At 47.0% G+C, this 121,447-nt stretch overlaps 2 protein-coding genes and 1 long non-coding RNA gene across 21 annotated transcripts; 1 reads left to right on the top strand and 2 right to left on the bottom strand.

Moving 5' to 3' along the window:
• Nucleotides 1–22,855: 22,855 nt before the first annotated feature.
• LOC129827403 (eukaryotic translation initiation factor 4E-binding protein 3-like) lies at nt 22,856–36,018 on the bottom strand. The gene is made up of 3 exons (XM_055888223.1): nt 35,599–36,018; nt 32,250–32,426; nt 22,856–23,467 (listed from the first exon to the last, which is right to left on the bottom strand). Exons 1-3 carry the CDS (start codon nt 35,729–35,731, stop codon nt 23,439–23,441), a joined length of 339 nt encoding a protein of 112 aa, XP_055744198.1. The 5' UTR covers nt 35,732–36,018; the 3' UTR covers nt 22,856–23,438.
• A 6,308-nt stretch (nt 36,019–42,326) lies between these two features.
• LOC129827401 (ankyrin repeat and KH domain-containing protein 1-like) lies at nt 42,327–110,423 on the bottom strand. 19 transcript variants are annotated; one of them, XM_055888206.1, is made up of 38 exons: nt 109,973–110,423; nt 92,910–93,063; nt 83,785–83,941; nt 80,943–81,105; nt 80,593–80,740; nt 76,782–77,015; nt 76,363–76,457; nt 75,414–75,569; nt 74,686–74,767; nt 74,319–74,510; nt 73,711–73,820; nt 73,230–73,326; nt 72,685–72,812; nt 72,270–72,413; nt 72,045–72,150; nt 69,640–69,917; nt 69,024–69,314; nt 66,366–66,810; nt 66,016–66,158; nt 65,757–65,868; nt 65,414–65,559; nt 65,108–65,250; nt 64,724–64,937; nt 64,363–64,538; nt 64,037–64,199; nt 63,764–63,859; nt 63,290–63,602; nt 62,881–63,080; nt 59,262–59,563; nt 58,894–59,046; nt 58,393–58,542; nt 54,405–55,914; nt 52,538–52,718; nt 50,818–50,943; nt 50,409–50,654; nt 49,918–50,099; nt 43,137–43,301; nt 42,327–43,041 (listed from the first exon to the last, which is right to left on the bottom strand). In XM_055888206.1, exons 1-38 carry the CDS (start codon nt 110,246–110,248, stop codon nt 42,991–42,993), a joined length of 8,028 nt encoding a protein of 2,675 aa, XP_055744181.1. In that variant the 5' UTR covers nt 110,249–110,423; the 3' UTR covers nt 42,327–42,990. The 19 variants fall into 19 exon arrangements, with proteins under 19 accessions (XP_055744181.1, XP_055744183.1, XP_055744193.1 ...); XM_055888208.1 differs by having other exon boundaries at nt 73,239–73,326; XM_055888218.1 differs by having other exon boundaries at nt 66,366–66,789; nt 73,239–73,326.
• Nucleotides 43,514–44,251, top strand: LOC129827402 (uncharacterized). Its single transcript, XR_008755119.1, has 3 exons — nt 43,514–43,739; nt 43,788–43,887; nt 44,032–44,251. It is a non-coding gene; the product is annotated as an uncharacterized LOC129827402 (long non-coding RNA).
• Nucleotides 110,424–121,447: the final 11,024 nt, after the last annotated feature.

The raw sequence follows: 121,447 nt of genomic DNA, 5'->3' as shown, positions 1-121,447 counted from the left end.
ACTCTAGCCCCTAGCATTATCTCTACTCTAGCCCCTAGCATTATCTCTACTCTAGCCCCTAACCATTTACACTATCTCTACTCTAGCCCCTAGCACTATCTCTACTCTAGCTCTTAGCACTATCTCTACTCTAGCCCCTAACCATTTGCACTATCTCTACTCTAGCTCCTAGCACTATCTTTACTCTAGCTCATAGCACTATCTCTACTCTAGCCCCTAACCATTTGCACTATATATACTCTAGCTCCTAGCACTACTGTCTCTCTACTCTAGCCCCTAGCACTATTTCTATTCTCGTTCCTAGCCTCTAGCACTATATATACTCTAGCCCCTAGCATTATCTCTACTCTAGCTCCTAGCACTATCTCTACTCTAACCCCTAGCACTATGTCTACTCTAGCTGCTAGCCCCCAGCACTGTCTCTACTCTAGCTCCTAGCACTATCTCTACTCTATCCCCTAGCTCCTAGCACTATCTCTACTCAAGCTCCCAGGCCCTACCATTTTCTCTACTCTAGCCCCTAGCCCCTAGCACTATCTATATTCTAGCCCCAAGCACTATTTCTACTCTAGCTCCTAACCCCAAGCTCTATCTCTACTCTAGCCCCTAGCACTATCTCTACTCTAGCTCCTAACCACTAGCACTAGCACTCTCTCTAATCTAGCTCCTAACCCCCAACAATATCTCTACTCTAGCTCCTAACCCCTAGCACTAGCACTATCTCTACTCTAGCTCCTAGCTCCTAGCACTATCTCCACTCTAGCTCCTAACCCCTAGCACTATCTCTACTCTACCCCGTAGCACTATCTCTACTCTAGCTCCTAACCGCTAGCACTATCTCTACTCTAGCTCCTAACCCCTAACACTATCTCTACTCTAGCACCTGGCAATATCTCTACTCTAGCCCCTAACCTCAAGCACGATCTCTATTCTAGCCCCTAGCCCCTAGCACTATCTATATTCTAGCCCCAAGCACTATCTCTACTCTAGCTCTTAACCCCCTAGCACTATCTCTACTCTAGCCCCTAGCACTATCTCTACTCTAGCTCCTAACCACTAGCAATATCTCTAACCTAGCTCCTAACCCCCAACAATATCTCTACTCTAGCTCCTAACCCCTAGCACTAGCACTATCTCTACTCTAGCTCCTAGCTCCTAAAACTATCTCCACTCTAGTTCCTAACCCCTAGCACTATCTCTACTCTACCCCCTAGCACTATCTCTACTCTAGCTCCTAACCCCTAGCACTATCTCTACTCTAGCTCCTCGCAATATCTCTACTCTAGCCCCTAACCTCAAGCACGATCTCTATTCTATCCCCTAGCACTATCTCTACTCTAGCTCCTAACCCCAAGCAATATCTCTACTCTGGCTGCTAACCCCCGGCACTATCTCTACTCTAGCTCCTAACCCCAAGCAGTATCTCTACTCTAGCCCCTAGCATTATCTTTAATCTAGCTCCTAGCACAATCTCTACTCTAGCCCCTAGCACTATGTCTACTCTAGCTGATAACCCCTAGCACTATCTCTATTCTACCCCCTAGCACTATCTCTACTCTAGCTCCTAACTCCAAGCACTATCTCTACACTAGCCCCTAGGCCCTAGCTCACTCTCTACTCTAGCTCCTAGCCAGTAGCACTATATCAACTCAAGCCGTTAACCCCGAGCACTATCTCTATTCTAGTGCCTAGCACTATCTCTACTCTAGCTCCTAACCCCTAGCACTATCTCTACTCAAGCTCCTAACCTCTAGCACTATCTCTACTCTAGCTCCTAACCCCTAGCACAATCTCTACTCTAGCCCCTAAACACTAGCACTATCTCTACTCTAGCCCCAAGCACTATCTCTACTCTAGCTCCTAACCCCAAGCTCTATCTCTACTCTAGCCCCTAGCACTATCTCTACTCTAGCTCCTAACCACTAGCACTATCTCTAATCTAGCTCCTAACCCCCAACAATAGCTCTACTCTAGCTCCTAACCCCTAGCACCTAGCACTATCTATACTCTAGCTCCTAGCTCCTAGCACTATCTCCACTCTAGCTCCTAACCCCTAGCACTATCTCTACTCTACCCCGTAGCACTATCTCTACTCTAGCTCCTAACCGCTAGCACTATCTCTACTCTAGCTCCTAACCCCTAGCACTATCTCTACTCTAGCACCTGGCAATATCTCTACTCTAGCCCCTAACCTCAAGCACGATCTCTATTCTAGCCCCTAGCCCCTAGCACTATCTATATTCTAGCCCCAAGCACTATCTCTACTCTAGCTCTTAACCCCCTAGCACTATCTCTACTCTAGCTCCTAACCACTAGCACTATCTCTAATCTAGCTCCTAACCCCCAACAATATCTCTACTCTAGCTCCTAACCCCTAGCACTAGCACTATCTCTACTCTAGCTCCTAGCTCCTAAAACTATCTCCACTCTAGTTCCTAACCCCTAGCACTATCTCTACTCTACCCCCTAGCACTATCTCTACTCTAGCTCCTAACCCCTAGCACTATCTCTACTCTAGCTCCTGGCAATATCTCTACTCTAGCCCCTAACCTCAAGCACGATCTCTATTCTAGCCCCTAGCACTATCTCTACTCTAGCTCCTAACCCCAAGCAATATCTCTACTCTGGCTGCTAACCCCCGGCACTATCTCTACTCTAGCTCCTAACCCCAAGCAGTATCTCTACTCTAGCCCCTAGCATTATCTTTAATCTAGCTCCTAGCACTATCTCTACTCTAGCCCCTAGCACTATGTCTACTCTAGCTGATAACCCCTAGCACTGTCTCTACTCTAGCTCCTAGCACTATCTCTACTCTAGTGCCTAGCCCCTAGCACTATCTCTTCTCTAGCCCCTAGGCCCTAGCACTATCTCTACTCTATCCCCCAGCCCCTAGCACTATCTCTACTCTAGCTCCCATGCCCTACCACTTTCTCTACTCTAGCCCTTAGCCCCTAGCACTATCTATATTCTAGCCCAAAGCACTATCTCTACTCTAGCTCCTAACCCCTAGTACTATCTCTACTCTAGCTCCTAACCCCTAGCACTATCTCTACTCTAGCCCCTAGGTCTATCTCTACTCTAGCCCCTAGCCCCTAGCACTATCTACATTCTAGCCCCAAGCACTATCTATACTCTAGCTCCTAACCCCTAGTACTATCTCTAATCTAGCTCCTAACCCCCAACACTATCTCTACTCTAGCTCCTAACCCAAGCACTATCTCTACTCTAGCCCCTAGCACTATCTCTACTCCAGTGCCTAGCCACAAGCACAATCCCTACTCTAGCCCCTAGGCCCTAGCACTACAGTATCTCTACTCTCGCTCCTAGCCCCTATCACTATCTCTACTCTAGTGACTAGCCCCTACCACTATCTCTAGTCTAGCCCCTAGCCCCAAGCACTATCTCCACTCTAGCTCCTAGCACTATCTCTACTCTAGCTGCTAGCCCCTAGCACTATCTCTTCTCTAGCTCCTAACCCCTAGGCTCCTAGTCCCTAGCACTATCTCTACTCTAGCACTGTCTCTACTCTAGCTCCTAGCACTATCTCTACACTAGCCCCTAGGCCCTAGCTCACTCTCTACTCTAGCTCCTAGCCAGTAGCACTATATCAACTCAAGCCGTTAACCCCGAGCACTATCTATATTCTAGTGCCTAGCACTATCTCTACTCTAGCTCCTAACCCCTAGCACTATCTCTACTCAAGCTCCTAACCTCTAGCACAATCTCTACTCTAGCCCCTAAACACTAGCCCTATCTCCACTCTAGCCCCTAGCACTATCTGTACTCTAGCTCCTAGCGTCTAGCGCTATCGCTACTCTAGTTCCTAGCCTCTAGCACTATCTCTACTCTAGCCTCTAGCACTTTCTCTACTCTAGCCCCTAGCAATATCTCTACTCTAGCCCCTAGCATTATCTATACTCTAGCCCCTAACCCCTAGCACTATTTCTAATCTAGCCCCTCGCACTATCTCTACTCTAGTGCCAATCCTCTAGCACTATCTCTACTCTAGCTCCAACCCCTAGCACTATCTCTACTCTAGCCCCTAGCACTGTCTTTACTCTAGCTCTTAGCACTATCTCTACTCTAGCCCCTAGGCCCTAGCACTCTCTCTACTCTAGCCCCAAACCCCTAGCACTATCTAATCTAGTTCCTAGCCTCTAGCACTATCTCTACTCTAGCCCCTAGCACTATCTCTACTCTAGCCCCTAGCATTATCTCTACTCTAGCCCCTAGCATTATCTCTACTCTAGCCCCTAACCATTTACACTATCTCTACTCTAGCCCCTAGCACTATCTCTACTCTAGCTCTTAGCACTATCTCTACTCTAGCCCCTAACCATTTGCACTATCTCTACTCTAGCTCCTAGCACTATCTTTACTCTAGCTCATAGCACTATCTCTACTCTAGCCCCTAACCATTTGCACTATATATACTCTAGCTCCTAGCACTACTGTCTCTCTACTCTAGCCCCTAGCACTATTTCTATTCTCGTTCCTAGCCTCTAGCACTATATATACTCTAGCCCCTAGCATTATCTCTACTCTAGCTCCTAGCACTATCTCTACTCTAACCCCTAGCACTATGTCTACTCTAGCTGCTAGCCCCCAGCACTGTCTCTACTCTAGCTCCTAGCACTATCTCTACTCTATCCCCTAGCTCCTAGCACTATCTCTACTCAAGCTCCCAGGCCCTACCATTTTCTCTACTCTAGCCCCTAGCCCCTAGCACTATCTATATTCTAGCCCCAAGCACTATCTCTACTCTAGCTCCTAACCCCAAGCTCTATCTCTACTCTAGCCCCTAGCACTATCTCTACTCTAGCTCCTAACCACTAGCACTAGCACTCTCTCTAATCTAGCTCCTAACCCCCAACAATATCTCTACTCTAGCTCCTAACCCCTAGCACTAGCACTATCTCTACTCTAGCTCCTAGCTCCTAGCACTATCTCCACTCTAGCTCCTAACCCCTAGCACTATCTCTACTCTACCCCGTAGCACTATCTCTACTCTAGCTCCTAACCGCTAGCACTATCTCTACTCTAGCTCCTAACCCCTAACACTATCTCTACTCTAGCACCTGGCAATATCTCTACTCTAGCCCCTAACCTCAAGCACGATCTCTATTCTAGCCCCTAGCCCCTAGCACTATCTATATTCTAGCCCCAAGCACTATCTCTACTCTAGCTCTTAACCCCCTAGCACTATCTCTACTCTAGCCCCTAGCACTATCTCTACTCTAGCTCCTAACCACTAGCAATATCTCTAACCTAGCTCCTAACCCCCAACAATATCTCTACTCTAGCTCCTAACCCCTAGCACTAGCACTATCTCTACTCTAGCTCCTAGCTCCTAAAACTATCTCCACTCTAGTTCCTAACCCCTAGCACTATCTCTACTCTACCCCCTAGCACTATCTCTACTCTAGCTCCTAACCCCTAGCACTATCTCTACTCTAGCTCCTCGCAATATCTCTACTCTAGCCCCTAACCTCAAGCACGATCTCTATTCTATCCCCTAGCACTATCTCTACTCTAGCTCCTAACCCCAAGCAATATCTCTACTCTGGCTGCTAACCCCCGGCACTATCTCTACTCTAGCTCCTAACCCCAAGCAGTATCTCTACTCTAGCCCCTAGCATTATCTTTAATCTAGCTCCTAGCACAATCTCTACTCTAGCCCCTAGCACTATGTCTACTCTAGCTGATAACCCCTAGCACTATCTCTATTCTACCCCCTAGCACTATCTCTACTCTAGCTCCTAACTCCAAGCACTATCTCTACACTAGCCCCTAGGCCCTAGCTCACTCTCTACTCTAGCTCCTAGCCAGTAGCACTATATCAACTCAAGCCGTTAACCCCGAGCACTATCTCTATTCTAGTGCCTAGCACTATCTCTACTCTAGCTCCTAACCCCTAGCACTATCTCTACTCAAGCTCCTAACCTCTAGCACTATCTCTACTCTAGCTCCTAACCCCTAGCACAATCTCTACTCTAGCCCCTAAACACTAGCACTATCTCTACTCTAGCCCCTAGCAATATCTGTACTCTAGCTCCTAGCGTCTAGCGCTATCGCTACTCTAGTTCCTAGCCTCTAGCACTATCTCTACTCTAGCCCCTAGCACTATCTCTACTCTAGCCCCTAGCAATATCTCTACTCTAGCCCCTAGCATTATCTATACTCTAGCCCCTAACCCCTAGCACTATTTCTAATCTAGCCCCTCGCACTATCTCTACTCTAGTGCCAATCCTCTAGCACTATCTCTACTCTAGCTCCAACCCCTAGCACTATCTCTACTCTAGCCCCTAGCACTGTCTTTACTCTAGCTCTTAGCACTATCTCTACTCTAGCCCCTAGGCCCTAGCACTCTCTCTACTCTAGCCCCAAACCCCTAGCACTATCTAATCTAGTTCCTAGCCTCTAGCACTATCTCTACTCTAGCCCCTAGCACTATCTCTACTCTAGCCCCTAGCATTATCTCTACTCTAGCCCCTAGCATTATCTCTACTCTAGCCCCTAACCATTTACACTATCTCTACTCTAGCTCCTAGCACTATCTCTACTCTAGCCCCTAACCATTTGCACTCTCTCTACTCTAGCTCCTAGCACTATCTTTACTCTAGCTCCTAGCACTATCTCTACTCTAGCCCCTAACCATTTGCACTATATATACTCTAGCTCCTAGCACTACTGTATCTCTACTCTAGCCCCTAGCACTATCTCTATTCTCGTTCCTAGCCTCTAGCACTATATATACTCTAGCCCCTAGCATTATCTCTACTCTAGCTCCTAGCACTATCTCTACTCTAGCCCCTAGCACTATGTCTACTCTAGCTGCTAGCCCCCAGCACTGTCTCTACTCTAGCTCCTAGCACTATCTCTACTCTATCCCCTAGCTCCTAGCACTATCTCTACTCAAGCTCCCAGGCCCTACCATTTTCTCTACTCTAGCCCCTAGCCCCTAGCACTATCTATATTCTAGCCCCAAGCACTATCTCTACTCTAGCTCCTAACCCCAAGCTCTATCTCTACTCTAGCCCCTAGCATTATCTCTACTCTAGGTCCTAACCACTAGCACTATCTCTAATCTAGCTCCTAACCCCCAACAATATCTCTACTCTAGCTCCTAACCCCTAGCACTAGCACTATCTCTACTCTAGCTCCTAGCTCCTAGCACTATCTCCACTCTAGCTCCTAACCCCTAGCACTATCTCTACTCTACCCCGTAGCACTATCTCTACTCTAGCTCCTAACCGCTAGCACTATCTCTACTCTAGCTCCTAACCCCTAGCACTATCTCTACTCTAGCACCTGGCAATATCTCTACTCTAGCCCCTAACCTCAAGCACGATCTCTATTCTAGCCCCTAGCCCCTAGCACTATCTATATTCTAGCCCCAAGCACTATCTCTACTCTAGCTCTTAACCCCCTAGCACTATCTCTACTCTAGCCCCTAGCACTATCTCTACTCTAGCTCCTAACCACCAGCACTATCTCTAATCTAGCTCCTAACCCCCAACAATATCTCTACTCTAGCTCCTAACCCCTAGCACTAGCATTATCTCTACTCTAGCTCCTAGCTCCTAGCACTATCTCCACTCTAGTTCCTTACCCCTAGCACTATCTCTACTCTACCCCCTAGCACTATCTCTACTCTAGCTCCTAACCCCTAGCACTATCTCTACTCTAGCTCCTGGCAATATCTCTACTCTAGCCCCTAACCTCAAGCATGATCTCTATTCTAGCCCCTAGCACTATCTCTACTCTAGCTCCTAACCCCAAGCAATATCTCTACTCTGGCTGCTAACCCCCGGCACTATCTCTACTCTAGCTCCTAACCCCAAGCAGTATCTCTACTCTAGCCCCTAGCATTATCTTTACTCTAGCTCCTAGCACTATCTCTACTCTAGACCCTAGCACTATGTCTACTCTAGCTGATAACCTCTAGCACTGTCTCTACTCTAGCTCCTAGCACTATCTCTACTCTAGTGTCTAGCACTATCTCTTCTCTAGCCCCTAGGCCCTAGCACTATCTCTACTCTATCCCCTAGCTCCTAGCACTATCTCTACTCAAGCTCCCAGGCCCTACCATTTTCTCTACTCTAGCCCCTAGCCCCTAGCACTATCTATATTCTAGCCCCAAGCACTATCTCTACTCTAGCTCCTAACCCCAAGCTCTATCTCTACTCTAGCCCCTAGCACTATCTCTACTCTAGCTCCTAACCACTAGCACTAGCACTATCTCTAATCTAGCTCCTAACCCCCAACAATATCTCTACTCTAGCTCCTAACCCCTAGCACTAGCACTATCTCTACTCTAGCTCCTAGCTCCTAGCACTATCTCCACTCTAGCTCCTAACCCCTAGCACTATCTCTACTCTACCCCGTAGCACTATCTCTACTCTAGCTCCTAACCGCTAGCACTATCTCTACTCTAGCTCCTAACCCCTAGCACTATCTCTACTCTAGCACCTGTCAATATCTCTACTCTAGCCCCTAACCTCAAGCACGATCTCTATTCTAGCCCCTATCCCCTAGCACTATCTATATTCTAGCCCCAAGCACTATCTCTACTCTAGCTCTTAACCCCCTAGCACTATCTCTACTCTAGCCCCTAGCACTATCTCTACTCTAGCTCCTAACCACTAGCACTATCTCTAATCTAGCTCCTAACCCCCAACAATATCTCTACTCTAGCTCCTAACCCCTAGCACTAGCACTATCTCTACTCTAGCTCCTAGCTCCTAGCACTATCTCCACTCTAGTTCCTAACCCCTAGCACTGTCTCTACTCTAGCTCCTAGCACTATCTCTACTCTAGTGCCTAGCCCCTAGCACTATCTGTTCTCTAGCCCCTAGGCCCTAGCACTATCTCTACTCTATCCCCCAGCCCCTAGCACTATCTCTACTCTAGCTCCCATGCCCTACCACTTTCTCTACTCTAGCCCCTAGCCCCTAGCACCATCTATATTCTAGCCCAAAGCACTATCTCTACTCTAGCTCCTAACCCCTAGTACTATCTCTACTCTAGCTCCTAACCCCTAGCACTATCTCTACTCTAGCCCCTAGGTCTATCTCTACTCTAGCCCCTAGCCCCTATCCCCTAGCACTATCTATATTCTAGCCCCAAGCACTATCTCTACTCTAGCTCCTAACCCCTAGTACTATCTCTAATCTAGCTCCTAACCCCCAACACTATCTCTACTCTAGCTCCTAACCCAAGCACTATCTCTACTCTGTCCCCTAGCACTATCTCTACTCTAGCTCCTAGCCCCTAGCACTTACTCTACTCTAGCTCCTAGCACTATCTCTACTCTAGTGCCTAGCCTCTAGCACTATCTCTTCTCTAGCCCCTAGCCCCTAGCACTATCTATATTCTAGCCCCAAGCACTATCTCTACTCTAGCTCCTAACCCCTAGCACTATCTCTACTCTAGCTCCTAAACCCTAGCACTATCTCTACTCTAGCCCCTAGGACTATCTCTAATCTAGCTCCTAACCCCTAGCACTATCTCTACTCTAGCTCCTAACCCCTAGCACTATCTCTACTCTAGCCCCTAGGACTATCTCTACTCTAGCCCCTAGCACTATCTCTAATCTAGCTCCTAACCCCCAACACTATCTCTACTCTAGCTCCTAACCCCTAGCACTATCTCTATTCTAGCCCCTAGCACTATCTCTACTCTAGCTCCTAACCCCCAGCACTATCTCTACTCTATCTCCTAACCCCTAGCACTATCTCTACTCTAGCTCCTAACCCCCAGCACTATCTCTACTCTAGCCCCTAACCTCAAGCACGATCTCTATTCTAGCCCCTAGCACTATCTCTACTCTAGCTCCTAACCTCCAGCACTATCTCTACTCTAGCTCCTAACCCCCAGCACTATCTATACTCTATCTCCTAACCCCAAGCAGTATCTCTACTCTAGCTCCTAACCCCAAGCATTATCTCTACTCTATCTCCTAGCACTATCTCTACTCTATCTCCTAGCACTATCTCTACTATATATCTTAGCACTATCTCTACTCTATCTCCTAGCACTATCTCTACTCTAGCTCCTAGCCCCTAGCACTATCTCTACTCTAGCTCCTAACCCCAAGCAATATCTCTACTCTATCTTCTAGCTCCTAGCCCTATCTCTACTCTAGCTCCTAGCACTATCTCTACTCTAGCTCCTAGCCCCTAGCACTATCTCTATTCTAGCTCCTAGCTCCTAGCCCTATCTCTACTCTAGCGCCTAGCACCAACTCTACTCAGCAGCACTGTTGTCAATGGTCCATAGATACACAAGTGTTCAAATCCAAAGCCATAAGTAGCACATTCACTAGATAACAGGTGGATTCATCTGCACTGGAGGTGAACACGTACTATAATACTTTATGACAAAAGTGACATTGTATTACATGAAACACCATGCCCCTCACCGGATCAACCCACATGACCCTCACCAGATCAACCCACATGACATACTGTATGAGAGCATTATAGAACTTTACAACATTACTGTAGCAATCCACCCTTTGTCTTGCTATTTACTTTGTTCTTATTTAACTTATTTAACCAGGAAATGCCTTTTTACAGAAGTTTAGAAAGCTCCTCTGCGAGGGCCATCTGTTCTTTCGAGAGTCAAACAACATCGGCCTACATTATTTCTCAATGGTCTACATAGTTTATCAAATAATCTGCATTTCGTAATTAGTCTCAAGGTTTTTGTTGGATATTTGTGTTCCTCTGGTTTATTGCATGATGCAATGCAATCGCAACAGACCTAAGTTATTGCTTTGTCTGGAGATAGGATCCATTTGATGTGAAATATCCATGTTTAGTTAGCTTGGTGTCTGTCTCAATACTGTCTGTTAAAATCTAGTTTCTTCCCAAAGCCGCTGTATGAGACTGGGCAAGCAGTACTAATAACACCCAAGCCTGTCTATTTCTACCCAGGCAGACCCAGCTTACATCCCAAATGGCACCCTACTGCCTGTAGTGTACTACTTCTATAAGGCTCTGGTCAAAGGTTGAGCCCTATGTAGAGAATAGGGTGCTCTTTGGAACAAACCCTAGTGATCTATTGGTCCGAAAGAGAACGTGGGACAGCAGAGTCATAGAAGTAAACTATTAGATACTCTTACAGGGGAACATGCTGGTGTGTGTGTGTGTGTGTGTGTGTGTGTGTGTGTGTGTGTGTGTGTGTGTGTGTGTGTGTGTGTGTGTGTGTGTGTGTGTGTGTGCTACTTGAGCAGCTGTTTCTCCTTTCGCCATGGCGACTCAGTGGCATCAACATTGAGTGTGTGCATGTCTGTGTGTACCAGGAAGATGTATGAAAATAGCACCTCACCCCATCCGACCCTACAGGCAACCGGAGCAGGGTAGAGGTGTGAGGGGGTCAGAGAGGTGAAGGGGCTATGGAAAAGGTCAATGGGACACATTTACTTTCGCTCAGAACATATTTGCTGTGTGTGTGTGTGTGTGTGTGTGTGTGTGTGTGTGTGTGTGTGTGTGTGTGTGTGTGTGTGTGTGTGTGTGTGTGTGTGTGTGTGTGTGTGTGTGTGTGTGTGTGTAAATATGTATCTATTTTTGGTATTGTCCACAACAACTATTCCACTATTAACGGTTGTACTGTAGACCTCTTGTTTTGTCCAAATGAAAACAGGATCATGTTGGCAGTTGGTTGGAGACACCTTGCTTGTTTATCTCTGTCTGCATGCCGTCTGCTAAAGTTAACCTTATCAATGATCTCATGGTGTTGACAAAACAAGATGACCATTGTACTAGTTCTCTCCCATAGGTCTCATCTTGTCATCCCGTGTAAATAGACACAACCTTTGAAGACAACTGATATGAGTGTATCAAACTGTAACTGTACCTTTTCACGTGAGCTGTTTTCTGAGCCTACGCGGCGTCGTGTGAGTGTGTGTGTGTGTGTGGGGGTCCTCCTGTACCTTGTGGATGTGAGCTGTAGGGTTACAGTTTTAGTTTAGAGTACGTGCGTGTCGTGAGCTAGCTACATAAATAGATATAGAGTGAATGTCAGTTACCTTGACTGAGTCATACATGCAGTCACCGTGAGGGTTCAGATATCCTGTCTGTTTGTGTGTGTGTGTGTGTGTGTGTGTGTGTGTGTGTGTGTGTGTGTGTGTGTGTGTGTGTGTGTGTGTGTGTGTGTGTGTGTGTGTGTGTGTGTGTGTGTGTGTGTGTGTGTGTGTGAGAGATGTTTACCGACCCTAAGCACACAGCCAAGACAACGAAAGGAATGGCTTCGGGACAAGTCTCTGAATGTCCTTGAGTGGCCCAGCCAGGACCCGGACTTGAACCAGATCGAACATCTCTGGAGAGTCTTAAAAATAGCTGTGCAGCGACGCTCCCCATCCAACATGACAGAGATTGAGAGGATCTGCAGAGAAGAATGGGAGAAACTCCCCAAATACAGGTGTGCCAAGCTTGTCGCGTCATACCCAAGAAGACTCGAGGCTGTAATCGCTGCTAAAGGTGCTCCAACAAAGTACTGAGTAAAGGGTCTGAATACTTTTGTAAATATGATATATATATATATATATTTTTTTTTTAAATAAATTAGCAAAAAAGTATAAAAACTTGTTTTGCTTCGTCATTATGGGGTTTTGTGATGTCATTATGGGGTATTGTGATGTCATTATGGGGTATTGTGTGTAGACTGATGATTGGAAAAAATGATTAAATACATTTTAGAATAAGGCTGTAACGTAACAAAATGTGGAAAAAGTCAAGGGGTCTGAATACTTTCCGAATGCACTGCATATTAAAATTCGGCATACATCCGCAGCGTGAACCGTGAATGGGATCTCTGGGAGCGTTGGGAACATTTCCTTTAATAGGAGCATTGTCAACGGTGTAATGTGCTTCTCTACAGCACAACATGGATTGAATCCCCGTCTCAACCAATCAGACACAGAGTCACACACATAATCTTACTACCATACCTCATTTAGTCTGCACTGCTGTCAAGCTGGATCATTCTCATCAATATCAAAACACTGCAACATTTTAGTGATTGATCACGTACTACACAGTTCATCATATTGCTTGGTTAGTTAGTTAGTTAGAGTGTGTTGTCTCAGGACGGGTCAGTGGGTCCATGGAAAAGAAACAGCTGTCCACTCCAACCTGACCCATGAGGACCTGACTGACACTGACACTGGCACACTGGCACACACACACACATACACACACATATTCCAACCAATTTCACTCCACAGTCTTGCAGGGATCTGTGTCTACTACCATGGTATCATGCTGTGTGTGAAGTCTAGCCTGGTCTAGACCTGTATCATGCTGTATGTGGAGGCTAGCCTGGTCTATACCTGTATCATACTGTATGTGAAGGCTAGCCTGGTCTAGACCTGTATCATGCTGTATGTGAAGGCTAGCCTGGTCTATACCTGTATCATACTGTATGTGAAGGCTAGCCTGGTCTAGACCTGCATCATGCTGTATGTGGAGGCTAGCCTGGTCTAGACCTGCATCATGCTGTATGTGGAGGCTAGCCTGGTCTAGACCTGTATCATGCTGTATGTGGAGGCTAGCCTGGTCTAGACCTGTATCATGCTGTATGTGGAGGCTAGCCTGGTCTAGACCTGTATCATGCTGTATGTGGAGGCTAGCCTGGTCTAGACCTGTATCATACTGTATGTGGAGGCTAGCCTGGTCTAGACCTGTATCATGCTGTATGTGGAGGCTAGCCTGGTCTAGACCTGTATCATACTGTATGTGGGGGCTAGCCTGGTCTAGACCTGTATCATACTGTATGTGGGGGCTAGCCTGGTCTAGACCTGTATCATGCTGTATGTGGAGGTTAGCCTGGTCTAGACCTGTATCGTGCTGTATGTGGAGGCTAGCCTGGTCTAGACCTGTATCGTGCTGTATGTGGAGGCTAGCCTGGTCTAGACCTGTATCGTGCTGTATGTGGAGGTTAGCCTGGTCTAGACCTGTATCATGCTGTATGTGGGGGCTAGCCTGATCTAGACCTGTATCATACTGTATGTGGAGGCTAGCCTGGTCTAGACCTGTATCATGCTGTATGTGGAGGCTAGCCTGGTCTAGACCTGTATCATACTGTATGTGGAGGCTAGCCTGGTCTAGACCTGTATCATGCTGTATGTGGAGGCTAGCCTGGTCTAGACCTGTATCATGCTGTATGTGGAGGCTAGCCTGGTCTAGACCTGTATCATGCTGTATGTGGAGGCTAGCCTGGTCTAGACCTGTATCATGCTGTATGTGGAGGCTAGCCTGGTCTAGACCTGTATCATGCTGTGTGTGGAGGCTAGCCTGGTCTAGACCTGTATCATGCTGTATGTGGAGGCTAGCCTGGTCTAGACCTGTATCATACTGTATGTGGAGGCTAGCCTGGTCTAGACCTGTATCATGCTGTATGTGGAGGCTAGCCTGGTCTAGACCTGTATCATACTGTATGTGGGGGCTAGCCTGGTCTAGACCTGTATCATGCTGTATGTGGAGGCTAGCCTGGTCTAGACCTGTATCATACTTTATGTGAAGGCTAGCCTGGTCTAGACCTGCATCATGCTGTATGTGGAGGCTAGCCTGGTCTAGACCTGTATCATGCTGTATGTGGAGGCTAGCCTGGTCTAGACTTGTATCATGCTGTATGTGGAGGCTAGCCTGGTCTAGACCTGTATCATGCTGTATGTGGAGGCTAGCCTGGTCTAGACCTGTATCATACTGTATGTGGAGGCTAGCCTGGTCTAGACCTGTATCATGCTGTATGTGGAGGCTAGCCTGGTCTAGACCTGTATCATACTGTATGTGGGGGCTAGCCTGGTCTAGACCTGTATCATGCTGTATGTGGAGGCTAGCCTGGTCTAGACCTGTATCATACTGTATGTGGAGGCTAGCCTGTTCTAGACCTGTATCATGCTATATGTGGAGTCTAGCCTGGTCTAGACCTGTATCATGCTGTATGTGGAGGCTAGCCTGGTCTAGACCTGTATCGTGCTGTATGTGGAGGCTAGCCTGGTCTAGACCTGTATCGTGCTGTATGTGGAGGCTAGCCTGGTCTAGACCTGTATCGTGCTGTATGTGGAGGTTAGCCTGGTCTAGACCTGTATCATGCTGTATGTGGGGGCTAGCCTGATCTAGACCTGTATCATACTGTATGTGGAGGCTAGCCTGGTCTAGACCTGTATCATACTGTATGTGGGGGCTAGCCTGGTCTAGACCTGTATCATACTGTATGTGGAGTCTAGCCTGGTCTAGACCTGTATCATACTGTATGTGGAGCCTGGTCTAGACCTGTATCATGCTGTATGTGGAGCCTGGTCTAGACCTGTATCATGCTGTATGTGGAGGCTAGCCTGGTCTAGACCTGTATCATGCTGTATGTGGAGGTTAGCCTGGTCTAGACCTGTATCGTGCTGTATGTGGAGGCTAGCCTGGTTTAGACCTGTATCATACTGTATGTAGGGGCTAGCCTGATCTAGACCTGTATCATACTGTATGTGGAGGCTAGCCTGGTCTAGACCTGTATCATACTGTATGTGGAGCCTGGTCTAGACCTGTATCATGCTGTATGTGGAGGCTAGCCTGGTCTAGACCTGTATCATGCTGTATGTGGAGGCTAGCCTGGTCTAGACCTGTATCATGCTGTATGTGGAGGCTAGCCTGTTCTAGACCTGTATCATGCTGTATGTGGAGGCTAGCCTGGTTTAGACCTGTATCATACTGTATGTGGAGGCTAGCCTGGTCTAGACCTGTATCATGCTGTATGTGGAGACTAGCCTGGTCTAGACCTGTATCATGCTGTATGTGGAGGCTAGCCTGGTCTAGACCTGTATCATGCTGTATGTGGAGGCTAGCCTGGTCTAGACCTGTATCATACTGTATGTGAAGGCTAGCCTGGTCTAGACCTGTATCATGCTGTATGTGGAGGCTAGCCTGGTCTAGACCTGTATCATGCTGTATGTGGAGGCTAGCCTGGTCTAGACCTGTATCATGCTGTATGTGGAGGCTAGCCTGGTCTAGACCTGTATCATGCTGTATGTGGAGGTTAGCCTGGTCTAGACCTGTATCATACTGTATGTGGAGGCTAGCCTGGTCTAGACCTGTATCATGCTGTATGTGGAGGTTAGCCTGGTCTAGACCTGTATCCTGCTGTATGTGGAGGCTAGCCTGGTTTAGACCTGTATCATACTGTATGTGGGGGCTAGCCTGATCTAGACCTGTATCATACTGTATGTGGAGGCTAGCCTGGTCTAGACCTGTATCATACTGTATGTGGAGCCTGGTCTAGACCTGTATCATGCTGTATGTGGAGGCTAGCCTGGTCTAGACCTGTATCATGCTGTATGTGGAGGCTAGCCTGGTCTAGACCTGTATCATGCTGTATGTGGAGGTTAGCCTGGTCTAGACCTGTATCATACTGTATGTGGAGGCTAGCCTGGTCTAGACCTGTATCATACTGTATGTGGAGCCTGGTCTAGACCTGTATCATGCTGTATGTGGAGGCTAGCCTGGTCTAGACCTGTATCATGCTGTATGTGGAGGCTAGCCTGGTCTAGACCTGTATCATGCTGTATGTGGAGGCTAGCCTGGTCTAGACCTGTATCATACTGTATGTGAAGGCTAGCCTGGTCTAGACCTGTATCATGCTGTATGTGGAGGCTAGCCTGGTCTAGACCTGTGTCATACTGTATGTGGAGCCTGGTCTAGACCTGTATCATGCTGTATGTGGAGGCTAGCCTGGTCTAGACCTGTATCATGCTGTATGTGGAGGCTAGCCTGGTCTAGACCTGTATCATGCTGTATGTGGAGGCTAGCCTGGTCTAGACCTGTATCATGCTGTATGTGGAGGTTAGCCTGGTCTAGACCTGTATCATACTGTATGTGGAGGCTAGCCTGGTCTAGACCTGTATCATACTGTATGTGGACCCTGGTCTAGACCTGTATCATGCTGTATGTGGAGGCTAGCCTGGTCTAGACCTGTATCATGCTGTATGTGGAGGCTAGCCTGGTCTAGACCTATATCATGCTGTATGTGGAGGCTAGCCTGGTCTAGACCTGTATCATGCTGTATGTGGAGGCTAGCCTGGTCTAGACCTGTATCATACTGTATGTGAAGGCTAGCCTGGTCTAGACCTGTATCATGCTGTATGTGGAGGCTAGCCTGGTCTAGACCTGTGTCATACTGTATGTGGAGCCTGGTCTAGACCTGTATCATGCTGTATGTGGAGGCTAGCCTGGTCTAGACCTGTATCATGCTGTATGTGGAGGCTAGCCTGGTCTAGACCTGTATCATGCTGTATGTGGAGGCTAGCCTGGTCTAGACCTGTATCATGCTGTATGTGGAGGTTAGCCTGGTCTAGACCTGTATCATACTGTATGTGGAGGCTAGCCTGGTCTAGACCTGTATCATACTGTATGTGGACCCTGGTCTAGACCTGTATCATGCTGTATGTGGAGGCTAGCCTGGTCTAGACCTGTATCATGCTGTATGTGGAGGCTAGCCTGGTCTAGACCTATATCATGCTGTATGTGGAGGCTAGCCTGGTCTAGACCTGCATCATGCTGTATGTGGAGGCTAGCCTGGTCTAGACCTGTATCATGCTGTATGTGGAGGCTAGCCTGGTCTAGACCTGCATCATGCTATATGTGGAGGCTAGCCTGGTCTAGACCTGCATCATGCTGTATGTGGAGGCTAGCCTGGTCTAGACCTATATCATGCTGTATGTGGAGGCTAATCTGGTCTTGACCTATATCATGCTGTATGTGGAGGCTAGCCTGGTCTAGACCTGTATCATGCTGTATGTGGAGGCTATTCTGGTCTAGACCTGTTTCATGAATAATGATGAGTGAGAAAGTTAGACGCACAAATATCATACCCCCAGGGCATGCTAACCTCTCACCATTACAATAACAGGGAGGTTAGCATTTTTGGGGGTGTGTAAAATGTATGCCTTTGTAACTTTCTCACTCATCATTATTCACAATTCATCAGGACTATCCGTAATCATGGTAGCGTCCACATTCATGTAGAAGTGTTTAGAAACATATTATATTCTTATTTACAATAAAAGTGACTCCAAAATGATACAATACATTATTTACCATTAATTTCTATTGGGCACAAAATAATCTGAAACAAAACAAACAGCAAATGCATCCAAGTCTAGCCTGGTTGATGTACGCTTGAGGTAGTCATTGAGTGCTATGAATATGGGACCAAATACTTCACTTTTTATTACTTTAATACACATAAGTGAATTTGTCCCAATACTTTTGGTCCCCTAAAATGTGAGGACAATGTACAAAAAGTTCTGTATATTCTAAAGGGTTCACCCGATATGGATTAAATATACTCAAATTACAGCTGACTCTGCACTTTAATCATAGTCATTGTATAATTTCAAATGATACAATGTTCTGGGGTACAGAGCCAAAACAAGAACAAAATGTTTCAAAGTCCCAATACATTTGGTTCTCCAAGTGCAACTGTTGACTAATTTCTAGCCTCAATTCTGCTTGAAGGAATTTAAATGTTTTAAAATCTAAATGTAATAACAATTATCTAAGAAAACTCTGTCAAGATGTTACTATTCCTTCTGCTAGAATATACTGGAATGCAGCCCTGGGACAAGTGGACTGGAACAAAGTCTTGTTGCTTTCTAGCAAATATTGTACATCTAATAAGGTGAAAGGAGTATCATATAAACTCATTCACAGAGTGTACTCAGTAAAGACCTTTACTGTACACATTTAAACGTGCTATTGATGACAAATGTGGGTTCTGGTTGTGACCCAGAAACTTTTAACTGCTCTCATGTCAGAAGATTGTAGATTGATTTAGATACTTTAAGGGAAAACACTTTTAATGATAATTTGCAAGACTGAAATTATGTTTTAATTTGACCCAACTGATCTGCCCCCGATTTAATTTTCGTTGTTAATTAGCTTATTTTTCTTGGAAGATTCTTTATTCATAAAATGAAGTTGGTTCAGAACAAACGCCTCTAATTTGTTTAAGATGGTTAAGTTTGTGTACTTTTGTCTGTATATTTCTGTTGTTGTGTTATTATGCATATTTTTTTTTAATCAGTCTGGAGGCGAGTTGAGTCTGGCTGGCCTCATGTCTATCACCTACAGATAATCTGTTTCCCCTGTAACCTTGATCCAGACCCAGTACTGGACACGTTCTACTGGGATGTGCTTCCAGTTCACCTGGACGTCTTTAGAACTATTCTATACTGAACAAAAATATAAACTCAACATCCAACAACTCCACTTAGTTACACTTCATATAAGAAAATCAGTCAATTGAAATAAATTCATTAGGCCCTAATCTCAGGATTTCACATGACCGGCAGTGGCTCAGCCATGGGTGGGCCTGGGAGGACATAGGCCGATCTGAGTTTTTCCCCACGAAAGGGCTTTATTAGAGACAGAAATACTTCTCCATTTCATCAGCTGTCTGGGTGGCTGGTCTCAGACGATTCTGCAGGTGAAGAAGCCGGATTCGGAGGTCATGGGCTGGCATGGTTACACATGGTCACATGTGATTGTGAGGCCGGTTGGACATACTGCCAAATCCTCTAAAATAACATTGGAGGCAGTTTATAGTAGAGAAATGAATGTTCAATTCTCTGGAAAGAGCTCTGGTGGACATTCCTGCAGTCAGCACTCCTTCAAAACTTGACACACCTGTGGCATTGTGTTGTGTGACAAAAACTGCAGACTTTAGTTTCATTTTATTAGCCCCAGTACAAGCTGCACCTGTGGTATGATCAGCTTCTTGATATGTTACACCTGTCAGGTGGATGGGTTATCTTGGCAAAGGAGAACTGCTCACTAACAAATTGTAAACAAATTTGTGCACAACATTTGAAAGAAATAAGCTTTCTATGCATATGGAACATTTCTGGGATCTTTTATTTCAGCTCATGAAAAATGGGACCAACACTTTACATGTTGCATTTATATTGTTTTGTTCAGTGTAGATTGAAGCATGATGCTGCAAGGTGGGATCACATTCTGCATGGGGCACGTATGAATACTGATGGTACTGAATGAATGCTGACTTAACTGTATATGACAATATGATGCTGTTATAACGTACAGATCAAACAAAGAATTAGCTACCAAATATCCTTATCATACATCTATTTAACTAAGACCCAAAACCGATCTATCATCAGAGTTGACTTCATTTCATTTGGAAAGAATGAGAGCATTTCCTTTTTAGGGAAAAAAAGCATTACTAATAGGAGCCATATGTCAGGCAATGCATCCTAAATGTTAGTCCATAACTCTACAGTAAACTGCAGCTAGAGGACACCCAGGGCTTCATGCTCACGTGTTAACTTCTGTTCTGAGGAAGCTACAATAGAGGGAAGGCGTGGACCAGTGTGTGTGAGAGAGGGGTGGCAGTGTTCCAAATGATGCAACAAATTGAACCAACAAAAAGACCCAGACAGCATGTATGAAATCCATCTTGTTTCCTGCTTTCATTTCCTACAGCCAGGACTTCAAATTAAAAAAACGTAATACAATTATGTTATACCCTAGTTCAGACTGTTTAGCTGATTTATGTTTTAAATAAACACTGGAGATGAAATATAGCTTACATGTTATCCATCTAAGCCAACCGCATCTGCTTTGCCTCATAGCTGCACATACGTCAACACGTGCTTTACTGCTGGGACTTGTTTGTGTGTATTAGCTAGGTTTCCATCCAAACTACAGTTGACTTTTCTCAATAGCTAGATTTCCATCCAATTGGCGACATATTTTCATGTGAATATTCTAAAATATTCATACATACAATATGCGCATGTCCCCATCAGAGATGTGTTTCTATCAAAACAAATTGTTGCCGGTAAAAGGCTGTGCCTGGTGACATATTGCACATAAAATACCTTTCGCGGTTAAATTCCCTTGTACCGAATAAAACAAATACAAAGTTAAATGGGTTTTCATCGCATTTAACTCTACTGATGATTTAGTCACAAAAAATTGTTGCGCCATAAAGTATTGCGAATGTGTCCACCCTGGTCGTGGCACGGGCGATCTAGCCTAACATGCTGACCAGACACGTCGCAAAATTAATTTAGAAATCCATGTTATTCAATTATTGCATCAACGAGCGCCTGCGATGCCAAGGGCTAAAATAGAAGTCAGTTCTATTTCTGATGCAGATCGCACTGAAAGTCCTGTCTCTCCCATCTCCTCATTGGTTTATAGAAGCAGGTACCCACGTGCCATCTCCTCATTGGTTATACCCACGTGGGTGATTGAAAGATGAACTTTGTTGCCAGTTGTCGTGGTAATACTATGAAAGTTTAGATGGATCACCATATAAGTTCAAAAATGAAAAATCCTGGAAGGAGGAGAGATGACTAGAAACGATTCGGTTGGCCGTTTTGTGTGGATTAATTGTCGGAGTAGAGGTCCTTGTGCATTTCAGGTAAAATAACTCAATGTTTATATCCTAGGACAAATTAGCTAGCAACAGCAAGCTAGCTAAATAGGACAAATTAACGTTAGCTAGCAAGTGCAAGCTAACTAACTAAATTGCCATACATGTTTAATGCCTTTCGACCTGTCCCCAAATTAATGTCATTGGTTCAGAGTTTGTTTTGCTATTTTAACGTGCGTGTCGTGATCACGTTTGGTGTAGGGGGACAAAATACATTTATGCGCGTAGCCGGTTTGGCTTCCGTGTTAAAGCTTGCACTCGCAGATACAGTGCAAGTATTGACAAAATAGCAATATTATTTTTATTTGTCAAATGGCTGCCAAGCATCGATTATCATGTCACCAGAATAAGACCCATGATTTTTAGTGGAGGTAAATCAAACTCACCACTCTTTCACCACCCTGTGAAGTTTATCATCATTTATTTCATCTGTAGCCTATTAACTGCATGCTTCTCCGAGTCATAGTGGGAGGGCCACACAATATAATCACGTGACTCCAATATGTTATATGTGCGCATAAGATTCTCTGCCATTTCTTGCATAATTCATTTTACTGACACAAAAAGATTCTGCATTTTATAGCGTATTTTGTCTGCAATTGGAAATTGTACTGACAAATTTGCTGTTTCCATCACGCCATTTTTTTTATCCGACGTTACTCGCATAAAAACGTTGGATGGAAACATAGTTATAGTTGGTTATGCAGTTTCTGATTAGATTAGGCTAATGCTGGAGGGATGGCGCTATAGGGGAGACAAACATGTCTGTAGGCTACATGAACTGGGACAGAACATGCTGGGGCAACAGACTAGTAATTTGAACATGCTGGGGCAACAGACTAGTAATTTGAACATGCTGGGGCAACAGACTAGTAATTTGAACATGCTGGGGCAACAGACTAGTAATTTGAACATGCTGGGGCAACAGACTAGTAATTTGAACATGCTGGGGCAACAGACTAGTAATTTGAACATGCTGGGGCAACAGACTAGTAATTTGAACATGCTGGGGCAACAGACTAGTAATTTGAACATGCTGGGGCAACAGACTAGTAATTTGAACATGCATACGTTACATACTAGAAGCACAGTGATGGGTGTCTATTTACATCTGAAAATGAAAGCCAACCAGCAGTAGCAAGTAGAGCATTTCTTAATTTCAGAAAGGCAATGTCAATGACATGTTTGGCCATAAATCCTTTGATTTAAGAGAGCACACCAGATTATTTTATGTGTGTGTGTATAATATATATATATATATATATATATATATATATATATAGAGTAAGCAATGGCATGGTAAACTTGCAGTACATAGACATGGCTTTCTGGCATAGTTTTAAAATAGGAACCACATGAGGAAGCATGAGGCAACAACAATAACATGACAGAACTCAAGTTGAGGTTTTGGCCTTTTTGTTTATTTATTTTGAACGTTGATACATTTCAATTCCTCCTCCACAGACAGACGCATGTAGGAGCCTGTCCAACAGTCACCCCGAACCTTTAACCTTTTGCCAGGCTCAGACAGGATGACCCCCTCATAGGCCCAGCAGCCCCTCCAAAATAGAGTGTTATTGTTTTTTAAAAACAACGCAGCAACTCTGCCGTCACAACCAATCCCGCCGTCCCTGTATGTTTAATGTAAAATCTTGAACATTTCCCTCCTTTAAAAAAATAAAAAGTACCGTAGACTTCTGTACAAATCAAAAACTGTCCAACAAAGTTACAACGTATTGCTTCTTCCAACCCTGCAACCATTGAAGTATTATGCGATTAATACACAGGTGCTTCATGTCTTTCTAACTCAGGGATCAACATAACTCCTTTCTCTTTTGGGGAGTTTCCTAAAAAAAAAAGTTTAAAAAAGGATGTTGAAGAAGGTGAATATGTGACGCATGCTGGTCGTAAAGGACCAATCAGACGTCAGAACTGAACAGAAGATACAACCGCTCTCTCCACAGGAGGCAACGAGCTACTGCTCAGATGTCCATCTCAAACTGGCTGTCATCTAGGAGGGAGAGAGAGGAGAGAAAAGAGAGACATTAACAAAACAGTCGTTAGTGGTATCGGTACACTAAGTCCTAACCACACCCATAATAATGGATTCACTGGGGGGGGACAGTGTTGTGTTCATGTTTCTTATCAATGTCGTGTTTTTGTCAACTCCAGACAGGAGACAAATCTCCCAGAGCAGACACAATCCCCTAACCCAATCCACACACCCCTCCTCTTAACCCCTCTGTCTGTCTGGGGGGGCACTAGTTGCAGACAGTGTCATTAAGTATCAGGTTGGTTATCTGTGCTGAGTTAGTTGAGGTCAGGCCAGCACAAGGACACTAGATAACCAGTTAAATAGAGCTTGTTGTTTCAACAGCAGAGAGGGTGTGACCTGGTGTGGTCAGAGGTTTGACTGCATCTGCTATTGGTTACGAGATGACTGGTGGAGAAGGCACACCATCCACAATCCTATTGCTTTCTTTCTCTCTGACCCCCCTCTTTCTGTTTATCTCTAGCTCTCTCCCCTTCTCCCTGTCCCTCTCTCTCTACTTAACTAGCCTACAGCTCACCATCAGAGTACAGTGTGTGTCTTCACCCGCCAAAACAAAACCGTACCCTATGACAACGATAGCCAGCTGATAGTAGAGATATCTACAGCCAAGTAACAGATAAGATACACAGAGATAGTTGCAGTTTGGATAGGAGAACATTATACAATGTTCTATGGGCAATTCCACGGTAAAGGATTTGCGCCGAGACTCACATTTTAAGTGAGAAATCGATGCCAAACAAAATCCATTGATTTCAAGTTTAACAAACCATACACCTTTATGCTACTTTTAACAATTTAAACAGAACATTTTACAAAAACACATTTACTGGAAGAACTGTGCAGATGAAAAGTTTGGTAACAGATTTACAGTAAAATCTCCCTCAGTTTGTGTCCACATTTTCCAAAAACTCAACGAAGTCTGCAGAAAGAATAGGGTGTCAGCTATGACATCAGAGTTTGAAAAAATATAGATTTGGGTTATTGAACTACAGTAGGTGAAGTGGGTTAACACCCGGTAACGTAATTGCGGTGTTAAAATCACATTATGGGTCCCTGATCTGTACTACACAGAAATGCCTAATTATGGAAATGAAGGTCATTCTCTTCATGGTGATGCATCCTAAATAGGTACACAAAAACAGTAGGAATATGCAATATCCTCTTTTGCATATTTGGGTATTACTCTATTATTTTACATGAGCTCTGCCCCTTAACAAGACCAAATCTATACTGAACTACACTACTTTTCTTTACTGTACTCTACAGAACTATGCACTACTGTACTCTACAGAACTATGCACTACTGTACTCTACAGAACTATGCACTACTGTACTCTACAGAACTATGCACTACTGTACTCTACAGAACTATGCACTACTGTACTCTACAGAACTATGCACTACTGTACTCTACAGCACTCTACTGCACTCTACTGCACTCTACTGCACTCTACTGCACTCTACTGCACTCTACTGCACTCTACTGCACTCTACTGCACTCTACTGCACTCTACTGCACTCTACTGCACTCTACTGCACTCTACTGCACACTACTGCACTCTACAGCACTCTACAGCACTACTGCACTCTACAGCACTACTGCACTCTACAGCACTACTGCACTCTACTGCACTCTACTGCACTCTACAGCACTCTACAGCACTCTACAGCACTCTACAGCACTCTACAGCACTCTACAGCACTACTGCACTCTACTGCACTCTACTGCACTCTACAGCACTCTACAGCACTCTACAGCACTCTACAGCACTCTACTGCACTCTACTGCACTCTACTGCACTCTACTGCACTCTACTGCACTCTACTGCACTCTACTGCACTCTACTGCACTCTACTGCACTCTACTGCACTCTACTGCACTACTGCACTACTGCACTCTACTGCACTACTGCACTCTACAGCGCTACTGCACTCTACAGCGCTACTGCACTCTACAGCTCTACTGCACTCTACTGCACTCTACTGCACTCTACTGCACTCTACTGCACTCTACTGCACTCTACTGCACTCTACTGCACTCTACTGCACTCTACTGCACTACTGCACTACTGCACTACTGCACTACTGCACTACTGCACTACTGCACTCTACTGCACTACTGCACTCTACTGCACTACTGCACTCTACAGCACTACTGCACTCTACAGCACTACTGCACTCTACAGCACTACTGCACTCTACAGCGCTACTGCACTCTACAGCGCTACTGCACTCTACAGCGCTACTGCACTCTACAGCGCTACTGCACTCTACAGCGCTACTGCACTCTACAGCGCTACTGCACTCTACTGCACTACTGCACTCTACAGCGCTACTGCACTCTACTGCACTACTGCACTCTACAGCACTACTGCACTCTACAGCGCTACTGCACTCTACAGCGCTACAGCACTATGCACTACTGTACTCTACAGCACTATGCACTACTGTCCTCTACAGCACTATGCACTACTGTACTCTACAGAACTATGCACTACTTTACTGTACTCTGGAGATGGCTCCAGTGTGGAGTTGGGGGACCAGGGGGAGATGGCTCCAGGGTGGAGTTGGGGGACCAGGGGGAGATGGCTCCAGGGTGGAGTTGGGGGACCAGGGGGAGATGGCTCCAGGGTGGAGCTGGGGGACCAGGGGGAGATGGCTCCAGGGTGGAGCTGGGGGACCAGGGGGAGATGGCTCCAGGGTGGAGCTGGGGGACCAGGGGGAGATGGCTCCAGGGTGGAGCTGGGGGACCAGGGGGAGATGGCTCCAGGGTGGAGCTGGGGGACCAGGGGGAGATGGCTCCAGGGTGGAGCTGGGGGACCAGGGGGAGATGGCTCCAGGGTGGAGCTGGGGGACCAGGGGGAGATGGCTCCAGGGTGGAGCTGGGGGACCAGGGGGAGATGGCTCCAGGGTGGAGCTGGGGGACCAGGGGGAGATGGCTCCAGGGTGGAGCTGGGGGACCAGGGGGAGATGGCTCCAGGGTGGAGCTGGGGGACCAGGGGGAGATGGCTCCAGGGTGGAGCTGGGGGACCAGGGGGAGATGGCTCCAGGGTGGAGCTGGGGGACCAGGGGGAGATGGCTCCAGGGTGGAGCTGGGGGACCAGGGGGAGATGGCTCCAGGGTGGAGCTGGGGGACCAGGGGGAGATGGCTCCAGGGTGGAGCTGGGGGACCAGGGGGAGATGGCTCCAGGGTGGAGCTGGGGGACCAGGGGGAGATGGCTCCAGGGTGGAGCTGGGGGACCAGGGGGAGATGGCTCCAGGGTGGAGCTGGGGGACCAGGGGGAGATGGCTCCAGGGTGGAGCTGGGGGACCAGGGGGAGATGGCTCCAGGGTGGAGCTGGGGGACCAGGGGGAGATGGCTCCAGGGTGGAGCTGGGGGACCAGGGGGAGATGGCTCCAGGGTGGAGCTGGGGGACCAGGGGGAGATGGCTCCAGGGTGGAGCTGGGGGACCAGGGGGAGATGGCTCCAGGGTGGAGCTGGGGGACCAGGGGGAGATGGCTCCAGGGTGGAGCTGGGGGACCAGGGGGAGATGGCTCCAGGGTGGAGCTGGGGGACCAGGGGGAGATGGCTCCAGGGTGGAGCTGGGGGACCAGGGGGAGATGGCTCCAGGGTGGAGCTGGGGGACCAGGGGGAGATGGCTCCAGGGTGGAGCTGGGGGACCAGGGGGAGATGGCTCCAGGGTGGAGCTGGGGGACCAGGGGGAGATGGCTCCAGGGTGGAGCTGGGGGACCAGGGGGAGATGGCTCCAGGGTGGAGCTGGGGGACCAGGGGGAGATGGCTCCAGGGTGGAGCTGGGGGACCAGGGGGAGATGGCTCCAGGGTGGAGCTGGGGGACCAGGGGGAGATGGCTCCAGGGTGGAGCTGGGGGACCAGGGGGAGATGGCTCCAGGGTGGAGCTGGGGGACCAGGGGGAGATGGCTCCAGGGTGGAGCTGGGGGACCAGGGGGAGATGGCTCCAGGGTGGAGCTGGGGGACCAGGGGGAGATGGCTCCAGGGTGGAGCTGGGGGACCAGGGGGAGATGGCTCCAGGGTGGAGCTGGGGGACCAGGGGGAGATGGCTCCAGGGTGGAGCTGGGGGACCAGGGGGAGATGGCTCCAGGGTGGAGCTGGGGGACCAGGGGGAGATGGCTCCAGGGTGGAGCTGGGGGACCAGGGGGAGATGGCTCCAGGGTGGAGCTGGGGGACCAGGGGGAGATGGCTCCAGGGTGGAGCTGGGGGACCAGGGGGAGATGGCTCCAGGGTGGAGCTGGGGGACCAGGGGGAGATGGCTCCAGGGTGGAGCTGGGGGACCAGGGGGAGATGGCTCCAGGGTGGAGCTGGGGGACCAGGGGGAGATGGCTCCAGGGTGGAGCTGGGGGACCAGGGGGAGATGGCTCCAGGGTGGAGCTGGGGGACCAGGGGGAGATGGCTCCAGGGTGGAGCTGGGGGACCAGGGGGAGATGGCTCCAGGGTGGAGCTGGGGGACCAGGGGGAGATGGCTCCAGGGTGGAGCTGGGGGACCAGGGGGAGATGGCTCCAGGGTGGAGCTGGGGGACCAGGGGGAGATGGCTCCAGGGTGGAGCTGGGGGACCAGGGGGAGATGGCTCCAGGGTGGAGCTGGGGGACCAGGGGGAGATGGCTCCAGGGTGGAGCTGGGGGACCAGGGGGAGATGGCTCCAGGGTGGAGCTGGGGGACCAGGGGGAGATGGCTCCAGGGTGGAGCTGGGGGACCAGGGGGAGATGGCTCCAGGGTGGAGCTGGGGGACCAGGGGGAGATGGCTCCAGGGTGGAGCTGGGGGACCAGGGGGAGATGGCTCCAGGGTGGAGCTGGGGGACCAGGGGGAGATGGCTCCAGGGTGGAGCTGGGGGACCAGGGGGAGATGGCTCCAGGGTGGAGCTGGGGGACCAGGGGGAGATGGCTCCAGGGTGGAGCTGGGGGACCAGGGGGAGATGGCTCCAGGGTGGAGCTGGGGGACCAGGGGGAGATGGCTCCAGGGTGGAGTTGGGGGACCAGGGGGAGATGGCTCCAGGGTGGAGTTGGGGGACCAGGGGGAGATGGCTCCAGGGTGGAGTTGGGGGACCAGGGGGAGATGGCTCCAGGGTGGAGTTGGGGGACCAGGGGGAGATGGCTCCAGGGTGGAGTTGGGGGACCAGGGGGAGATGGCTCCAGGGTGGAGTTGGGGGACCAGGGGGAGATGGCTCCAGGGTGGAGTTGGGGGACCAGGGGGAGATGGCTCCAGGGTGGAGTTGGGGGACCAGGGGGAGATGGCTCCAGGGTGGAGTTGGGGGACCAGGGGGAGATGGCTCCAGTGTGGAGTTGGGGGACCAGGGGGAGATGGCTCCAGTGTGGAGTTGGGGGACCAGGGGGAGATGGCTCCAGTGTGGAGTTGGGGGACCAGGGGGAGATGGCTCCAGTGTGGAGTTGGGGGACCAGGGGGAGATGGCTCCAGTGTGGAGTTGGGGGACCAGGGGGAGATGGCTCCAGTGTGGAGTTGGGGGACCAGGGGGAGATGGCTCCAGTGTGGAGTTGGGGGACCAGGGGGAGATGGCTCCAGTGTGGAGTTGGGGGACCAGGGGGAGATGGCTCCAGTGTGGAGTTGGGGGACCAGGGGGAAATGGCTCCAGTGTGGAGTTGGGGGACCAGGGGGAGATGGCTCCAGTGTGGAGTTGGGGGACCAGGGGGAGATGGCTCCAGTGTGGAGTTGGGGGACCAGGGGGAGATGGCTCCAGTGTGGAGTTGGGGGACCAGGGGGAGATGGCTCCAGTGTGGAGTTGGGGGACCAGGGGGAGATGGCTCCAGTGTGGAGTTGGGGGACCAGGGGGAGATGGCTCCAGTGTGGAGTTGGGGGACCAGGGGGAGATGGCTCCAGTGTGGAGTTGGGGGACCAGGGGGAGATGGCTCCAGTGTGGAGTTGGGGGACCAGGGGGTGATGGCTCCAGTGTGGAGTTGGGGGACCAGGGGGTGATGGCTCCAGTGTGGAGTTGGGGGACCAGGGGGAGATGGCTCCAGTGTGGAGTTGGGGGACCAGGGGGAGATGGCTCCAGTGTGGAGTTGGGGGACCAGGGGGAGATGGCTCCAGTGTGGAGTTGGGGGACCAGGGGGAGATGGCTCCAGTGTGGAGTTGGGGGACCAGGGGGAGATGGCTCCAGTGTGGAGTTGGGGGACCAGGGGGAGATGGCTCCAGTGTGGAGTTGGGGGACCAGGGGGAGATGGCTCCAGTGTGGAGTTGGGGGACCAGGGGGAGATGGCTCCAGTGTGGAGTTGGGGGACCAGGGGGAGATGGCTCCAGTGTGGAGTTGGGGGACCAGGGGGAGATGGCTCCAGTGTGGAGTTGGGGGACCAGGGGGAGATGGCTCCAGTGTGGAGTTGGGGGACCAGGGGGAGATGGCTCCAGTGTGGAGTTGGGGGACCAGGGGGAGATGGCTCCAGTGTGGAGTTGGGGGACCAGGGGGAGATGGCTCCAGTGTGGAGTTGGGGGACCAGGGGGAGATGGCTCCAGTGTGGAGTTGGGGGACCAGGGGGAGATGGCTCCAGTGTGGAGTTGGGGGACCAGGGGGAGATGGCTCCAGTGTGGAGTTGGGGGACCAGGGGGAGATGGCTCCAGGATGGAGTTGGGGGGCCAGACACTGGCACTGAATTATAAGTATCTTTCATACAAATGTTTACCTTGTGACTCATTCCATACATCTGTTGTTCTGTCATGTAGACTGGAGGATGGACTTTGCTATAAAATGCTGTGGCCAAAACCAGCTGGTTGAGTTCTCAGTGATCACCTCCAGGGGTGGTTACCGACCAGCTGGTTGAGTTCTCAGTGATCACCTCCAGGGGTGATTACCGACCAACTGGTTGAGTTCTCAGTGATCACCTCCAGGGGTGGTTACCGACCAGCTGGTTCAGTTCTCAGTGATCACCTCCAGGGGTGGTTACCAACCAGCTCCATTACTGCACTAATTAAATAATACAGTTTGATTGTTTTGAAGAAATCTAAGTCTCTCCTTTTGATTACAATAGTTCCAGACTGCTGTACAGTCCAAATGTGTGAATCCAACTGTTCTTTGTGACTACTATAATTACCCATTATAACCAAATCTGTTGCAGAAATTCAGTTACCAATTTGGTAACAGAATTAAATTTTAATCACTTAATAATTCATAAACAAACTTGATATTAGTAAAAACACCATAACTAATTGATAGGTCTACCTTTACTTTCATTATCCTCCCTCATGAGGGAAATTAGAAAATATCTTGAAGATCTGTGTTTTTGATAACAGGATATCAAGGCACAAGGCAATGTCTCTTAAACTTACTGCAGGCATTAAAATATCCAAAAGTAAATAGAAGTGTTGATAATAGTTAGCAGGGGTATTTACTTCAACAGTATTGTGTTCGGAGGCATTTGTAATACCTTAAGACTTTTTAAAATGGTAGATAGTCTAAACGCCTTTTCCATCTCAAATCAAAGCCTTATTCCTAATTTTAACTAGGCAAGTCAGTTAAGAACAAATTCTTATTTTCAATGACGGCCGAGGAACAGTGGGTTAACTGCCTTGTTCAGGGGCAGAAAGACAGATTTTTACCTTGTCACCTCGGGAATTCGATCTTGCAACCTTTCGGTTACTAGTCCAACGCTCTAACCACTAGGCTACCTGCCGCCCCACTTGACATGATGCGTACGGTATATAAACACATGACGATGCGTACGGTATGTAAACACATGGCGATGCGTACGGTATGTAAACACGCACACATTCTGTACAGACGTGCACACTGACAAACTTGCATGTAAAAACGTGTACACACACACACACAGAGGAGCTCAAAGAGGACGTGGTACGTACAAACTGGTATAACCTGCTGCAGGCTCTACCCTACTTTTTATTTCCATTCAACCACCTACATGATAATGTTGACATGTACGTGACTTTGTTCTTTGTCGTTATGGAACCTAGTGTTGCCTGCTATCCATGCACATTGTTGCCAATTTATTCCCGTCTTTGTGAAACGTAGGCTAACTTTTTGCGTGTACAGTGTAATCTTGTTAAATATTCTTAACAGACGTGTGTGTGTGTGTGTACGCAGTATCAACATCTGTGTTATTGTGCAAAATCCTTGACACCATGTCAGGCATTATCACCTGCTGCTGTTCCTGTCAGCCATTATCACCTGCTGCTGTTCCTGTCAGGCATTATCACCTGCTGCTGTTCCTGTCAGGCATTATCACCTGCTGCTGTTCCTGTCAGGCATTATCACCTGCTGCTGTTCCTGTCAGGCATTATCACCTGCTGCTGTTCCTGTCAGCCATTATCACCTGCTGCTGTTCCTGTCAGCCATTATCACCTGCTGCTGTTCCCGTCAGCCATTATCACCTGCTGCTGTTCCTGTCAGCCATTATCACCTGCTGCTGTTCCTGTCAGCCATTATCACCTGCTGCTGTTCCTGTCAGCCATTATCACCTGCTGCTGTTCCTGTCTGTGTTGTGTTTGTGGGGCGTTACTCAGCCACTGCAGCCTTGGACCCAAAGTTATGTAATAGGCCTACCTAATACAAGTCAGTCAGGACCTAGCCTTCCAAGTCCTGGGCCCTGATCACTTACTATAGAACAATGGTTTCTTCCTAGATGTAGCCTAAAGGGACCAATGAGCACCAACGTCAAGTTTATAGGAGCATGTCAAGTGATAGGAGGCAAATATATATATATATTTTTTTAAGTCCATCTTTAAATAAAGGTATGCATGTCTAGTGTGTGCATACTCCTACCTGCCAGGTCCTTCTCCTCCTCCTCCAGCTCCTCTTTTAGTTCCTGTAGTTTGCCCAGAGGGTGCAGAGCGGGCACCGTCACCCCAGGGATCTGCGGCAGGCAGCAGGGGGGGGTACGGGCGATGGGAGAGTTCCGACAGTCCAGGAGGAACTTCCTGTCATAGATTATGCGTGTTCCTGTCAGAGGTATTGGGGGGGGGGGGGGGGGGGGGGGGGGGGGTCAGTTGACTTGCCAGTGAAGGGAGCTGCACCATATTGACCAAAGCATTGTGGTGAAACCCGTGTAAATGGACTCATGTACCATACATCTGTTAGAGAGAGACTAGTTGTGAAGACAACAACATTAAGTGGTCTACAAAATGGAGGCTTTAGTTCCTGATTTATCTAATCTGGTCCTTGAAAACAGGCCATGAAATGTCAAAACAACACAAAAGAGTAGTAAGTCCCTGACAGGGCAGAGGGAGGGATGTATCTGGAAGGAACTGAGAGTCCACCCCTCCCTGTCCTCAGGGTCAAGGCTGTTGGATGCATTCCAAAACACACACACCATGTTTTCAGCCCAACGAGAGGGCGCATACGGAGGGGTGGTCGGTGGGTTGGCAGTAGTGAGTCAGTTCTAAGAAAGTGTAGCACAGCAACATGTTATCCTAGAACCAGGAAGTGGCAGACCAGAGCACACATAACTCTGTTGCCTGCACCGTGTAGTACACTTCAGGAGCACTGTGTAGCCTGCACCGTGTAGTACAATTCAGATGTGTGCTGTGGTCACCAGCAGAGTTTCCTCCACATTCTGTTTGCTTAGGGGGGCTGACGAGGCATCCTGTGGTGATACCCCATTCCTGAGGCTGCCTGGTTGAGGAGGTTGTTGAGGCAAACACCTTGATTGTTCTGGAACCAAATATCATCTTCTCCTCCCCTACACTATTAGGCATATGTACAGGAAGTGTTGACTTGCTACTCCATAAAAAGTGTTGGCATGTCTACAGTAGAGACTGGTTGGTAAACAACTGGGCTCTAACAGGTTGCTGACAGACTGATGTCATCCCTTAATTGCAACGGAATATTGATAAACCGCCGTTAGATATTATATCATACTAAATATCATGCTGAGGAACTGAAGTTTGACCTGAACCACTGTGTACTAGATAAACTCATTAGCAGACTGACAGAACATTTGATAAACAGCCGTTAGATGAGAATTATCCAATGTTTTGGTGTCTACTAGTAAAGTCTGCCCTGGACAGGGTTACACAGAGAGGGGCCGTGCACCATTTAGAATTAGTACAGCATGCTGGAGTTAAAACCATTCTGCACTTTAGCAGTTCTATTTCCACACACACTAGAGAAACATCTGCCAGCTGAGCACCCTGTCCTGAACAAAAGGGGAGGGGAAGGAGTGTGTGTGTGTGTGTGTGTATGCGCGCGAGGGTACATTGGGGCAGGAAATCAGGGAGAATTATGCAGAGAGAGCAGGCCAGCCAGCAACTAAACTATAGTGCCCTGGCCATGAGTTATGCAGGAGAGGCCCAGCTCTGTGGCCAATCTCTTTGTCCACAGGAAACGTACCACATCCCATGTAATGCGCCTCATTCTGTTTTGTGGCAATGGCACAACACAATCCCTCATTACATTAGAACAGGGAGTGGAGATGTTACATGATTGGCCGAGGGACCGGAAGAGTCTCTCCATATCATGTGCTTGTTGTGCTCACATCAGCAGATAGTTGCATAAAATGTACTTCTGGTTTTAGAGACATAATGTCAAACTGTTCTAGACCATCTGTTGTAAGGCATCAATGAAGAATCCCCAATAAGCAGTGTAATGACAGTAACAGCTGTTACAGCCATGTTATAACTACTCCTTAAAGTGCATAACTAAGTTGTTCTGGTCTGGCCATGCCTTCCACAACACAGAGTCGTGAAGGATCCATAGAGGACCTGAAACTACACTGCTCTCCTCAGCTGAACCACACATTCCACCACTCCCTCCCAGGATCCCTCCCACATGTCCTAACTTCAACCATTCTTAGAAAGGCCTATTTGCACACCATTTATGCTTCCCAATCCCTCCCCCTTTTTCTCCCTCGCTCCAAGTCTCCATGTGTAACTCTGTGTTGTTGTCTGTGTCACACTGCTTTGCTTTATCTTGGCCAGGTCGCAGTTGTAAATGAGAACATGTTCTCAACTAGCCTACCGGGTTAAATAAAGGTGAAAAAAAAGTTTAAAAAAAAAAAGTCTACCTCTCTCTACTTGGCTGGAACACAATGTTCCCTACAGTATTCCTGAAATGCACCAGGGCAGCTGCGGGTCACACAGAGGGGATGTCTCCTCTCCTCCCCCAATCAGCCCTGAATCTGGCCCCGCCCACCCATAGGTCATAGTTTAAGAGGAGCTAGTTGTCCACCAGTATTTTTCCACTTTTTCCACAGCTACTTCGCTTAAATAATGTGCCATGGTTTTCTGATATGTTGCAGATCCCAAAGAACAAAACATCAGTCTCTAAGTAAAGCTACATTTGGCCCAGTCAAACTTAATTGGGAATTGGTTCCCAACATAGCACCTTACATGAGTGTTGTTGTGAATGGGAATTGCAGCAGCCAGCTATCTGGTAAGCGAGTTTGCACAGGTCTGAGCGGTGTGTCGTAAACAGACAGTACCGAATCGTACCACCAGACTTCTATGCACAGACTGCACGTAAGCAGCCATGAGGTTGAACCAATGGGCTTGAACAAGTAAACCTTGTTTTTTCCCCCCACATCACTGAAAAATGCATCTTTTATTTTCATCTGTCAATAAGAAAAGCTTTTCCAGTAAAGGAAGAGTGACCGCTGTATTAAAAAGACTGGAGGCAATAATGTGAATGAAGTTGCATTTAAAATATCACATAGCAAGCATACACAATTTCCATCAAACACAGTACATACAGTATGCTGCGAGTCAAACAGACAGACGGACCACAGTACGCTACAAGTCAAACAGTCAGAAAGATAACTAGACTAGTTGTAGCCAGCTAACAAGCGCGTGGCACTCATTTGCGCATGTATTATGCACGACCAAAATAAACTGGAGTCATGAGACTGAAAGTTGAGTAAGGTAGACGAGTGGTTACAAGATTTGGGTAAGTAAATGTACGTTTCAAAACAGCTATACATAAAGTGAACGTGTTATTTCCTTGCACAACCTTCGACACGTAGCTAACTAGTTTACATCCCCTTTTCCTACAACATAACGTTGATTTTCTAGCTGTATTTTTTTTTTGCTGGCTAAAGTTAGCTAACTTATCCCTGGTACAAAACGTGTTGTACGTGGTTGATCATAAACAAGCAAAACATCCGGCTCCGTGCTCTTACCCCCGGGCGTTGTGGAGAAGAGAGTACCCCCGGGAGTCTGACTGTAGCAGTCTGGGAGCTGAGACCAGTCTTTCAGGGTAAGAACCCGGGTAGGGATGGGGCAACTCTTCGCCTGCTGAGCGTTGTGTGTCATCCTGAGTTTGTTTGGGTTCTTCTGATCAACCGCAGAAAGATGCTTCGTGTGAAGATCGGCTGATCTTACAAATTAAATTGTTTACCAAAAAAGAAAATCTCCAAGTAATTTGCTAACAAGATCCACAACAATTAAAACTATGCTAAAATTTGCTAACAAAATAAAACAGACGGAATCGACTGCAGTTCAAGGCGAACGGTTTTGCTGCCAGATAAGTATTGCTGTCAGGTCATCCAGCTAGAGAGAGGAACTGGGAGATGTTGAACGTGTTCGCGTGCATTTAATAACTGCCAGGGTGACTCTGGTCATGTGACGTGTTGTGATTGCAAGAACACGATCTCCACGACGAAGGGCGACTGTCAATCATATACTAGCTCCGCCTGTGAAGGGTGGATCATAGTGTAGGGCCGTCAAACGGAGGTTTATGATGCTTTTGATCCAGATATAATCCAGTGAATCTAATCTGAAGCAATGGTGTAGACAAGTCCCAACTTGTTTTACTTGACAACAATGGCAAAAGCAAATACATTATACTGCAGAAACAACACCAAGAATGAACTGATCTACATCAACTCACCACATTCTGATAATGTACCTACCAGAATATGACTGTGAACCCAGCCATTGAAGTTATGACATCACTAAATGGATCCGTCTGTGTATTGATACCACTCTGAACAACATATTCCCATGTGTACATGTGATCTGATTAACAATATGTACACAGGCTGGGTATATTGTACATTCATGCCTGCACAATAAACTTCTCACCCCAGTGAGATAAAGATATTTAATTGGTATACAGTATTGATTGTTTTACAATACATGTCATGGGAATAGGAAATGTGCTACTGTTTGACAGAGGTCGTCTGACCCATTGAACAGAACGGTCATCATAACTCACAGCCCGCCGACAAGGACACAATGCCTGACATGAAGTTTCATCCCAAACTGTTAACTAATGTGCACACGGTTCCTGAAACGGTGAACTAATTACACACACGACCTGGCATGCCTCACATCCTCCTTGTTGCCTCAGGCATACATCAATCTGTCTGTAATTTGGCACCTAGCTCCTCCAAACCCCCAGCTGTCAGGCTCCCACAGTATTAGATCATCTGTTTATCACGGAGAAGGAAATCCCAGGTAGTTCGTTTCTCCAGACGTGAGTAGCTTGTTTATCTAGTGGGACATGACCAACGTGACTACACGATACCAGCAGTGTGGCCAACTGATTTTCAGTGTAAATTGCTAGAGGCAGGTTGATTTGTTGCTAAAAGTTGCTAAATGACGTTGTGATGTCATTGCGTGATAACGTACAACTGCGCCATTATGTAGAATACACAATAACGTTACTCAAATTGACTGGCCATCTCGGCAAAAAAAGATGATTTGACATTTGTTCAGGTACAGACTCCCACTCTTTTCTGTACAATTTTGATTGAGACATTTTGATTGATGTTGTAAGTTCTGTTCAAGATCAAACATTCGTGACCAACTATATTCATTGGGTTTGGCTCGTCGAACCCGTACCTCTGCTGCTGCAGTCAGCCAACAATGATTCGCAAATTGCTGCTGCCTGTGCACGAGCGCCTGCTGCTGACGTCACTCACAATGCACCCAGGCACGTGTGTTGGGACAGTGTGTGACAGAGAAAATCGTTTTTGTGTCATTTAGAGGGAAAATGCGTGCATTTTAGCATTTGAGTCACTTTTTAAAAGTTGCAAAAAGTTCAAAATAAATGTTTTAAAGTAGCTAAATTTGTTGCTAGGTGCTGTTTGAAAAAGAAGTTGCCAGGGTAGTCTGAAGTTGCTAAATTGGCATCACTGGATGCCAGAGAGGAAGAGGCAAAGCGTGAGGCTCCACTCGTCAATATGTCCACGCGAGAATACGGCGATAAAAACTGACTTTTTGTATAGCGGTCTATGAGTATCGGATTTGGTAAAAAAAAATGTGATTAGATGCTAATTTGCTGATGTTTCGTAATGTTTAGGTTGTTACAAGTGGACGCATATGGCATCTCCGCAACTTCTTCGGAGTTGTGTCTTGTTCACGCACACATACATATCTGCCCTCTCATTGGCTAGAATGTTCCAACCTGATCCCACCCGCCTTTAAGACAAAGGGTGGTGGTGACAGAATGGGAGCGTTCCTATGCTTTGATCTTACTGACATCTTACATTGCCTGAATAGGTATTTTAAGTATCAGCTAGCCACATATGTTATAGCAATTTGTCAGTCGATGACGTGGCCTGCCATAGCTGTGGAACCCGCATTTCCAATGCCGCGTTCATATCGCAACTAGAAAACTCCAATGCCGCTAGTCGCAACTAGAAAATGTTTGACTTGCTTACTGGTTGTAATTACATATTTCAATGGCTGTATAAATGTGAAGCATCTGCTTGCTGTTTCCACTCACTAGTGAGAGGAAGCCCATTGTCCGGCAGGGGGAGAAGATGGATGTTGGCCGACATTCTGCACATTTTTTCATCAATGAAACATTACAATCTGTGCCGAACAGAGTGGACAAAGTTTTGTAGACTTTACCCTTCGCCAAAGTTTAAAAAAATTGCAGTTGTTTAGAAGAACTTCTGTAACGGAAATCTGCAAATGTAGCGAGAACGCGCCAATATGATCTCGCTAGCTCTTGCCTGTTTTGCCCACAGGCAAGTTAGTTATAAAAGTTATAGTTATAAGTTCTTAGTTATAAAAACGTATAATACACGTTTTACCATTAAGCAAGTCGGAAAATGTCAGTTTCCTTCTTCCGACCAGTACGTGAACGCGGCATTAACTAGCACTACTATACCGCTTCGCAAACATGCTAGGTATCAACAGCCAATTCAGTAGATATTGTAAGCTATAACGAGTCAATGGCTGCATTCCAAACACTTAAAAAGGTAATGTTTTTGTTTTATTTTTACAATTTCCAAAATCTAACCAATTTTCCTACCCCAGAAGTTCCCGCTAGGCAGGCTAACGTTGGTTAGCTAATTAATTTGCTAGCTATCATACATTAGACGTATATTAATAATGATATAGTTAATATAAGTAGACATGCAATCCTAATTGACTGTAGCGCATAAAGCACCCACAAGCTACCGGTGGCTGAAAACACAATCATCGCGGATTGAACGAGTGACACATTTCCAGGCAAGGGCGGTCCATTTAAAAATCATTCCTTCCTCCCTCACCCTACAAGTGTATACTCGTCACACGTCATGAAACGTCATCAGAAGTGTCCACTTAATTTGAGGACTGAATGGATAGAGTGTGTCTTTTAAGTGTTTGGAATGCAGACATAGTCTTCAATTGATACATACTGTAAGGCGGAAGCAACCGAAAGTCGATGAGTGAATTCGGGGGAGGTGCATCTGCGACAGCCGAAAAAGACCGGACACGCCTTTATGCGCCTGTTGATTTTGTGCATCCACACCAGATGCGCAGGTTGAAATATCAAAACAAGTTCTGAACCACCTATATTAATTTGGGACAGGTCGAAAACCATGAAACATTCATGTCCATTTAGCTTGCTTGCTGTTGTTAGCTAATTTGCCCAAGGATATAAACATTGGTTTGTTATTTGACCTGAAATGCAAAATCCTCTAATTTGACAATTAATCCACAAAGGGGTGTAAAGTGGCTGTTCCACTGGATGTCATAAGGTGAATGCACCAATTTGTAAGTCGCTCTGGATAAGAGCGTCTGCTAAATGACTTAAATGTAAATGGGTAAACCGAGTCAGTTTCTAGTCATCTCTCTCATTCGGTCTTCTTCGGACTATATTGCGGTTTGCAAGCAACTTTAAGGTGCATTACCACCACTAACTTGACTGGAATGTGGACCTCAGTTCATCTTTCAATCACCCACCTGGGTATATGCTCCTAAAAACCAACAAGGAGATGGGAGGCGGGTCTATTTTAGCGCCTGGCTACGCAGATATACATGAACCTGGCAAAGTTGATTCCTGTTTCAGTCATGTCTTTGTCTTTGTTTAACCCACACGAACGTGACCACCCTAATGATTAGTTGACAGCTTCCCACAATGCAGGTGATGGCTGCAGGATGAAGTTGGTAAAGTGTCTCTGCAGAAACTTCCAGTCGACTGCAGACAAAACTTTATGACCTTTGATAACATGATTATTGAAAATGTCATGTGGTCAGACACTTTTTTTACCCCATAATGCAACAAGCTACTTCAACCATAAACTAAAAAGTACAGCTATCATTCTTGTAAACAAATGAAAGTGTTCAAAAACTATATTAAGATAGCTTTTTTTGTTGTTGCATTTAACTTCTGAAAATGCTTTTAGGTAATTTCCTTAGGTGAGTTTGTCTTGTGCACAAGTACAGTGAAATGCCTTTCTTGCAAGCTCTCCCAACAATGCAGTAATCAATATCAGTAGTACTATACAACACACCAGAAATAAGAACATGAGAAAGTAAGTAAGCTACAGTGCATTCGGAAAGTATTCAGACCCCTTCCCTTTTTCCACATTATGTTTACGTTAGCCTCATTCTAAAATTGATACAAATAATTGTATCCCCTCAATCTACACACACTACCCCATAATGACAAAGCGAAAACAGGTTTAGACATTTTTGCAAATAAATAAACAGAAATAACTTATTTACATAAGTATTCAGACCCTTTGCTATGACACTCGAAATTGAGCTCACGTGCATCCTGTTTCCATTGATCATCCTTGAGGTTTCTTCAAATTGATTGTGGTGTCCACCTGTTGTAAATTAAATTGATTGGACATGATTTGGAAAGGCACACACCTGTCTATATAAGGTCCCACAGTTGACAGTGCATGTCAGAGCAAAAACCAGGCCATAAGGTCGAAGGAATTGTCTGTAGAGCTCCAAGACAGCTCTGGGGAAGGGTACCAACAAATTGTCTGCAGCATTGAAAGTCCAAGAACAGTGGCCTCCATCATTCTTAAATTGAGAAGTTTGGAACCACCAAGACTCTTCCTATAGCTGGCCGCCCGGCCAAACTAAGCAATCAAGGGAAAAGGGCCTTGGTCAGGGAGGTGACCAAGAACCCGATGGTCACTGACAGAGTTCCTCTGTGGAGATGGGAAAACCTTCCAGAAGGACAACCATCTCTGCAGCACTCTGAATAAACAAGATTCTATGGTCTGATGAAACCAAGATTGAACTCTATGGCCCGACTGCTAAGCGTCACATCTGGACGAAACATCAAGCTGTGGGGATGATTTTCAGCGGCAGGGACTGGGAGACTAGTCAGGATCGAAGGAAAGATGAACGGAGCAAAGTACAGAGAGATCCTTGATGAAAACCTGCTCCAGATGGCTCAGGACCTCAGACTGGGGCGACGGTTCACCTTCCAACAGGACAACAACCCTAAGCACACAGCCAAAACAACACAGGAGTGGCTTCGGGACAAGTCTCTGAATGTCCTTGAGTGGCCCAGCCGGAGCCTGGACTTGAACCTCTCTCTGAACATCTCTGGAGAGACCTGAAAATAGCTGTGGAGCAACTATCCCCATCGAACCTGACAGAGCTTGAGAAGATCTACAGAGAAGAATGGGAGAAACTTCCCAAATACAGGTGTCCCAAGCTTGTAGGGTCATACCCAAGAAGACTGAAGGCTGTAATCGCTGCTAAAGGTGCTTCATCAAAGTACTGAGTAAAGGGTCTGAATACTTATGTAAATGTGATCAGTTTTTAATTGAATAAATGTGCCTCCATTTCTAAAAACCTGTTTTTCCTTTGTCATTATGGTGGTAGTGTGTGTAGATTGAGGAAAACAAACAATTTAATCAATTTTCGAATAAGGCTATAATGTAACAAAATGTGGGAAAAGTCAAGGGGGCTGAATACTTTCCAAATGCACTGTATAGTGGCAAGGTCAGTAGGTATCAGGATATGATAAACAGAACATCAGTAGCATGTGTGATGATTGTGTTGTCAGTATGAATGTGTGTGTGTGAGCAAATTTTGTGTCAGTGTAAAAATAAAGGGTGAGCGCAGAATCTAACAATTTTCCAGGCCTTCCTTTCAAACTGCCTGATAGAGGTCTTGGATGGCAGGGAGCTCGGCCCCAGTGATGTACTGGGCTGCACGCACCACCCGCTGTAGCACCATGTGATCGAGGGCGGTGCAGTTGCCATAACAAGTGGTGATGCAGCCAGTCAAGATGCTCTCAATGGTGCATCTGTATAACTTTTTGAGGTTCCATGCCAAATCTTTTCAACCTCCTGAGGGGCCATCACGCCTTCTTCAGGACTGTGTGTGTGAACCATTTTAAGTCCTTAGTGATTTGGACACCGATGTGGGAGAAGTCAGAGCTCAGGGATGATAGACACATTTCCCACTAGTAATCACCAGTTGGAGGTGTGTTCAAGTAGATTTTTCCCTGTCATATGTGGTAAATACCACCTTCCCACTTGATTAGCTGTCAATGTTAATATTTATTAAATGTATCGCGTCGGAGCCATGAGTTGTGCAGATGTTGTTTTCTAAGATAACAATACGTTGTGTTCACTAGTCAAACATGCTATTCATTTTGGTGAAATTAAAACAAAGCCCTACCTACACAAACAAAAAGGTACACCGCCACAAGTACATATCAATATGTTTATTGAATATTAAGGTAAATATTTCACATTAATACAGGCTACGTAAAGTAGAGCCACTATACGACGTGAAATGTACTCTCAATTTAACCCTTTTTTAGTATGTAAACAATTATACATGTATTTACCACTAAAAGGTATTCTGATTTCTTTCCCTCTCTGCCTCTTTAGGTAATCATCATCCTCTAGTTGTTGAGTATCATTAGCTCCGTCGTCATCACCTTCTTCAGGTTTCCCCCTGAGGAGAGCGACAACTCTGCACGTGGGTCAAAGTCCTACATCTATGCTACACAGAGCATGGAGCCTGTTGGACAGGCTGTCACCATCAATTTGGTTGTTCATCAGACATCAACAGTACTTGAATTAGGGCCCAGAATTTTCCCTCCCGACCCCACCACCATAACAGCCCTCGCTCAAATTGTAATATATTTCTTATTTTGAGTTAGGCACATTAAAGAACGGTGTCAAGATAATTTCTCTCCAATTCTTCAAACTCTGCCTTTCTCTCCGTTCTCTACTAAAGTTAACATGTTATACAAGTCTGTTCGTTTTTGTTGTCTCATCAGGGTTTTGTTGTCAGTTGGAAATTAAATTCATGTTTGTGGTGTGTGTGATGTGGGTGTGTGTTTGATTGCTGTCGATGTCGGCTGGCTAGTTGACGTGGTTCAGGTGCACATGAGGAGGCCAGGTCCCAGGCCACACCTGAACGAGAAGAGGAAGAGAGAGAGAGAGAGAGGAAATTTCATTAGCAAAGAACTGTGTGTGTGTGTGTGTGTGGTGTGTGGATAAAGTCTCACCTGCTGTGGGTCGGTGTTGTCTGCGTTGTTGGGGACAACCTTGATGATGGGGCTCCATGCAGGGTCGGCAGCGTGCAGCCCGTTGAACATGGCCCCCCCTGGACCCTCTCCCATAGGGGGGTTGGGGGGCAGCATGGTCCCTCCATACATCGACATGGCCATACCCTAGTGTATAATGACAACAATGTTATTAATACACATCACAACCAGGTCCACTAACTACAGTATATTAACATGGTCCTACCCTGGTAGACCAGGTCCACTAACTACAGTATATTAACATGGTCCTACCCTGGTAGAACCAGGTCCACTAACTACAGTATATTAACATGGTCCTACCCTGGTAGAACCAGGTCCACTAACTACAGTATATTAACATGGTCCTACCCTGGAGTCAAACCAGGTCCACTAACTACAGTATATTAACATGGTCCTACCCTGGAGTCAAACCAGGTCCACTAACTACAGTTTATTAACATGGTCCTACCCTGGAGTCAAACCAGGTCCACTAACTACAGTATATTGACATGGTCCTACCCTGGAGTCAAACCAGGTCCACTAACTACAGTATATTAACATGGTCCTACCCTGGAGTCAAACCAGGTCCACTAACTACAGTATATTAACATGGTCCTACCCTGGTAGAACCAGGTCCACTAACTACAGTATATTAACATGGTCCTACCCTGGAGTCAAACCAGGTCCACTAACTACAGTATATTAACATGGTCCTACCCTGGAGTCAAACCAGGTCCACTAACTACAGTATATTAACATGGTCCTACCCTGGTAGAACCAGGTCCACTAACTACAGTATATTAACATGGTCCTACCCTGGTAGAACCAGGTCCACTAACTACAGTATATTAACATGGTCCTACCCTGGTACAACCAGGTCCACTAACTACAGTATATTAACATGGTCCTACCCTGGAGTCAAACCAGGTCCACTAACTACAGTATATTAACATGGTCCTACCCTGGAGTCAAACCAGGTCCACTAACTACAGTATACAGGTCATTCTCTCTTTCTCCCCTTACCCATCTGTCTATCGCCTCCTTTGAATTCCATGCTGTCACAGTTACCAGCCCTTTCAAGCTTAACATCCTTATCATTTATCGCCCTCCAGGTTCCCTTGGAGAGTTCATCAATGAGCTTGATGCCTTGATAAGCTCCTTTCCTGAGGACGGCTCACCTCTCACAGTTCTGAGTGACTTTAACCTCCCCATGTCTACCTTTGACTCATTCCTCTCTGCCTCCTTCTTTCCACTCCTCTCCTCTTTTGACCTCACCCTCTCACCTTCCCCCCCTACTCACAAGGCAGGCAATACGCTTGACCTCATCTTTACTAGATGCTGTTCTTCCACTAACCTCATTGCAACTCCCCTCCAAGTCTCCGACCACTACCTTGTATCCTTTTCCCTCTCGCTCTCATCCAACACTTCCCACACTGCCCCTACTCGGATGGTATCGCGCCGTCCCAACCTCCGCTCTCTCTCCCCCGCTACTCTCTCCTCTTCCATCCTATCATCTCTTCCCTCTGCCCAAACCTTCTCCAACCTATCTCCTGATTCTGCCTCCTCAACCCTCCTCTCCTCCCTTTCTGCATCCTTTGACTCTCTATGTCCCCTATCCTCCAGGCCGGCTCGGTCCTCCCCTCCCGCTCCGTGGCTCGACGACTCATTGCGAGCTCACAGAACAGGGCTCCGGGCAGCCGAGCGGAAATGGAGGAAAACTCGCCTCCCTGCGGACCTGGCATCCTTTCACTCCCTCCTCTCTACATTTTCCTCTTCTGTCTCTGCTGCTAAAGCCACTTTCTACCACTCTAAATTCCAAGCATCTGCCTCTAACCCTAGGAAGCTCTTTGCCACCTTCTCCTCCCTCCTGAATCCTCCTCCCCCCCCCCCCCCTCCTCCCTCTCTGCAGACGACTTCGTCAACCATTTTGAAAAGAAGGTCGACGACATCCGATCCTCGTTTGCTAAGTCAAACGACACCGCTGGTTCTGCTCACACTGCCCAACCCTGTGCTTTGACCTCTTTCTCCCCTCTCTCTCCAGATGAAATCTCGCGTCTTGTGACGGCCGGCCGCCCAACAACCTGCCCGCTTGACCCTATCCCCTCCTCTCTTCTCCAGACCATTTCCGGAGACCTTCTACCTTACCTCACCTCGCTCATCAACTCATCCCTGACCGCTGGCTACGTCCCTTCCGTCTTCAAGAGAGCGAGAGTTGCACCCCTTCTGAAAAAACCTACACTCGATCCCTCCGATGTCAACAACTACAGACCAGTATCCCTTCTTTCTTTTCTCTCCAAAACTCTTGAACGTGCCGTCCTTGGCCAGCTCTCCTGCTATCTCTCTCAGAATGACCTTCTTGATCCAAATCAGTCAGGTTTCAAGACTAGTCACTCAACTGAGACTGCTCTTCTCTGTATCACGGAGGCGCTCCGCACTGCTAAAGCTAACTCTCTCTCCTCTGCTCTCATCCTTCTAGACCTATCGGCTGCCTTCGATACCGTGAACCATCAGATCCTCCTCTCCACCCTCTCCGAGTTGGGCATCTCCGGCGCGGCCCACGCTTGGATTGCGTCCTACCTGACAGGTCGCTCCTACCAGGTGGCGTGGCGAGAATCTGTCTCCTCACCACGCGCTCTCACCACTGGTGTCCCCCAGGGCTCTGTTCTAGGCCCTCTCCTATTCTCGCTATACACCAAGTCACTTGGCTCTGTCATAACCTCACATGGTCTCTCCTATCATTGCTATGCAGACGACACACAATTAATCTTCTCCTTTCCCCCTTCTGATGACCAGGTGGCGAATCGCATCTCTGCATGTCTGGCAGACATATCAGTGTGGATGACGGATCACCACCTCAAGCTGAACCTCGGCAAGACGGAGCTGCTCTTCCTCCCGGGGAAGGACTGTCCGTTCCATGATCTCGCCATCACGGTTGACAACTCCATTGTGTCCTCCTCCCAGAGCGCTAAGAACCTTGGCGTGATCCTGGACAACACCCTGTCGTTCTCCACCAACATCAAGGCGGTGGCCCGTTCCTGTAGGTTCATGCTCTACAACATCCGCAGAGTACGACCCTGCCTCACACAGGAAGCGGCGCAGGTCCTAATCCAGGCACTTGTCATCTCCCGTCTGGATTACTGCAACTCGCTGTTGGCTGGGCTCCCTGCCTGTGCCATTAAACCCCTACAACTCATCCAGAACGCCGCAGCCCGTCTGGTGTTCAACCTTCCCAAGTTCTCTCACGTCACCCCGCTCCTCCGCTCTCTCCACTGGCTTCCAGTTGAAGCTCGCATCCGCTACAAGACCATGGTGCTTGCCTACGGAGCTGTGAGGGGAACGGCACCTCAGTACCTTCAGGCTCTGATCAGGCCCTACACCCAAACAAGGGCACTGCGTTCATCCACCTCTGGCCTGCTCGCCTCCCTACCACTGAGGAAGTACAGTTCCCGCTCAGCCCAGTCAAAACTGTTCGCTGCTCTGGCACCCCAATGGTGGAACAAACTCCCTCACGACGCCAGGACAGCGGAGTCAATCACCACCTTCCGGAGACACCTGAAACCCCACCTCTTCAAGGAATACCTAGGATAAAGCAATCCTTCTGCCCCCCCCCCCCCCCCCCCCTTAAAATGATCTAGATGCACTATTGTAAAGTGGCTGTTCCACTGGATGTCATAAGGTGAATGCACCAATTTGTAAGTCGCTCTGGATAAGAGCGTCTGCTAAATGACTTAAATGTATATTAACATGGTCCTACCCTGGTAGAACCAGGTCCACTAACTACAGTATATTAACATGGTCCTACCCTGGTAGAACCAGGTCCACTAACTACAGTATATTAACATGGTCCTACCCTGGTAGAACCAGATCCACTAACTACAGTATATTAACATGGTCCTACCCTGGAGTCAAACCAGGTCCATTAACTACAGTATATTAACATTGTCCTACCCTGGAGTCAAACCAGGTCCACTAACTACAGTATATTAACATGGTCCTACCCTGGTAGAACCAGGTCCACTAACTACAGTATATTAACATGGTCCTACCCTGGTACAACCAGGTCCACTAACTACAGTATATTAACATGGTCCTACCCTGGAGACAAACCAGGTCCACTAACTACAGTATATTAACATGGTCCTACCCTGGTAGAACCAGGTCCACTAACTACAGTATATTAACATGGTCCTACCCTGGTAGAACCAGGTCCACTAACTACAGTATATTAACATGGTCCTACCCTGGAGTCAAACCAGGTCCACTAACTACAGTATATTAACATGGTCCTACCCTGGAGTCAAACCAGGTCCACTAACTACAGTATACTAACATGGTCCTACCCTGGAGTCAAACCAGGTCCACTAACTACAGTATACTAACATGGTCCTACCCTGGAGTCAAACCAGGTCCACTAACTACAGTATACTAACATGGTCCTACCCTGGAGTCAAACCAGGTCCACTAACTACAGTATATTAACATGGTCCTACCCTGGAGTCAAACCAGGTCCACTAACTACAGTATATTAACATGGTCCTACCCTGGAGTCAAACCAGGTCCACTAACTACAGTATATTAACATGGTCCTACCCTGGAGTCAAACCAGGTCCACTAACTACAGTATATTAACATGGTCCTACCCTGGAGTCAAACCAGCTCCACTAACTACAGTATATTAACATGGTCCTACCCTGGAGTCAAACCAGGTCCACTAACTACAGTATATTAACAGGGTCCTACCCTGGAGTCAAACCAGGTCCACTAACTACAGTATATTAACATGGTCCTACCCTGGTAGAACCAGGTCCACTAACTACAGTATATTAACACGGTCCTACCCTGGTAGAACCAGGTCCACTAACTACAGTATATTAACATGGTCCTACCCTGGAGTCAAACCAGGTCCACTAACTACAGTATATTAACATGGTCCTACCCTGGAGTCAAACCAGGTCCACTAACTACAGTATATTAACATGGTCCTACCCTGGAGTCAAACCAGGTCCACTAACTACAGTATATTAACATGGTCCTACCCTGGAGTCAAACCAGGTCCACTAACTACAGTATATTAACATGGTCCTACCCTGGAGTCAAACCAGGTCCACTAACTACAGTATATTAACATGGTCCTACCCTGGAGTCAAACCAGGTCCACTAACTACAGTATATTAACATGGTCCTACCCTGGAGTCAAACCAGGTCCACTAACTACAGTATATTAACATGGTCCTACCCTGGAGTCAAACCAGGTCCACTAACTACAGTATATTAACATGGTCCTACCCTGGAGTCAAACCAGGTCCACTAACTACAGTATATTAACATGGTCCTACCCTGGTAGAACCAGGTCCACTAACTACAGTATATTAACATGGTCCTACCCTGGAGTCAAACCAGGTCCACTAACTACAGTATATTAACATGGTCCTACCCTGGAGTCAAACCAGGTCCACTAACTACAGTATATTAACATGGTCCTACCCTGGTACAACCAGGTCCACTAACTACAGTATATTAACATGGTCCTACCCTGGTACAACCAGGTCCACTAACTACAGTATATTAACATGGTCCTACCCTGGTACAACCAGGTCCACTAACTACAGTATATTAACATGGTCCTACCCTAGAGTCAAACCAGGTCCACTAACTACAGTATATTAACATGGTCCTACCCTAGAGTCAAACCAGGTCCACTAACTACAGTATATTAACATGGTCCTACCCTGGTAGAACCAGGTCCACTAACTACAGTATATTAACATGGTCCTACCCTGGTAGAACCAGGTCCACTAACTACAGTATATTAACATGGTCCTACCCTGGTAGAACCAGGTCCACTAACTACAGTATATTAACATGGTCCTACCCTGGTAGAACCAGGTCCACTAACTACAGTATATTAACATGGTCCTACCCTGGTAGAACCAGGTCCACTAACTACAGTATATTAACATGGTCCTACCCTGGTAGAACCAGGTCCACTAACTACAGTATATTAACATGGTCCTACCCTGGTAGAACCAGGTCCACTAACTACAGTATATTAACATGGTCCTACCCTGGTAGAACCAGGTCCACTAACTACAGTATATTAACATGGTCCTACCCTGGTAGAACCAGGTCCACTAACTACAGTATATTAACATGGTCCTACCCTGGTAGAACCAGGTCCACTAACTACAGTATATTAACATGGTCCTACCCTGGTAGAACCAGGTCCACTAACTACAGTATATTAACATGGTCCTACCCTGGTAGAACCAGATCCACTAACTACAGTATATTAACATGGTCCTACCCTGGAGTCAAACCAGGTCCATTAACTACAGTATATTAACATTGTCCTACCCTGGAGTCAAACCAGGTCCACTAACTACAGTATATTAACATGGTCCTACCCTGGTAGAACCAGGTCCACTAACTACAGTATATTAACATGGTCCTACCCTGGTACAACCAGGTCCACTAACTACAGTATATTAACATGGTCCTACCCTGGAGACAAACCAGGTCCACTAACTACAGTATATTAACATGGTCCTACCCTGGTAGAACCAGGTCCACTAACTACAGTATATTAACATGGTCCTACCCTGGTAGAACCAGGTCCACTAACTACAGTATATTAACATGGTCCTACCCTGGTAGAACCAGGTCCACTAACTACAGTATATTAACATGGTCTTGTTACCCTGGAGACACAGACAAAAAGAGGAATGGCCATTTGAGGTGATGATATACTTCATGTGTGTGTTACCTTGGGGAAGTCCATGTAGTTGTTGGGGTGGTTGATGTGTTGCTGGTGGTAGTTAGCGGGGTTAGAGATGCCCGTGTCGTCCTGCTCCATGGGCTGGTACTGGGAGAAGGTGTGGTCCGCCTGTAACCCAGGGTGGATCACGTGACTGCCCATCAGGGGCTGAGACCAACCTGACATGGCTTCTAGAGGTGAGGGAGACGGGAGGTAAGACACAGAGAAACAGGGTGTGTGCGAGGGGGACGGGAGGTGAGAGACCGAAACGGGGTGTGTGCGAGGGAGAGGGGAGGACAGAGACAGAAATGGGGGGTATGCGTGAAGGGGTGTGTGTATAGCCATCAGCTGTATATCAGGGCAGTAAGACATTGGGAATGGAGAGACCAGCGTGGGTTAGAGGTTGTGTGTGTGTCGTGTGTGTCTGGTATGTGTGTGTCGTGTGTGTCTGGTATGTGTGTGTGTGTGTGTGTGTGTCTGGTATGTGTGTGACTACTCACCCGAAGCGCTGCCGACTCCGAAGGACCATATGCCTCCCTGTCCTACAGGAGCGGTGTAGGAGGTCTGGAGGAGAGGAGGGTTGACGGTGGTCTGTCTGATCCTCGCCAGCCTCTCTGTACCGATGGGAGGAGGCACCTTCCTGTCCTGCTGGCTGCTGCCCTGGCCCTGCTTGCCCTGGTGGGGAGGGGGCGCCACGGGGCCAGACGACGACGCCGTGGAGGGAGGGGGCACCGCCTGGGACTCGCCTGGGGAGATGAGAGGTTAAAGGTTAGGGTTTTGAGTCTAAAACACAGTTAAGCAAAAATCTCTTCAATTGTATTAGTTAAATAATGTATGTTCTGTGTGTTGAATTCCTGGAAAATAAGCTTCATGGCCATTAGATTCATTTTCACACATCTGTGTAAGTACCTGATGTGGAAGCGCTCCAGGGGTGCGGGGAGAAGTGCTGTCTGCTGAAGGAGGGGGTGCCCACAGCTGCTGGGCCGTGTAGATAGACTGGACTACCAGACATACTGGTAGCATAGCTGGTCAAAGCTACATACGGAGAGAGGAGAGAGAGTTAAGAGGCCTATAGATTGCAGGTAGACTGGACTACAAGACATACAAGTGAAGTCGGAAGTTTACATACACTTAGGTTGGAGTCATTAAAACTCGTATTTCAACCACTCCACAAATTTCTTGTTAACAAACTATAGTTTTGACAAGTCAGTTAGGACATCTACTTTGTGCATGACACAAGTAATCTTTCCAACAATTGTTTACAGACAGATTATTTCACTTATAATTCACTGTATTACAATTCCAGTGGGTCAGAAGTTTACATACACTAAGTTGACTGGGCCTTTAAACAGCTTTGGAAAATTCCAGAATAGGAAGTCATGGCTTTAGATGCTGCCCAACAGCACCTATAGAAAATTTGTGGGCAGAACTGAGTGCAAGCAAGGAGGCCACAAACCTGATTCAGTTACACCAGCTCTGTCAGGAGGAATGGGACAAAATTCACCCAACTTATTGTGAGAAGCTTGTGGAAGACTACCCAAAACATTTGACCCAAGTTAAACAATTTAAAGGGAATGCTACCAAACACTAGTTGAGTGTATGTAAACTTCTGACCCACTGGGAATGTGATGAAAGAAATAAAAGCTGAAATAAATCACTCTATTATTCTGACATTTCACATTCTTAAAATCAAGTGGTGATCCTAACTAACTTTTACTAGGATTAAATGTCAAGAATTGTGAAGAACAGAGTTTAAATGTATTTGGCTAAGGTGTATGTACATTTCTGACTTCAACTGTTCTGGTAGCATAGCTGGTCAAACTAAGAGCTGTAAGACAGGGAGAGAGTTTGGGGCGTAAGGTTGACCAAGAAACTGAAGTTGAAATTGGGTTTCTATTTCAGGAACAAATCTTGCTTTTCAATGTTAGTCTGAAAGGATGTTGTTCAAAGCACTTAAAAAATAAATCAATCTGTGCTGGATTATGGTGATATTGTCTATATGCAGGCCTCAGCACGTACCTTAAACTCTGGACACAGTGTATCATGGTGCTTTAAGATCTATTACCAATGATAGATCACTCACCCATCACTGTGATCTGTATGCAATGGACCTCTCTCTCCACTAGGAGGCTAAAACACTGGTACACTTGTTTGTACAAAGCATTGATGATAACTCCCTTTGTATCTCTGTTCCTTACTGACCAGATCAGTCACTCAATAAAGTCTTAGTTCTGCTGCTGTCCTTGTCTGTTCCTAAGGCTAGAACTGAGATGGGGAAGCAATCTTTTTCCCATAATGCCCCTTCATCCTGGAACATGCTTCAGAAGTTTGTAAAGTTAGGGGAGGTAGTGTCCTTGCCTGTTTTTAAGACTCTGATCGACAACACTTTGTGACAACTGCAGTTGTTTCTAATATTCAATTGTGTTTGTAACTTGTGACACTTTGTCTTTTGTGTGTATACTGTATTTTTCTGTAATGTTTTATGGACACGCTGCTATTTCCCTGTTTTGCCTTCTTGCCAGGTCGCTCTCACAAAAGAGGTTTTTAACCTCAATGGGTTTTACCTGGTAAAAAAAAAAAAAATCAAACAAAGTCAAATAAATACATCTAAAATGTCCCTTTCTTTTACCAATAGGACTGTTGACCATCCTCTGTGAGGCAGAGCGGTACCCAGGGGCCTTGGAGCTGTCTGGAGGAGGGGCCATCATGCCATCCATCTGGCCCATGTAGGCTGGGGGGGCAGAATACTGCTGCTCAGGAGGGGAGCGGGCAGGGAGGTGGCACGCACCCCACACCTGGTTGTTACCCACCTAATAGAGACAAGTGGTTAGTGAGCAACTGGGGCACAGGCACTGACGTTCAGGTCACAACCTTTAAACATGTTGTTACTCTATGACAGGGCTCTCCAACCCTGTTCCTGGAGAGATACCCTCCTGTAGGTTTACACTCCAACCCTGTTCCTGGAGAGATACCTTCCTGTAGGTTTCAACTCCAACCCTGTTCCTGGAGAGATACCCTTCTGTAGGTTTCAACTACAACCCTGTTCCTGGAGAGATACCTTCCTGTAGGTTTCAACTCCAACCCTGTTCCTGGAGAGATACCCTTCTGTAGGTTTCAACTACAACCCTGTTCCTGGAGAGATACCTTCCTGTAGGTTTCAACTCCAACCCTGTTCCTGGAGAGATACCTTCCTGTAGGTTTCAACTCCAACCCTGTTCCTGGAGAGATATCCTCCTGTAGGTTTCAACTCCAACCCTGTTCCTGGAGAGATACCCTTCTGTAGGTTTCAACTCCAACCCTGTTCCTGGAGAGATACCCTTCTGTAGGTTTCAACTCCAACCCTGTTCCTGGAGAGATACCCTTCTGTAGGTTTCAACTCCAACCCTGTTCCTGGAGAGATACCCTTCTGTAGGTTTCAACTCCAACCCTGTTCCTGGAGAGATACCCTTCTGTAGGTTTCAACTACAACCCCGTTCCCGGAGAGATACCCTCCTGTAGGTTTCAACTCCAACCCTGTTCCCGGAGAGATACCCTCCTGTAGGTTTCAACTCCAACCCTGTTCCTGGAGAGATACCCTTCTGTAGGTTTCAACTACAACCCCGTTCCCGGAGAGATACCCTCCTGTAGGTTTCAACTCCAACCCTGTTCCCGGAGAGATACCCTCCTGTAGGTTTCAACTCCAACCCTGTTCCCGGAGAGATACCCTCCTGTAGGTTTCAACTCCAACCCTGTTCCCGGAGAGATATCCTCCTGTAGGTTTCAACTACAACCCCGTTCCCGGAGAGATACCCTCCTGTAGGTTTCAACTCCAACCCTGTTCCCGGAGAGATACCCTCCTGTAGGTTTCAACTCCAAACCTGTTCCCGGAGAGATACCCTCCTGTAGGTTTCAACTCCAACCCCGTTCCCGGAGAGATATCCTCCTGTAGGTTTCAACTCCAACCCTGTTCCCGGAGAGATACCCTCCTGTAGGTTTCAACTCCAACCCTGTTCCCGGAGAGATATCCTCCTGTAGGTTTCAACTCCAACCCTGTTCCCGGAGAGATACCCTCCTGTAGGTTTCAACTACAACCCTGTTCCCGGAGAGATACCCTCCTGTAGGTTTCAACTACAACCCCGTTCCCGGAGAGATACCCTCCTGTAGGTTTCAACTCCAACCCCGTTCCCGGAGAGATAGCCTTCTGTAGGTTTCAACTCCAACCCCGTTCCTGGAGAGATACCTTTCTGTAGGTGTTCCCTCCAACCCAAGTTATTATTAGAATCAGGTACGCTAGATTAGGGTTGGAGTTAAAACCTACTGGATGGTATCACTCCAGGAACGGGGTTGGAGTTAAAACCTCCAGGAACGGGGTTGGAGTTAAAACCTCCAGGAACGGGGTTGGAGTTAAAACCTCCAGGAACGGGGTTGGAGTTAAAACCTCCAGGAACGGGGTTGGAGAGCCCTGCTCTATTGTAATAAAATGTTTTTCTGTGGATAATAAAAATAGTGGCACCCACCTGGTTGTTGTTGTCGAACATGCTGCTGAAATGGTTGAAGAGGGCTGCAGGGCCGAAGTTAGGGGGCATCTGCTGGGGCTTGGCCCCACCATGGACCTGCTGCTGCATCTGAGAGCCGTTCATCAGACCCATGGAGGACTGGGGCTGAGGGGGCATGGAGGTGGGCTGGGACGCCTGGGGAAGCTTCTGTTTGGGGTGCTCATGTTGTTGCTGTGTGTTGTGGGGTAGGAACGGTTGTTGTTGTTGCTGCTGCTGGTTGGGGTGTTGATAGTAGGGCCCTGTCGGGGGCTGCATGCGGTGTGAGATGCGGGGAGCGGGAGCCGAGAAGTGGGGTACGGTGCTGTTGGGGTGTTTGTGTGAGAGGGCGGAGGAGGATGGGGGGAGGTGGGAGCTGGACTGAAGAGGCAGGAGAGGTGGAGGGGGGTCTGATGAGGTGGTGGAGGTTAGGGGAGGAGGGGGTTGGTGCTGTTGCTGGCGGGGCTCAGGTTTGGAGGGGGCAGCCATGGCAGGGGCGGTGAAACCACCTGAACTAACCACAATGTTGACTGAGACGAGCTGGGCCTCCTGAGAGAGGGAGGGAGTCAGCTTCTCCTTGCCTGGGGGAGCAGTGGGGGCGCTGGGGGGTGACTTCGTGGGCTGTGAGATGGGTGCGACCTGGGGATGAGGAGTGTTAGGGGCGTACGTAGCCATTAAGCCCGTGTGTTGGTGGGCGGGAGACCCTGTACCTCTCACTGAGTGACTACTACTACTACTGACAGTGGTGGCAGTAACCATGGAGACAGAGTTGACCCCTGTGTGCTTGGGGTCAGAGGTGAACAGCTGTTTCCTGACTGAGGAAGGGGTGGGGGCACTGGGTTGGGCCTGGGCCCCATGAGGGGGGTTAGGGATGTGAGGTGACCCTGTAGTCGTAGCTGTCTGACTGTTAGAGGCACTAGGACTGGAGACAGAGGAGCCCGTGGATGATGTGTTATTGTGATCATTATGACTAGACAAATTGGATCTGGGCTGGTTGTTACCACTACTACCACCGTTGTGTTTGGGGGAGCTGTTGGCGCTACCGGGACTCAGCGGCCGCACCGGGAACGGGCCCCAGGTGCTGGCGGCAGGGGAGAAGGTCCCACCAAACTGGGCCATGGGCAGCCTGGGGAGCCTGATCTGATGCATGGTCTGGGCTGCCAGGAGGGCCAGCTGGGGATGGGCGTAGGCCAGGGGGAGAGACACGGGGAAGGGCTGTCTCACCCCAGACAGACCCTTACCCATCTTACCCCCTGTCTGAGAGGAAGAGGACTGGAAGGAGACCCCAGAGGACGTGACCAGGGAGCCCAGGGCCTTGGCCCCGATGGTGAGGTTAAGGTTAGCCCCAGTGGGGGTGGGGAAGGGGGCTGAGGTGATCTTGGAGCCTGGGGCCCTGATGTGGTTCCTGGGGATGAGGTCCTCTAGTTCCTTGGCTGGGTCCTGGATCAGAGAGTTGATCAGCTGGACTGCGTGGCGTGTCGACTCTGTGCCACCCCTGGAATGGACCATCAACAACACAGGGGTCAGGGGCCACAAAACAATGTACACATTCCACGGACATGGTTCCAACCAATCACAGTATCTCAACTCTTCACTGATCTCCTGGAGATACAGCAGGAGGATTGATTAGACACTTCATTCATTTTAAATACATAGAAACACTCATAAATCAACACATAGCTATTAACCTTTTAAATACGTAGAATCACTCATATCAGTGGTTCCCAAACTTTTTATAGTCCCGTACCCCTTCAAACATTCAACCTCCAGCTGAGTACCCCTCTGGCACCAGGGTCAGCGCACTCTCAAATGTTGTTTTTTGCCATCATTTGTAAGCCTGCCACACACACACACTATGTGATACATTTATTAAACATAACAATGAGTGTAAGTTGTCATCATAACCCAGCTCGTGGGAAGTGACAAAGAGCTCTTATAGGACCAGGGCACAAACAATAATTTCTCTCTTTATTTAACCATCTTACATATAAAACCTTATTTGTTCATCAAAAATTGTGAATAACTCACCACAGGTTAATGAGAAGGGTGTGCTTGAAAGGATGCACATAACTCTGCAATGTTGGGTTGTATTGGAGAGAGTCTCAGTCTTAAAATCATTTTCCAAATAGTCTGTGCCTGTATTTAGTTTGCATGCTAGTGAGGGCCGAGAATCCACTCTCACATAGGTACGTGGTTGCAAAGGCCATCAGTGTCTTAGTGTGATTTGCCAAGGCAGGATACTCTGAGCGCAGCCCTATCCAGAAATCAGGCACTGGCTTCTGATTCAATTCTATTTTCACAGAACCGCTTGTTGCAATTTCAATGAGGCTCTCTAGTTCAGATATCGGTAAGTGGACTGGAGGCAGGGCATGAAAGGGATAACGAATCCAGTTGCTTGTGTCATCCGTTTTGGGAAAGTACCTGCATAATTGCGCACCCAACTCACTCAGGTGCTTCACTATATCACATTTGACATTGTCCGTAAGCTTGAGTTAACTTGCACACAAAACAACATACAATGATGGAAGACCTGTGTGTTGTCCTTGTTAATACAAACAGAGAAGAGCTCCAACTTCTTAATCATAGCCTCAATTTTGTCCCGCACATTGAACATAGTTGCGGAGAGTCCCTGTAATCCTAGATTCAGATCATTCAGGCGAGACAAAACATCACCCAGATAGGCCAGTCGTGAGAAACTCGTCATCGTGCAGGCAGTGAGACAAGTGAAAATTATGGTCAGTAAAGAAAACTTTAAGCTCGTCTCTCAATTCAAAAACACCTGCCAAAACTTTGCCCCTTGCTAACCAGCGCACTTCAGTATGTTGTAAAAGCGTTACATGGTCGCTGCCCATATCATTGCATAATGCAGAAAATACACGAGAGTTCAGGGGTCTTGATTTAACAAAGTAAACCATTTTCACTGTAGTGTCCAAGCTGTCAGGCATTCCCTTGGCAGTAAGAGCCTCTTGGTGGATGCTGCAGTGTACCCAAGTGGTGTTGGGAGCAACTGCTTGCACGCGCTTTACCACTCCAATATGTCTCCCTGTCATGACTTTTGCGCCACCAATACAGACACAAACACATCTTGACCACCAAAGTCCATCTGATGTCACAAAGCTGTCCAGTACTTTAAAAATGTCCTTTGTTGTCCTGGTTTCCAGTGGTTTGCAGAAGAGGATGTCTTCCTTAATTGACCCCCCATAAACGTAAAGTACATATACCAGGAGCTGTGCCAGGCCCGCCACGTCTGACTCATCCAGCTGTACGCATAGAATTCACTGGCGTGTATGCAAACCAGCACTTGTTTCAAAACATCACCTGCCATGTCACTGATACATTGTGAAAAAGTGTTGTTTGATGAAGGCATTGTCTGTATCGTTTTTTTGTCCTTTACCCCCAGCATTGTCCCAGCCATATCCGCGGCAGCAGGAAGAATTAAGTCATCCACTATAGTATGGGGCTTGCCTGTCCTAGCCACTCAGTAGCTCACCATATAAGACGCTTCCGTGGCTTATTCTTCAAATTGTCATGTTTTGTTTCTAAATGTCTGCGCAAGTGAAGGTTTCCCGCGAGAGAGTAACGGTTTATGTGAGTGGATGTTAATTATTTGACTAGGCTACCTGTATTTGACACTGTTGTTATTTCGCTGAACACTAGATGGTTTAAATTTTATTTTTGCCAGTGAAACGAGGCTACTCAGGCGAGAGAAGAAAAAAAAAATCACCCAAATGTATAGCCCCGTTGGAAAATATTAACATATTGTTTATTTTGTTTATTTTTAAGTGAATCACATTTTTATTTGAGGTACCCCCGACGGCATTGCGCATACCCCTGGTTGTTTGGGAAAACCTGACTCAGATAAATCAACGCATAGCTATTACCCTTTTCTCTGCTTTCCTCCTGTTCAGTTCTCTACTCTGCTGACTGGTGTAATAGTTGGCTGCTGCCACCAGAGGGCCCTCCCTGTCCCTACCTGATGGTGATCATTCTCTCTCCGTTCTTGTCTTTCTGCTTGTCCACATCGATGTGTGCTCCCGTCACGTCCTGTATAGCTGTGATGTTGCAGCCTCCTCTACCCATGATCCTCGACACCACCGAGGCCGGGACCGACAGCTTCTTGGACCTGCAGCCCGGAGAGAGAGAGATTCATATGGGGTTTAGAACCGGGCCAAAGCACAAGATCCATGGGGAGCCACAGGCCTGACAACTTACTTTTCCTCATTGACTAAAACAGTGGTTCCCAACCAAGGGTACCTGTCCTATCCACAGGGGGGACTTGAGAAGACTCATGAGACCATAGGCCTACTGGTAAAATATACATGAGGGGGTACTTCAGGGGTACTCCAGGCAGAGCAAAATTCAATTAGTGGTACAGTAACTGAAAAAGGTTGGGAACCACTGGCCTAAAATGACCTATAGATTAACTTGAAGCATTTCCAGATGGATTTTATGGATGGTGCGTGTGTCTACCCACCGTCTCACCACCTCCTTCCAACCCTCCTCTCTTTTCTGTCCCCTCTTGGGGCTGGTGAGGCTCTTGCTGTTGGAGGATGTGACGGGTAGCAACATGGTCTTAAACTGAGACGGTACAGAGCTGCTGGGGGTCAACTCACTCATGTCTGGAGCTCTGAGAGGGGGGAGGGACAGAGGGGGAGCGGGCGAGATGTGGGGGGAGAGAGAGAGAAAGGGATAAAAGGTCAGATTCACAATGAATATGGTTGCTGTTTTTAACTACGTACTTGTATTAGAAATGTACTGTTCTGTGTGATTGGTGGTGCTTGACCAGCTCCTTTAGGAAAACTACACTTCTAACTCAAACCAAAGGTGCTGCAGATCACTCACTTCTGTGTAGGTTTGGAGATGGAGACGGTGACTGGGTGTAGCTGAGGACAGTGTCTCTTCTCTGGGCCTGGCTGCAGGCTGTGAGAGGGGCCCGAGGACGAAGAGGAGGAAGAGGAAGAGGAGGAAGAGGAGAGGTCAGGGAGGAAGTTGAGCTCCTGGCTCTTGCCCCCACTGCTGCTACTCTCACTGGCACAGTCGGTGCTGTCCAGGGGGTCTGAGTCGCTGGTGCCCCCTGCACCCCCAGCCCCGCCCCGCGGCTCCCCATGGATCTGGTTTGCCTTGTGCTGTGCCAGCACCACCTGCTGGACAGAGATGGAATTATCACTGATTAGACACCTTGATTGACTTGCTTTGACTGTTTGAGACGGTAGAATTTTGAAAGGAAATGTGTATGTATTTACAGCCTCAGGAAAAAAAAAAAAAAACACTGACTTCACTCGTCCTTGAATTTAGCTACATTATATTTTACAGTCATGACCAGCAGTATGTGGACACCTGCTCGTCTAACAGCTCATTCCAAAATCATGGGGATTAATATGGAGTTGGTCCCCCTTTGCTGCTATAACAACCTCCCAACATCTAGTGGAATACCAGACGAGTGAACATTGCTGCGGGGACTTGCTTCCATTCAGCCACAAGAGCATTAGTGAAGTCGGGCACTGATGTTGGGTGATTAGTCCGGGCTCAGTCGGCATTCCAATTCATCCCAAGGGTGTTAGATGGTGTTGAGGCCAGGGCTCTGTGCAGGCCAGGCAAATTCTTCCATACCGATCTCAAACCATTTCTGCATGGACCTCGCTTCATGCACAGGGGCATTGTCATGCTGAAACAGGAAAGGGCCTTCCCCAAACTGTTGCCACAAAGTTGGAAGCACAAAATCATCTAGAATGTCATTGTATGCTGTAGTGTTAAGATTTCCATTCACTGGAACAAGGGGCCTAGTCTGAACCATGAAAAACAGCCCCAGACCATTATTCTTCCTCCACCAAACTTTACAGTTGACATTGGGGCAGGTAGTGGTCTCCTGGCATCCGCCAAACCCAGATTCGTCTGTCGGACTGCCTGATGTGCGGCTGCTCGGCCATGAAAACCCATTTAAAAAAGCCCCAAACAAAACAGTTCTTGTGCTGAAGTTGCTTCCAGAGGCGGTTTGGAACTCGGTAGTGAGTGTTGAAACCGAGGACAAACTTTCTATGCGCTTCAGCACTCGGCGGTCCCATTCTGTGAGCTTGTGTGGCCTACCACTTTGCGGCTGAGCCATTGTTTCTCCTAGACTTTTCCACTTCACAATAACAGCACTTAACAGCAGTTGACCAGGGCAGCTCTAGCAGGGCATAGAATTTGATGAACTGACTTACTGGAAAGGTGGCATCCTATGACGGTGCCATGTTGAAAGTCAGAGCTCTTCAGTAAGGACATTCTACTGCCAATGTTTGTCTATGGAGATTGCATTGCTATGTGCTCGATTTTATACACCTGTCAGCAATGTGTGTGGCTGAAATAGACAAATCCACTCATTTGAAGGGGTGTCCACATACGTGTGTGTACATATATATCAGACACATCTACTCATTCAAGAGTTTTTCTTTATTTTTACATTGTAGAATAGTGACATCATCAAAACTATGAAACCAAAAAAAGTGTTAAACGAATCAAAAATATATTTTATATTTGAGATTCTTCAAAGTTGCCACCCTTTGCCTTGACAGCTTTGCACACTCTTGGCATTCTCTCAACCAGCTTGACCTGGAATGCTTTTTTAACAGTCTTGAAGGAGTTTCCACATATGCTGAGCACTTGTTGGCTGCTTTTCCTTCACTCTGTGGTCCAACTCATTCCGACCCATCTCAATTGGGTTGAGGTTGGGTGATTTTGGAGGCCAGGTCATCTGATGCAGCACTCCATCACTCTCCTTCTTGGTCAAACAGCCTGAGGTGTGTTGGGTCATTGTCTTGTTGAAAAACAAATGATAGTCCCACTAAGCGCAAACCAGATGGGTTGGCGTATCGCTGCAGAATGCTGTGGTAGCCATGCTGGTTAAGGGTGCCTTGAATTCTAAATAAATCACTGACAGTGTCACCAGCAAAGCACCCTCACACCTTCTCCTCCATGCTTCACGGTGGGAACCACACATGCAGAGATCATCCGTTCACTCACACCGTGTCTCACAAAGACACGGCGGCTTAAACCAAACATCTCTAATTTGGACTCATCAGACCAAAGCACAGATTTCCACCGGTCTAATGTCCATTGCTCATGTTTCTTGGCCCAAACAAGTCTCTTCTTATTGGTGTCCTTTAGTAGTGGTTTCTTTGCAGCAATTCAACCATGAAGGCCTGATTTACGCAGTCTCCTCTGAACAGTTGATGTTGAGATGTGTCTGTTACTTTAACTCTGAAGCATTTATTTGGGCTGCAATTTCTGAGGCTGGTAACTCTAATGAACTTATCCTCTGCAGCAGAGGTAACTCTGGGTCTTCCTTTCCTGTGGCGGTACCAATGATTGCTAGTGTCATCATAGTGCTTGATGGTTTTTGCGAATGCACTTGAAGAAACTTTCAAAGTTCTTGACATTTTCCGGATTGACTGACCTTCATGTCTTAAAGTAATGATGGACTGTCGTTCCTCTTTGCTTATTTGAGCCATAATATGTGCTTGGTCTTTTACCAAATAGAGCTATCTTCTGTATACCACCCCTACCTTGTCACAACACAACTGATTGGCTCAAACGCATTAAGGAAAGAACTTCCACAAATTAACTTTTAACAAGGCACACCTGTTAATTGAAATGCATTCCAGGTGACTACCTCATGAAGCTGGTTGAGAGAATGCCAAGAGTGTGCAAAGCTGTCATCAAGTCAAAGGGTGGTTCTTTTGAAAAATCTCAAAACATATTTTGAGGTGTTTAACACTTGATTCCATGTGTGTCATTTCATAGTTTTGATGTAGAAAAGCAAAACCCTTGAATGAGAAAGTGTGTCCAAACTTTTGACTGGTACTGTGTGTGTATTATATATATGTGTGTGTGCGTGTGCAAAATCTAAATGTGAATCTATACTTTAAATACACCAACCGCCAGTGGGCCCTGACGTATGATTGGTTAGTTACCTGTGGGTCCTGACGTATGATTGGTCAGTTACCTGTGGGTCCTGCAGTATGATTGGTTAGTTACCTGTGGGTCCTGCAGTATGATTGGTTAGTTACCTGTGGGTCCTGACGTATGATTGGTTAGTTACCCGTGGGTCCTGACGTATGATTGGTTAGTTACCCGTGGGTCCTGACGTATGATTGGTTAGTTACCTGTGGGTCCTGACGTATGATTGGTTAGTTAACTGTGGGTCCTGACGTATGATTGGTTAGTTACCTGTGGGTCCTGACGTATGATTGGTTAGTTACCTGTGGGTCCTGACGTATGATTGGTTAGTTACCTGTGGGTCCTGACGTATGATTGGTTAGTTACCTGTGGGTCCTGCAGTATGATTGGTTAGTTACCTGTGGGTCCTGCAGTATGATTGGTTAGTTACCTGTGGGTCCTGACGTATGATTGGTTAGTTACCTGTGGGTCCTGACGTATGATTGGTTAGTTACCTGTGGGTCCTGACGTATGATTGGTTAGTTACCTGTGGGTCCTGACGTATGATTGGTTCACTGGGGGAGGAGTCCTTGGTCTTGTTCTTCTTGCTCTTGCGGTTGGTGCTGGTCGTCGTGGCAACACTGGCCCTCTTCTTGCCGAACACAGAGCTGAAGGAGGGCGAGGTGGCGGGAATACCGATTGTGGTGGTAGTGGTCGCACTGGGGGGGTCGATGGGGGGGTCCACTTCTGAAGAGCGGGAGGGATGAACGTAGAGTTGAAGAGATAGTTCCACAATATTACATTGACATGTGTTTCCTTACTTTGAAAACAGTCTACGGACAAGGATTGACTGCAATCTACACTTAGCTTTTGTTAAACTAGCCACAGCAAACAAATGTTAATAATCAGCATTTTGGGAACAAAAGAATAGATATTGAAATGAAGATATCATTTACCCTCAGCTGAGTCATCCTGCTTCTGCATCTCACAGTCCTCCTCCCCCTCTTCCTTGTTTGTCTTCTGCTCCTCCTCTTCCTCCTCCTCCTCCTCCTCCTCCTGCTTTTTCTTCTGTTCCTCCTTCTTCTTCTTGCGTTTCTCCTTGCGTTTCTCTCTCTTGGCGGCCAGGGCCTGCTTCTTGCTCTCCTCTCTGGACTTCTCCAGGTCCAGCTCCTTGAGGAGAATGCTGGCGTTCTTGTTGGCTTCAGCAGCCTGCTGGTCTTTGGCTTTGACGATGGTCTCCATGCACTGATGGCACTTCTTCAACAACTCCTGAGAGCAAGGCAGGGATGGAGAGTTGGTGGAGTTAGTGGACACAACTCTTTCTAACCCACTGCAATACTTATACAAGATATGGCACATTTGACAGTCAATGATATCCAGCCAACATACAAGCTCAAAGAGTGACCATTCCAAACCGGTGGAGGTGTTACCTTGTCAGCGATGGTGGCGATGTATCTCATACACTCAATGTCTGAGGGGAACTGGTTGACCTCCTTTACCAGGTACTGAACCACCTTTACATGACCCTGAGAAACACAGACAAGGGGAGAGAGAAGATGAAAGATAACTGTAAAATAGGCCAATATTGTTTCAGGCTGGGAGCAGTAAAGGTATGGGGAAGACTGTAGGACCTAGTACTGGAACTAGGTAGTGAGAGGGCCAGGTGTTGCAGAGGGGAAGGGTCATCCTGCGACACAACCTACCTTACGGAAGGCAGCCATGAGCGGCGTGATCTTGCGGTTGTCTGCAGCGTCTACGTCGGCCCCAGCCTGCACCAGCAGCTGAACCACGTCAAAATGGCCGCCGTTGGCCGCCAGCCACAGAGGTGTGTTCCCTTTCTTATTGCGCACGTCAATGTGAGCCCCTCTGGAGAAGGGAGGAAAACCGGGACAAGAGATAAACACAGGTTAAAAAGATGAACGAGAGAATCAAAACATTACCTTTTAGGGAAATTGCTGGCTTCAAAATTAATACTCAGACAAAGACCTTGATTCATTCAGAATGATTGATTAGTTGGTTTAATGCCCACCTGTTGATGAGCAGCTCACAGAACTTGTAGTGGCCCTTGTCTGCAGCGATGGTGAGGGCTGTGTCTCGGGACGAGGGGACAGGAGGGGCGTTGACGTCAGCCCCTTTATCCAGCAGCACCCGGCCCACTTCAGCATAGCCCCCCGACGCTGCCTCCATCAGAGGGGTCAGACCAGTCTACCAGGGGAGGGGGAGGTCAACATCAAATGTACAATATGGGGCAAATCCCTCAAACACTTAGTCAGGCACTGGGAGACGGAGTGACATTTCTCTTGTTAGGATTCACCAGAGCCTATATGTAACTTGGCTCTGGACTTGATATACTGCTATAATATGGACCGCTAACGGTTCTCTCTCCTCACCTTGGCTCTGTGCTCTACGTTGGCCTTGCGGTCCAGCAGCAGACTGACCACCTCAGCGCGGCCCTGGAAGCAGGCCAGAGTCAGAGCCGTGTTCCTGTTGGTCTCGATCTGAGCGTTGATGTCTGAGCCCATGTCCAGCAGCAGCTTGACCGCTGGTACGTGACCGTTCATCGCTGCCAGCATCAGGGGAGAGATACCCAGCTTACTGCCCGTCCTAGAGACAGAGAGAGAAAGAGAGAGAGAGAAAGAGATTGAGAGAGGATTTTATCAATTGGTGAGAGACGTGAGGGACTTTCACTACCAAAGATGCAGTCATCATTCATTTAAATAACCCAGTGCACGTTTCTGATGTAAGAAATGCTATTAGTTGGTCCCGTCCCATACCTGGAGTTAATCTCTGAGCCGGCGTTGAGAAGGATCTTGATGATGTTGACATAGCCTCCAGACGCCGCCAGGCTCAAAGGGGTGTAGTCTGACACGTTACGATGCTCTTTATTAGCTCCTCGCAACAGCAACAACTCCACCACCTAGGAGAGGAGACAAGGAAATGTAAGTATTGTTTTCTCAATATACCTATTTCTGTGAAAGGGGAGTTGATTTAATTTCAATGTGGTGATTCATAGAAAGGAAGTGAGCGTGTACCATAGAATTACACACTAGAAACCCATTTAAATCAGATGTCTGGTGTACCTCTTGTCGTCCCCCTGAGCAGGCCAGGGAGAGGGGCGTGTCTTTGGTTCTCTCTGACTGGGCCTCTATGTCGCCCCCTTTATCCAGAAGGAGCTCCACCACCCCTACGTGGCCCGCTGTTGCAGCCAGGATCAGAGGGGTGAACCCTGGGGAGAAGACGAGGAGAGGAGGGGGTCACAACCAGATATACAGATTCACCCAATACAATGTGAAGCACTTTGAACACTGTATAAATCTTGTCTTGGATGTATGAAAAAAAGATTCCTGATGAATCAGAAATTAAAAGATGGCGGATATACAGGCCCGACTAACATTTAGAATGAACAGTAACTTTGTGTGTTACCCTTCTTGTCGCGATGCTCGATGTTGGCTCCTCGTGCGATGAGAACAGACACCAGCTCCTCGTGTCCTCCGGCACATGCCAGCGTCAGCGCAGTGTCATGGTTACTCTCCGTCTGAAAGGAGAGGGACACACACACACACATTTACAACAACGCTGTGTGTAGGTGTGTCTCAGTCTTAAATGTGTGTGTGTGTGACCATCGGCTTTACAGTATATGAGCATCGATATCCACAGCGTGTGTGTGTGAACAGTGACTTACGTGTGCGTCGATGTCCACAGAGGGGTAGAGGGGCAGTGGGGAGGGGGGTGAGCCCATATTGGAGGGGGTCTGTGACAGGGGGTCAGACAGGGGGGTTGGAGATGTTGTAGTGTTCAACATGGGTACTCTGCTGCCCACCGCTGCTGGAACACAGAAAGAAAAGGAGAGAAAGGGAAAAGTATCTGTTACTTTTCAGGCCTTTCTTCTGAGGAATTTGTGTATCAGTATTGTTCTTTCAAATCAGTGCAGTTGAAGGAAAGGAGACAAGAAGTATTCTAAGGAGGAAATTAGTTAAGACTTGAGATGCACCCAGAACAGCTGTAAGACCACGCAACGCTGCACCCACTCACCTGCCATGATGTCATCCAGCGTGTCTGTAAGCGTCTGAGCGGGCGTAGCCACCATGAGTCCGTCTGGGGCCTGCTGCCCTACCATTCCTGGTCCTAACCCCTGACCTTGACCCTGACCCAGCATCTGCTGGCCCACCAGTACCCTCTGCAGCTCAGGGCTGGTACTGCCAGGGCATGTGTAGTCAGCTGGGCATGGGCTGTACTCAGGTAAGGGCTGGATGGGCACAAAGGCAGTCTGGAGGGGGGGAGGAGGGGGGTGGAGATGGGAGTGGGGGGAGCATAGGGGGTGGGGTGAGGGCGAGGGGGGCAGGGGGGGCTGCAGTCCATCCCTGTAGAGGATGGTGTCCACCTGGGGTAGTTTAGCGTAATCTTCCACCTCGTCGTCGTCATCATCATCATCATCATCATCCTCATCTTCGTCATCCTGGAATAGGAATGAGGCAAACTTCTACAAATGAAGCATCTAAAAGAAACAGATCTCAAAAACAGCAGGAATGTGATCAGGACAGCTTAAGTCTGGAAAATTATGATTAGACACCAGGGGGACGACGGTCGTGTCTCTACCCGACACCAGGGGGACGACGGTCGTGTCTCTACCCGACACCAGGGGGACGACGGTCGTGTCTCTACCCGACACCAGGGGGACGACGGTCGTGTCTCTACCCGACACCAGGGGGACGACGGTCGTGTCTCTACCCGACACCAGGGGGACGACGGTCGTGTCTCTACCCGACACCAGGGGGACGACGGTCGTGTCTCTACCCGACACCAGGGGGACGACGGTCGTGTCTCTACCCGACACCAGGGGGACGACGGTCGTGTCTCTACCCGACACCAGGGGGACGACGGTCGTGTCTCTACCCGACACCAGGGGGACGACGGTCGTGTCTCTACCCGACACCAGGGGGACGACGGTCGTGTCTCTACCCGACACCAGGGGGACGACGGTCGTGTCTCTACCCGACACCAGGGGGACGACGGTCGTGTCTCTACCCGACACCAGGGGGACGACGGTCGTGTCTCTACCCGACACCAGGGGGACGACGGTCGTGTCTCTACCCGACACCAGGGGGACGACGGTCGTGTCTCTACCCGACACCAGGGGGACGACGGTCGTGTCTCTACCCGACACCAGGGGGACGACGGTCGTGTCTCTACCCGACACCAGGGGGACGACGGTCGTGTCTCTACCCGACACCAGGGGGACGACGGTCGTGTCTCTACCCGACACCAGGGGGACGACGGTCGTGTCTCTACCCGACACCAGGGGGACGACGGTCGTGTCTCTACCCGACACCAGGGGGACGACGGTCGTGTCTCTACCCGACACCAGGGGGACGACGGTCGTGTCTCTACCCGACACCAGGGGGACGACGGTCGTGTCTCTACCCGACACCAGGGGGACGACGGTCGTGTCTCTACCCGACACCAGGGGGACGACGGTCGTGTCTCTACCCGACACCAGGGGGACGACGGTCGTGTCTCTACCCGACACCAGGGGGACGACGGTCGTGTCTCTACCCGACACCAGGGGGACGACGGTCGTGTCTCTACCCGACACCAGGGGGACGACGGTCGTGTCTCTACCCGACACCAGGGGGACGACGGTCGTGTCTCTACCCGACACCAGGGGGACGACGGTCGTGTCTCTACCCGACACCAGGGGGACGACGGTCGTGTCTCTACCCGACACCAGGGGGACGACGGTCGTGTCTCTACCCGACACCAGGGGGACGACGGTCGTGTCTCTACCCGACACCAGGGGGACGACGGTCGTGTCTCTACCCGACACCAGGGGGACGACGGTCGTGTCTCTACCCGACACCAGGGGGACGACGGTCGTGTCTCTACCCGACACCAGGGGGACGACGGTCGTGTCTCTACCCGACACCAGGGGGACGACGGTCGTGTCTCTACCCGACACCAGGGGGACGACGGTCGTGTCTCTACCCGACACCAGGGGGACGACGGTCGTGTCTCTACCCGACACCAGGGGGACGACGGTCGTGTCTCTACCCGACACCAGGGGGACGACGGTCGTGTCTCTACCCGACACCAGGGGGACGACGGTCGTGTCTCTACCCGACACCAGGGGGACGACGGTCGTGTCTCTACCCGACACCAGGGGGACGACGGTCGTGTCTCTACCCGACACCAGGGGGACGACGGTCGTGTCTCTACCCGACACCAGGGGGACGACGGTCGTGTCTCTACCCGACACCAGGGGGACGACGGTCGTGTCTCTACTCGACACCAGGGGGACGACGGTCGTGTCTCTACTCGACACCAGGGGGACGACGGTCGTGTCTCTACTCGACACCAGGGGGACGACGGTCGTGTCTCTACTCGACACCAGGGGGACGACGGTCGTGTCTCTACTCGACACCAGGGGGACGATATTAGATACCATGGGGTGATATTTGTGTTTCCATTAGACACCAGGGGGACGATATTAGATACCAGGGGGTGATAGTTGTGTTTCTATTAGATAACATGGGGTGATAGTTGGAGTGATATTATTAGACACCAGGGGGTGATATTATTAGACACCAGGGGGTGATATTACATACCAGGGGGTGATATTATTCGATACCAGGGGGAAAATGCCAGAAAAGCAGAAACTCCTGAATAAACAGACCATCGCCAACAACTCCTAACCTCCTCATCATCCTCTTCTTCTTCCTCCTCCTCCTCTCTGTTCTCCTCGTCAGACCCGGTGTCCGACCCGGGCTGTGGGTGCGTGTTAACCCCTGGTGGTGCTGTGAGGACCCCGGGCATGGTAGTGTTGGCCCCTTCCCACGGCCCTGGTCCCGGGCCCTGGCCTGCCTCCTGCTCTTCCTTCAGGCCCTTGGCCTCCATGTACTCTTTGGTGAACTGCTGCTGGGTCTTCAACTGCAGCTGGCGCTCCACCTTCTGCAGCTCCTTCAGGATCTTCTTCTTCTTCTGGACCTAGAGGACACACGCCACAGGGGGGATCAGACCCATAGTTCTATGTTCAGGTCTCGCTCATCCATTGGATGATAGGATCTAATGGGTCTATAAAATCTATCAGACCTAGGTGGTGTTCATTAGGCACTTGGTTCTGGGGACCCCAAGGTGTCCACATTTTGGGTTTTGCCCGAGCACCACACAGCTGATTCAAAAAAAGATTTATTATTTGAATCATTTTGCTCAGGCAAACACCAAAACGTAAACGCTGGTCTATGACCTCATCAATAATTCAATAGGATCTCTGTGTTCCTATACCTACGAATGATCATCCGTCTGCTCTCACCTGCTCCTCCCGGCTCTTCTTCAACTCTTCAATCTTGTCTTTGGTGAGCGGCTCTCCCTGAATGAGTTCCAGAGACTGCAGCTGGGCCTTCTCTATGGCTGAGATCCTCTGGCCCAGCTCATTAAGCTTCCCCTCTGTCTCCTCCACGATACACTCCAGGGGCTGGCACAGGTGGAAGGGGGGCAAGGCCTCTGCATCCCCGGGCCCCGGGCCGGGACGTACCCCTCCTGGACTGGAGGGGCTGGGAGGGATGGCAGCGTGTCTCTGCTTTGACGAACCTGGAGAGGAGGGATGGGGGAAGAGGGATGAGAAGGATTGAGGGAGAAAGGGATGAGAGGAAGATTAGGTCACACTACAATGAAGTCAATTCCTCATCAGTTGAAGTCACGTCATCGTTAGACACTTTTGATAAGTATACTGAACCAAAATATAAACGCAACATGTTTCATGAGCTGAAAAAAATTATCCCAGAAATGTTCCCTATGCACAAAAAGCACATTTCTCTCAAATGTTGTGCACAAATTTGTTAACATCCCTCTTAATGTGCATTTCTCCTTTGCCAAGATAATCGATCCACCTGACAGGTGTGGCATATCAAGAAACAGCATGATCATTACAAAGATGCACCTTGTGCTGGGGGCAATAAAAGGCCACAAATGTGCAGTTTTGTCACAACACAATGCCACAGATGTCTCAGGTTTTGATGGAGTGTGCAATTGGCATACTGACTGCAGGAATGTCCAACAGAGCTGTTGCCAGAGACCTGAGCGTAAATTTCTCTACCATAAGCCGCCTCCAGCGTCGTTTTAGAGAATTTGGAAGTACGTCCAAACGGCCTCACAACCGCAGAACACGTGTATGGCAATTTGAATGCACAGAGACACCGTGATGAGATCCTGAGGCCCATTGTCGTGCCATTTATCTGCCTCCATCACCTAATGTTTCAGCATGATAATGTACGGCACCATGTCACAAGGATCTGTACACAATTCCAGGAAGCTGAAAATGTCCCAGTTCTTCCATGACCATACTCAGACATGTCTTCCATTGAGCATGTTTGGAATGTACGACAGCATGTTCCAGTTCCCGACAATATCCAGCAACTTCGCAGAGCCATTGAAGAGGAGTGGGACAACATTCAACAGGCCACAATCAACAGCCTGATCAACTCTGATAAGAAGATGTGTCGCGCTGCATGAGACAAATGGTGGTCACACCAGATACTGATTGGTTCTGACCTGGCCCCTACTTTTTTTTTTTAAGCCATCTGTGACCAACAGGTGCATATCTGTATTCCCAGTCATGTGACATCCATAGAGTAGGACCTAATTCATTTAATTTGACTGACTTCCTTCTATAAACTGTAACTCAGTAAAATCTGGGAAATTGTTGCATGTTGCATTTATATTTTTGTTCAGTATAGAACAGGCCAGGCCAAGGCTCCCCGTTCTTAACTGGCCAAGGCTCCCCGTTCTTAACTGGCCAAGGCTCCCCGTTCTTAACTGGCCAAGGCTCCCCGTTCTTAACTGGCCAAGGCTCCCCGTTCTTAACTGGCCAAGGCTCCCCGTTCTTAACTGGCCAAGGCTCCCCGTTCTTAACTGGCCAAGGCTCCCCGTTCTTAACTGGCCAAGGCTCCCCGTTCTTAACTGGCCAAGGCTCCCCGTTCTTAACTGGCCAAGGCTCCCCGTTCTTAACTGGCCAAGGCTCCCCGTTCTTAACTGGCCAAGGCTCCCCGTTCTTAACTGGCCAAGGCTCCCCGTTCTTAACTGGCCAAGGCTCCCCGTTCTTAACTGGCCAAGGCTCCCCGTTCTTAACTGGCCAAGGCTCCCCGTTCTTAACTGGCCAAGGCTCCCCGTTCTTAACTGGCCAAGGCTCCCCGTTCTTAACTGGCCAAGGCTCCCCGTTCTTAACTGGCCAGGCTCCCCGTTCTTAACTGGCCAGGCTCCCCGTTCTTAACTGGCCAGGCTCCCCGTTCTTAACTGGCCAGGCTCCCCGTTCTTAACTGGCCAGGCCAAGGCTCCCCATTCTTAACTGGCCAGGCCAAGGCTCCCCGTTCTTAACTGGCCAAGGCTCCCCGTTCTTAACTGGCCAAGGCTCCCCGTTCTTAACTGGCCAAGGCTCCCCGTTCTTAACTGGCCAAGGCTCCCCGTTCTTAACTGGCCAAGGCTCCCCGTTCTTAACTGGCCAGGCCAAGGCTCCCCGTTCTTAACTGGCCAGGCCAAGGCTCCCCGTTCTTAACTGGCCAGGCCAAGGCTCCCCGTTCTTAACTGGCCAGGCCAAGGCTCCCCGTTCTTAACTGGCCAGGCCAAGGCTCCCCGTTCTTAACTGGCCAGGCCAAGGCTCCCCGTTCTTAACTGGCCAGGCCAAGGCTCCCCGTTCTTAACTGGCCAGGCTCCCTGTTTTACCTTTGCTGGTGACGGGTGGCGGGGGCGTGGTGACGTTGGAGGGGGCTCTGTCTGGCTCCTGGGGGGGCACCACCATGGCCAGGGCCTGGAATGGGACACGAGGAACCTGGGGATAGATGACTGGTCGTAAAACATCAATCACTTTGACAACTAGTTAAACACAATTTCCGTACTGACCATTTCCTGTTTCAATAGCACAAAACTATTTAATGAAAAACATTTAACCTGAGAGGGGTCTTGTGAGGGGGGTGTGAGTTGGCAGAAGTCGGGCGCGGGGACAGACAGGATGTTGTTAGGGAAGTCTAGCAGGTAGGACACCACGTTGGTGTGGCCGCCCTTAGCAGCTTCAATCAGCATTGTCGAGCCGTCCTATTGGAGGAGAAACAGGAAGTGAGTGTAAGTCTGCATGAGGCTTCAAAGTTCTCTTTTTCTATTCTGATACAGTTGTTACTATGACTGAGTTGAACAGACTTATGAGTTTGATGGTGTTGTTTGATGATGGTGTGTGTGTTTTCTACCTTCAGTCTGTGTGTGGGGTCAGGTGTGTGTGTTTTCTACCTTCAGTCTGTGTGTGGGGTCAGGTGTGTGTGTGTTTCCTACCTTCAGTCTGTGTGGGGTCAGGTGTGTGTGTGTTTTCTACCTTCAGTCTGTGTGTGGGGTCAGCTCCGTGCGTCAGCAGCAGCTCTACCACAGCCAGGTGTCCTCCAGCGCAGGCCAGAGACACCACCGTGTGGTCCTTGTTAGCCGTTGCTCTGTTCACATTAGCACCTGGACACAAAACACAAGAAGCTTTCACTTTAAATTCACTTCTAAGAATCAATTGTTTCATAACAACAATAGTTCAAAATGAATGTAGATCCTATATGAGGGACTTGAACTTGTTTTTTAATGCAGTCTAAGCCAAAGAATATTAGAACCAGTTCAAGAAAACAGAACTGAAAATAACAACATTGAGGAATGAAGGAAATTCTGGAACAGAAGGGATATTTTAACAGCAAGGCGCCTGGTAAAACACATTATTTTACATTCCCAAGCGTTGTTTTTTTCAGTACCACAGAAAACACCACCAAAGCAGCTATGCAAAGCACTCACTCTGACTTCACCTACTCCTTCCAGTGGCTGCCATAGTTGGACATTGTTTTAACGAGGGCATTGTAGAGGGTTTAAAAAAAGATGCAGTCTAACCTAACCCACCCTTGCTGATGAGGAACTGCACGGTGCAGAGGTGTCCTGCTCTGGCTGCCTTCATCAGGGGTGTCCTCCCCCCCTCAGACTCATGCTCCTGGAGAACAGACAAACAGGACGTGGATTTTAGGAGAGGACATGGGTCCACACACACACACAGTTTTGTATTGCTATCCTTGTGGGGACCAAGGAATTGATTCCCATCCTAAATTCTATTTTCCTTAAGCCCTAAATCTAACCCTAAGCCTAACCCCAACCTTAATTCTAACCCCCAAGCCTAAAATAGTAATGTCCGAATGTTATAGTTTTACTATCCTTGTGAGGACTTCTGGTACCAACAAGGACAGTAAAACAAAACACACACACACAGACTGATATGGTGACAGGGAAGATAAATCAGAAAGGGAGATGGTGACAGAATGAAAGAGCTAACAGGGAAGATGGTGACAGACAGAGTGAAAGATAACAGGTGTTTGTGTACCAGATCGGCTCCAGTTTGCAGTAGAACGTCAGCCACGTCAGTGTGTCCGTTCTCACACGCGTACGTCAGCGCTGTGTCTCCTGTCGCCGTCGTAGCGTGCACGTTTGCCCCTATAGAGAGTTCAGAGTTCAGAGCAGACCAAAAAAACTAACAAGTCCTGTTAAAAAGGTAGAAGTTGTCAACTTTACTTACAACAGCCATCTAGTTTCTTGGCTAAGGTCTGGAGTCTCACATAAGTACCCTACAAAAATACTAAAGATCAAACAAAGAATCCTCAGTATTTGACCAGCTCCAGGTGTGTATGTACCTGCAGCCAGGAGGTATTTGACCAGCTCCAGGTGTGTATGTACCTGCAGCCAGGAGGTATTTGACCAGCTCCAGGTGTGTATGTACCTGCAGCCAGGAGGTATTTGACCAGCTCCAGGTGTGTATGTACCTGCAGCCAGGAGGTATTTGACCAGCTCCAGGTGTGTATGTACCTGCAGCCAGGAGGTATTTGACCAGCTCCAGGTGTGTATGTACCTGCAGCCAGGAGGTATTTGACCAGCTCCAGGTGTGTATGTACCTGCAGCCAGGAGGTATTTGACCAGCTCCAGGTGTGTATGTACCTGCAGCCAGGAGGTATTTGACCAGCTCCAGGTGTCCCTCCTGTGCAGCCTCCATGAGAGGCGTGGAGCAGCCCAGCTCAATGTCGGCCCCGGCCTTGATGAGGAAGTCAGCCACCTCCAGGAACCCTCCACAGCAGGACAGCGTCAGGGCTGTCTCCTGCGTCTCCTCCGTCTGGGCGTTGATGTTGGCACCTGGAGGGGGAGGGAGGAGAGAGAGAGAGAGATGGAGAGAGAGGTAAGTATCTATATTAGGAGTGAGACTCTCACCAACAGGCCTGACAAAGCACTTCATTACACACAATAACATAGCATACATGCAACATCATTGAACAGTGTGCAGGTATCCATTTATCTGCCAGTTGATTACCCTGAGCCAGTAGCAGGGCCACCATCTCTTCATGACCTTCTCTGGCTGCCTCCATCAGAGGGGTGTAACCTTCATCATTCACCTGGACACATTAAAACAAACACTGTTACAGGACTCAGTGGCTGAATCCCAAAACCCACTTCCACTCACCCCTCCATTTGCACAAGTGTCCCAAAGCTGAAGGAGTGAAAATGATCAAGGGCGTAGGGGCGAGTTAACCCCTCCAATAGGCACTTCGACTGACCCTGCAACGCTGCCGCTTCCACAGCGAAGTGGAATCCCACAAGGCACTGCATTGATTTATGCAATTTCACAAAAGAATGGAGAGGCGTGCCTAATTATATGACACGTGCATTGGTTTGTCTGATGTCGAGACTTGACATGTTAAAGCAAAATTAATACCCCCCAAATTAAACATTTAACTATTACTGAGGGTTAAATCTTGTAAAACAACAGGGGGGGTTTGTTCATTTTAATTTCATGCTTGTTTTATTATTTAAAAATGGAAAATGAATTGAATGGTGTAAGTCAGGACTGTGTTCTGAAGCTGATGGATTTACTGAGCCCCTCGCCACTCTCTGGAAGTCACCCTCAGTGTGACAACGGAGGTTCCTCAGAGCGGGTTGGGAGGGTTTGGGATTCGCCATCTCTGTGTGTGACCCTAACCCTCATTCACCCACACACATATGAAAACATCCACTGGTTTGGGACTGTGTGTTGCTACTCACCTCCTCTAGGTTGGCCCCTCGCTCTATGAGCAGAGCTGCTAGATCTACATGCCCGCCGCAGGCTGCCAGGGTGAGGGGCGACTCAAAGGAGTCAGCGGGCATGTTGACCTGCGCCCCGCTGTCCAACAGCAGCCGTGCCACCTCCACATGCCCATCCTGGGACAGGAAGAGCACACACACACACAGGGACAACATAAGCACCTGAGTTGGTTATGACAGAGTTACACACACAAGCAGGGAGAGAGGAGAGAGGGGCTGTGTGTTGGGTCATATGCTCACCATGCAGGGAGAGAGGGGCTGTGTGTTGAGTCATATGCTCACCATGCAGGGAGAGAGGGGCTGTGTGTTGGGTCATATGCTCACCATGCAGGGAGAGAGGGGCTGTGTGTTGGGTCATATGCTCACCATGCAGGGAGAGAGGGGCTGTGTGTTGGGTCATATGCTCACCATGCAGGGAGAGAGGGGCTGTGTGTTGGGTCATATGCTCACCATGCAGGGAGAGAGGGGCTGTGTGTTGGGTCATATGCTCACCATGCAGGGAGAGAGGGGCTGTGGGTTGGGTCATATGCTCACCATGCAGGGAGAGAGGGGCTGTGTGTTGGGTCATATGCTCACCATGCAGGGAGAGAGGGGCTGTGTTGGGTCATATGCTCACCATGCAGGGAGAGAGGGGCTGTGTGTTGAGTCATATGCTCACCATGCAGGGAGAGAGGGGCTGTGTGTTGAGTCATATGCTCACCATGCAGGGAGAGAGGGGCTGTGTGTTGGGTCATATGCTCACCATGCAGGGAGAGAGGGGCTGTGGGTTGGGTCATATGCTCACCATGCAGGGAGAGAGGGGCTGTGTGTTGGGTCATATGCTCACCATGCAGGGAGAGAGGGGCTGTGTGTTGGGTCATATGCTCACCATGCAGGGAGAGAGGGTCTGTGTGTTGGGTCATATGCTCACCATGCAAGCTTCCATCAGCGCTGTGTGCATCTCATCTGTCTTATGCTCCTGATCTGCCCCGGCTTCCAGCAGAAACCTCACCATGTCCAGATGACCTATATATATAGAGAGAGAGAGAGGGTGCGGAGGAGAGAGAGAGGGTGCGGAGGAGAGAGAGAGGGCAAGGGAGAAGGAGAGAGGGCGGGCGGGAGAAGGAGAGAGGGCAGGGGAGAAGGAGAGAGGGCGGGCGGGAGAAGGAGAGAGGGCGGGCGGGAGAAGGAGAGAGGGCGGGCGGGAGAAGGAGAGAGAAGCAGAGATTGTTATTTTGTTGTCTGAGACTGAAGGTTGCATTGGGGGGGTGATGTGAGCGAGCCCCACATGAAAACATCTAAAACAGTCAAAGGGAACACTTGAATACTCAGACGAAAAGTGAAGAAGACCTTTGTAGCAGGCGAGTGTGAGGGCGCTCTCCTTGAACTCGTTGGAGTGTGTGTTGATCCCGGCGCCGTACTCCAGCAGAACCCTGGCCACCTCGACGTGGCCCGCGCTCGCCCCCTCCATTAGAGGGGTGTGTCCGTTCTCATTGTGGTCCTCGATGTTGGCCCCCTCCTTTAGGAGAACCTTCACCACATCCACAAACCCCCCAGCACAGGCATACGTCAGGGCTGTGTTACCTACAGAGGGAGAGAGACCATATGTCAGGGCTGTGTTACCTACAGAGGGAGAGAGACCATATGTCAGGGCTGTGTTACCTACAGAGGGAGAGAGACCATATGTCAGGGCTGTGTTACCTACAGAGGGAGAGAGACCATATGTCAGGGCTGTGTTACCTACAGAGAGGGAGAGACCATATGTCAGGGCTGTGTTACCTACAGAGGGAGAGAGACCATATGTCAGGGCTGTGTTACCTACAGAGAGGGAGAGACCATATGTCAGGGCTGTGTTACCTACAGAGAGGGAGAGACCATATGTCAGGGCTGTGTTACCTACAGAGGGGGAGAGACCATATGTCAGGGCTGTGTTACCTACAGAGGGGGAGAAAGACCATATGTCAGGGCTGTGTTACCTACAGAGAGGGAGAAAGACCATATGTCAGGGCTTTGTTACCTACAGAGGGGGAGAGAAAGACCATATGTCAGGGCTGTGTTACCTACAGAGGGAGAGACCATATGTCAGGGCTGTGTTACCTACAGAGGGGGAGAGAAAGACCATATGTCAGGGCTGTGTTACCTACAGAGGGAGAGAGAGACCATATGTCAGGGCTGTGTTACCTACAGAGAGGGAGAGACCATATGTCAGGGCTGTGTTACCTACAGAGGGGGAGAGAGACCATATGTCAGGGCTGTGTTACCTACAGAGGGGGAGAGAGACCATATGTCAGGGCTGTGTTACCTACAGAGAGGGAGAGACCATATGTCAGGGCTGTGTTACCTACAGAGGGGGAGAGAGACCATATGTCAGGGCTGTGTTACCTACAGAGAGGGAGAGACCATATGTCAGGGCTGTGTTACCTACAGAGGGAGAGAGACCATATGTCAGGGCTGTGTTACCTACAGAGGGGGAGAAAGACCATACGTCAGGGCTGTGTTACCTACAGAGGGGGAGAGAGACCATATGTCAGGGCTGTGTTACCTACAGAGAGGGAGAGACCATATGTCAGGGCTGTGTTACCTACAGAGGGAGAGAGACCATATGTCAGGGCTGTGTTACCTACAGAGGGGGAGAAAGACCATACGTCCGGGCTGTGTTACCTACAGAGAGGGAGAGAGACCATATGTCAGGGCTGTGTTACCTACAGAGAGGGAGAGAGACCATATGTCAGGGCTGTGTTACCTACAGAGGGGGAGAGAGACCATATGTCAGGGCTGTGTTACCTACAGAGGGAGAGAGACCATATGTCAGGGCTGTGTTACCTACAGAGGGAGAGAGACCATATGTCAGGGCTGTGTTACCTACAGAGGGGGAGAGAGACCATATGTCAGGGCTGTGTTACCCACAGAGGGGGAGAGAAAGACCATATGTCAGGGCTGTGTTACCTACAGAGAGGGAGAGACCATATGTCAGGGCTGTGTTACCCACAGAGGGAGAGAGACCATATGTCAGGGCTGTGTTACCTACAGAGGGGGAGAGAAACCATATGTCAGGGCTGTGTTACCCACAGAGGGAGAGAGACCATATGTCAGGGCTGTGTTACCCACAGAGGGGGAGAGAAAGACCATATGTCAGGGCTGTGTTACCTACAGAGAGGGAGAGAGACCATATGTCAGGGCTGTGTTACCTACAGAGAGGGAGAGAGACCATATGTCAGGGCTGTGTTACCCACAGAGGGGGAGAGAAAGACTATATGTCAGGGCTGTGTTACCCACAGAGGGGGAGAGAAAGACCATATGTCAGGGCTGTGTTACCTACAGAGAGGGAGAGAGACCATATGTCAGGGCTGTGTTACCTACAGAGAGGGAGAGACCATATGTCAGGGCTGTGTTACCTACAGAGGGGGAGAGAGACCATATGTCAGGGCTGTGTTACCCATAGAGGGAGAGAAAGACCATATGTCAGAGCTGTGTTACCTACAGAGGGGGAGAAAGACCATATGTCAGGGCTGTGTTACCTACAGAGGGAGAGAGAGACCATATGTCAGGGCTGTGTTACCTACAGAGGGAGAGAGAGACCATATGTCAGGGCTGTGTTACCTACAGAGGGGGAGAGAGACCATATGTCAGGGCTGTGTTACCTACAGAGGGAGAGAGAGACCATATGTCAGGGCTGTGTTACCTACAGAGGGAGAGAGAGACCATACGTCAGGGCTGTGTTACCTACAGAGGGGGAGAGAGACCATATGTCAGGGCTGTGTTACCCACAGAGGGGGAGAAAGACCATACGTCAGGGCTGTGTTACCGACAGAGGGGGAGAGAGACCATACGTCAGGGTTATATTACCTACAGAGGGAGGGCTGTGTTACCTACAGTTGTGGCAAAAGTTGAGAATGACACAAATATAAATTTTCACAAAGTCTGCTGCCTCAGTTTGAATGATGGCAATTTGCATATACTCCAGAATGTTATGAAGAGTGATCAGATGAATTGCAATTAATTGCAAAGTCCCTCTTTACCATTCAAATGAACTGAATCCCCCAAAAAACATTTTTCCACTGCATCCACTGCATTTCAGCCCTGCCACAAAAGGACCAGCGAACATCATGTAAGTGATTCTCTCGTTAACACAGGTGTGAGTGTTGACGAGGACAAGGCTGGAGATCCCTCTGTCATGCTGATTGAGTTCGAATAACAGACTGGAAGCTTCAAAAGGAGGGTGGTGCTTGGAATCATTGTTCTTCCTCTGTCAACCATGGTTACCTGCAAGGAAACACATGCCGTCATCCTTGCTTTGAACAAAAAGGGCTTCACAGGCAAGGATATTGCTGCCAGTAAGATTGCACCTAAAGCAACCATTTATCGGATCATCAAGAACTTCAAGGAGAGTGGTTCAATTGTTGTGACGAAGGCTTCAGGGCGCCCAAAAAGTACAGCAAGCGCCAGGACCATCTCCTAAAGTTGATTCAGCTGCGGGATCGGGGCACCACCAGTACAGAGTTGCTCAGGAATGGCAGCTGGCAGGTGTGAGTGCATCTGTATGCCCAATGAGGCGAAGATTTTTGGAAGAAGGCCTGGTGTCAAGAAGGGCAGCAAAGCCACTTCTCTCCAGGAAAAATATCAGGGACAGACTGATATTTTGCAAAAGGTACAGGGATTGGACTGCTGAGGACTGGGGTAGTCATTTTCTCTGATGAATCCCCTTTCCGAGAAGACAAGGTGAGCGCTACCATCAGTCCTGTGTCATGCCAACAGTAAAGCATCCTGAGACCATTCATGTGTGAGGTTCATGTAATTGTCAATAAAAGCCTTTGACACGTATGAAATGCTTGTAATTATACTTCAGTATTCCATAGTAACATCTGACAAAAATATCTAAAGACACTGAAGCAGCAAACTTTTTGGAAATTAATATTTGTCTCACTCTCAAAACTTTTGGCCACGACTGTAGAGAGGGGGGGAGAGAACATACGTCAGGTCTGTGTTACGTGTGTTAGTGATGTTTAGATTTAATGCAACCCAATGGGTCGAGATGGTGCATAGGGACATGTTGTCCAAGCAGAAATAAAATTTAAAAAATTGGGGACAAAGAATTATGACAAGAAATAACCAGCCGCACATTGAGGCAGATAGGACCATAAAGGAATGTGTGTATTGGTACCGGTGGAGGACTGTGCGTTGGCGTCAGCCCCGTGGACCAGGAGCAGCTTGACGATGTCGACGTAACCGCCGCTCGCCGCCGCCATCAGGGGAGTGATGTCACCTTTAATCCCCCGGTCCTCCACGTTGGCATGCATTGCGAGCAGCACCTAACAACCAATCACAGCAGGGGTCAGAGCTCATACAATGTAAATGTATGCTGTAGAGATTGTGGGGGACTGAACCGCATTCTGACATAACCCGCAAAAAGAGGACACCTTTCACGGAAGTTACTGAAATGACTTATTGAAAAAGGACGATTACACACTTGCGACAGACACACACACACTGCTCTCTCACGCACACACACACCTGTGCGAGTTCATAGTATCCAGCAGAGCAGGCGAGGCAGAGAAGACTCTCTCCTTCCTCAGTGTGTTCGTTGACGCTCCGCCCCTCGTCTAGCAGCTTCCTCACGGCGTTCACGTCTCCGTCCGAACACGCCTCAGCTAGACTCCGGCTGAAAATAACCAGACTGCTACAATTACTGCCCCTGTGACAGGAGAACACACACAAACACCTACACACTTCGTAATCAAACAGCTACAATTACTGCCACTATGACAAGAGAACACACATCCCTTACATACACACACACACACAGGAGGGAGGAGGGACTCGCTGCAGGAGGGACTCGTGCACTTCACAAAATAGATGGCATCATGAGGTAGGAAAATTATGTGGATATATTGAAGCAACATCTCAAGACATCTGTCAGGAAGTTAAAGCTTGGTCGCAAATGGGTCTTCCAAATGGACAATGACCCCAAGCATACTTCCAAAGTTGTGGCAAAATGGCTTAAGGACAACAATGTCAAGGTATTGGAGTGGCCATCACAAAGCCCTGACCTCAATCCTATAGAACATTTGTGGGCAGAACTGAAAAAGTGTGTGCGAGCAAGGAGGCCTACAAACCTGACTCAGTTCACCAGCTCTGTCAGGAGGAATGGGCCAAAATTCACCCAATTTATTATGGGAAGCTTGTGGAAGGCTACCCGAAACGTTTGACGCAAGTTAACTTCTTGCGACTATAGGGGGTGCTGTTTTCTCATTAGCATAATTTGCATTACAGATTAAACGGCTTCCTACTCAATTCTTGCTCGTACAATATGCATATTATTACTATTATTGGATAGAAAACACTCTCTAGTTTCTATAGCCGTTGGAATTTTGTCTCTGAGTGAAACAGAACTCAATCTACAGCACTTTTCATGATAGGGAGTCAGATTTCAAACATTTTGGCCACTGATCTGGAGTCAGTTTAAAGCTCACTGTAAATGCTATGGAGAAACAGACACTGCTTACGTCTTCCCCTGGATGTCAGTGCGTGATGACGCTTTGAATGGTGTCGATTGCGCAATCAGTTTCTCTATAAGACACCAAATAGCGGAAGTAGCTTCCCTTTGCTGCCTGCGCCTTGCGCGCTAAGGACATCGGACTCGCCTCCTTCCAAGCGTTAGTTTAGCCAGTAATATTTCTCCGGTCATGTTTTTACCCGTTATAGGTGTTAACAGCATCATAAGGTAGTTTATTTGAACCGTTGTATAGCAATTTATATCCTTTTAGTGCGATTTTGAGGCATTGCTTTGTTGTGCACTTTGAAGCGCTGGGCACATTTCGGGGTCCCGGTCGTACGTTAGTGGGCATTTCGACGGACAAGTGGACATCTTTCGACCAAAAGAAGATTAGACCCAAGAAAGGATTCTTTGCCCAAGATTCTGATGGAAGAACAGCTCACAGTAAGAACAATTTATGATGATAAATCGTGTTTGTCGAAAAATGTTAAACGCTTACGCCGCCATTTTGTTTTGTATAGCTTCGCTTGGCGCAACCTGTATTGAAAAGTAAGGATAATTTAAAAAATGTAAATCAGCGATTGGATTAAGAACTAATTTGTCTTTCGATTCCTGTCAACCCTGTATTTTTTAGTCAAGTATATGATTAGCTATCGATTAAACTAGATCACTCAAAGATGGCGACCGGCATTTCCAGGCTTGTTTTGCTACTATTTTCATTGTATAACCACGTTTTTTTATGGCTAAATATGCACATTTTCGAACAAACTATATATGTATGTTGTAATATGATGTTACAGGAGTGTCATCTGAAGAATTCTGAGAAGGTTAGTGAAAAAATTAATATATTTTGGCGATGATACGATATCGCTCTCTTTGGCTAGAATCAGTGCTCGGGTAACGTTTGCGTATGTGGTATGCTAATATAACGATTTATTGTGTTTTCGCCGTAAAACACTTAGAAAATCTGAAATGTTGTCTGAATTCACAAGATCTGTGTCTTTCCATTGCTATGTGCTGTGTATTTTTAAGAAATGTTTTATGATGAGTAAATTGGTAATACACGTTGCTGTCTGTAGTAATTCTAGGAGCTTTGGAGAGATTTGTGATGCTGGCTGCAATGGCAAACTACGATTTATACCTGAAATATGCACATTTTTCTAACAAAACCTATCCTATACCATAAATATGTTATCAGACTGTCATCTGATGAGGTTTTTTCTTGTTTAGTGGCTATCAATATCTTAGTTTAGCCGAATTGGTGATAGCTACTGGTGTTGAGAGAAAATGGTGGACAAAGAAAAATGGTGATTTTTGCTAACGTGTTTAGCTAATAGATTTACAATTGTGTCTTCCCTGTAAAACATTTAAAAAATCTGAAATGGTGGCTTTATTCACAAGATCTGTATCTTTCATTAGGTGTCTTGGACTTGTGATTTAATGATATTTAGATGCTACTATTTAATTGTGACGCTATGCTAGCGATGCTAATCAGTGTGGGGGGGGGTAGAGGCTCGTTAGAGGTTAAACAATGCTACCAAATACTAATTGAGTGTATGTAAACTTCTGACCCACTGGGAATGTGATGAAAGAAATAAAAGCTGAAATAAATTATTAATAAATAAACTATTATTCGAACATTTCACATTCTTAAAATGAAGTGGTGATCCTAACTGACCTAAGACAGGGAATTTTTACTAGGATCAAGTATCAGGAATTGTGAAAAACTGAGTTTAAATGTATTAGGCTAACGTGTATGTAAACTTCCAACTTCAACTGTACTTGTCGGCCTGGCCAGCGTTGAGTGTGTTCTCATGTTTTGATAGATGTATAGATAGATGGACTGGGATGGATACATACTTGTCGGCCTGGCCAGCGTTGAGTGTGTTCTCTGCTCTCATGCGCGTCAGGGCGGCAGCCGCCTCGTCCAGGGCACAGCTCACTGACGACGTCAGCCTCCGCAGCACCTCGGGATCTGCAAACGCTTTACCATCCGCAGTCGACAGTTTACCAATGCCTTCCGGGTTAAAGGTCATCACAGGAAACACAGGCATGGGGGCAAAACCACACCAAAGAAGCCAGGCAGGTGATCGTAGAGGCAAGTCCAGCCAATCCAATGTTAGTAGCGGCATTCATAACAAAAAATACAAAACAAAACACAAGCATGGGTTAGATTCAAATCAGGAAAACAGATTTGACAAGCTTAACAGTCTTCGGTATATACACTGAGTGTACAAACCATGACACATAGTGCTCTTCCATTAAATAGACTGAGCAGGTGAATCCAGGTGAAAGCTATGATCCCTTATTGATGTCACTTGTTTAATCCCCTTCAAATCAGTGTAGATGAACGGGAGGAAACACGTGAAAGTTTTTTTTAAGCCTTGACACATGAGCCATCGATTGTGTGTGTGTGCCAAGAACTGCAACGCTGCCGGGTTGTTCCATGGTCCACCACCCAAAGGACATCCAGCCAACTTGACAACTGTGGGAAGCATTGGAGTCGACATGGGCCAGCATCCCTGTGGAAACGCTTTTGACACCTTGTTGAGTCCATGCCCGGACAAATTGAGGCTGTTCTGAGGGCAAAAGGTGTTCCTAATATTTTGTACACTCTGTGTATGTCTATATGTCCAAAGTCTTGGTCTAGAGGCATTTTCACATGAAGTAATGTGAAAGTATTTCAACCTTTCCCCCTGAGAAGCTTGGTGAAAACGTAGACATATGTCCTCCACCGACTGAACCAGTCCTCACAGATCTAACCCCTGGGGGCTACACGAGAGTCTAAGCTATGGGTTAGGGTGCTACCTAAAGGGAAAAGGGCTGGCTAGTGTCTAGGGGGGTGGCTAGTGTCTAGGGGGGTGGCTAGTGTCTAGGGGGGTGGCTAGTGTCTAGGGGGGTGGGGGGTGCCTAATGTCTAGGGGGGTGCCTAGTGTCTAAGGGGGTAGGGGGTGGCTAGTGTCTAGGGGGTGCCTAATGTCTAGGGGGCTGGCTAGTGTCTAGGGGGTGCCTAATGTCTAGGGGGTAGGGGGTGGCTAGTGTCTAGGGGGGTAGGGGGTGCCTAATGTCTAGGGGGGTAGGGGGTGCCTAATGTCTAGGGGGGTAGGGGGTGCCTAATGTCTAGGGGGGTAGGGGGTGCCTAATGTCTAGGGGGGTAGGGGGTGCCTAATGTCTAGGGGGGTAGGGGGTGCCTAATGTCTAGGGGGGTAGGGGGCGCCTAATGTCTAGGGGGGTAGGGGGCTGGCTAGTGTCTAGGGGGCTGGCTAGTGTCTAGGGGGCTGGCTAGTGTCGAGGGGGCTGGCTAGTGTCGAGGGGGGTGGCTAGTGTCTAGGGGGGTGGCTAGCTAGGGGCCAGAAGGGTAGGGGGCTAGCTAGGGGCCAGAAGGGTAGGGGGCTAGCTAGTGTCTAGGGGGGTGGCTAGTGTCTAGGGGGGTGGCTAGTGTCTAGGGGGGTGGGGGGTGCCTAATGTCTAGGGGGGTGCCTAGTGTCTAAGGGGGTAGGGGGTGGCTAGTGTCTAGGGGGTGCCTAATGTCTAGGGGGCTGGCTAGTGTCTAGGGGGTGCCTAATGTCTAGGGGGTAGGGGGTGGCTAGTGTCTAGGGGGGTAGGGGGTGGCTAGTGTCTAGGGGGGTAGGGGGTGCCTAATGTCTAGGGGGGTAGGGGGTGCCTAATGTCTAGGGGGGTAGGGGGTGCCTAATGTCTAGGGGGGTAGGGGGTGCCTAATGTCTAGGGGGGTAGGGGGTGCCTAATGTCTAGGGGGGTAGGGGGTGCCTAATGTCTAGGGGGGTAGGGGGCTGGCTAGTGTCTAGGGGGCTGGCTAGTGTCGAGGGGGCTGGCTAGTGTCGAGGGGGGTGGCTAGTGTCTAGGGGGGTGGCTAGCTAGGGGCCAGAAGGGTAGGGGGCTAGCTAGGGGCCAGAAGGGTAGGGGGCTAGCTAGGGGCCAGAAGGGTAGGGGGCTAGCTAGGGGCCAGAAGGGTAGGGGGCTAGCTAGGGGCCAGAAGGGTAGGGGGCTAGCTAGGGGCCAGAAGGGTAGGGGGCTAGCTAGGGGCCAGAAGGGTAGGGGGCTAGCTAGGGGCCAGCAGGGTAGGGGGCTAGCTAGGGGCCAGCAGGGTAGGGGGCTAGCTAGGGGCCAGCAGGATAGGGGGCTAGCTAGGGGCCAGCAGGGTAGGGGGCTAGCTAGGGGCCAGCAGGATAGGGGGCTAGCTAGGGGCCAGCAGGGTAGGGGGCTAGCTAGGGGCCAGCAGGGTAGGGGGCTAGCTAGGGGCCAGAAGGGTAGGGGGCTAGCTAGGGGCCAGAAGGGTAGGGGGCTAGCTAGGGGCCAGAAGGGTAGGGGGCTAGCTAGGGGCCAGAAGGGTAGGGGGCTAGCTAGGGGCCAGAAGGGTAGGGGGCTAGCTAGGGGCCAGAAGGGTAGGGGGCTAGCTAGGGGCCAGAAGGGTAGGGGGCTAGCTAGGGGCCAGAAGGGTAGGGGGCTAGCTAGGGGCCAGAAGGGTAGGGGGCTAGCTAGGGGCCAGAAGGGTAGGGGGCTAGCTAGGGGCCAGAAGGGTAGGGGGCTAGCTAGGGGCCAGAAGGGTAGGGGGCTAGCTAGGGGCCAGAAGGGTAGGGGGCTAGCTAGGGGCCAGAAGGGTAGGGGGCTAGCTAGGGGCCAGAAGGATAGGGGGCTAGCTAGGGGCCAGCAGGATAGGGGGCTAGCTAGGGGCCAGCAGGATAGGGGGCTAGCTAGGGGCCAGCAGGATAGGGGGCTAGCTAGGGGCCAGCAGGATAGGGGGCTAGCTAGGGGCCAGAAGGATAGGGGGCTAGCTAGGGGCCAGAAGGGTAGGGGCGAGGTGCTTGGGGGCCTGTATGCTAGCAGGGCTCTGTCTTGTGAATTATAGATGAGACTGGTGGACTAGCACTGTGTGTGTAGAAGGTGTTGGACAAGACAGGCACAGCAGGGAGAAAAGCAGGAATGTCATACACGAGTGTGTGTGACTGGGAGAGGGGGAGGGAAGAGAAAGCCAGCAGAAGAGAGGGAGAGGACCGAGATGCAGGGAAGGGAGGGAGGAGAGCAAGAGAGAGAAGCAGACAGGAGGGAAAAAAACAGACTGTTTGTTCCGTTAACATACTGAAGGACCTCTTTCACAAGGACCAAGACACACTTCCCATCCAGGGACGGCAGCCAAGCCAAAATACTGTGTGCGTCTCCGTTGACATAAGACAAGGGACAAAGTGAGAGCAAGCAAGCAAGAGAAAGAATCCCCCCCCCCCCCCCAAAAAAATACGTAAACGCCAAAAGAATCAGAAAAAAGCTAAGTTGGGTTCAGAGCTCAAGACAGCAGCCATACAGTACGGCACCATCTTTGTACCAGAAAAGTTCAGAAGTGGGTGGGTCCTGCCAGTCAGTGTTTATGTCACCACTACCCTGCCTGTGTGAGTGAGTCTAAACTTAGCCGACACCTGGCTGTCAGAAGGATTTTACAATGTTACCCCAGGCGGGCAGGCAGGGCAGGGCAAGTAGTGGAGGGCTGAGGACTGGGTGGTTGATCGTTGTATTGTCCTGTCTCAACAACATCACCACGGCTTTTGACAACAAGCAGCATTGTGCGGCTGTTTTTACTGATCTGGCCAAAGTCTTTGATTCTGTTAACCACTGCATCCCGATCAAAACAGTCAGCGACATATGGCTCTGAGGATTGTCTAGCCTATTTTGAAAACGATTTCTCTGGCCGTGTACAATGTGTACAATCCAAGAAGCTGCTTTCTAACCCACTGGCTGTATCTACGGGAGTTCCACAAGGATAGATTCTTGGGCCGACCCTATTCTCGGTGTATATTAAGAATGTTGCGCATGCTTCTGGTGACCCTCATCCACCTTTATGACACTATACTGTACACAACTGGCCCCTCCCTGAACACGTGTAACCCCCCTACAACATCCAACATACCTTCTCTGACCTTACCAATACCAAAAAAAGGAAATGCATGCTCTTCAACCGGATCTTACCTCAACCTGCCTAGTCTCCTAACATTCTCAACCTCATTCCATACACACATCACCCACCTATAGTCTAAATTTACATCCAGAATTGGTTTCCTAAACCGTGACAGAACATCCTTCACCCACTCTGCCAAGCACAACCTTGTAAAAATGGCCATACTGCCAATCCTGGACTATGACGATGTAGTTTACAGGCTTGCCCCCAAAACAACTTGTAATTTACCATACTGCCATTCGCTTTGTTACCAGTGCCCCCTTAAACACTCATCACTGTGACCTTTACACCCTGCTCAACTGGCCCTCGTTAACATACACCACACCAGACCCACTGGTACCAAAGTCCCTCATTGGCAAGTCCCCCCTCTACCTCAACATCTCCACTACCAATAGCAACCTGCTCTCTGGTAGAGGCATTGTACCGGTCATTCCAAGCCCAGCACTTCCTGTAGCCATCAATCATTCCAGTTTTCCACTGCCAACGACTGGAACGAGCTGCATAAGACCTTCAAACTTGACACATTCAAGCCACCACACTCCTTTAAAAACCGTACCTGATCTGCTGACTGATCAATATGTCTGCTGATCATTGTCTGCCGTGTTGACATTATTGCCTCCTGTTATTGTGGTATTTCTGCACTAACCCAGTGTGAATGTTTCTCATTAGTGCGGCAGCTAGCCTAGCGGTTAAATAGTTGGGCCAGTAACCAAGAGGTCGCTGGTTCGAATATCTGAGCATTCAAGGTGAAAAATCTGTCGATATGTCCTTTAGCACTTAAACCCCCTTTTTCCTCCAAGGGCGCCGTACTACTACGGCTGACCCTGTAAACCACCACGTACTACTACGGCTGACCCTGTAAACCACCACGTACTACTACGGCTGACCCTGTAAACCACCACGTACTACTACGGCTGACCCTGTAAACCACCACGTACTACTACGGCTGACCCTGTAAACCACCACGTACTACTACGGCTGACCCTGTAAACCACCACGTACTACTAAGGCTGACCCTGTAAACCACCACGTACTACTACGGCTGACCCTGTAAACCACCACGTACTACTACGGCTGACCCTGTAAACCACCACGTACTACTACGGCTGACCCTGTAAACCACCACGTACTACTACGGCTGACCCTGTAAACCACCACGTACTACTACGGCTGACCCTGTAAACCACCACGTACTACTACGGCTGACCCTGTAAACCACCACGTACTACTACGGCTGACCCTGTAAACCACCACGTACTACTACGGCTGACCCTGTAAACCACCACGTACTACTACGGCTGACCCTGTAAACCACCACGTACTACTACGGCTGACCCTGTAAACCACCACGTACTACTACGGCTGACCCTGTAAACCACCACGTACTACTACGGCTAACCCTGTAAACCACCACGTACTACTATGGCTGACCCTGTAAACCACCACGTCACTGCACCTGTAAACCACCACGTCACTGCACCTGTAAACCACCACGTCACTGCACCTATCTGGTGTATGACAAAACATAGCTTCTAGAAATAAATGGGGCGAATGTGTCAAAATGGTGTTAAACCAAAATAAAAAGGACTTTCATGCGTTCCACATGTAGAGGAATAATATGCAGATTGACCCATAACTCCACCTAACAACAACATAGGCCTATACACTAGATGACCAAAAGCAAGCAGTAAAATTAGATTTAAAAAACAGATGAAAAAAAATATTATGGAACAGCGGGGACTGTGAAGCAACACAAATATTGGCACAGACACACGCATGCATATACACACACAATAACATACGCACTATACATACATAGGGATTTAGTACTGTAGATATGTGGTAGTGGTGGAGTAGGGGCCTGAGGGCACACAGTGTGTTGTGAAATCTGTGAATGTATTGTAATGTTCTTAAAATTGTATAAATTGCCTTAACTTTGCTGGACTCCAGGAAGAGTAGCTGCTGCTTTGGCAGCTAATGGGGATCCATCATTTAAAAATAGTTAGTTTTTATTTTAAAGAATATGGACACCTGCTCGTCGAACAACTCATTCCAAAATAATTGGCATTAATATAGAGTTGGTCCTCCCTTTGCTGCTATAACAACCTTGACTGTTCTGGGGAGGCTTTCCACTAGGTGTTGGAACATTGCTACGGGGACTTGCTTCCATTCAGCTACAAAAAAAAACCTTAGTTAGGTCGGCCACTGATGTTGGGCGATTAGGCCTGGCTCGCAGTCGGCATTCCAATTCATCCCAAGGGTGTTAGATGGGGTTGAGGTCAGAGCTCTGTGCAGGCCAGTCAAATTCTTCCACACCGATCTCAACAAAGATTTCCTTTCACTGAAACAAGGGGCACGAACCATAAAAAACATCCCCAGACCATTATTCCTCCTCCTCCAAACATTACAGTTGGCGCTATGCACCGGGGCAGGTAGTGTTCTCCTGGCATCCGTCAAATCCATATTTGTTCGTCGGACAGCCAGATGGTGAAGCGTGATTATTCACTCCAAGAAAACGCTTCCACTGCTCCTAAGTCAGTGGAGCAGGTTGAGAGCTTCAAGTTCCTCGGTGTCCACATCACCAACAAACTAACATGGTCCAAGCACACCAAGACAGTCGTGAAGAGGGCACGACAAAACCTATTTTTCCTCAGGAGACTGAAAAGATTTGGCATGGGGTCCTCAGATACTCAAAAAGGTTCTACAGCTGCACCATCGAGAGCATTCTGATTGGTTGCATCACTGTCTGGTATGGCAACTGCGCGGCCTCCGACCGCAAGGCACTACAGAGGGTAGTGCGTACGGCCCAGTACATCACTGGGGCTAAGCTGCCTGCAATCCAGGACCTCTATACCAGACGGTGTCAGAGGAAGGCCCTAAAAATTGTCAAAGACTCGAGCCACCCTAGTCATAGACTGTTCTTTCTGCTACCACACGGCAAGCGGTACCGGGGCGCCAAGTCTAGGTCCAAGAGCTTCTACCCCCAAGCCATAAGACTCCTGAACATCTAATCAAATGGCTACCCAGACTATTTGCATTGCCCCCCTCTTTTACACTGCTGCTACTCTCTGTTGTTATCATCTATGCATTGTCACTTTAATAACTCTACCTACATGTACATAGTATTGGAGGTGTACCTCTGGATGTATTTCAAGGACTACCTTCAAACTCAGTGCCTCTTTGCTTGACATCATGGGAAAATCAAAAGAAATCAGCCAAGACCTCAGAAAAAAAATTGTAGACCTCCACAAGCCTGGTTGATCCTTGGGAGCAATTTCCAAACGCCTGAAGGTACCACGTTCATTTGTACAAACAATAGTACGCAAGTATAAACACCATGGGACCACGCAGCCGTCATACCGCTCAGGAAGGAGACGCGTTCTGTCTCCTAGAGATGAACATACCTTGGTGCGAAAAGTGCAAATCAATCCCAGAACAGAAAAGGACATTGTGAAGATGCTGGAGGAAACAGATACAAAAGTATCTATATCCACAGTAAAACGAGTCCTACATCAACATAACCTGAAAGGCCGCTCAACAAGGAAGAAGTCACTGCTCCAAAACCGCCATAAAAAAGGCAGACTACGGTTTGCAACTACACATGGGGACAAAGATCATACTATTTGGAGAAATGTCCTCTGGTCCGATGAAACAAAAATGGAACTGTTTGGCCATAATGACCATCGTTATGTTTGGAGGAAAAAGGGGGAGGCCTGCAAGCCGAAGAAGACCATCCCAACCGTGAAGCACGGTTGAGGGTGGCAGCATCATGTTGTGGGGGTGCTTTTCTGCAGGAGGGACTGGTGCACTTCACAAAATAGATGTCTTCATGAGGTAGGAAAATTATATATATATATATATATATATATATATATATATATATATATATATATATATATATATATATATATATATATATATATAAATAAATAAAAAAGTGTATATTCTTTTTTGTAAACATTGTATATTTTATGTATTTGTACTATCTCTCTGTATATAGTGTGTTCTATGTTTGTGGTATTGTGTGTTGTCCTGTTCTCTGCTGTAATGTTATACCTCTCTGCCAGGTCGTCAATCTAAATGAGAATTGGTTCTCAATTGACTTGGTGAAATAAATCATTAATGCAGCACAGAAACTGCGTCCGAAACGGCAGCCCATTCCCTATATAGTGCACTACTTTTTAACATCAGGATCCATAGATCTGTGGGATAGGGAAGAGGGTGCCATTTTGGACACGACCTGTGTCTCAGAGAGAGAGAAGAGAAAACTACATTTTCCTGTCATTTTCATTTTGTGTTGATATTTAACAAAAAGCTTTAAGATAATTGAATACGGTGTTACCTACCGTAAAACCTAGACACACCCTGGTCCATATAAACACACACACACGTTTACCCATAAGCACCTGCTCTACCCCTACAACAGTCAAGAGCCAGACACATGTAGGCTATGCACACTGTGTTAGCACACACTAACAAAGACATCCACATGTTGCCATTAGAAACATGGACATCTCTCTTTCTGGCTTTTCTCCTGTTTGAAACACCTCCTGCCTTCCTCTGAAGTAATCAGTGATCTAACGTGGTCTGATGGTGGGCGACAGCTATGCTGTGTTAGATGCAAATAACCACACGTTTACTTCAGTGGATCAAACAGAACAGACAGTCTGCGAGGCAAGGTGTCAGGTTTCTGGGAAGTACTAGAGGGGGGCGAGCTGGGATCTGGTTGGGTGGAATGGGGTTGCTGGTGGGGTCCTTTCATGTCTAGTAGGGTTAGATAGAATTGGTTTGGATAGGGTACTAGGCCTAAATCTTAAGGTGAAGTGAGTTTGAATTGACTTTGGGACAGGGCTGAAGGCAGGTTTGGGACAGGGCTGAACAGTGGGATTGGGCCCAGTTGGGTTCTGAACAACATGGGTCAGGGTTAGGGCCCAGAGTTGTACTTCAAGCCTCTAGCAGGGCCTTGAGGCGGGCCTAGGTCTCTGCGTCTAGGTCAGGGGTCAGGGTTTAGAGGTCGTACCTGCAGCCTCCAGCAGGGCCTCAAGGCGGGCCTGTGTCTCTGGGTCGACGGTGCGGAGGTCCACCCCGTCTGTGGCGCTGGACAAAAGCAACTCGGAGGCCGTCTTCATGATTGGGTTCTCCAAGTCCTCCTGGTCCAAGATAAATGACTCCACCTGGGGTAAGGAGAAGTGTAAGCGAAGCACAACATATAAAGCACATAACAGCAGACAGGGACAACTCACTCTTGATGTTGCATCTGCAGCCGACCCCAAAAATGTCTAATATTATATTGCTTAAAAATCTGTATCCATAGTTGTTGATGAACAGAGTTAAATAAGACCTAAGACTGGAGTCTAATGAAAACAAGCACAGCTCTTCAGGTTGACTGGTGTCCTCCGCAAAAACAGACTTATTTGCATGACTGGATATATATATGACCACATTGTGACGTTTTGGTCTTCGGCAAGGTTTTTTTTTACTTGTTATTTTTTTTGTCTGCTCATGTACCGGTACACGAAACATCTTCTCAAGGCAAGCTGACGTCAGTAGCCGAAGTACACGCCCCTTCGCCAGAAATTTGTCAACGGTAGGGATTCTTCAATTAAGCGTTTGTTGTCATTCAACGAGAGACTAATCATTTTCATGCACATTTTTTCACTTGTTAGATGTAAAATTGAGCAAGTAAGACTGCCTTGGCATAAACAATTTCCTGAGTTATCTTACATTAATTCTGACTATTTTGAGGAAGTGTATACTGGCTACGGCATCTCGAGATGAACAAACAGGACTCTTGCAGCTTTTTCTGTTTTTTCAAGCGAAGGTCTTTTAACGGGAGTATGCGAGCACACTCATTCGGTTAGGTGCCAACCGAAACCAAGCATGCAGAAGACTTTTAGCCAAGCTTCAAGTTTATCCTGAATGCGTGACCTGACCAGGAAAAGGTCATGTCTATTACGCGACCAACCACAGATTATATTTTGGCCCACCAAGCCCAGAGGTTTGGGGCCCACCACAGATTATATTTTGGCCCACCAAGCCCAGAGGTTTGGAGCCCACCACAGATTATATTTTGGCCCACCAAGCTAGAGGTCGACCGATTAATCGGCATGGCCGATTACATTGCAATCCACGAGGAGACTGCGTGGCAGGCTGACCACCTGTTACGCGAGTGCAGGATCAAAAGGACCTGTGGCTGCAAGGAGCCAAGGTAAGTTGCTAGCTAGCATTAAATGATATTGATGATATGATGATTGATGATATTAATAGGTTAACTAGCTTGTCCTGCGTTGCATATAATCCATGCAGTGCCTGTTAATTTATTATCAAATCACAGCCTACTTCAACATCACCAAATGATGATTTAACAAAAGCGAATTTGCGAAAAAAAAGCACAATCGTTTTACAAATGTACCTAACCATAAATATCAATGCCTTAAAATCAAAACAAGTATATATTTTTTAAACCTGAATATTTAGTTAAAAGAAATTCATGTTAGCAGGCAATTTCCTTCTCTTGCGTTCAGTGTAAGCAGAGTCGGGGTATATGCAGCAGTTTGGGTCACCTGGCTCGTTGCGAACTGTGTGAAGACCATTTCTTCCCAACAAAAAACGTAATTAATTTGCCAGGTTTTTACATAATTATGACATAACATTGAATGTTGTGCAATGTAACAGCAATATTTAGACTTAGGGTTGCCACCCGTTCGATAAAATATGGAACGTATTTCACCAAAATAATAAACGTTTTGTTTTCGAAATGATAGTTTCCGGATGTGACCATAATAATGACCTAAGGCTCGTATGTGTGTTTATTATATCATAATTAAGCTAATGATTTGATATAGCGGTTGTAGGCAGCAGCAGGCTCGTACGCATTCATTCAAACAGCAGTTTACTGCGTTTGCCAGCAGCTCTTAGCAATGCTTGAAGCACAGCGCTGTTTATGACTTCAAGCCTATCAACTCCTGAGATTATGCTGGCAATACTATAGTGCCTATAAGAACATACAATAGTCAAAGGTATATAAAATACAAATGGTATAGAGAGAAATAGTCAACGAGCTATAATTCCTATAATAACTACAACCTACCTAAAACTTCTTAACTGGAAATATTGAAGACTCGTGTTAAAAGGAACCACCAGCTTTCATATGTTCTCATGTTCTGAGCAAGGAACTTGAACGTTAGCTTTTTTACATGGCACGTATTGCACTTTTACAGGTTTCCATATTTATTTGAGACTAAATTGATTTTATTTATGTATTATATTAAGATAAAATAAGTGTTCATTGTTCATTCAGTATTGTTGTAATTGTCATTATTACAAATATACATATCCGATTAATCGGTATTGGCTTTTTTTGGTCCGCCAATAAATCGGTATCCTGCTCTAGACCTATTAAATTGGCTCTGACTTTTTACAGGTCAACCAACTACGGGACCGCTGTAAGGGCTAGCATGAACTACGGGACCGCTGTAAGAGCTAGCATGAACTACGGGACCACTGTAAGGGCTAGCATGAACTACGGGACCGCTGTAAGGGCTAGCATGAACTACGGGACCGCTGTAAGGGCTAGCATGAACTACGGCGCCGCTGTAAGGGCTAGCATGAACTACGGGACCGCTGTAAGGGCTAACATGAACTACGGGACCGCTGTAAGGGCTAGCATGAACTACGGGACCGCTGTAAGGGCTAGCATGAACTACGGGACCGCTGTAAGGGCTAGCATGAACTACGGGACCGCTGTAAGGGCTAGCATGAACTACAGGACAGCTGTAAGGGCTAGCATGAACTACAGGACAGCTGTAAGGGCTAGCATGAACTACGGGACCGCTGTAAGGGCTAGCATGAACTACGGGACCGCTGTAAGGGCTAGCATGAACTACGGGACCGCTGTAAGGGCTAGCATGAACTACGGGACCGCTGTAAGGGCTAGCATGAACTACGGGACCGCTGTAAGGGCTAACATGAACTACGGGACCGCTGTAAGGGCTAGCATGAACTACGGGACCACTGTAAGGGCTAGCATGAACTACGGGACCGCTGTAAGGGCTAGCATGAACTACGGGACCGCTGTAAGGGCTAGCATGAACTACGGGACCGCTGTAAGGGCTAGCATGAACTACGGGACAGCTGTATTGCAGGCAGGGACAGGGAAAACAAAACCTCCCTCTGTCATTTCTCAAGGAGTCCCTGTCCTATATGTAGGCTTCAGACCTGTGTTAGTTTTTCTACTTGTTGACCTAGACATGCTGTACACACTGAGGTGTCTCTTCAGGTCTGATGCAAAGTCCATCCCTCCAACTGCCTGACACGTTCACATTGGCACAGAGGCCTTATTACGGACACGGTCTGGGCATTGAGGAAGACTCCGTCAAGCCAACACAGCGTTCGGGAAGTATTCAGACCCTTTGACCTTCACACATTTTGTTACGTTACAGCCTTATTCTAAAGTGGATTAAATAAAATAAAAAATCTATCTACACACAATACCCCATAATGACAATGCGAAAACTTTTTTTTGCTAATTTATTAGAAAAAAGAAAAAGCAGGTAACTTATTTAATATTCAGACCTTTTGCTATGAGCCTCGAAATTGAGCTCAGATGCCTCCTGTTTCCATGGATCATCCTTGAGATGTTTCTACAACTTGATTGGAGTCAACCTGTGGTAAATTCAATTGATTGGACATGATTTGATAAGGCACACACCTATCTATACAAGGTCCCACAGTTGACAGAGCATGTCCGATCAAAAACCAAGCCATGAGGTCGAAGGAATTGTCCGTAGAGCTCCGAGACAAAATTGTGTCAAGGCAAATATGGGGAAGGGTACCAACAAAGGGTACTCTTCCCAACAAATGTCTGCAGCATTGAAGGTCCCCAGGAACACAGTGGCCTCCATTCTTAAATGGGCAATCGGGGGAGAAGGGGGAGAAGGGCCTTGGTCAGTGTGGTGGCAAATTTTTGCGAACTCAAGGCGCGAACAACAAGGAGGTATTTGGACTTATATGGTGGACTTTATCGAACTAAACAAACATTTATTGTGGAACTGGGATTCCTGGGAGTACATTCTGATGAAGATCAAAGGTAAGTGAATATTTATAATGCTATTTCTGACTCTTGATTCCGCAACATGGCGGGTATATGTTTGGCTTGTTTTGGTCTCTGAGTGCCGTACTCAGATTATTGCATGGTTTGCTTTTTCCGTAAAGCTTTTTTGAAATCTGACACAGCGGTTGCATTAAAACTTCTTGGAACTATAGGGGGTGCTGTTCTGCATTAGCATATTTGGGTCTCCAAATTAAACTGCCTCCTGCTAAATTCTTGATCGTACAATATGCATATTATTGTTATTATTGGATAGAAAACACTTTCTAGTTTCTCTAAGCGTTGAAATTTTGTCTCTGAGTGGTACAGAACAATATCTACAGCACTTTTCATGACAGGGGTCAGATTTCAGAAATTTTTACCTCTGATCTGGAGTCTGTTTTTAAGGCGACAGTGAATGCTATGAAGAAACCGACACTGCCTACGTCTTCCTCTGGGTGTCTGTACGTCATCACGTTTTGAATGGAGTCGATTGCACAATCACAGCCACTATAATTCACGAAAACGTAGAAGTACCGCTCTCTCCCTGCATGCGTCATGCGCCAAATGGACATCAGACCTGCCTCCTTCCAAATCGTTTTTTAGAGAGTGATATTTCTCCGGTCATGTTTTCAGTCGTTATAGTTGTTAAAAACATCATAATGTAGTTAATTTGAACCGTTTTATAGCAATTTATATCCGTTTAGTGCGATTGAGGAATTTCTTTGTTGTGCACTCTGAAACTTTGGACACGTTTTGTGGTCCCGTTCGATCGTTAGTGGATATTTCGAAGGACAGAGGACATCTATCGACCAAAAGAAGATTACAACATAGAAAGGATACATTGCCCAAGAATCTGATGGAAGAACAGCTCAAAGTAAGCAATATTTAATATGATAAATCGTTGTTCTGTCGAAATATTTTAAACGCATATTTCGCCATTTTGTTTGTTATCGCGTCACTTGGCGAACCCTGTATTGAAAAGTAAGGATAATTTTAAAAATGTAAGTCAGCGGTTGCATTAAGAACTAATTTGTCTTTCGATTCCTGTCAACCCTGTATTTTTTAGTCAAGTATATGATTAGCTTTCAATTAAACTAGATCACTCTGATAGATGACGTCAGACATATTGAGGCTTGATTTCCTAGTATTTTTATTGTGTAACCACGGTTTTGTATGGCTAAATATGCACCTTTTCGAACAAACTGTATATGTATGTTGTAAAATGATGTTACAGGAGTGTCATCGGAAGAATTCTGAGAAGGTTAGTGAAAAAATTAATATATTTTGGCGGTGATTACGTTATAGCGCTCTTTGGCTGGAATCGATGCTCTGGTAACGTTTTCACATGTGGTATGCTAACTTATCGATTTATTGTGTTTTCGCTGTAAAACGCTTAGAAAATCTGAAATATTGTCTGGAATCACAAGATCTGGGTCTTTCCATTGCTATGCTTTGTCTATTCTTATGAAATGTTTTATTAAGAGTAAATTGGTCATACACGTTGCTCTCTATAGTAATTCTAGTCGTCTTGTGATGGTAGGTGCAATTGTAAACTGTGATTTCTACCTGAAATATGCACTTTTTTCTAACAAAACCTATCCTATACCATAAATATGTTATCAGACTGTCATCTAAAGAGGTTTTTTCTTTGTTAGTGGCTATCAATATCTTAGGTTAGCCGAATTGGTGATAGCACCTGAAGTAGTAAAAAACTGATGGAGTTAGAAAAGTGGTGTATTTTGCTAACTGTTTAGCTAATAGATTTACATATTTTGTCTTCCCTGTAAAACATTTTAAAAATCTGAAATGGTGGCTTTATTCACAAGATCTGTATCTTTCATCTGGTGTCTTGGACTTGTGATTTAATGATATTTAGATGCTACTATTTACTTGTGAAGCTATGCTAGCTATGCTAATCAGTGTGTGTGGGGGGGGGGGGGGGGGGGGGGGGGGGTGCTCCCGGATCCGGGTTTCTGAGGCAGTAGAGGTTAAGGAGAAGTATATCCATAATTCTGTGCATAATACTTGCATCAAAGTTTATTATGAGTATTTCTGTAAATTGATGTGGCTCTGTGCAAATTCACGGGATGTTTTGGAGGCAAAGCCAAATGTAAACGGAGGTTTTTGGATATAAATATGAACTTGATCGAACAAAACATACATGTATTGTGTAACATGTTGTCCCGGGAGTGTCATCTGATGAAGACTATCAAAGGTTAGTGGTTCATTGTATCTCTATTTCTGCTTTTTGTGGCTTTTTGTGACTCTTTGGTTGGAAAATGGTTGTATGCTTTCTGTGACTAGTTGTTGACCTAACATAATGATATGTTGTGCTTTCGCCGAAAAACCTTTTTGAAATCGGAGACTGTGGTTGGATTAACGAGAAGTTTATCTTTAACCTGTTATGGCTGCACGCTGAATATTGAAAAAACTGGAAAATGTGTGCACATTTTCAAACGGCCTCCTAAGAAACTTTTTATTTTCCAATATGCATATATTTACTACTGTTGGATAGATAACAGTCTGTAGTTTCTAAAAAGGTTTGAATTGTTTCTCTAAGTCGAACAGAAATATTTTTACAGCCATTTTCCCAGCCGAATTGAGTTTCCCAAAATGCGATGTGTCTCTTTAAGACCTTCTCTATAAAAGGCCATTTGACTTGTGACCATAGGGACACGTCAGAGGCGTTCGTCAGACTGTAATGCGGAAGTGAGAATTGAAAGGAGTCGAATATCTCGTCCCTGGACTGAATAACACAACTTCTTGTGAGACCTGCGCAGTTAAAATAAAAATCCGGGCGCGAAGGATAATTTGATCTCGGCTTCTGGAACAAGGTAGATAACGTTGAATATGATGCCTGACTACGATATTATTTGATACGTGTCACAAAATCATCCTAAAGTATGTTTTTTCAATATACTTTAATTATATTATTGCAATTTATTCTGGACTTTAGATGTGAAACGACGGAAGAATTTTTTGAAGAAAAGCTTTCTAGCGCAGCAATGCTATCGTGCTAGCTAACCAAAGAGGGAAATAATTCGTTCTGGAACCCAACTAAAGACTCTACTGGACATTGGACCCCGTTACAACATTCTGATGGAGTACCAAGAAAGATAAGACCCAATTTGGGATGCTTTTTCATATATATGTCGAACTGTTGAATGCTAACTCTGCTAACTGTGCTAGGCTAGCGCTTGACTAGAATCAATGCTGCCTTATGCTAGCTTATGATGTTAGCTAATATAACGATATATTGTGTTTTCGCTGTAAAACACTTCAAAAATCGGAAATGTTGTCTGTATTCACAAGATATCTGTCTTTCATTAGTTATCCACCATATGTTTTTCTGAAATGTTTTATGAGGTGTAATTAGTAGCCGACGTTGGTGTATGTATTTTCTCTGGCTACTCCCGGCTGGATTCAGACTGTAGCTATGTATTAGCATTTTTGGGTAGCATCAATGTAAAACTGATTTATAGCTAAAATATGCACTTTTTATGAACAAAACATAGATTTATTGTGTAACATGTTATATGACTGTCATCTGAGGTCGTTTTTTCTGGGCTCTTTAGGTTGGTTTTAGTTTATTTCGGTTGGTTGTGCATGCTACTTCAATCATAATTCATACTTCATAATCATAATTCATACGTGTCTGTCCACTTTTGTATTTGGTGGTGAGCTAACATAAATATATGTGGTGTTTTCTCTGTAAAACATTTAAAAAATCGGACATGTTGGCTGGATTGACAAGATGTTTATCTTTCAAATGCTGTATTGGACTTGTTAATGTGTAAAAGTTAAATATTTTTAAAAAATAGATTTTGAATTTCGCGCCCTGCAGGGGTGTCATTTTCGGTCCGAGGTCGGGCTTGCACGCCAAACAGGTTAAAACGGTGTCTAATACTTGTATGTTTGAGAAATTTGAATTTCGAGATTTCTGTTGATTGAATTTGGCGCCCTGCAATTTCATTGGCTGTTGGCGAGGGGTTACAGACAGGATAACTGTCTTATAAATGAGGGTTATTTCAATCACACCTAGCTATATAGTTAGCTAGCTAACTATATAGCTACTGAAACAGATGTCGGTTTGCTATGTCTTTGGGGAAGAACAGTCATATTCAGGTCCCGATTGGTCAACAAGCTTATTTGACATGTCAAATAGTGTTATTTGACACAAAGACCCAAACGGCATTCCATAGTATGAGAAATCCTGGTTGAGAATGAAACAACTTAACAAATGAACAACGAAACAGCACAGCAAGTAAGTGAAAGAAATAGGTTTTGATTACGTTTTACTGGTAATGGGGCGGCAGGTAGCCTCGTGGCTAGAGCGTCGGGCCAGTAACAGAAAGGTTGCTAGATTGAATCCCCGAGCTGACAAGGTAAAAATCTGTCGTTCTGCCCCTAAACAAGGCAGAATTTGTTCTTAACTTACTTGCCTAGTTAAATAAAGGTTAAATAAAAATAAAAAAATATGGGGACATACATAAATGCCAACAAAATAACTTTTTGGTCAGAGTGGTGTGTGTAACCTTTAACTAGGCAAGTCATTTAAGAACAAATTCTTATTTACAATGACGTCCTACCCCGGCCAAACCCGGACGACGCTGGGCCAATTGTGTGCCACCCTATGGGACTCCCAATCACGGCCGGATGTGATACAGCCTGGTTTCGAACCAGGGACTGTAGTGACGCCTCTTGGAGTCCATGCGTGTGTGTAAACTATTTAACTGTACTAGAATGCTTAAAAGGCCGCTAAAAATGTTTATATCGGTTATCGTTATTGTTTTTTTTGGCAAGGAAAAGATCAGATATCAGTCAAAAATGTCATATCGGTGCATCACTACTTAAAATGTATGCATTCATTGTGCTGGGAGTTGCTTTAGAACAAGGATGGGCAGCTCCAGTCCACAGGGGCCTGATTGGTGTCACACTTTCCCCCCAGCTAAATGTATGTAGTTCTGTCCTTGAGCTGTTCTTGTCTATTGATGTTCTGTATTATGTCATTCTGTATTATGTTTCATGTTTTGTTTGGACCCCAGGAAGAGTAGCTGCTGCTTTTACAACAGCTAATGGGGATCCTAATAAAAATGCTAAACATACCTAACTCCAATAATCATGATCTTCAGTTTAGAATGCAATTAGTTTAATCAGCGGTGTTTGCTAGAGTTGGGGGAGAAGTGACACCACTCCAGAGTATGTGAGCAGAATGTAAAGGAGTGCCCAATTTGACTGGAGCTCGAGGCAAGTTTCCCCAAGGCTGGAGGGTCGGCGTTCTAGACGCTCAAATTTCGCTCAAGTAGCGCTCCCTTCACGAGCTGGGAGCATTCCCGGCCCAGCATGCATTTGCAGGCTACTTGTATGCTGCTTTAGCCCCTTGCTTTAGCTACTGTCATGGAGTTTGCTAAACACTTCGTCAAGAAGCTGATAAAACACAGAGGTGCAAAACCAAGGTGACTTACAAAGAGGAGGACCAAGAGAGGGAGTGTCTACAAATAAAGAATCATTGTGGAATCTGAAAAGACACGTATCCCAAAATCATGGTGGTGTACTACATGCACATGCTAATAGAAAGGAACAAGGTGGGTAGCTAGCTAACTGTCATTGTAGCAAGGTATTTGTAGACCAAAAATCTGATCGTTTTCGTTCTACTATCTATACAATAAGCCATCATTGATTTTGGACCAATAGGCCTGACATATTAGTTCTTCCAAGGAGTTTTCTGATTTGATAGAGTTACTTTACCTAAAAACCTTTAGGCCTACCTAAAGAAACATACAAAAACATTTTGTTCGAGGAACGGTAAAAGATAGGAATAAGAAGAAGAAGAAGAATGAACAGAAACAGAAATTACCATAAACAGACATTGTAGATGAGAATTCGGAATTCATGGTAAATGTACTAATGGTGATATATGTAATGGGAAGTTGATAGACACTAACAATCAAATGCAAACAATTCACACAATTAAAGTTATGAAACAATTAAATATGAACACATTGACGGGAGAGCACACATTCTGAGCGAGACGTGCATTGTGCATATTAGCCACACTCCCCTTCTTGGACTGTGCCATCCCTCGTCCTCCGCAATGGATTAGCCTCGTCCTCCGCAATGGATTAGCCTCGTCCTCCGCAATGGATTAGCCTCGTCCTCCGCAATGGATTAGCCTCGTCCTCCGCAATGGATTAGCCTCGTCCTCCGCAATGGATTAGCCTCGTCCTCCGCAATGGATTAGCCTCGTCCTCCGCAATGGATTAGCCTCGTCCTCCGCAATGGATTAGCCTCGTCCTCCGCAATGGATTAGCCTCGTCCTCCGCAATGGATTAGCCTCGTCCTCCGCAATGGATTAGTTAAATGAGATGGGCGTGAATGAGACAGGTGTCGTGAGCCATAAAAAAATATATATATTTGATGCTGCTCAACAAAAAATAACTTGATCGTCCAAACAAACGACCAGTCGACTAATTGGGGTCAGTCATAATTTGTATTACAGAGAAGGAGACGCAGCAGCAATTTACTTCGCAGGAGAAAGACACATTCCAATATTGCTTTTCAAGACGTAATGATAAATAGCCAATTGGAGGCTTTAAAATGGTTTACTTGGACTTTGGGCCCCTAACTAAAGGACAATGGGAAGGGATCCGGTACGTTGTATGTGCAACTCAACCAGGCTACAAACCGCCTTTTTTTTTTTTATTTAACCTTTATTTAACCAGGTAGGCAAATTGAGAACACGTTCTCATTTACAATTGCGACCTGGCCAAGATAAAGCAAAGCAGTTCGACACATACAACAACACATAGTTACACATGGAGTAAAAACAAACATATAGTCAATAATACAGTGAAAAAGATAAAAAAATAAGTCTATATACAATGTGAGCAAGTGAGGTGAGATAAGGGAGGTGAAGGCAAACAGATATATGTATAAATAAAAATATAAAAAGGCCATGGAGGCGAAGTGAGTACAACACAGCAAGTAAAATAAAAACTAAAAAAAACACTGGAATGGTTGGTTTGCATTGGAAGAAAGTGCAAAGTAGAGACAGAAATAATGGGGTGCAAAGGAGCAAAATAAATTAATAAATAAATACAGTAGGTAAAGAGGTAGTTGTTTGGGCTAAATTGTAGATGGGTTATGTACAGGTGCAGTAATCTATGAGCTGCTCTGACAGCTGGTGCTTAAAGCTAGTGAGGGAGATAGGTGTTTCCAGTTTCAGAGATTTTTGTAGTTCGTTCCAGTCATTGGCAGCAGAGAACTGGAAGGAGAGGCGTCCAAAGGAAGAATTGGTTTTGGGGGTGACTAGAGAGATATACCTGCTGGAGCGCGTGCTACGGGTGGGTGCTGCTATGGTGACCAGCGAGCTGAGATAAGGGGGGACTTTACCTAGCAGGGTCTTGTAGATGACCTGGAACCAATGGGTTTGGCGACGAGTATGAAGCGAGGGCCAGCCAACGAGAGTGTACAGGTCGCAGTGGTGGGTAGTATATGGGGCTTTGGTGACAAAACGGATGGCACTGTGATAGACTGCATCCAATTTATTGAGTAGGGTTTTGGAGGCTATTTTGTAAATGACATCACCGAAGTCGAGGATTGGTAGGATGGTCAGTTTTACAAGGGTATGTTTGGCAGCATGAGTAAAGGATGCTTTGTTGCGGAATAGGAAGCCAATTCTAGATTTGACTTTGGATTGGAGATGTTTGATGTGGGTCTGGAAGGAGAGTTTACAGTCTAACCAGACACCTAGGTATTTGTAGTTGTCCACATATTCTAAGTCAGAGCCGTCCAAAGTAGTGATGTTGGACAGGCGGGCAGGAGCAGGCAGCGATCGGTTGAAGAGCATGCATTTGGTTTTACTTGTAAGCCACACTCCCCTTGCTATATGGTCAGAGACAACCTCCAAACATTCCCCACTCCCTCCAAATCAAAGCCAAGCCGAGAGACCAATTACAACTAGGTGATGGTTTCGTTGTGTCAACTGACATTTGGACTAGAAGAAGGGGGGCACAGTTTCCTGGGGTGGGGGGGGGGCTTGTCGCTTGTTTAATTGACGGAAAATATAAAGGCCACATGGTGTTGCTGAGCTACAAGCACATACAAGGACACCACACAGCAGAGGCCATTTAGCAGAAATGTCAAAGTGTCCTGAGAAACTAGAACGTGCAGCGACAGCTGGTGGTGACTGACAGCGCAAGAAACATGGTCAAGGCCTTCAACACAACTGGTCTTGAGGAGACAAATGACGGACTAAGAGATGGCGTCCGACACGGAGGAGGCGGCGTCCGACACGGAGGAGGCGGCGTCCGACACGGAGGAGGCGGCGTCCGACACGGAGGAGGCGGCGTCCGACACGGAGGAGGCGGCGTCCGACACGGAGGAGGCGGCGTCCGACACGGAGGAGGCGGCGTCCGACACGGAGGAGGCGGCGTCCGACACGGAGGAGGCGGCGTCCGACACGGAGGAGGCGGCGTCCGACACGGAGGAGGCGGCGTTCGACACGGAGGCGGACCTATCTAAAGGCCATGAGAAGAAAAGCAGATGAAGATGTTATCACCTTTTGGAAAGACAACATCGCATCCCTGCCCATTCTGGCAAGAGTGGCCCAAAGGGTGTTAAGCATCCCCAGTGGCTTTGCAAGCAGGGAGAGGGTATTCTCCGCTGCTGACCTGCTCTCCAGGAACCACCGCATGAGGCTGAAGCCACAAGAGAGTCTGGCCAAACTTGTTTCTAAAAGTGAATTCAAAAGCACTGTTTCATTTTGATTTAATTCTAAGTAAGTCACAGCCTATATGCGCAATTTAGACTATGATGATTTAATACAACAAAATAGTTTAAAAGCTGAGCGCTGAATGTTCCTGCCAGCCAAATAATCAAATTATACTAATAATATAGCCTAAATAATTAATTTGTTCCTTTTATAGGCTACTCGTCCGGCTATTTAGTGTTATATGCTGTTCAATACGTAGCTTATTTGAAACGATGAGCGCTTCTTACCTTTTCATGTTGATTATAAAAAATACTTATCATTCAAATCAAATGGTTTGGTTTCAATACTTCAAAACCAAATGGTAGACACGTAGTCATCAAATTGATCAGGTCTTGGTTAAATTATGATTTTGTTTTTTAAATGAATGGAGATAATGTGTAGAGCCCGTTTTTATTTTTGATGTGGATGGGAAAGAACAGAGGCTGTTTCTCCAGTCTGGAACCGTTGTTTGATGAATGGCTTGGCTCTGTACAGTACAGTGAGTTACCCTGAGCTGAGCGCAAAAGGCCAGCCTAGCTATGGAATATCTAAGATCCAGGGCCTTTATGTAGGAGCCTTGTGACTGACACAGATTCCCATCTCAGTGTTCTACCTCACAACTTCGTCCGCAAACTAACAAGCATTTTCGGTATACAAACTCCTTAAATGTTTTCTAAATCAATGTTTTCCAAAATGGTGGTTCATATTATGCTGATCCCTTTAAGGGGATTTGCAACCGAAAACTGTCTTTTGACTAGAAACATTCGTTTGTTGCTTTGTGTGTGTAATAACTGAAAAGACTTGAGACTTCGATGTGGGTCAAGGAGCAAAACAAGTGTTCCATAATAAACATCTCAAAAACATGCATGGAGTGACATCCGTTCCATATCAACACCAGCAGCCGGCATAAGGTTCTCTCGAGTGGGGCCAATCAAGCCAAGCAGGCTCTGAGAAGTTAGTGTAAACAGAGCGAGTCAAGGTCTTGATTTGAAAACCATATCCATCAGTTCCTAGCTCTTCTAGAAAGGCTGCCTTGACCGTATGCTACGGGGCTGTATGTAGCTGTAAAAAGGTACTCCAGGAGGGTCGGTATTGGTGCCTGGATCAGTTAACCCATAGCTGAACCTTTAACACAGAACAGAACAGCAGCATGGAGGAAACAGCATGCAGCAAATTCAGTACATACAGCACAGGCTCCTGGCACAGCTCCGTGCTGGGACTGCAGCTGCCCAAGGTCAGGGCCGGAGAGAGGGGCTTGTGTCCGTCTGTGTACACAACAACATGCCGACTAACCTGTCCCAGTTCCAAACTAGTGTGCTGTTTACTAGCATTGCTTAGCAAAGATTTGAGGAACGTGACGGGAGTGCAGATAAAATAAGGGAATAGATCCTGTGAATTCAATATTAATGATGTGTTTAAACTTCTGACAACAGGTAATAAACTGTTTCAAATTCACAAAAAAATATTAAATAAGACAAACTGGTCACATTCCTAGCACTACAGTATGCAAAGATATGTAATGAAAACAATGTGTCACCTGCAACTGTCAAACAGCATTCAAAACAAAAACAGAGGACTGAGCTAACTGAGTCAATAGTCTGCCTTTAGCTGTATTTCTTCACTGAGATGAGGACCAGTAAGGAAAAGCTACTGGGAGTCCAGACAGACAGACTCGCAGCAGTCTGTGTGGAGGAATGTAGCTATACACCTGGAATGCAGAAAACAATTACTTTTGGGGGATGTAGTTCCAAGAGGGCTCTCACAAACAACAATGGACATCACTCCTGCCCATCAATGAACTATAGTTCCCAGCACTGTGTTGCACCCAGAGAGCTGGAAAGGCCTGTAAAGGCATCTGCTTAATCCTGGAGCTCAGAGTTCAGCTGCAGCCCACAGGAGTGAGCTCTCCACTAGGCTAACATTTCACAACAATACCTCCCTTTCAGCCACATCCTCAAGGCCTTTTAGAAAGGCCACAAAACTTAACACAGGTATCATACATATACTGTGCATTCAGTCTCAACCAATTCCCAAAAGACAGACGGTAGAGCAAGAAAGATAGCGGCCTGCTCTCGTCTCCCATCTCATTTCCCAAATGAAACACGAGAACTTCAAATCCATTCCAGACGTAATGCTCACTATTTACTTGTGGCTTATGATTTGGTCAGGAGGTGGTAGCTCAACAGGCATTGTCTACTACACCATGTTAACATGCCAGGCTCCACAGCTTCCATCTATCCAACACCATGACATGGAAAAGTGCTCTCTGCAGGTGCACATGTTACGAGACAGACAGACTTATAACATGACAGAAAAAAAATGGCACTGCCTCATGAATAAATAAAACCCTTTGTTGAAATGGGAAACTTATTAGTGGATTGATTTTCCAGTATTATCATGATTTGGCTCCCTAGCCCTGAGCCACTGTCAGGTTATAGTCTGGTCTGGCCGTTCCAACATGCGTCACACACAGATGTGACCCTTGCCTGGAAACCCAATTGGATTGAATTAAATGTTGGGCAGAAATTAATGTTTGAATCAGGAACATTTCCACAAACTCAATCAGCCAGAATGTTGAATACAATTATATTTTAACTTACTTTACCGGTCATCTGTGTGGTTGGACCTTTTGCAGGTAGGAATGAGACATTGTATACACAGGAAAGTAAAAGAACAACTGCCCAAAGCGCTGCTAGTGTGTTCAGATTTCTGTCACCGGAAGAATGCATACCTGCCGCGCTCGGGTTTACATGGTTCAGCGCATGCTTCAGGTGACAGAAATCAACGCACTTCCGGCACTTTGATAAAGTGATTTAACTATCCTTTCCTGTGGATATATTGTCTGACATTCCTACCATAAAAAGGACCAACAGCGGTAACAACCGGTTTAGAATGTTTAAATGTAAATTTGCTGGCTTGTACAGGTCGTGAGAGGAACATTTCCTTATACAAACACTCATTTTGCCTGATATAGAATTCAATGCAATTCAACATTGGGTTTCCAGGCAAACATGATCCTAGAATGTGTTCCTAGAATGGGAGTCCATAGACTGTCACATGACACCATGCAAGCCTAATTACATTTCAACAGTTATAATGACAAAGCAAGCATGGTGCCTTGGTAGGAAGTGGACAGAATAGCCAGACAGGTAACAATGTGTCAGTCAGACAACAACTTCATTGTGTCATGGCCACCACAAGTCCACATACAGGTTAGGTTAGGGCTGGGTATGGTGGGGCATGGTATGGCAGGGCAACCACAGGTGTGGCTTTAAAAGTCACACCTTCACTGGACATGGAAGTTGATTGGTTGGTGGTGAACAAGCAGAGGGCAAACGTGTCAGGAAACTAATCCACATAAGAAAGATTTTAGAGTTGAACCTGTTGTGTTATCATCATTACAGATGACAGAACAGGAACTCGTGGTTTGTGTGTGACCATGTTGTAGCTCGCGATGTCTGCTCAACTGTCAGGTATCAACCTCAACGGTGGTGCCCTGTAAGCCTACCAACACATGTAAAGTTGGGCACAACTCTGAAAGGCGACTGTTACAAATTGTTACAACGCAGGACAGTTATATAGAGTTGTCACTGCCTCGTGAGGCTGAGACCAGTGTCATCTGATCCGTCTATTCTTTATTTATGACAGCCCGATGATCGACCACTCAACTAGCTAGGACAGTTAGCCAACAAACGTTAGCTGTCTAAAACGTGTGTTGAAGAATTGAAAGACCGTCAGATTTAAATGTGATATAATGTATAAATGGTGACGTAATTGCACCATTACTTTAAAATTGTAGGTCGTTTTAATATTGGCAAGATTGACAGCCCGTGCTTGTTCTGACAGTGTGAATACGTGCTCTCCCACCAGTGTGTAGTGTCCGAAGTTGAGAATGTGTATCTGTGCTGCGAGACGATTGCTAACTTAATAGCTAGCACTGACGATGGCATGATCGCTTCCACCCGAACTAGGCCGTGGTCACAGCCTACGCCGCATAAATAAAACATTACATCGGTTATCGTGTAATTATGTTGGTGTCTTGCACTATTCTCCTTATGTCTGACAACCCATGAGCAATTGAGTTATCTGGAGACATGTTTGAAGCAAATTCGTAGTTGTTTATAATGTTATTTCGTCAGCCTAGGAGGGGGTGGCTGCCCACAGCTAACTAGCTGGCTAGGCAGTGAGATGAACGTTCGCGCTAGCTAGTTGGCTAACTAGCATATCTAGCTAATGTTACCTCTGAGACCTCGTCTTCGTCGCTGTTGGATCCGGGACCAGAGGAAAGGACTGCAGCCGCAGCCAGTTTGAAATCCAGTCTATCTGTAGGAGGCCCACCGGGCTCGCCAAACAATCGTACTTTCTTTCCGCCCACACCAATCCCTATGCCCCGGAGTCCGACTCCTGGTGTTGCTCCTACCCCCATCCCTACCGCTGGGGTGCGAGGAGTCACCGAGTCGATCTCGTCCTCGAAGGCGTCCGTCAGCATTCTCGTCCCGGCTACTGCATCCTGCATACTTATCTTGACAATACGTATATTAGCGTTGTTATTGTTGACCTTAACTTCCTTCAGGGGTATCTCTTGTGGAATATTCGGGTGTTTTTACTTCAGGGAATCCTGAAACTCTCCCGAAGCGAGGGTTGAGGAGGATCTCTTTCCCCCAGCCATTAGCTAACTTTCTAGCTAACAACCTAACCCATTGCTCAATGTTTCTCAGAAACCCCGCCTCTAAAGAAAATACTGAATTCGCCATTGGTTGACGTCAAAAAATTGCTGACAATGATTGGTTTACCTTGGTGCTTCTCAAGCAGAAGCACGCGACGTCAGTTAGGTTTACCAATATCACGAGTCTCTCAAAACGAACGTCACAACGTGCAGTGGATTCACTGGTACTGGTATTAAAAGTAAATTGGTTTAAACTGGAATATTTCAGGCATTTACTGTCATGTCAACGTGATATTTGGAACGTCATAAACAGGGTCATCAGAAGGAAAGTAACTGAACTGAATGACTACCGAACAGTAGCACTCACTTCCATCATCATTAAGTGCTTTGAGATGCTAGTCAAAGACCACATCCCTTCCTCCCCAATTCGACTACCACCCTGAAAGTGACGCAATCGCCATTGCACTGCTCTCACCCACCTGGACAAGAATGGATGCTGTTCATTGACCACAGCTTGGCCTTCAATACCACAGTGCCCTCTAAACTCATGACCCTGGGACTGAACTCCTCCCTATGCAACTGGGTCCTCCCTATGCAACTTTACCCTGCCCCTCCCCCCCCCCCCCCCTCCGTGGACATTTACCCTGCCCCCCCCTGCATGGACATTTACCCTGCCCCTCCATGGACATTTACCCTGCCCCCACTCCCCAATGGACATTTATCATTGATACAGTTGTAAATATGTATATATTATTATTATGTTTATTTATGATTGTTTCATTCACTTCTCTTTTTGACCTGCACTGATGGATCTTAATCATTTCACTGTACCCTGCAAGTACATGTGCGTCCCTGTGCATGTGACTAATAAACTCATCTAATCATCTAAAGTTTAATAATCTAATAACACCAACAAAATAGAAAGATTGACCTTAACTAAAGTGTACGGTAGAGTACAGTATTCTATGTGATTAGCATAAACCCATTCTGCAATTAGGGTACTTGTTAGGCTGTGGTACTGACTGTAATCCCATGTGACTATTAATGAGAGGTGATGGATGGAGTACTTCAAAGCAGAGGTCTTCACAGGTCCACCCAAACCGAATACCTGATACCGGACCTGGGACCCTTTCGGATTCAGGTCCAAAATGTAAACTTGTAACCCGGGTCCAGGTCTGGTCCTGTTTATCACAGGTCTTGGATCTATGTAACTACTACAGTTTATATATCTGGATGGACCCAGGACCATGGCTCTGCATAGCTTATTATTTGATGCTAAGAAGGCAACGGTTTTAGTGTATAGTAGGCCTACTAGTGATTTGGACTGAAATAGGTGCTGGTACTCATTTTGGATGCTGGTACTGTTTATATTTAGGAGCAGGAACTCTGCCATACTTTTGAGCTAATATTATATAAGAGGTGCAGGAACTCAAGCATTAGAACATTTGAGGTGCCGGTACTCAGTTCCGGTGAGCTCCTGCCCAAGTCAAGCTATGCCTACTAGCCAATATACACTGAGTGAACAAATCATTAAGAACCTCTGCTCTTTCCATGACATAGACTGACCAGTTGAAAGCTATGATCCTGATCCCTTATTGATGCCACCTGTTAAATCCACTTCAATCAGTGTAGATGAAGGGGAGGAGACAGGGTAAAGCATATTTTTTAAGCCTTGATACAACTGAGACATGGATTGTGTATGTGTGCCATTCAGAGGGTGAATGGGCGAGACAAAAGATTTAAGTGCCTTTGAATGGGGTAGTAGGTGCCAGGCGCACCGGTGTGTGTAAAGAACTGCAACGCTGCTGGGATTTTCACGCTCAAAAGTTTCCCGTGTATATCAAGAATGGTCCAGCCAACATGATACAACTGTGGTAAGCATTGGAGTCAACATGGGCCAGCATCCCTGTGGAACGCTTTCAACAACTTGTATGCCCCGACAAATTGAGGCTGTTCTGAGGGCCAAAGGTACAACTCGATATTAGGAAGGTGTTCTTAATGTTTTGTACACTCAGTGGATATAGCCCTATACAGTATGTTAACCAGAAGAGCAACTTAGCTGCTAAACATGATTCTTTTGAATAGAATCCTTCTGTTCCTCTCCAATGCACAATACTCCTCCAACACATTGCACCTGTTTGGAGAGGAGTACAACAGGGTCCGCCACAAAGCAGTGCTCTGGTTTAGGGATTAAGTGCCTTGATCAAGTGCACAACGTCAAGAGACGTTGAAGTATTTTTATGTTTGTAACGACCTGGGTGTCGGGGGGTGTGAAATCAGACGCAGGAACAGCAGAGCTTCAATACGGTGATCTTTAATGCCCAACCGGCAAACCAAAATGTCCAACACGGACTTACTGGGTGTCATAAACACCTGTCTACAAACACCAGAGACAAACCCAGTACACAATACAAATAACCACTCCCGAAATCCAAAGCAACAGACGAACAATCCCGCACAAAGAAGCGTACGGGCTGGCTGACTAATAAAGCCACACTAATTGCCAATTACCTAAACCCAGGTGATACAAATAAACACATAAGGTGGGGGAGGAAAAAGAGTCAGTGGCAGCTAGTAGGCCGGTGACGACGACCGCCGAGCGCCACCCGAACGGGAAGGAGAGCCTGCCTCGGTTGAAGTCGTGACAATGTTATACCCATGGTTTAAGGTCTGATATACCACAGCTTTCAGCCCATCAGCATTCAGGGCTCAAACCCGGTTTATAATTGTAAATAAATCCCTTTTGTGCATGTGCATAATTATAAATAAATCCGACAGGAGAGTTTGAGTGATGAAAGTTCGACAGAAGATCTTGAAATCTTTGAGCAAGAAACACTTGGAACAAACACGCGAACAAAAAAAAGATTATTAAAATAACACTATTCTGTTAAGACTACAAACAGTTATAAATGGCCAATTTACTAGATTGACTTGTCATTCCAATAGGTATAGGCTACAGACTCAAATCTGGGTTTATGATTGTAATTCAGCTTTGCCATGGTTTGCTTAGATAGATGCAGGTAGCCTATAGCCCCTGATATGCCTACATCTTATTTCAGATGTAGACCTACCATCTATTGCATCTTGCCTATGCCGCTCTGTCATTGCTTTTCCATATATTTATATGTATATATTCTTATTCCTTTACTTAGATTTGTGTGTATTAGGCAGTTGTTGTGGAATTGTTAGATTACATGTTAGATACTGCTGCACTGTCGGAACTAGAAGCACAAGCATTTCGCTACACTCGCAATAACTGCTAACCATGTGTATGTGACCAATAGAATTTGATTTGATTTGTGATATTCTACAGTAGCCTAGGCAAGATGTAAACTGAAAGATTTAGCAGCTTGTTTCAAATTAACAGACTCATTTATTCAACATGAATATCTTGGCGATTTTGAGGTAAGAAGTGCTTGTGTTTCCCAATAGCCTGCTGAGTAAGCTACTGAGGATGGGGTCGAAATTTAAATCACTAAATTAAATATTCATAATATGTATATGAACTGAATATGTTTGTCAACAACAGCCAGTGTTTATTTTCTGTAATTGTTTTTATCTGTAGCCTAATCTGACTGTTACCGTCAACCTAATGCGTTTTAACAAATGATCGGCAACTGCGATAGAGCTTTGATAATTTCCAATTTAATTAATTAAACATGGCCATTAATAATTGCATAATAACACAAGGCTACAATCAAATCAAATTGTATTTGTCACATGCGCCGAAGCCAACAGGTGTAGACCTTACCTTGAAATGCTTACTTACAAGCCCTTAACCAACAATGCAGTTCAAGAAATAGAGTAAAGAAAATATTTACTAAAGAAACTAAAGTTTAAAAAAATATATATATAAAAAAGTAACACAAGAAATTACATAACAAATGTACAGGGGTTACTGGTACCGATTCAATGTGCGGTGGTACAGGTTAGTCAAGGTCATTTGTAAAGTGACTATACATAGATAATAAACAACAAGTAGCAACAGTGTAAAAATAAAGGGGGGGGGGGGGGGGGGGGACTGATTAATTGTTCAGAAGTCTTATGGCTTGGAAGTAGAAGCTGTTAAGGAGCCTTTTGGTCCTAGACTTGGCACCACGGTACCGCTTGCCGTGCGGTAACAGTCTAGGACGTGGGTTACTGGAGTCTTTGACAATTTTTTGGGCCTTCCTCTGACACCGCCTAGTATATACAGTTGAAGTCGGAAGTTTACATACACCTTAGCCAAATACATACATCTAAACTCAGTTTTCACAATTCCTGACATTTAATCAGAGTAAAAATTCCCTGTCTTAGGTCAGTTAGGATCACCACTTTATTTCAAGAATGTTAAATGTCAGAATAATAGTAGTGATTAATTTCAGCTTTTATTTCTTTCATCACATTCCCAGTGGGTCAGAAGTTTACATACACTCAATTAGTATTTGGTAGCATTGCCGTTAAATTGTTTAACTTGGGTCAAATGTTCTGGGTAGCCTTCCACAAGCTTCCCACAATAAGTTGGGTGAATTTTGGCCCATTCCTCCTGACAGAGTTGGTGTAACTGAGTCAGGTTTGTAGGCCTCCTTGCTCACACACACTTTTTCAGTTCTGCCCACAAATGTTCTATAGGATTGAGGTCAGGCCTTTGTGAGGGCCACTCCAATATCTTGACATTGTTGTCCTTAAGCCATTTTGCCACAACCTTGGAGGTATGCTTGGGGTCATTGTCCATTTGGAAGACCCATTTGCAACCAAGCTTTAACTTCCTGACTGATGTCTTGAGATGTTGCTTCAATATATCCACATAATTGTCCTACCTCATGATGCTATCTATTTTGTGAAGTGCACCAGTCTCTCCTGCAGCAAAGCACCCCCACAACATGATGCTGCCACCTCCGTGCTTCACGGTTGGGATGGTGTTCTTCGGCTTGCAAGCCTCCCCCTTTTTCCTCCAAACATAACGATGGTCATTATGGCCAAACAGTTGTATTTTTGTTTCATCAGACCAGAGGACATTTCTCCAAAAAGTACGATCTTTGTCCCCATGTGCAGTTGCAAACCGTAGTCTGGGTTTTTTATGGAAGTTTTGGAGCAGTGGCTTCTTCCTTGCTGAGCGGCCATTCAGGTTATGTCAATATAGGACTCGTTTTACTGTAAGGGCTGTCGTTCTCCTCTTCCTCAGACGAGGAGAGGAGAGAAAGATCAGTGGACCAATACGCAGCATTCGGGAAATAAGCCATCTTTTATTTGTAACGAACGAAAAACAAAACACTTTCCAAAATACAAAACAAGAAAACGACGTAGACGAAAACCTGAACATGAACTTACTTAACAAAAACGTAAAACTCACGGACAGGAACAGACTACATCAAAAACGAACGAACAACCGAACAGTCCCGTATGGTGCAAAACATAACACAGATACGGAAGACAATCACCCACAAACAAACAGTGAGAACACCCTACCTAAATATGACTCTTAATTAGAGGAAAACGCAAAACACCTGCCTCTAATTAAGAGCCATACCAGGCAACCCAAAACCAACATAGAAACAGAAAACATAGACTGCCCACCCAAAACACACGCCCTGACCATAAACACATACAAAAACAACATAAAACAGGTCAGGACCGTTACATTTACTGTGGATATAGATACTTTTGTACCCGTTTCCTCCAGCATCTTCACAAGGTCCTTTGCTGTTGTTCTGGGATTGGTTTGCACTTTTTCCACCAAAGTACGTTCATCTCTAGGAGACAGAACGCGTCTCCTTCCTGAGCGGTATGACGGCTGCGTGGTCCCATGGTGTTTATACTTGCGTACTATTGTTTGTACAGATGAACGTGGTACCTTCAGGCATTTGGAAATTGCTCCCAAGGATGAACCAGACTTGAGGTCCAAAAAAAAATTCTGAGGTCTTGGCTGATTTCTTTTGATTTTCCCATGATGTCAAGCAAAGAGGCATTGAGTTTGAAGGTAGGCCTTGAACTACATCCACAGGTACACCTCCCAATTGACTCAAATTATGTCAATTAGCCTATCAGAAGCTTCTAAAGCCATGACATCATTTTCTAGAATTTGCCAAGCTGTTTAAAGGCCCAGTCAGCTTAGTGTATGTAAACTTCTTACCCACTAGAATTGTGATACAGTGGACTATAAGTGAAATAATCTGTCTCTAAACAATTGTTGGAAAAACCGACTTGCCAAAACCATAGTTTGTTAGCAAAACATTTGTGGTGTGGTAAAAATACGAGTTTTAATGACTCCAGCCTAAGTGTATGTAAACTTCTGACGTCAACTGTAGGTCCTGGATGTCAGGAAGCTTGGCCCTAGTGATGTACTGGGCCGTATGCACTACCCTCCGTAGTGCCTCACGGTCAGATGCCGAGCGGGTGCCATACCAGGCGGTGATGCAACCGGTCAGGATGCTCTCGATGGTGAAGCTGTAAAACTTTGAAGATCTGGGGACCCATGCCAAATCTTTTCAGTCTCCCGAGGGGGAAAAGGTGTTGTCGTGCCCTCTTCACAACTGTCTTGGTGTGTTTGGACCATGATAGTTTGTTTGTGATGTGGACACCAAGGAACTTGAAACTCTCGACCCGCTCCGCTTCAGCCCCGTCTATGTTAATGGTTGTTACGTACGCCTCTAGGAAGAGGGAACGCAACACCCTGCTACAACTCAACGTGGAGTGAAAGAGGTATGGGATTGTAGGTGCGAGTAAGGATGACAAAGGCAGAGATGGGTACCATTTACAGGGAATTTATTCCGTCACACTGTAATTTTGGGGAAAAGGGGCTGGACGGAACCAAAGCAAAGAAATTAAATGGCAAAACCCCCTCTCCTACCTTAACTACCTACCCACAACTTACACAACTAGCACCACCTGCGCACAAACCAAAATACAGGGGATGGTCCGCCCAGGTCTTACCTAGTGTGCATAGACAGAGTATATACTATGGGTATATGTATGCCCGCAGGCCTCTTGCCTAAGCACTCCCAAGGTGCCTTCCCCTTCCCCCCTGGGAACAAAAACAGACTAACAAAAACAATTTCATTAATCAAAACACTGTGTCCTATTGACACACACAGGACATACTAATAAGCTCTCTCTCTCTCTCTCTCTCTGCAACAACCAACATAAGAAATACCAATCAGCTCTCTCAACAACAACCAACACAGGACACACTCATCTCCCTCTCTGAGCAACAGAACACTGGCTTATATAGCTTCAGAAGGAGTCGGTAATTGAAGACAGCTGCGTCCTCTGACGAGAGGGTGGGGTCAGCTCCAATTTTCCATGGAGTCGACCAATCAGCTGCTTGGGGGATTCCAGGATGCCATCCTGAAACACACACATACAAACAAAACCACAACACCAAAACTGGGGACCGTAACAATGGGGGCCTGTTCGGCCCTCCTTTTCCTATAGCCCACGATCAGCTCCTTTGTCTTGCTCACATTGAGGGAGACGTGGTTGTCCTGGCACCACACTGCCAGGTTTTTGACCTCCTCCCTATAGGCTGTCTCATCATTGTCGGTGATCAAGCTTGTTGTGTCGTCAGCAAACTTAATGATGGTGTTGGAGTCGTGCTTGGCCATGCAGTCGTGGGTGAACAGAAAATATAGGAGGGGACTAAGTACGCATCCCTGAGGGGCCCTAGTGTTGAGGATCAGCGTGGCAGATGTGTTGTTGCCTACCCTTACCACCTGGGGCGGCCCCTCAGGAAGTCCAGGATCCAGTTGCAGAGGGAGGTCTTTAGTCCCAGGGTCCTTAGTTTAGTGACGAGCTTTGTGTGTACAACAGCAATACACTGAAGTTATAGACTACTTATTAAATCTGTTTGCCAAATCCAGGTAGGATACACGTGGCACAAATTAATTTGCAATGACTCCAGTGATATAGTAATTTCAACATATGCATTGTATCAAATGGTAGCCCACAGTAGGGATCCAAAAGGTTTTCACTTAGGGCCCCCCTTCCAGCATCGGGGAACATCCCCCACATGTGCCACGTCTATTTCTATGGGCACAAGCACTGTTCATGACACAAACTGTTCACACCCCTCTTGTTGGTGGAGAGTTTTACAGGGTTAAAGCGTATTTCCTGCAATTCTACACATTTTGTCATGGGGTGCAAAGAAAATGTTGCCGTTTGAAAGCTAGTTATAAATACCTCTCTAATGTATACAATGACTGACATGACAAGAGGAACTGATGATGCACTACCCAATTTCGAAATGGCACCTTGCGCATTCTACTGAGTTCCTTGAAAGAAAAAACCCTCGTGCCCTACAATGGCATATAAATGAATTGGCTACTTGATGGCCAACAGATGCAAATGTATCATTCTCCACATTTAATGTCAGTTTCACTGAGGACTTTTTCCCCAAAACAGACGCACTCGAAGGAGTTCCATAACTTCCATTTCAAATTTCCACTCACACGTAATGACAAGTTAAATAGCCTACCTATAACTGGTAAAAGTAATGATGTCCGTGTGTGCTGCTGTCTCCTCTCACTCACATGACTCAGCCAATAGAGGACTAAGCTGCATGCTGCAGTGCTCTCTCAACACAAAAACACACACCTCTGGCCTTCCCCACCACTCACTCAGCTTGCCTGATAAATCAAATCAAATAACATTTTATTGGTCACATACACATATTTAGCAGATGTTATTGCGGGTGTAGCGAAATGCTTGTGTTCCTAGCTCCAACAGTGCAGTAGTATATAACAATTCACAACAATACACACAAACCGGTGCCCCCACACATTGACTCTGTACTGGTACCCCTGCATATAGCCTCGCTATTGTTATTTTACTGCTGCTCTTTAATTATTTGTTACTTTTCATTTTTCTTTTTTACTTATCTATTTTTTAATTTAACACTTATTTTTCTTAAAACTGCATTGTTGGTTAAGGGCTTGTATGTAAGCATTTCACTGTAAGGTCTACACGTGTGGTATTATGGGCATGTGAATTTTTTTTGTTGATTTGATTTGAAATCTTAAAGTAAAACAATGGAATTAAGAAATATATCAATATTAGGATGAGCAATGTCAGAGTGGCATTGACTAAAATACAGTAGAATAGAATACAGTATATACATATGAGATGAGTAAAGCATTATGTAAACATTATTAAGTGACCAGTGTTCCATTATTAAAGTGGCTAGTGATTTCATGTCTATGTATATGGGGCAGCAGCCTCTAAGGTGCAGGGTTGAGTAGCCGGGTGGTAGCCGGCTAGTGATGGCTATTTAACAGTCTGATGGCCTTAAGATAGAAGCTGTTTTTCAATCTCTCGGTTCCAGCTTTGATGCACCTGTACTGACCTCGACATCTGGATGATAGCAGGGTGAACAGGCCGTGGCTCGTGTGGTTGATGTTCTTGATGATATTTTTGGCCTTCCTGTGACATCGGGTGCTGTAGGTGTCCTACAGGGCAGGCAGTGTGCCCCCGGTGATGCGTTGGGCAGACCGCACCGCCCTCTGGAGAGCCTTGCGGTTGCGGGTGGTGCAGTTGCCGTACCAGGTTGTGATACAGCCCGACAGGATGATCTCAATTGTGCATCTGTAAAGGTTTGTGAGGGTCTTGGGGACCAAGTCGAATTTCTTCAGCCTCCTGAGGTTGAAGAGGCACTGATGCGCCTTCTTCATCACACTGTCTGTGTGGGCGGACCATTTCATATTGTCAGTGATGTGTACACCGAAGAACTTGAAGCTTTTCACCTTCTCCACTGCGGTCCCGTAATGTGGATGGGGGGGTGCTCCCTCTGCTGTCTCCTGAAGTCCACGATCAGCTCCTTTGTTTTGTTGACATTGAGGGAGAGGTTATTTTCCTGGCACCACTCCGCCAGGGCCCCGCCTCCTCCCTGTAGGCTGTCTTGTCATTGTTGGTAATCAGGCCTACTGCTGTTGTGTCATCTGCAAACTTGATGATTGAGTTGGAGGCGTGCATGGCCACGCAGTCACGGGGCTGAGCACACACTCTTGTGGGGCCCCTGTGTTGAGGATCAGCAAAGTGGAGGTGTTGTTTCCTACCTTCACCACCTGGGGGGCGGCCCGTTAGGAAGTCCAGGACACAGTTGCACAGGATGGGATTCAGGGCCCTGAGCTTGATGATGAGTTTTGAGGGTAGAGGTGATATGATCCTTAACTAGTCTCTCAAAGCACTTCATAATGACAGAAGTGAGTGCTATGGGGCGATAGTCATTTAGTTCAGTTACCTTTGCATTCTTGGGTACAAGAACAATGGTGGACATCTTGAAGCAAGTGGGGATAGCAGATTGGGATAGGGAGAGATTGAATATGTCCGTAAAGATTCCAGCCAGCTGGTCTGCGCATGCTCTGAGGTTGTCATACTTGAGTAAAAGGAAAGATACTGTCACTTCCTGACCTTAGTTCCTTGTTTATGTCTCTATTTTGGTCAGGGCGTGAGTTGGGGTGGGCATTCTATGTTTTTTATTTCTAAGTGTTTGGCCTGGTATGGTTCCCAATCAGAGGCAGCTGTCAATCGTTGTCTCTGATTGAGAACCATACTTAGGTAGCCTGTTCCCACCTGTGTTTGTGGGTAGTTGTTTTCTGTTTGTGTCTGCACCAGACAGGACTGTTTCGTTTCGTTTACTCTCTTTGGTGTTTTTGTTATTTCAGTGTTGAGTTTATTTATTAAATGAACATGAACATTTCCCACGCTGCGTTTTGGTCCACTCCTTCTTCCCAGGACGAGCGTTACAGATACCTTTACAGAAAATTACAAGTAAAAGTGAAAGTCACCCAGTAAAGTACTACTTGAGTAAAAGTCTAAAAGTATTTGGTTTTAAATATACTTAAGTATCAAAAGTAAAAGTATGAATCATTTCAAATTCCTTATATTAAGCAAACCAGACAGCACAATTTTCTTGTTTTTATAATTTACACTCCAACACTCAGACATCATTTACAAACGAAGCATTTGTGTTTAGTGAGTCTGCCAGATCAAAGGTAGTAGGGATGACCAGGGATGTTCTCTTGATGAGTGTGTGAATTGGACAATTTTCTGTCCTGCTAAGCTGTCCTGCTAACT

The sequence above is a fragment of the Salvelinus fontinalis genome, chromosome 29 (assembly GCF_029448725.1).
Source record: "Salvelinus fontinalis isolate EN_2023a chromosome 29, ASM2944872v1, whole genome shotgun sequence".
Classification (NCBI taxonomy): domain Eukaryota; kingdom Metazoa; phylum Chordata; class Actinopteri; order Salmoniformes; family Salmonidae; genus Salvelinus; species Salvelinus fontinalis.
This window is presented reverse-complemented; position numbering and strand designations above follow the sequence as displayed.

Bases quoted from the DNA above. Each gene is read 5' to 3' on its own strand.
- LOC129827403 (XM_055888223.1), bottom strand. From the start codon at position 35,731: ATGACACACAACGCTCAGCAGGCGAAGAGTTGCCCCATCCCTACCCGG. The intron at 32,427-35,598 runs GTAAGAGCACGG...TACCTCTGACAG, and splicing joins CTTCTCCACAACGCCCGGGG to GAACACGCATAATCTATGAC. The intron at 23,468-32,249 runs GTAGGAGTATGC...TCTCCCTCCTAG, and splicing joins GGAGGAGAAGGACCTGGCAG to ATGACAGCCAGTTTGAGATG.
- LOC129827401 (XM_055888200.1), bottom strand. From the start codon at position 110,248: ATGCAGGATGCAGTAGCCGGGACGAGAATGCTGACGGACGCCTTCGAG. The intron at 73,821-74,318 runs GTACATACACAC...AACTCTCTATAG, and splicing joins CAAATACCTCCTGGCTGCAG to GGGCAAACGTGCACGCTACG. The intron at 59,047-59,261 runs GTGAGTGATCTG...CCCCCCTCTCAG, and splicing joins ATCTCCAAACCTACACAGAA to AGCTCCAGACATGAGTGAGT.